The sequence below is a fragment of the Lemur catta genome, chromosome 19 (assembly GCF_020740605.2).
Source record: "Lemur catta isolate mLemCat1 chromosome 19, mLemCat1.pri, whole genome shotgun sequence".
Taxonomy (NCBI): Eukaryota; Metazoa; Chordata; class Mammalia; order Primates; family Lemuridae; genus Lemur; species Lemur catta.
In genome coordinates this window covers 18,388,547-18,528,007 of record NC_059146.1, presented here as the reverse complement: position 1 = coordinate 18,528,007, position 139,461 = coordinate 18,388,547, and the positions used below count along the sequence as shown (strand labels likewise).

At 43.5% G+C, this 139,461-nt stretch overlaps 11 protein-coding genes and 2 long non-coding RNA genes across 22 annotated transcripts in view; 7 read left to right on the top strand and 6 right to left on the bottom strand.

The window, feature by feature from the left end:
• LOC123624563 (zinc finger protein interacting with ribonucleoprotein K) overlaps positions 1-4,069 on the top strand; it is a 7,802-nt gene extending 3,733 nt beyond the window's left edge. The window contains exon 4 of the mRNA XM_045532490.1: positions 966-4,069. Coding sequence (XP_045388446.1) covers positions 966-2,227 — 1,262 coding nt within the window. The 3' untranslated portion in view covers positions 2,228-4,069. The remainder of the gene's footprint in view (positions 1-965) is intronic.
• Positions 4,070-11,411: 7,342 nt separating this feature from the next.
• LOC123624562 (zinc finger protein 530-like) lies at positions 11,412-20,272 on the top strand. Its single transcript, XM_045532489.1, has 3 exons — positions 11,412-11,657; positions 15,012-15,141; positions 16,063-20,272. Exons 1-3 carry the CDS (start codon positions 11,625-11,627, stop codon positions 18,168-18,170), a joined length of 2,271 nt encoding a protein of 756 aa, XP_045388445.1. The 5' UTR covers positions 11,412-11,624; the 3' UTR covers positions 18,171-20,272.
• Positions 20,273-24,954: 4,682 nt separating this feature from the next.
• Positions 24,955-30,831, top strand: LOC123624169 (zinc finger protein 211-like). Its single transcript, XM_045531802.1, has 3 exons — positions 24,955-24,987; positions 27,754-27,880; positions 29,208-30,831. The coding sequence occupies exons 1-3, from the start codon at positions 24,955-24,957 to the stop codon at positions 30,431-30,433; spliced, it is 1,386 nt and encodes a 461-aa protein (XP_045387758.1). The 3' UTR covers positions 30,434-30,831.
• Positions 30,832-30,868: 37 nt separating this feature from the next.
• LOC123624561 lies at positions 30,869-33,973 on the top strand. Its single transcript, XR_006730168.1, has 2 exons — positions 30,869-31,217; positions 33,594-33,973. It is a non-coding gene; the product is annotated as an uncharacterized LOC123624561 (long non-coding RNA).
• Positions 33,974-36,340: 2,367 nt separating this feature from the next.
• ZNF134 (zinc finger protein 134) lies at positions 36,341-43,176 on the top strand. Of its 2 annotated transcripts, none has more exons than XM_045532487.1 (3): positions 36,341-36,609; positions 40,682-40,780; positions 41,424-43,176. In XM_045532487.1, the coding sequence occupies exons 2-3, from the start codon at positions 40,741-40,743 to the stop codon at positions 42,656-42,658; spliced, it is 1,275 nt and encodes a 424-aa protein (XP_045388443.1). In that variant the 5' UTR covers positions 36,341-36,609; positions 40,682-40,740; the 3' UTR covers positions 42,659-43,176. The 2 variants fall into 2 exon arrangements, with proteins under 2 accessions (XP_045388443.1, XP_045388444.1); XM_045532488.1 differs by lacking the exon at positions 36,341-36,609 and adding an exon at positions 37,277-37,418.
• A 5,150-nt stretch (positions 43,177-48,326) lies between these two features.
• LOC123624559 (zinc finger protein 211-like) lies at positions 48,327-58,504 on the top strand. The gene is made up of 4 exons (XM_045532486.1): positions 48,327-48,541; positions 49,194-49,232; positions 49,870-49,996; positions 56,436-58,504. Exons 1-4 carry the CDS (start codon positions 48,509-48,511, stop codon positions 57,908-57,910), a joined length of 1,674 nt encoding a protein of 557 aa, XP_045388442.1. The 5' UTR covers positions 48,327-48,508; the 3' UTR covers positions 57,911-58,504.
• Positions 58,505-62,747: 4,243 nt separating this feature from the next.
• On the bottom strand, positions 62,748-63,495 carry LOC123624558. The gene is made up of 2 exons (XR_006730167.1): positions 63,300-63,495; positions 62,748-63,091 (listed from the first exon to the last, which is right to left on the bottom strand). It is a non-coding gene; the product is annotated as an uncharacterized LOC123624558 (long non-coding RNA).
• Positions 63,496-73,715: 10,220 nt separating this feature from the next.
• Positions 73,716-77,030, top strand: ZSCAN4 (zinc finger and SCAN domain containing 4). The gene is made up of 3 exons (XM_045532485.1): positions 73,716-74,111; positions 76,040-76,205; positions 76,291-77,030. The coding sequence occupies exons 1-3, from the start codon at positions 73,716-73,718 to the stop codon at positions 77,028-77,030; spliced, it is 1,302 nt and encodes a 433-aa protein (XP_045388441.1).
• Positions 77,031-78,545: 1,515 nt separating this feature from the next.
• LOC123624556 (zinc finger protein 551-like) lies at positions 78,546-90,241 on the bottom strand. 3 transcript variants are annotated; one of them, XR_006730166.1, is made up of 4 exons: positions 90,013-90,241; positions 86,683-86,806; positions 83,643-85,582; positions 78,546-80,215 (listed from the first exon to the last, which is right to left on the bottom strand). XR_006730166.1 is itself a non-coding variant. In XM_045532482.1 (3 exons), exons 1-3 carry the CDS (start codon positions 90,043-90,045, stop codon positions 83,778-83,780), a joined length of 1,962 nt encoding a protein of 653 aa, XP_045388438.1. In that variant the 5' UTR covers positions 90,046-90,241; the 3' UTR covers positions 81,925-83,777. The 3 variants fall into 3 exon arrangements, 2 of the variants coding, with proteins under 2 accessions (XP_045388438.1, XP_045388439.1); XM_045532482.1 differs by lacking the exon at positions 78,546-80,215 and having other exon boundaries at positions 81,925-85,582; XM_045532483.1 differs by lacking the exons at positions 78,546-80,215; positions 90,013-90,241 and having other exon boundaries at positions 81,925-86,310; positions 86,683-86,772.
• A 6,385-nt stretch (positions 90,242-96,626) lies between these two features.
• Positions 96,627-103,803, bottom strand: LOC123624554 (zinc finger protein 154). 4 transcript variants are annotated; one of them, XR_006730164.1, is made up of 4 exons: positions 103,564-103,803; positions 100,089-100,215; positions 96,931-98,491; positions 96,627-96,828 (listed from the first exon to the last, which is right to left on the bottom strand). XR_006730164.1 is itself a non-coding variant. In XM_045532481.1 (4 exons), exons 3-4 carry the CDS (start codon positions 100,120-100,122, stop codon positions 97,335-97,337), a joined length of 1,191 nt encoding a protein of 396 aa, XP_045388437.1. In that variant the 5' UTR covers positions 100,123-100,215; positions 103,034-103,153; positions 103,564-103,803; the 3' UTR covers positions 96,627-97,334. The 4 variants fall into 4 exon arrangements, 2 of the variants coding, with proteins under 2 accessions (XP_045388437.1, XP_045388436.1); XR_006730165.1 differs by having other exon boundaries at positions 97,082-98,491; XM_045532481.1 differs by adding an exon at positions 103,034-103,153 and having other exon boundaries at positions 96,627-98,491.
• Positions 103,804-107,598: 3,795 nt separating this feature from the next.
• On the bottom strand, positions 107,599-114,364 carry ZNF671 (zinc finger protein 671). The gene is made up of 4 exons (XM_045532479.1): positions 113,770-114,364; positions 110,741-110,867; positions 110,129-110,242; positions 107,599-109,535 (listed from the first exon to the last, which is right to left on the bottom strand). The coding sequence occupies exons 1-4, from the start codon at positions 113,911-113,913 to the stop codon at positions 108,322-108,324; spliced, it is 1,599 nt and encodes a 532-aa protein (XP_045388435.1). The 5' UTR covers positions 113,914-114,364; the 3' UTR covers positions 107,599-108,321.
• Positions 114,365-117,844: 3,480 nt separating this feature from the next.
• Positions 117,845-123,441, bottom strand: LOC123624552 (zinc finger protein OZF-like). Its single transcript, XM_045532478.1, has 4 exons — positions 122,934-123,441; positions 121,670-121,796; positions 119,566-120,339; positions 117,845-119,206 (listed from the first exon to the last, which is right to left on the bottom strand). Exons 1-4 carry the CDS (start codon positions 122,964-122,966, stop codon positions 118,497-118,499), a joined length of 1,644 nt encoding a protein of 547 aa, XP_045388434.1. The 5' UTR covers positions 122,967-123,441; the 3' UTR covers positions 117,845-118,496.
• A 3,489-nt stretch (positions 123,442-126,930) lies between these two features.
• On the bottom strand, positions 126,931-138,314 carry LOC123624551 (zinc finger protein 586-like). Of its 4 annotated transcripts, none has more exons than XR_006730162.1 (4): positions 138,089-138,314; positions 134,035-134,161; positions 130,491-132,247; positions 126,931-127,017 (listed from the first exon to the last, which is right to left on the bottom strand). XR_006730162.1 is itself a non-coding variant. In XM_045532476.1 (3 exons), exons 1-3 carry the CDS (start codon positions 138,119-138,121, stop codon positions 130,965-130,967), a joined length of 1,443 nt encoding a protein of 480 aa, XP_045388432.1. In that variant the 5' UTR covers positions 138,122-138,314; the 3' UTR covers positions 130,337-130,964. The 4 variants fall into 4 exon arrangements, 2 of the variants coding, with proteins under 2 accessions (XP_045388432.1, XP_045388433.1); XR_006730163.1 differs by lacking the exon at positions 126,931-127,017 and having other exon boundaries at positions 130,337-130,588; positions 130,699-132,247; XM_045532476.1 differs by lacking the exon at positions 126,931-127,017 and having other exon boundaries at positions 130,337-132,247.
• Positions 138,315-139,461: the final 1,147 nt, after the last annotated feature.

Here is a 139,461-nt window from a genome sequence, read left to right as displayed (position 1 = left end):
CATTTTCTTGTGGCTACCAGTGTCATGATTGCAGGCATTGTCATGGTCTGTACTTATGGGAACCATGGGCTGTTCTTACCCACTCTTCCTTTTAGGTTTTTAATTTTCTTTCCTGTGGGCTGTTACTTGCCGAGTTGCTCTGTGTCAGTGCTGACTAAACACATGTTCTGTCTTTACCATAGGACTTGATTCACACAGGTCCCATGAACTTAGACAATTTAGGCTATGGGGAGAAACCTGGTTCTTCATAGGGTGAACATGATTAGAAAGAAGGCCTGGGCAACTAGGGAAAGGCATGATATCTGGGCTGTTTTCAAATCATGTAAGGAACCTGCCCTGTGTTTACACTATTTGAGTGCACATACCGCTGGCCACACCTCATTCCTACATTTTCTTCCTCATACTTGATACTTTTCTGTCTTATCATTTTATCTGTGACATCTGTGATCTGGCTACCTCCACCTTTTTGGCCTCCATGTATCACCCGGTCCTCTGCAGTGTTTTCCAATATTGACACATAATGCCTCATAAAGTATGCACGTGATTATATAAACTTGAACATTCGCTATTCAGTTTCAATTGGATTGTCCTGGGCTTGGGCATAACCAACCTCTGCACAGCATGCAGGTGTCACCAAAAGATAGGCTCCTGCTGAAGACTATAGTGAATTTTAGGGATTTGGGGACTACTCAAGGAAAACTTTTGAGGCTATTGGTAGAGGAATGATTTGGAGACATTGCCTCTCCCTGTGCTCCATCCCCGCCTTATGTCCTTCATCTGGTGAGGCTTCTCCAATTCTGTGATCTTTAGAGGCCCAGTATTGCCAAGCAACCCCTTGCTCAACTTGCCCCCAGCTCCCTTATCCTCAGAACAAACCCATAGAATCATTCTTTTGGTGTGTGTGTAATGAGGCTTCCCACTCAGCATAGTCAACATCCATTTCATCAGCAATTCTCTGCTTTCAGATTGTGGGCATGGAACAAAGGATGAAGAGACACCTTCTGAACAGAATGTTTCTGTAGGAGTGTCACAGTCTAAGACAGGTATGTCCACTCAGAAGACTCACCCCTGTGAGATGTGTGTCCCCATCCTGAAAGATATTTTGCTTCTGGCTGATCTCCCTGGGCAGAAACCACACATGGTTGGAGCATGTACAAACCGTCACCACCAGAAGCATCATGTTGCAAAAAAGCCCTTAAAGAGGGACATGGACAAAGCCTCATATGCGAAGCACTGCCTACTCCATGTCTCAGGGAAGTCTTTCCCCAGTTGGGAGGTTGGGAAGGACCTCCCATCCATGTTGGAGCTTCTGAGGTCCCTGGCCTTTCCCAAAGGTGAGGAGCCCAGCAAAATCACTGAGTGTGGGAAAGACATTCACAGTCAAAAAAGTCACAACAAGTCGGGCAAATGTGGGAAAGCTTCCAGGCACAAACAGAGCTCTGTTCACCGCACAAGAGTCTACACTGGAAAAAAGCTTTATGAGTGTAGCAAATGTAGGAAAACCTTCCGTGGCAAGTACTCACTTGTTCAGCACCAGAGAGTCCATACAGGAGAAAGGCCTTGGGAGTGCAGCGAATGTGGTAAATTCTTTAGCCAGACCTCCCACCTCAATGATCACCGGAGAATCCACACTGGAGAAAGACCTTATGAGTGCAGTGAATGTGGAAAATTCTTTAGACAAAACTCCAGCCTTGTTGACCATCAGAAAATTCACACTGGAGCAAGGCCTTATGAGTGTAGCCAGTGTGGTAAATCCTTTAGCCAAAAAGCTACCCTTGTTAAACACCAAAGAGTTCACACTGGAGAAAGGCCTTATAAGTGTGGTGAATGTGGGAATTCCTTTAGTCAAAGTGCCATTCTTAATCAACACCGAAGAATCCACACTGGAGCAAAGCCTTATGAGTGTGGCCAATGTGGGAAATCCTTTAGCCAAAAAGCTACCCTCATTAAACACCAGAGAGTTCACACTGGAGAAAGGCCTTACAAGTGTGGTGAATGTGGGAAATCTTTTAGTCAGAGTTCCATCCTTATCCAACACCGGAGAATTCATACTGGAGCAAGGCCTTATGAGTGTGGCCAATGTGGAAAGTCCTTTAGCCAAAAGTCTGGCCTCATTCAACACCAGGTGGTTCACACTGGAGAAAGGCCTTATGAGTGTGATAAATGTGGGAATTCCTTTAGCCAGTGCTCCAGCTTGATTCACCACCAAAAATGTCACAACATGTAGAGGGCTCATCAGTGTAGCAAATGTAGAAAAGCCTTTAACTCAAAGTCTAACATTGTTTAGCTCCTGAAACTCCACACTTGTAAAAGGCTTTAGACCTGCAGGGAATGTGCTGTCTCTTTAGTATTACAGCACTACAGAGCCTTTGTGTGGGAGCCGTCTGCCTGAAGTTGAACCTCATATTTCCAAACTTTCATAGGGGTGAGGTTCCCCATGAGGTTCAGGTGTGTGTGAGGCTCACAGGAGGTGTTCTGCTTGTTCTAAACTGCCTGAGGCCCTTGCCACAGTTAAATCACTGTCAGTTTCTCTGGTAGAAGCCATCTCCCCTCTACCACCTTGCACAGTGGACAATGGTCACCCCGACATGCTAAGGCATGGCAAGCTTCTGTGCTCATTCCCCAGAGGAAATCTTGAGCAGTCTGAGCCTTTAGGAGGAATCCATTCTTTTTTCGGGCTGATTAAAGCCTACATCTTACCTAGTCTTGGCCAGTTGGATATAGCCTAGGTTCTGCTAGAGGCTAATGTGGAAGGCTTCCCTTCATGGAAATTCTTGATCTCACGTGACATTTGGTTATTCTTCCAGCCTCGGAGTCACCACCTGGTAACTGGCTGCCTCACATTGCTCTGGTTTGTGTGCTAATAAAGGCCTTATTGTTAAATCTACCTATAATCTTGGGGGTTTGTTTACTGTATGGAGTGGGTGGAAAAGAGGTTCTGTATGAAGGAATGGGCAGCTTTTGTGGGCATCTCAATTTTGTGTGCCTCTGTAGGAAAAGTAAAATGATGGTAGTTCTTGTTCTGGTTTTGGTCCAATTTGCTTTGCTGCCCAAGATCTCCTAGGACAAAATGTAAGGATTCTGTTGACCTAATTTGTGGCTTGGTTCCTCATACTTTCTGTGAAACTAGAGGTCATCCTAGGAGAGGTCAGTTATGACAAGTTCCTGTGCAGGTGAGAGTAGGATGAAATTGTTTCGTTGTTCCCAGAGGATGTGATATAATGCCAACACTGTCGAGAAGCTTGTCACAAGGTTATTCAAGGAGATGTGCCCTGATATCAGTCATTCTGTAGGCTGATGTCACTCAGAAAACAATGAGTCAGGTGTGAGCCAATATTTGGTACAAATACTGGGTGTGGAGGAGCCTGCAGCAAACCGGATGGAATGTACATCTCATAAAAGTGCATTCCCAAATCTTCCACTGACTGGCTGTGAGTAGTCCAGGACCTAGAAATCTGTGTCCAGCAGCTGAGGTCATTGTCAGCTAAAATAATGTAAAGGTTTTGTGGATTCTTGACTTTCTGGGTTGTTCACCTCAAGTCCATTGCTGTAGAGGCAGGAAAATGAGGATAGAGATAATGGAGATTCTATAGGTTAGGGATGTAGCTTTTGTGATTCTACCGATGTTGCTATTGTCTCAAATTGCAACAGCCTTCATTGCCAATATTTCTGCACTGATGGATGCAGAGTTGCCATTCTTTAGAAATGAGGAAAGAAATAAGGCAACCAACATGGGGATGCCAAGGCTTCTGGTTTCCCAAAAGTGAGAGATCAGATATTTTGAACCATGTTTTACAAACATTCTTGATATATAAGTAACATGCAACCGTTTATATGTATTTATGGCATATAATTTAAGAGTTTTGTCATTTAAACTCATGAAATCATCATAATCATGATCATAAACATATCCATGATTCACCTTGTGCCCTTTTGTAAACTCTGCCTGTACTCCCCCAGACTGCAAGCATCCAGTGATTTGCTTTCATTCAGAAGAGAATAATTTGTGTTTTTCTAGAATTTTATCTGAATGGAATCATAGAATGTTTACTCCTTTTTTTTCCTGATGTTTTTAGCACTGCATAATTATTTTGAGATTCATAAATATTGCTTAGGTGAATAGTTCATTCTTTTTATTGCTGAATAGTATTCTATTCTGTGGATATCTCATAATTTGTTTATCTGTTCATTTCTTAATGGGCAGTTGGGTTGTTTCCAGTTTGGGGCTGTTACAAATAATGCTACTATGAACATAGGCATAGAATTACTAATATGCATATATATGTTTTATTTCTGCTGTGCCAATACTACAGTATATGTGAACTGCCAAACTGTGATCTAAACTGTACCTGTTTGCATTCCCACCAACAGTATGTGAGCCTTCTTGTTTCTCTACATTCTTTCCAATACTTAGTGTTGTCAGTCTTTTTAATTTTAGTTGTTTTAATAGCTTTATAATGGCGTCTCTCTGTGATTTTGATAACATTTTTCTGATATGTCATTGAACATTTTTTCATGTGTTTATTTGCTACCTGTATATCTTCTTTGAAAAAATGTTAATGTCTTTGGCCTATTTTTAAGTAGATGTTGGTGATATTTCACTCTTCATTAATAAATAGAAAGACGTGTATAACAAAGACATGTTGGAACTTATTCTTCAGTAATGTGATGCACTTCTTTGCTAAATGGAAAAATTGTTTTTAAAAACTGGGATATTCACAGTGTAACAGCCACAGCCACTATATATTTTAAGTATTATCTTCATTATTTAACATATTTTCCATCACCTTCTTAGGTCTAATAATTCAATAAAGTAAATAAGCCCTAGTTTTTAGTATTTGTCAATTTCCTTGTAAGGTACTCCCACCATAGCCAATTCCTAGTTATCAAAATGATGTCACTGAACATGAGTTGGGAAGAGATGAGCAGCAGCTCACCGTTGTATTTTCACCATACTGATACAATAGCCACAAATAACCTCAAGAATGTATATGTAGGAAAACAGCTTGCTGCATGGTGAGAGTAATGCCATCTTTAACCAAAATAGCACATCATGATCCATGTTCTGCAGCAAGGTCCTTATAAACAATGCCTGTAGCATAGATAACCCCTCCCTCCTAAAGATGCTTATCTAACCTCTCCAATGGTCATGAGTCATAGCAAGAAAGTCTGAAGAACATTTTACCCTGAAAGCTTGGTATATAAAGGGTACTTTCTGGAAGATGAATGCAGGAATCCATCATCTTGTGGCTACACAAGACATGGCTTCTGTTTGTAGGTCTATTAAATATTTCTGAGAAACTGGATTTGTCCGCCTCTTTCTATGGCCTCTCAGCTCCCTTGGCCTTCAGGGATAAGTTTGCATATACCCACTCATCACAGAACAATATATATATATAAGAATAAAACAGTAAAATAATGAAGAAGTGACAACTTTTGAGTATTATCTTGTGCTTTTTAAAGTAGCTTAAGTGAAGTAGTGCCTTACAATAAATTGTGCATATTTAAAACATACAGTTTCTATTTTGATATACACTTAAATCCCTGAATCAAAAGTTTCCACCTGCCGGGCCGTTTACAATCCATCCCTCTGAACATGAAATGGGTACAAGATACAAGGACAGGGAGTTCCACTCACTCCTTTGTGACAGCATCTGGAACCTGAATTCAGAGCTTTGTAGGCTGATGTAGCTTTTATCTAACTTCATGATTTGTTGAGAGTTTGTTTCCTTGTAAAAAATGCCCTCATGCCATGGTAAGTCTAAATGCAGCATACACAAACAGGAATACAAGTAAATCAGCAACCAGTGTAGACCAGTGTAGGACAAGGTATTCTCCCCCTTTTTTATATGGTACAAGTGCCTTAGCATGTGTTGTAGCTGTCACCACTACAGTAAGCTGGTTTACAGATGTTTTCCACTGAACGTCACAATAAAGAGAACCATGTGCTATGAAAAAAAAAATACAAGGACATATTCTGTCCCTTCAAATGGATGTTTTCAAGTATGTACACACATGGAAAGGACTGTGTTAGTAAGCCCAGTGAACCCTTCCTCAATCTTCCATCATTGTTGATCATTTCATGCCTGTTTTTATTTTAACTATTCCCATACACATTTCTGGATTGTTTTATTTACAATTTGCACATCTTGTCATTCAATGCTGCATCTCTTCCTAACATAAGAGCTCTCTTACATAGTCTTTATAATTTTATCAAACAAAATATTTAAGGCATCAAAATATATTATCGATGCTCAGTTTTCTCAATTGTCTTCACAATCTATTTGTTCTTTAAGACATTCATTGTAATCAGATTTATATGTTATTTTCTAATCAAAGTGGTTGAAAGATATTTAAAGTGAAGAGGAAATTATCTCCACTTTATGCTCCCTGGGTATTCTCTGGGTTCAGAAGGCACATGAAGAGTTCAAAAACAGAAACAAGTTCAGAAGGTTTGGAGTAGAGTGGGTAGTGGGACAAATGGCAAGGAATGAAACAGGAAATATAGGCTCCTTGGAGCAAGTGTTGAAATATTATTCTCCTGAATAATAAATTATGTTCAGTCACTAAGTGATCATTATTTTGACCTTAGCTATTGATGAATAGTTTCCCGAATCTGGAGAATCTAGGTAGAAAGAAAGGTAAATGTTACAATATTGTTCACAAAAGTATATTTTACTCAATTATTGTACTATATAAATAGCTCAAAATTAAAAAAAAAAACTTTCTTGATTTTAGGAAACAAAATGTAAAAATAATCAGAGATGTTTCCAACAAAAAGTCAAAATTATCATTTTAGGTCAGGCGCGGTGGCTCACGCCTGTAATCCTAGCACTCTGGAAGGCCAAGGTAGGGGGATCACTTGAAGTCAGGAGTTCAAGACTAGCCTGAGCAAATTTTGAAATTTCACACTTTATGATGCCTCAACATTCCCATAAACAGGCTGTGAGCACCATGCCCAGGTGACCAGATGCACCAGTGTGATAAAACTGCTTTCTGGCACAAGTTCCCCTTCTTGCCCTCCCCTTATTGTGACCTGGTGACATTGAAACACACCAGTAAAATATCCCCACACCTTTTGCTTGTATACTCCACAATGACCAGCAATAGAGGCACTTGCCAATGGGTCCACCCACTATTTAGGCTTCAATCCACTTGATTAAGTCTGCTCCCTGGAAGCTCCAATCCTATGGTCCCCTCTGTGGTGTGCTGTGCCTCCTTTTTCTAGGACTTGTGAGCACAATAAATCCTTTAATTTCATATCCTTCTCTGAGTCTGATTTCTGAAAGTATGTTGCAATGATCCTGAAAGAATCCACAAAAGGCATTTACTTTCCCATTTACAAAACAGTGCAAATATTGGTGGATTCAACCATGATCCAAGCATGTCAGAGGAGAGGCGAAAGTTTTCAGAAAATTGAATTAGAAGTGAAATAATCAGCATTGCTTGTGATTAAAAGATAATGAATATTCAATTAAAATAAATTTCTTTATTTTATTAAAATATATGTTCTACAACTCTTTTATTGTAGTTTTTAAAATTTGTTTTTCTTAATAGTGGTTAAATATAATGTATTTTCAATATTGATTGGTTAGATTGGGGAAACAAATGTGGTAAAATAATTTTTTATAAAGTATTGCCAGCTTTTACCAAAAGGGAATTTTCAAGAAACTTAAAGTTCATTTCCCCTTTTATTTGTCATTTTTACTAAAGCAATGTGCCTTTTAATACCACTAAGTTTATTAACTTAATACTGAGTCATTCTACAAAATCTCTATATCTAAAGGTATGATTCTACAGTTCCTTGATGATTTTTTAAATCAAAATTGGATTTTCATGTAAAAAATCTTGACATCTAATAATCTAAAATACAGTTGAATTTACATAAACATAGAACATGCAACTTTTGACCAAAATTAAGGCTGTTGAGAAAGAAATAATTCAACAAAGGTTTATTGGAAGACAAAAGTGAGTACCAACCTGGCAAGACACACTAAAAAAGTTGGGCATGTTCCAAAGTCTTTACAAGTTGAAAGACTTTTATAGGAAAGTTTAGAAGAAGGGAGGAAGACTCCTCATACCAGAGTTGTCCCTTTCATTGGAAGTTACAACACAGAGGTTACAATCATTGGCTACAGATTACAATATACAAGGTAAAATGTCTACCTTCAAGACAACCAGTAAAACTTCGTGTTTCAGGAATAAATCAACATCCTTTCCAGTATCAGTAGGTAATACGTTAATCAATATGTCAACAATTTGAGGAAAACATGATAAGATTCTTAACTCAGGGGCAGGATGTCACTATGAATCACAACACTGCCCCCATGTGGGTTAATTTGGAAGCATTTTTACTTTTAAAGTAAACTGCCAGATTTGACCTGTAGGTTATCATTTGCCCCTTTGATTAAAAAAAAAAAAAAAAAACTTTCTGTGGAAGTTTGATAATCAACCTATATTTAGATTAGAGTGATAGACATTCTTCATTACTTTGCACAGGGAAGGCTCTTTCTAAGAAAGTCATGTCCCTCAACAAGGGGAAAGAAACTTATTATTATAGGTGGACTACAGCAACATGAGGGTTTGCTAGCAATATGAGGTCGGTTTTGACATGAGGCTACATGTTGTTCTCCTCAAAAATAAATTATCTCCAGTCACTAGGTGATCATTATTTTGACCTTAGCTCTTCCCAAATCTGGAGAATTTAGTTAGAAAGAAAGATAAATATTACAATTTTGTTCACAAAATATTTTACTCAATTATTGTACTATATAAATAGCTCAAAATTAAAAAAAAACTTTCTTGATTTTGGGAAACAAAATGTAAAAATAATCAGAGATGTTTCCAACAAAAAGTCAAAATTATCATTTTAGGTCAGGCAGAGTGGCTCACGCCTGTAATCCTAGCACTCTGGAAGGCCAAGGCAGGGGGATCACTTGAAGTCAGGAGTTCAAGACCAGCCTGAGCAAGAGCAAGACCCCGTCTCTACTAAAAATAAAAAAATTATCCTGGCGTGGTGGCACACGCCTGTAATCCCAGCTACTCGGGAGGCTGAGGCAGGAGAATCGCTTGAGCCCAGGAGTTTGCGGTTGCTGTCAGCTAGGCTGATGCCACAGCACTCTAGCCCGGGTGACAGAGCAAGACTCCATCTCAAAAAAAAATATATATATATATATATAATTTTAGTCCTCCATTAATGCAATCTCATGTAATTTTTGTTCTATTTGATGTTGGCTTAGCAATCTTCAGTAATGCATCAATTTTTATTAGAATTATGGAAGATTTATTTATTCTATTGATCTTAAGTTATCAGAAATATGTGCTGAAGAGTAGAGTCTTTTCCATGAAAAGCAATTTTGGACTTTATTGATTGGAAATGATTTAAGAGAAGAACTCAAAACAATAACTGTGAATGACAAAAACAGAATAGCTGCAATTAAAATCTGGTGAAAGTTCCCAATTGGCAAGGATATTTTGTTATTTCCATTACATGAAGTATTTTTAGATAACAACCAGAAATATGACTGACAGCATCACATCAAAACCATCAGACTTTTATAAATTTTATATAATCTTTAGGACATGCACATTAATGACATTCATACAAACATAACTTTAGAAAATATTTAACATAATCAAAATTATAACTAATCACATTACATTTTTATGAAATTATATAATTTTCATATGCTTACATCAAAAACATAATCATAAATGTAAGTTAGTGGATAAAATCCAACTTCAGTTTGAAAATCTCATGGGACTATACATCAGCTGATGTAAAATTCTATAAATTTGATTAGGAGCTGTGTATTTTGTCCACCTATGGTTGTCATAAAAAATTTAGCTACAATGTGCCATTTGTAAACAAAGCTTCATTTTAAGAAACAGATTTTGAAACAATCATGTTCAATGTGTTTCTGTGTTATAGGTTCTGGCTGTTTTTCTGAGATAATCTCAACTCCCCATGCAAACACTGTTCTTGCACTAACAGTAGAAACGATCATCACTTTCCCTCGAAGAGATGAGATCTTGGTGTGTTAAACCTTTATCTTGGCATTCTGTTGTTCCCTCTGCACAAGCGTCCAACTCTGAGCACTACAGACACTGTCCTATTACAAAATGACACAGGCTATGTAGCACTTCTTTTCTAATAGTTTTCAGATTCTTAAAAGGAATTGATTTCAGAATATGAAGTAAGAAATAGCGTGTGTATTAATGTATGTGTACACACACACATACACAATTCTTCACTGGGTTATACATGATCACTGACTACCAAGAGCTATTTTATTAATACGTGGGAACCATAAGCAGAACTAAACTATTGTCCTGCTTGAATGCCATCTATACAAATGTCTGCCATCTTTCTCGTCCTGGACGCCATGTGGAGTCGTTTTTTCTTATTCCTTACTCAGCATACTGAAACTCACAAAGCTGATTCTAACGTTCCACCCTACACACAGCTGAAGATAAAGAGGATAATGTTTATCAGGTTCCTGCTAAAAGTGGACACATTTTACATTCAAATGACTCTATGAAATGATATGCCCTCTTGGATTTATAGTCATTGGGAGCACCTGAAATAATGTTAAACACTTTTAGCCTCTGGGAGATGCACTGAAAAGAGCTTGAAATAATATATCTCTAACCGGCCAGGCGCAGTGGCTCACGCCTGTAATCCTAACACTCTGGGAGGCCGAGGTGGGAGGATCGCTCAAGGTCAGGAGTTCGAGACCAGCCTGAGCAAGAGCAAGACCCTGTCTCTACTAAAAATAGAAAGAAATTACATGGACAGCTAAAAAAATATATGTAGAAAAATTAGCCAGGCGACCAGCCTGAGCAAGAGCAAGACCCCATCTCTACTAAAAATAAAAAGAAATTATAAGGACAGCTAAAAATATATATGTAGAAAAATTAGCCGGGCATGGTGGCGCATGCCTGTAGTCCCAGCTACTCGGGAGGCTGAGGCAGTAGGATCACTTAAGCCCAGGAGTTTGAGGTTGCTGTGAGCTAGGCTGACGCCACGGCACTCTAGCCTGGGCAACAGAGCGAGACTCTGTCTCAAAAAAAAAAAAGAAAAGAAAAAAACTATATATGTATCTCTAACCAATTATTTGCTCACAATGGTCCCCAGAAATCCCTGTAGGGTGCCTTAAAAAGAAGCGAAGCTCCTCCCCAGCCCTTGGGAGTGGTGATTCCATTTCCCAGGCTTCCCACCACACTCACCCCATACCACGTGACCATTCCTCCTGATGGTCCAGGCGAAGAGCGCCCTCTGCGGGGCCTAGGGAGAGGTGAGAACTACATTACCCAGAGGTCTGTGCGACAGTCGCCCCTGGCGTTGAGCCAACGAAGGACGAGGAAAGGCCATTTCCGTTCGTCCCCACTCTTTTGGGGCGGGACTTCTGGCGTCCTCCTCGTGGCGGGCATTGTCGCTGGTCTTGGGTCATTACGCCGGCCCTGGAACTAGATTGAGGTGTTGGGAACGAGGAAGCACAAGTAGAGGAGCCGTCACCGCGTCATCTCAGGGGATCTGAAGGTCCGCGACAGTGGTGACGGCTTTGCCCAGGTCCCCACCGGATCGTTCGTAGCTCCAGGCCTCGCTCAGCCCACGGAGTCCGATGGCGGCGGCTGCGCTGAGGGACACGGCTCAGGTAAGTGCCGCATCCTTCGGACCTCGCCTGTCCTCACCTTCACCCAACTCCTGAAGCCTGGAGTGAAGGGCGCCTGCTCACGTCCCTAGCCCAGGCCCTTGTGTCCGGGACAGTGACGCGCTCGTGGGTGGGGTTCTTATTTCTAAACACCCATTGTGACGGGCTGTTGGAGAGTGTGACAGGCCTGGGGACCGGCTCATGTAAAGGCTTGGAGGTGCTACTGAGCCGAGAGGGTTCGGGAAAATCCAGGAGGGCTTTGTGTGTGGAGAGGACGAAGACTGTGAGGCAGCGTCGCGCCTGGATTGGCCCAGTGCCATTTTTTTTAGAAGACTAGGAGCCATAGCGTTGTGTACAGAAGAAGGACACGGCTTCGATTACACTTTTAAAAGTTTTACAGCAGCTGTTCAGAGGAACACAGTGGAAAGGGAACGATAATAGATGGCACACAGGGATTTAGTCCTTTTATAAGGTCACATAGCTGGTAAAAGCACCAAGGATTGAGACCTAGATGTAGTCATCTCAGGTCACCTGTGTTTAGTGTTTTACCAGGCAACAGGGAAGCCCAAAGCCCATGGAGCCCCACGCTTGTCACTTGCCTTTCAGAACGATTCTCCCAGATTGCCACTAGTACAGAAGTGCTTACAGAGCCCTACAAAGGTGCATGGAGTCCATAACCTTACTCATCCCAGTAGTGTGATCTCTGGAACTGAGATGTCTTGGAACTCTTAACCTGCCACACTTCCTGGCATTGGGCCTGAGGACCCTGAAGGGATTAAGCACACGATTCTTATCTAGGCTGGAGTTTATATGGAGTAGTTCCTATTGCTCACAAACAATGGAACAAGATGTGGAAGTTTGTGCCAGGTATAGATACTAGTGTTTGGAGCTGCTTGGAAGTGACGTTGAGCTGGTTCAGGGAACCATAAGTCTCCTTTCTTTCTCATTGGATCAGGGGTATAAGAGTCAGAATTCAAATGGCTCTCTTAGATGTTGGAATCTGTTCTGGAGGTGACAGGAAAATGGGAGATTTGGAGCACAGGAGGGAGGTAATCTGACCCAGGTCTCATCAGGCTCCCTGTGGGTTAGCATGAAGAACAGAATATGAGTGTGAGGGAGGTGGTAGCAAGACCAGGGAGGAGGCTACTGCAGTACTCCAGGTGAGTATAGATGGTATGGACCACAGTGGTGGCAGTGACGTGGTAGAAATAGTTGCATTCCAGATTGGAGGTATGCTCTGATTTTCTGATATTGAAGCTGAGAGAAAAAAGAGGTGACTGCAAAGGGTTTTAGGATTTAGCAGCTAGAAGGATAGAAGCCCCATCTAATAGGAGGGATAAGTAGATAGAAGCATTATTTTTAATCAAGGATGTCAGGAGTTTGTTATGTCCATGTTAAAGGTATAAGATATTTCAGAGAATGAATGAGTGTATGTATCAATTGGGCAGGCGGAGACATGGGTTTTGGACTCTCAAGAGGATTTCAGTATTGGCACTACTCTAAAAGGTGGTGGATAGTGGGTGGAGCAGGATGGGGCTCTGTGTCTTAGTGAGCTTGCTTAAACCACAGAATTTTATTTCTCACAGTTCCAGAGGCTGGGGAGACCAAGACCAAGATTCTGGCAGGTTTGGTTTCTAGGGATGGCCACCTTCTTGTGGTACAATGGCTGCCTTGCTTCATTCTCATATGCTGTTCAGGGAGGCAGCTGTAGAGAGAGCAAGAGAGTTCTCTTTTCTTGTTTTTAAAAGGACATTAATCCTCTCTTGAGGTTCCCACCTTTTTTTTGAGACAGGGTCTTGCTTTGTTGCTGGGGTTAGAGTACAGTGACATCATCATAGCTCACGGCAACCTCAAACTCCAGGGCTCAAGAGATCCTCTTGCCTCAGTCTCCCAAGTAGCCGAGACTACAGGTCTACTTTACCACGGCTGGCTAATTTTTCTATTTTTTATAGAGACAGGGTCTCGCTCTTGCTTAGACTGGTCTTGAACTACTGGCCTCAAATGATTCTCCCACCCTGGCCTCCCAAAGTGCTTGGATTATAGGTGTGAGCCACCACACGTGGCCCAGTTCCCACTCTTATGATCTGATCTAATCTAATCACCATCCAAAGACTCCATCTGTAAATACTATCACATTGTATTAGCCTTCATTGTGTTAGTGCTTCAACCTGGGAATTTGGAGCAGACAGAAATATTTAGCCCATAACAATATGGGTCACATTTACTAGAGGGAACCGAGGTCATGATGATAATGTTAATATCAGGCCAGGAAGGGGAGGGCAGTCTCACACTTGGGTATCTGGATGGGTGCAGTTGACGGCTCAAACAGAAGTAACAGAGAGAAATGGCCCTGGGGACAATGTATGAGAGAGGTAACCTGGCAAGTGTTCAAGGCTTCTGAGGGATGTGTGAACATGAAATGGATGTAGAGGCCTAGGAGTAATTCAGAGAAGATGACACTGAAGCCAGATCTAATGCTTATTTATTGCTTGGTAGACTCATCAGGATCTTATCATGACTCTTGTTGTGTCCAGAAGTTTCAGTCAGGTGGGTGGATCAGTTTAGGTGCATAAGTAGTTATCTGGGAGAGTCACTGAAGCTGGGGTAAAGAGCCACTAGGGCAAAGATTTGAATGAAGGTTTACAAGAGAACAAGGCAGTTACTGTTAAGAGCAATACAAATTGGAAAGGGCCATGCATTTCTGACATCTGCAGGTGATTCTAGATGGCTGAGGTTGAATGAAGGAGCACAGTCAAGTTGGGAGGCTTCAGAGCAGGGTTTGGGGCTGCCTGTGACAGTGGGGGACTACAGAGATCTGGATAATACTGGATTCTGTTCAATTTTCATGCATTTTGTGGATGCCTTGTACTGAGTTACATGTAGAAGGTGGTCTTCTATGACACTTGCTACACAGGAGATACCTATGTTATGGGATCAGGCTAGAGGAGCCTGTGCAAGTACAGTTGGGTGAGAGACGTGTGTTGGAAATAGTGATGTGTACATGCAGAGGGAGTGTGAACTTATGTTCCAAGTGCCCTGGCATGAGTGAAGTGTGAACATGAATCTTGGTTGTGTTTGAATGCCATCCTCTGGGGGATTCCAGGAGACTTGCCTCAGAAGAGAGAGTGATTCCTTGTTTGCCAGGTTCAGAGATTTCCTCACCTTTCTGTTGTTGCTGATTGAAGGCACAGTGTCCAATGGGACTGTGAGGACAGTGGTCATCTGTGGCACTGGCCCCTGTTATATTCTGTGAGGTGGGGAGTTGGGGAGGAGGATGAGCTTGGGAAGGATATATAGGGTGATCAGTTTGAGGTCCTGGGAGAGGCACTGATGATGAATGAACTGTTTCCATCATAGCAGGGTTTTGTGACCTTTGAGGATGTGGCCATTTACTTCCACCAGGAAGAGTGGGAGCTCCTTGATGAGACTCAGAGGCAACTGTACCACGATGTGATGCTAGAGAACTTGGCACTCATAGCATCCCAAGGTAAGGCCTGTATATACCTCCTAATGTGCTGGTGTCTGTCTTTCTTCCTGACCCAGAGGTAGCTCTGTCTATTCCACAGCCAATCCCTGGGCTCTGTTGACTTCCCCAGTTTCCTAGCATATGTTCCATTGGGGAAAGCACCAAGCTTTCTGTATGGCCCCGAGCAATGCAGTCTGCAAACTGCCCTAACACCTGCTGTTTCCAATCATTCAGGGAAGGGTCTGGGAGTCAAGAGTCTTGCAGTCAGCCTAAGGGTCTGTCCTTGCCCACTTGCTGGCAGGGTGACTCTTTCTATATCTGTGAGACTTCTGTGCCCCAGGTTGTGCATTTTACTTCTAGCCAGCATTTCCTCATTTTACCTGTGTCAAGAAATGCAAGCATTGTGGTTACTTCTTAATTGGGCCATAGGCTTTTCATGAAGACTCTGCTATAAGGTGTTCTTGTAACATTTTTCTATCATGTAGTTTGTTATGTGCTGAGCTGTGTACCAGTGCTGACCACTCACCTCTCTGTTCTTGTGTTTAGGGCCTGCATGTCACAGGTCCCACATAATTACACAACTGGAATTAGGGGTTGGCCCTGGTTGCTTCCCAGGGTTGACATAGCAAGATCCTTTTAACTTGTTCAGCATGTCCATGTTCTCAGCAGATGAGGTCCTGTTGAAGGCTGTAGGCAGAGGAGTGAGTAGGAGACCCTGCCTCTCCTCCCTAAAGTGTGCCTCATCTTTTTGCCTTTCTTCTGATAAGGGCTGCCCCATTCTGTGAACTTTAGAGGCCCTTTCCTCAGTTTGCAATCCACTCTCCCATCCTGAGAAAATTCCTGTGGATTCATTCTTTGCTATATCTGACACACGTTTTTGATGGGAGTACTATGTCCTACCATATTGAACCTGCACCTCATCAGCATTTCTCTTTTTTTCAGGATGTTGGTATGGAACAGCAGATGACAAGGCACCTTCTGCACTGAGTCTTTTTGAAGAATTGTCACAGGGCAGGACTCCAAAGGCAGGTCCATCCAGCCATAAAACTCAACCCTGTGAAACCTATATCCCAGTCCTGAAGGATACTGTTGACATGGATGAGTTGCAAGCCACATCCTATGGACAGAAATCACACTTGGATAGGACATCAAGAGGTTTCTGGTTGAGTGCAAACCTTTACCGGCTCCAGAAGCTTGATAATGGAGAGAAAGTCTTAACAATGGATGTGGACCAAGCCTCATTTGAGAAGAACTGCAGATTTCATGTGTCAGGGAAGCTCTTCAGCTTTGAGGAGGTTGCAAAAGACTGTTCAGCCACCTCAGGCCGTCTCCAGCATCAGGCCATTACCAACAATGAGAGGCCACATGGCAGTAGACACTACAGAGTTCCCACTGGAAGAAAGCCTTCCAAGTGTATTGAATCTGTGAAATATTTTAGTAAGAAATCTGTGCTTACTCAGCACCAAACTGTTCACACTAGAGAAAAGCCTCATGAGTGCAGTGAGTGTGGGAAGTCATTTCACCAGAAATCTGTTCTCATTCAACACAAGAAAGTTCACACTGGAGAAAGGCCTTACCAATGCAGTGAATGTGGGAAATGCTTCCGCCGAAGCTCTGCCCTTCTTCAGCATCTGAGAGTTCACACTGGAGAACGGCCATATGAGTGCAATGAATGTGGAAAATCCTTTAGCCACAGCACTAACCTCTATCGTCACAGGAGAGCCCATACTAGAGCAAGGCCTTATGAATGCAGTGAATGTGGGAAATCATTTAGTTGCAATACCTACCTCATTTGCCACCAAAGGTTTCACAGCGGAGAAAGGCCTTATGAGTGCAGTGAATGTGGAAAATCATTTAGCCAGAAATCTGTACTCATTCAACACCAGAGAGTTCACACTGGAGAAAGGCCTTATGAGTGCAGTGAATGCGGAAAATTTTTTAGCCATAGCTCTGGCCTCTTTCTACACAGGAGAGCTCACACTAGAGCAAGGCCTTATGAGTGCAGTGAATGTGGGAAGTCATTTAGTTGCAAAACTGTCCTCATTCGACACCAGACAGTTCATAATGGTGTAAGGCCTTATGAGTGTAATGAATGTGGGAAATCTTATCGCCAGAAATCTGTCCTCATTCAACACCAGACAGTTCACACTAGACAGAGGCCTTATGAGTGTAGTGAATGTGGGAAATCCTATAGCCAAAGCTCTGCCCTTCTTCAGCATCTGAGAGTTCACACTGGAGAAAGGCCGTATGAGTGCAGTGAATGTGGGAAATCTTTTACCCGCAAAAACTACCTCATTGAACATAAGACTGTTCACACTGGGGAAAGACCTTATGAGTGCAGTGAGTGCGGCAAATCTTTTCGCCAGATATCTGCCCTCATTCGACATCAGAGAGTTCACACTGGAGAAAGGCCTTATGGCTGCAGTGAATGTGGAAAATCCTTTTGCCAGTTATCTGTCCTCCTTCGACATCAAAGAGTTCACACTGGAGAAAGGCCTTATGGCTGCAGTGAATGTGGAAAATCTTTTATTTACAAATCTCACCTAATGCGACACCATACAGTTCACACTAATGAAAGATCTTATGAGTGCAGTGAATGTGGGAGATCCTTTAGCCAAAGCTCTGCCCTCCTTCTGCATCTGGGAGTTCACACTGGAGAAAGGCCATATGAGTGCAGCGAATGTGGGAAATCCTATCGCCAGAAATCTGTCCTCATTCAACACAAGACAGTTCACACTGGAGAAAGGCCATATGAGTGCAGTGAATGTGGGAAATCTTTTACCCGCAAAAACTACCTCATTGAACACAGGACCGTTCACACTGGGGAAAGACCTTATGAGTGCAGTGAATGCGACAAATCTTTTCGCCAGATATCTGCCCTAATTCGACATCAAAGAGTGCACACTGGAGAAAGGCCTTATGGTTGCAGTGAATGTGGAAAATCCTTTTGCCAGTTGTCTGTCCTCCTTCGACATCAAAGAGTTCACACTGAAGAAGGCCTTATGAGTGCAGCGAATGTGGAAAATCCTTTATCTACAAATCTCACCTAATGCAGCATGAGACAATTCATCACTAATGAAATGTCTTATGTGTGCAGTGAGTGTGGGAAATCCTTCAGCCAAAGCTCTGTCTTCTGCATTGGGGATTTCACATTGGAGAAAGGTGATATGAGTGCAGTGAATGTGAGAAATCCTATCCCCAGAAATCTGTCCTCATTCAACTAAAGAGAGTTCACTCTGGAGAAAGGCCTTATTAGTTCAGTGAATGTGGGAAATCCTTTAATTGAAGCTGTGGCCTCTTTAAATACAGGAGGGTTCGTGTGCAGTGAATATGGCAAATTTTTTTGTTATATTTAACAATGAAGAGTTTCTATAGGGCAGAGGCCTCAGATATCCAATAAATGTGTTTTTCCTTTCTCAGTATGCTGATACTGAAGGCTAGTCTTTGAGAAGAGCCTTCTTCTGATTGCAATCTTACATATCCGAGGATGTATGGATTCCTGTAAGTTTGAGGTATGTGGGAAGCATGTGTAGCTATGTTGTGGTCTCTCAACCTAGCAGTGATCTTTCCAGATTGATTTCATTGCTAGCTTCTGTGGCTGAAGCCATTTCATCTCTACCACCTGGCAGATCCACAGAGTATACATCAGTTACCACCCCAAAGGGCTCAAGGAGGCAGACTTCTTGCATTTGTTGGAGGAAATCTTGAGTAACCTGAGCTCTTAGGTGGTTCTCATTTCCTCCTATCTCATTACTTAGTGTATAGAGCACCCAAGTTTTGGCCCTGGCCCCTGATCTGAGTTCTGCTGGAGGCTTGCAGAGATGGACTGCCTTTTTCAGGGACATTGTTGGTCTCAGGTGATGCTTCTGATGAAGTTTGTTCAGTTTCTAAGTCACTAAACCAGGAACTGCCTATTGCACATTTTACTGTCTTGGGCAACAATAAAAGCCTTCAAAGTTGGAAGTTTTATTCACTGTGAAGTAGTTTGATAGGATAATAGGGCTTTACTAGTTTAACGGAGTAAATAACTTTTGTGAGGGTCCAGACTTTGTATGCCCCAGAGGGACAGCATTGTGAAAATATAGCTCTCACTACATTTTTGTCTAGTTTGCATTGTTACTAAGGCCTCCTGGGAGAGACTGCAGGGCTTTCTGCTCCTAATTTTTTGCCCAGATCCTGGAGGTCTGTGGGATCAGAGGTCAGTCTGAGGAGGGGGCAGTTGTGAGAATTTCCATTGCTTCTGGAGACAACATGAGGTTTTTCTTGTTCATTGGGGAGATCACATCATTCCTTGCAATGTTGAGAATTCCTTATTCAGATCCTACAGTGGAGCTGTGTTTCTTGAAACCTGGAATTCGATAGTCTCATGTCTCTGTATAAAACTACAGGGACCTGGCGGGGGGCCATAGTTGATTTAGAAACATTGGGTTGAATAATAGGGAGTGAAGCAGACTACAGTAAACTAGGTAGAATGTTCCTTTTCTGAAGATGCACCCACAAATGTTCCAGTGACTGTGGCTCAGCAGGATCAGTGTGTACAGAAATTTCAGGGCCTTCAGAACTGTGTATCTTGTATAGCTTAAGACAGAGAAAATAATCTAAGGGTGTTATGAATTCCTGTAGCCTTTCTGGCCTGTTTACCTCAAGGATATTGCTACCTAGACAATGAAAATAGCATGAAGAGAGGGAAATTGCTGTCCACAGATGTGGCTTTTGTGCTTCAGCCAGCAATCTTAACTCAGGTGGAAATGGCTTTTATTGTTCCCCTGTGTTTCCTGCCACTGAGGTATGGCTGCCCCAACAATGCATAGGGGATTAGATGGTGAAGACAATAATGATTTACATAAGTGTAAACTCATGAAGACATCAAGGTAATCAAAATAATGAACCTATCTCACCCACATATTTTCATTGTGCCTTTCTATAATCTGTTCCTGATCCTCCAGGCAACTTTTGATTTATAATCATTTACAATTGATAGCTTTGCATTTTCTCAACTTTCCAAATAGTAATTATTGAGTGTTTTCTCTTTAATTTTTACGGTTTTATTCATGGTACATAATTAGAGCTTCATACATGTTGTCTATGTGTAGATTTCATTCTTCTGTGTAGCATTTTCTTATAGGGATATATGATTCTTTCTTTATCCATCCATCTGCTTATGGACATTTGGGTTATTTTCAAAGTTTGACTATTGCAAATAAAGCAGCTGCAAATATTTGGGTACAATTCTTCCTATAGATGTTTGTTTTATTTCTCTTATACTAATAACTCAGAATGCAATGTCTAAATCATGGTATAGGTGAATAAGTAACCTTTTCAGAAACTTCCAAACTAAACTAAAATGCTGGCTCCTTTTTGCATTTCTGCCAGGAAATCTGTGAGATTCAATATCTTTACTCCTTTGCATATACATGGCAGGTTCATTTTTTAATGTTAATTTTTTTAAATATGTTGGTAATGGCATCATACTTTTTGAATGTATTTTCCTACATATTCACCTTGGTTTTTTTTTTTTTTTTTGAGACAGAGTCTCATTCTGTTGCCTAGACTAGAGTGCTGTGGCATCAGCCTAGCTCACAGCAACATCAAACTCCTGGGCTCAAGCAATCCTTCTGCCTCAGCCTCCCGAGTAGCTGGGACTACAGGCATGCGCCACCATGCTGGCTAATTTTTTCTATATATATTTTTAGTTGGCCAGCTAATTTCGTTCTATTTTTAGTAGAGATGGGGTCTCACTCTTGCTCAGGCTGGTCTCCAACTCCTGAGCTTAAACGATCCACCCACCTCGGCCTCCCAGAGTGGTAGGATTACAGGCGTGAGCCACCGCGCCTGGCCCATAATCACCTTGTTGAGCATTTTTTTTCATGTGTTTATTTGTTAGCCTTAGGTAATTCTTGAGGCAAATGTGTATCTGGCCTGTTTTATATGTTATGAGTTTTTGGTTAATTTTGTTTTAGTGACAAATAGACAATGAAACAACATATATTTTGGAATTTTATTCATTCAATGATATGAATGACATCTTTGATTTTGAATACTCAAAACCTGTCATTTTCTTTGATTTTTTTTTGTGGTGTGCACAATGTAATGGCCACCTTTAATATTTAAGTTGATGTTTTATCAACATTATTAACATTTTTCATCACTCTTCTGAGTGTAGATTTTTAATAATAGCATAAATGAAGCCCTAGTTTTTAGTGTTTGCCATCTTACTTCATGTTAGTAATCCCACCACAGCCAGTTTCAAATTGCCAACATTTTGTCACTGACTATGGATAAGTAAAAAGTTGCCAGTAGCACACTATTCTATTTCTTTTCTCCTGTTGCAGTAGCTTCAAATAACATCAAGCATATAAGTAATAATAAAACATAGTAAAATGATTAAAGCATGACAAAGTTTCAGTATTCATAACTGAAACAGCTAACTGATGTATAATTGATTTAAACTTCACATATTTAAAATATCCATTTGTTTTCCTCAACATATAAAATTAGTGATACAAGGGCATAGTTTATCTTTTGTAATGGCTGTTTTCAAATATATACAAAAGTGGAAAAGCCTCTTGTGAAGCTCCGTGAACTCCTCTTCAGTCTTCCATTATTTATGATCTTTCTTGTTTTGTGTATTCTTACATATACTAGTGATTTATTTTACTGATAAACCCAGACATAATACAATTTAATGCATAACTTCTTTAGTATGGTTTTCAAAAATGTATACAGTTTTCCTACTGCTGATATTTTACACAAAATAAAAATAATTTAAAATTTTATATGTGGTGAATTTCATTAATTTTCTCAAAAAAGTGTTTTTTCAGTCACACTAAGGTTAATCAGGTACAAAATGTATTTTTTGGCTTTTTGTAGTTGGGCTTGGTAGGTTGTTGACTTATAGGTACCCCTTACCTCTTTATTATTTACTGGTTGGGTTGAAGTGATAAGTCATGTGTCCATTACAATTGAGAGCATTTTGGATTTGGCTTATTGCATCTTTCTTACTCTACATGCTGATCCTTTTTAGGTTTACTCTAAAGCAGATATTGAGATGGGTGATTGAGGTCTTGTCAATGGGAACTGATGTGTAATGGTGACACACCTAGAAACACGATGTGACTATATTTTGTCAGCACATGGTGGCACAATGTGGAAACACATTCAGGTATCAGATGTGATGGGTGTGTAGTGATGACACTGCGGCCTAGCCTGGACAAATGCACATGCATATCTGGGGAGGACTTGTGGGACAGATGTGTGATCATGACACACCTCAGCACATCTTGGGGATATTTCCCATCTACACTAGGGACATAGTGTGACAGACATGGGATGCTGACATTCCAGTACAACCCAGACATGCATATACCACAGCCACAACACTAAAGGGGTGTGAGAGGCATGAGACACCCACGGCTGGTATATGTGAGACACACCAATGATCTGACAAACAGAAGTGAGCTATTGACATACCATAGCAAGTAAGCAGACACAAACAAATACTCCATGGAGACTTGTGAGACAGGCATGTGGTAGGGAATCACATGGCCTGCTGTGTGAGACATACACACAGTCATAGAGTTTCTATGGATTAAGTGTGTTGGGACAGGTACAGCCTGGATTAGGAAGAACAGTCCCCTCTCCACATCACTGCAGGTTTGACAATGTGCTGATGGGCCTCTGAAGAGAACAGTGTAGTCTAAGTAAGAAGGCTCATGGTGTCTTCACAATTATCCCTTGTTGCCTAAGGCCTGAACCAAGCTGTCTGCTGGTTTGGGAGATGATTTTAGTGGTAGCACAGACACATCAAGTGTCATAAGTGGACACCCTGAAAAAGCTCATCTTTTTCCTCCTGATTGTTGTCAGGAGAAAGTCTTGGTTTATTATCAAATCTGTAATGCTCCACTCCCTTACTGCTTGTAATTTCTCTTTTGAACAACAGAAACAGTCGCTCACCGTGGGCTTTGACATCCCCCTTTCCCTCATAGGCAGCACTGTCCTCACATCTGGATCATAAACATCCCTGGTTTCCTGGAGAGCATGCTGAGGGTGCCAGGGCTGGGCTGTGTGCTGCCTCCTCTTCCTCCCACAAGTCCTCAACACCTGCTGCCCTGCAGCCTCATACCCACAGAGATTGGCCTCTTCCTACTCTGGCGACTCTGTCCACACCCATGGCTTTTCTGTGACCCAGGTTCTTCCTCTTCCAACTGCCTCACATTTCCTAGGGCCTGGAAATGAGTGACACTGACATGGTTACTACTTGTGGGGACCATGAAGCTGTTCCTGCCAAACACTACCCCAGAGTCTTATGATGTTTGTTATCTTTCCTGTGGTTTGTCATGGAATGGGTGACTCTGGTACTGTGCTGGCTGTTCACCTACCCCACCTGTCCATTAGGACTTGCCTCTCCCATGCCACATGCCATTGCTCAGGTGGAGCCAGGGACAGAGGCCTGTGAGTCAGCCAGACTTTACTCTGGTTACAGCAGAAGGGGTTTGGATGGCTCAAGTTCCTTGTGAGTGGGAGTTTGGGGAGGGTGTGACATTGTGGCTGGGCCCAAATAATACCAGGAACTTGTCCTGTGCCCGCTGTGGTCTGAGGCCAACGCCAGTGGCTATACCTGATTTCTACCTTTACCCCTGTCCATTTCCTCACTTGTCAATTCCCCTGACTTCTGGAAAAAGCTATCTCACACCTCTCTGGCCTCCATGTCTTACCTGTTCCTCTCTCCTCTGTTCTCTCTCTTGTGCTCTCCAAAATTGCCACTCACTTAACATTACATGAGAGAGTACTTAGTCCTAGGCCACCACATCTTCAGTTGTGATCAGACATTCCATGGCCTGACAAGACCCTTCCTCAGCTGCTAGAAGTCGTGTGCAGAAAAGTGCACTGCAGCCCCTCATGGTGTCCTTGTCCAGGGTCAGCCTCCCCTAGTCTGTGACATTTAGATGCCCACTACTGCACAGTGATCCTGTATTTGTCCTGACCCCTGACCTCTGTCCTGTGACAACAATGCCACGGACTCATCCAAGGGTATGTCTGACACACATTTGTAAGAAGGCTTCCCCCTCCCACCAACATCAATATCTGTCTTCAGATTGTTGTTGTGGAGTGAAGAGGAACTTTCTGAGCAGTGTTTCCAAGGAGCGTCACTGGAAGAACTCTCAAGGAAGATCTGTCCAACCAGAAGTCTCACTACTGTGAACCCTATACCTGTTCTTGAAAAATACTTTCTACTGGCTTTAGTCCTTAAAACTCATGATACCCAAAATGTATATTCAGTTGAGAGATTAAAAGAAGATGTTTAAAATGTCTAACACTGGCAAGGGACTAACACATAGAATAGACAAGAAATATTACTAATCAATAGGAAATTAAGTACCCACAAGAATTAAAAGCAGGGACTGCACGAGATACTTGCACACCCATGTTCGTATTAATAGCAGCATCTGGGCCTGTTCTGGAGGGTCCAAGCTGGGACCCGCCTTCACGGCCGGCTTTAGAGAACTGGGAACTACATTACCCAGAGGACGCTGCGCTGAGAGGCAGTAGTATTGAGCCAATGAAAGCTCAAAGCAATGGCATTTCCGTGCGCGCGCATCGCGCCGGGGCGGGACTTCCGGAGTCCCCCTAGAGGCGGTCATTTTGGCCGTTCCCAGGTCTGTTGCAGCTCTGGAAGGCTGGGTCGCGACCGAGGGGACTGGACAGAGCAGCCGGGAGAGAATTCATCTCCCTGCTGCACAGAGGCGGGTCTGAGGCTTGACAGCGCTGCCTGGGGTGACCCACCCAGGCACGGCATTGGGACCGCCGCTCCCGTATCTGCTCCGTCCTAATCCGATGGCGGCGGCCGCGCTAAGGGACCCGGCACAAGTAAGTGCCGCGTTCTCCGGGCTTCACTGGTCCTCACCTTCACCCAAGTCCTAAAGCCCCAAGTGCTTGCTCACGTCCCTGCAGCCCGGGCCCCGGTGTCCACGACAGTGAGGCGCCTGCGGGTGGGGTCCCTATTTTTGACATTCAGTGTTGTGGGGGGGTGAGAGAGTGTGACAGGCAGAGGGACCGGCACGTGCAAAGGCTTGACGGTACAATTGAGCCAGGAGTATTCAGGAACCGGGGGTCTATCTTCTGTCCGCAGGGAACAGAGAGTGTGAGGCAGAGTCCGACCTGGACTGGTAGGTTGTGAAGTTGTACCTTTTTTCTGAAGGCCTTGGGAGCCATAGAGAGTTGTGACCAAGAGAGATGAGGTCTGAGTTAAGAGTTTTGAAAGTTTTCCAAGAGTTGCTCAGGAGGAGAACAGATTGGAATGAGGGTGTTGAGGACAGTGAGGCATAGGAAGGTTGAGTCGTTATCCAAGGCATAGATCTGGGAAGAGGCAATACTGAGAACTGAAGCACAGAGTCATTTAGCCCAAGTCACCTGGGCTCTGGAGCTGAACAGAGGTACAGAGAAAGTTTGAGCCCATTGAAACAACCTTCTATGGCCTGCTTCAGTCCTCAGCCCCCCATGACTGCAGAAGCACTTATAGAGCATACACAGGGAACTAGAGGATGTTCCAGGCCCTTACTGTCTCCAACCCCACCCATATGGTCTCTGGCATTGTGGTATCCTGGAAATCTTTGCATGCCTTTCTCACAGCCCTTGGGTTTGGGAACCTGGAAGAGATTCCAAGCCCAAGCCTAGGGAGAAATCCCCTAGGCTCATTGTGAGTTCAGGCCAAGGGTTGTATGGAGGGGGTTCCCATTTCTGGCCATCAGTGGAAAGAGGTATGGAAGGTTATCCCAGGTACTGGCATGTGGAAATGCATGGAAGTGTATCTGAGCTAGGAAAAGGTACTGTAGGTCTCTGTTTATCTTAAGAACAAAAAGGAGGGGGCAGGAGTCAGTCCTGGAATGTTGCTGCCTGAGAAGTTGGACATTTATTATGGAGTAAATGGGAGGTTTGGATCAGAGGAAGGAGGTGATCTTACTCAGGTCTAAACAGGTATCACCTGGCTGCAGAGTGGATAACAGACTTTAGGAGTGAGGAGGGAGGAAGAATGATCAGGAAGGAGGCTACTGCAGTAGTCCAGGTGAATATTGACAATGTGAACCAGTGTGGTGGCCATGGAGGTGGGAGAAATGGTTGGATTTTGGATCCATTTTTAAGAAGGGCTACCCAGATTTTCTGATTTTGAAGGTGAGAGAGATAGGAGTTAGGAATAACACTGAAGTTTTAGTCCTAGCAGCAAGAAGGATGGAAACTGCATCAACTGAGATGGGATAGTTAGTAGTAGGAGTGATTTTTATTGGAAATATTAGGAATTCCTTTTCATGTATTAACAGTCTGACATATTTCAGAGAACAAAAATGTGGTGACATCAAGTGGGCAGTTGGACACAGAGGTCTGGAAATCTGAGAATGACTTTAGGATGGAGTCATCCAAAAGTAGTAGCTACTGTGTGGCCCTGGGTAGAGCTGTGGATCACATGTAGAAGGGGAATTCAGGTCATGGTCATAGTACTATTAATATTAGCAGGCCAGAAAGAAGTAGATGAGATTGAGTTTCTTGCCTGCACACCTGGTTAGGGGTGGTAGGCATCACAGACATAGATGTGGAGAGAAGTAGCCAGGAAGGGACTGTGTATGGGAAGGCTGGTCTGGTGGGTGGGAGGACTTCCAAGGGAACAGTAGAGATGATACAGAGGCATAGATGTAATTGAGACAAGATAACACAGGCAGGGCTGTTGCTTATTCGTTGCCCTACAGATTTACTAGAATTTTGTGGTGAGCTTTGATGATGTCTAGGGTGTTTCACTCTTGCAACTAAGGTCAGTAGATAAGTCGGGGCAAATATGGTCATTTGTGAGAGTCACTATGCTTGATACAGGGACCAATGGGGCAGAGCTTTTAATGAGGATTTAGTAAAGAAAGGAGGGGTGTGGCTGCTGCAGGGACAGCAAGTGCAGTACAGAAGTAGAAGAGGGAAGAATGAAACTTACATGTTGCTTTCTACAGCTAATGTTGAAGCAAGGATCAGAGATAGGCAAGAAGGCCTTCAAAACAGCATTTAGGGCTGCCCCTGGTATTAGGATCCATGGGAAGTCTTGGGTAATACTGGATCCTATTTGAGTTTGCCAAGCACTCTGTGGATGCCTTGTACTGAGTAACATGGGGTAAGTCAGGGAAATGACTGTGGTATGGGGCAGGGAGGTGGCAGGGCTGTGGGATTGAGACTGTGGGGTCCAGAGACATGAGAGATGTGCAGTCTAAATAATGATGTGCATGTGGAAAAGGAGTGTGAACTGATGTCCCCAGGACCTTGGTGTTGGGAGCTTAAGGATGATCGGTGACCCAGGTTTTCCTGTGTTGCAAGGCATGATAGGGAAGACCCCAGAGGAATTGCCTGGCCAGAAGGAGTGAGGCCCTACAGTCCAGTTCCTGAACTTAGGTGGCATCCATCTGCCTACCTTCCTTAGTTGCTGAGGATTGGGCACAGTGATCAATGAAACCATGAAAGAACGGCACCAGTGGCATTAGGGTGTGGTATCGTCTCAGAGGTTGGGAGTTTGGGATGAGGATGGGTATGGGGTACCTATGTGGGGAAATGGATTGTGGGTCCTTAGGAGAAAGGCTGTGGTTTCATCTGTCCTCATTATGACAGGGTAATGTAACCTTTGAGGATGTGGCCGTATACTTCTCCTGGGAGGAATGGGGTCTCCTTGATGAGGCTCAGAGATACCTGTACCACAGTGTGATGCTGGAGAACTTTGCACTTATATCCTCACTGGGTAAGGCCCTTACTCCTACCCCAGTTCCCTAGGCTTGACTTTATCTCTCTGCTCTTCCCCAGGGACTCCTCTGTCTTGACATGTGGGCTGTGGGTACTGCTTCCTTCCTCAGTTCCCTGGGTAGGTACTGTCCATACTAGGACTGGGTTGTTTGTATTGCCATCTTCTCTCCCCTGCTGCCCCAACACCTGCTGCCCTAAAGCTTTATAGGGAAGGATTCGGGGTCAGGACTCTTGCAGTGAGGCTAGTGGATCCCTCCTTGCTTGCTCTCTTCCTAGCTGGGTAGCTATGTTGAGATCCATGGCATCTCTGTATCCCAGATTTTGCTCCCTTCCTCTAGCTGACAGTTCTTCATACCTGCCTATGCTAGAATTGGCAGTCACTAACATGGATGCTTCTTATGTGCACCAAGAGCAGTTCTTTTGAGACCCTCATTCGAGGATCTTTTTTGGTAATATTTAGTGTTCTTGTGTGTGTTCTGTCATGTGATAAGCTGTTCTGAGCTGTGCTGGCCACTTAGCCTGTCCTGTCTTTCCCCTGTGACTCACATTATTCAAGACCCATGTAGTTTCTCAACTCAAGGTGGGGGATGAGTCCTTTATGTATCACAGATGGTCATGTTTCACAGCCATGGAAAGATAGGCTCAGAGACGGCCTGCCCCTGCTGAAAGGCAGCTAGGGGAGGGAATGACATCAGGGCTGTGTTCACATCAGACCAAGGACCTGTTCAAACCAAACCAGTGTTTTAATGCTAGTGCCAGTGGCCAGGCTTTGTTTCTACCTTTTCTTCACCCTTCTTGATATTTTGCTAGCTTGTCATTTTTGCTCTGACTTCTAGCTCCTGGCTTTCCTACTAACTTTCTGACTCCACCTGCCACCCATTCCTCTCCACTGCCACCTCTGCAGTGTTCTCCAACATTGTAGTGTATTGGTTGGTACACACATATCCTTAAATAGTCCTTGAACATCAGCTTCTCAATTGGATTTTTCTGTTTCTGGACAAAAACTTCTGCACAGCATTCACTTGTCAGCAGCAACTAAGGCCCTGCTGAAAATCATTCAGAGAGGAATAGTTTGGAAACCCTGTCTTCCTCTTCTCACTTATGCTATACCCATTCCTTATATCCTTCATCTTGTCAGGAATCCCAACTTCTGTGACCTTTAGAATCCCAGTACTGCAGTGACTCCTTCCTTAACCTGACTCCAACTCCATCCTGAAAACAAGTCCATGTACTCATTCTTTGATGTGTCAGGCACATACTTGTGATATGACTGCCTCCTGCCCCCAAAGACAACATATACCTCACCAGCATTTCTCTGCTTTCAGGTTGTTGGTGTGGTGTGGATAATGAGGAGGTACTTTCTGCTCAGTGTGATTTTATGGAAAGAGTGTCACAAATCAGGACCCCAAAGCCAGATCCATCAAACCAGAAGGCTCATCTCTGTGACATATGTGTCCCTACCATGCAAGATATTTTGTACCTGGCTGAGCACCAAGGAACACATCATAATGGGCAGAAATTGTACACATGTGTGGCATGTGGAAAACAATTCTGTTCCAGTGCAAATCTTCACCAGCACCAGAAAGAGCACAGTGGAGAGAAATCTAACTGCAAAGATATGGACAGGGCCTCCTTTGTGAAGAGCTACAGAATCCATGCATTACAGGAGCCCTTCATCTGTGGGGAAGTTGGGAACAACTTCCTGACCAATGTGGGTCTTCTTCAGCACCAGGTCACTCCTAAAGGAATGCCACCACACAGTGTTACTGAGTGTGAGGAGGCCTTTCAGAGTGGAAAAAGTCACAAATGTGGTGAATGTGGGAAAACATTCCGCCGCAAACGTACACTTGTTCAGCATCAGAGAATCCATACTGGAGAAGGATTGTATGAGTGCTGTGAATGTGGGAAAAACTTCAGCTACAAGCATACATTTGTTCAGCACAAGACAGTCCACACTGGAGAAAGGCCTTTTGAGTGCAGCGAATGTGGGAAGGCCTTCAGGTTCAAATATAAACTTGTTCAGCACCAGCGTATTCACACTGGAGAAAGGCCTTATGAATGTACTGAATGTGGGAAAGCTTTTGGGTGTAAATCCAAACTTGTTCGCCACCAGAGAATTCACACTGGAGCAAAACCTTATGAATGTGCTGAATGTGGGAAATTCTTTAGACAGAGTTCCAGCCTTGTTCAACACCAGAGAATTCATACTGGATCAAGGCCTTATGAATGTGAAGAATGTGGGAAATCCTTTAGCCAAAGCTCCATCCTCATTCAGCACCGTAGAGTTCACACTGGAGAAAGGCCTTATAAGTGTGGGGAATGTGGGAAATCTTTTAGACAAAGCTCCAGCCTCATTCAGCACCAGAGAGTTCACACAGGAGCAAGGCCTTATGAATGCAGTGAATGTGGGAAATGCTTTAGCCAAAGTTTCAGCCTTATTCTACATCGGAGAATTCACACTGGAGAAAGACCGTATGAATGCAGTATATGTGGGAAATGCTTTAGCCAAAACTACAGCCTCATTCAACATCATAAACTTCACACTAGATAAAGGCCTCATGAGTGCAGCCAATTCAGTTAATAGTCTACTCTAATTCAGCACCAAAAATTTTGCAACCCAGATAATATAAATTCAGTCAATGTGTGAAAGCCTTTAGCCAAAGAGATAGCCTTGTTCAGTATTTAGATTCTTCAAACATGCTTATGTGAATAGTTCATTGTTTTTATTGCTGAGTATAGTTTGTTTCATGGATATACCACTATTTGTTTATCTATTCATCTTTTAATGAGCATTTGGGTTGCTTTCAGTTTGGGGCTGTTACAAAGCTGCATATTTAAAACGTATAATTTGATGTTTTGATATATTCTTAAACTCTTGAAACCAAAAGTTTCTTTCTGCCCGGGCACAGTGGCTCATGCCTGTAATCGTAGCACTTTGGGAAGCTGAGGTTGGAGAATCACTTAAGTACAGGAGTTTGAGACCAGCCTGGCCAATAGCAAGACCCCGTCTCTATAAAAAAAAAAAAAGGTTTCTTTTTGAAACATGGTCTTACCCTAGTGCCCAGGCTAGAGTACAGTGGCGTGATCATATCTCACTGCAGCCTTGAACTCCTGGGCTCAAGCAATCCTTTTTCCTTAGCTTCCCAAGTAGCTAGGACTATGGGCACACTCCACCACACTTGGCTATTTCTAATAACTTTTTTGATAGATATAGCCTATCTTTTGTAGGAGATATTCTCAAACATGTACAAATGGAAAGGAATATGTTATAAAGCCCCATGACCATTTCCCCAATCTTCATCATTCCTGATTGTTTCATGGCTATTTTGTTTCAGGTATGTTATTGGGTCATTTTACTTATAATTCTAGATAATATGTTATTTAATGCATATGGTCTTCAGAATGCATTGTTTTCATAACTCCAATTTATCACACAAAAATATTTCAAAGCTTCATGAAATATGTTATCAGTGATTAATTGCTTCAAAATGTGTTTGTTTTTCAAGGTGGATTCATTGCATTCAGGATCCAAAATGTATCCCTGTGACTTTTAGTGTATCACATAATCTCTTTTATAATTTGCAGGCATGGCTTTATCATTTTTATTCTTATTTATTTTAAGTTGCCACATCATTTGTTAGCATTTGCCACATCTTAGATTTGGCTTATTGTGCGCTTCATCTCAACCTGGGGATACTCCAGATACACAGTGAGAATACCACGACAACTGTTCAATGTTGATGCCCCTCAACATAGCCTAGACTTCCCCAAACATATGCCACATCCACAACAAAAGAGATGTGTCACAGACATGAGACACACACAACTGGCATATACAAAACACTAAGAGGCTGTGAGATGGAACAGAGCTACTAACACACTACAGCAGAAATGCTCCATGAAGACCTGTGGAACAGGCATGTGATAAGGTGCCCCATAGTCTGGTGTGGACCACACACACAATCACATGGTCCCTGCTGGGTCCACACATTGGCACAACATGGTGATCAACACGTTTGATGATGGAGTGTAAACACATGAAGATGTCTTGGGGAAGGCAATCAGCCAGAGCCCCTTTAGCAAAAGTCTTTACTTGGAAATGCCTACAGAGAGGACTGTGGAATAACAGTCAGACCAGGATGTGTGTGAAGTGTACTTCACAGGAGGGATCAGGCCATGTCTAGCCAATTTCATCAGTGGTTGGTTCAGGGTGGTTCCTGGAGACTGGGGATTTTGGGGGGATTACCAGCCATTGTTTCAGTGATTTTTATTTTACCCAGAAGCACTAGGAGGATCAGTTGGGGTTGAGGTAATGTGCAAGACAGGTGGGGAGGAACAGTGAGACAGCACATGTGCAGGTCACAGCAGAGATACTTATTCCTTTTTCAGAGTCTCAACTAATACAATAGTGACGATGTTAACGGTCACAGCTGAATACTGGGGCATAAAGCAGGGGACACTGGGAAGTGGTATTTAGAAGGAAGATCAACAAGACTGTGTAGATAAATTATTGCATCAGTTGTTTCAGTGAGGGCTACCAACAACACAACGGCCTACATCTAGAATAACATGTTTTATGGGGTGCCATGATCCCTGAGGAGGATACCTTCACACTGACTCCGTGTGTGATGCACAACACATGAGTAGTGCTAAAGAGCACTCTCCCTCTGCTCGACAGGAAAGGCTGAAATGTACAGGAAAATAGCAACTCAGTTTGTCCCACCACTTGTCACCATTGCTCACTCAATCAATCAGGCCCATCCCTTCATTTGAAAAGAAGTCATACCTCCCTACCTTCAGAGGTACCTTTCATAAGCATAGTTATTATAAAGGGGTACCTTAGTAGCATAGTCCCAGAATATAGGCAGTCAATTCTCTTCAAACTGGAACTCAGGGAAGGCTCAGCTTTCAAGTTCTGCAATTTAAGGTTGGAATCCAGGCAACACCCAGCAAATGCAACAAACAGCTTGCAATCACAGTGCAAAATGCAGTTCAAAAGATGGTGGTACTTTCCCAGCTACTGCTGCAATCTGGTGGAACCTCTTAGTAAACTAAAAGCAGTCAAATGGCATATCATTCCAATCTGAAGCCAAACTTCCTTGCAATTTTTGAAACAGAAAATTTGAGGTGTACTAAGGCCAACAGATCAGGAGGTGATTGCCATTGAGATGATAGCCGTAGCCCCCATTTTTACATCTAAGGACTTAGGTACTAAGCAGTACTGAACCTCATAAGATATCATGGTCACCCACCACTGATTTGTGATGCCATGTAAACCATATAAAAGTTGGCCGGGTGCGGTGGCTCACGCCTGTAATCCTAGCACTCTGGGAGGCCGAGGTGGGAGGATCACTCAAGGTTAGGAGTTCGAGACCAGCCTGAGCAAGAGCAAGACCCCATCTCTACTAAAAGAAAATAGAAATTAGCTGGACAACTAAAAATATATAGAAAAAATTAGCCGGGCATGGTGGTGCATGTCTGTAGTCCCAGCTACTCGGAAGGCTAAGGCAGGAGGATTGCTCGAGCCCAGGAGTTGGAGGTTGCTGTGAGCTAGGCTGACGCCACAGCACTCTAGCCTGGGCAACAAAGAGATCCTGTCTCAATTAAAAAAAAAAACCCATATAAAATTTCTCTTTGAGGATTGGGGCTGTCTGAGCTTCCTATTCTACACCACTGACATTTGTCCATTCTTATGCTGATACCACATATAGGGGAAAAGCTCCACACAATGGAATATACTCAGCAATAAAAAGGAATGGACTATGGATGCATTCAACAGAAAGCAAGAGTCTCAAGAAAAATTACACAAAGTAAAAGAAGCCAGACAAATGATTGCATTTATATAAAATTTTTGTAACACTAACACAAATTTCTACAAACATAAATCAGTTGTCTGTGGTTAGAGCTGTGGGGGTTGGCTAACAGCAGTGTGATACGAGAAAAGCTTCAGTGTGATGGGAAAGTTCTATATCTTGACTGTGGTGATGGTTACCCAGGTGTATACATTTGTCAAAATTCAATGAACCATACACTTCAAGTAGGTGCCTCTTATTGTTTGTAAATTATATTTCAATAAAGTGATTAAAAATTCTTGGGTGTTATATATGGGCAATAATTTAATTTCTGGGTGATTTATATGGACAGCCAGGATTTGGAACCACTGGGATCAATAGTCAAACTTCCCCATTTTACAAAGTGAAAAACAGTCACAAAGCATAGCAAAGGGAATCCAAGGACAAACAATTTGTGAATGTCAGACCTTAGTCTAGAATGCAGGTCTCCTGACAACGAAGCAGGTTCTTCTCCACACTCTTGTCTTTCAGATCAAGGCCATGTCTGAATTCCTTGAAAGAACAGGCCCTACGTCTGGGGCCACAGAGGATGGGGTTCAGAGTCACCTCCAGGCACCCACACTGCCTGCACTTTTTTTCCTTTTTCTTATTTTCTTTTCTTTTTTTTTTTCTTTCTGCACCTTTTTTAAAATTGATTTTTTTTTTTTTTATAAAGACAGGGTCTCACTATGTTCAGCCTGGTCTCAAATGCCTGGCCTCAAGTGATCCTCCTGCCTTGGCCTCCCAAAGTGCTGGGATTACAGGTGTGAGCCACCATGTCCAGCTGACACTGTCTCCACTTTTGAGGGGCAGGGACTACAGGGGCCAAGTTATTAGATGACAATATAATTCCCTGAGGGCAAGCTCAGCCTGCCAGGGTGGTGTTGACAGTAGTGTCATCCCTTAGGATTCCTCTTTCTTACCCCCAGACTGGTGTCTCTATCACATACTTGAGGTAGCTGGATGCTGATGGGGCACAAAAAAGAGCCACGAGAGTGTAGATGTCATAGTTTCTCCAAGGTATATATTTTTTTCTTTTGACTTCTCAAATGAAGTCCTTCACCTATCATATGAGATCTTTATTTTCTGTGAATTCAGTGGACAATGCCAGGTCCCCCTCCCTTTTTAAAGTCAGTTTTCAGATAAATTGTTTTTTCAAAAATGGATAATATAGATGATGCAAAATTCTTTCAGAGGAAACTGACTCTATAAATTTCAGCAAATGAAATATGTATTATATCTGTGAAACCTAGAAAGTTAGTTTTATTAGTATTGTCTGATCATATATGAGAGACTTTATTCTAAGAATTACTGTTTAAATTCCTTTTTAGCCTTATGTATTCTTAGAAAACTAATTCATAGTAGTGCTGAGATTGTCAAGGCCTCCTGTTTTACCTTCAATACCTTTAAATATTTTCACTGCCCATTCTAATTCAAAAATTCCCCTTTTTCTCTAGACCTGCTTCATAGTTTATGGCCCCCAGAACCTAATATGATTCAGCTAATAACTTTATTTCATGCATGTTCTCATTGCGTACCTGCCCCCAATTGACAAGTGTGGCTGCAGAAGAATCCCCAGTCTCTTTCTTCTCTCATTAATGTAGAGTAAATGTCCTGCAGTCAAAAGACAGCACAACACATTGGCTCTGGATTCTGTCTCCCCTTGACATGTAAAGGGATTTTTCCCAGCTATTTTTCAGTTTTGCTCTCTTCTGTCATATCTCCGGAGTTTCCCCCATTATCACACATATATTGTCTCATTTCTACTCTTTTGAAAGGAAACTCTTACCTCTACCATCTCATTTCAGCTCCATTCCATTTTCTGACACTACATGGCGCCTCTTCTTTATTATAAATTTCACAGCAAGTAAATTGTATCTTAAAAATGAAAAAGAAATTATAAATTATTTTTAATAGAGTGGTCACAAAAGGACTCTATGAAAGCAAAATTTTGCTAGAGACTTAAATTGGGATTGTGTGTGGCTATCTGAGGGAAAGAAGATCAGGTAGAGAGATTGAAATTAAAAGTCCTTGTGGAAATAATATAGGAAACATCAAGGTGAATATTATGGCCTGTATGTCTATAGATAATATCATCTCCTATCTCACAGTTGTATTTCACATGTTCAAATTATTTATTTTTAAAAATTGGTCCATAATATTTATACATATTTGAGGTACATGTGATATTTTGATACATACATAGAATGTGTAATGATCAAATCAAAGTGTTTAGGATATTTTTCACCTCAAACATTTATCTTTTTTTGCATTGAGAACATTTCAAATCTCTTCTAGCTATTTGAAATATACACTATATTTTTAACTATATTCACCCTATTGTGCTATTGAACACTATAACCTATCCCTTCTATTTAACTGTATGTTTGCACCTAAGAGGAGCGAAGCTCCGCCCCGCCGTCACAGCCTCAGGGTACCATTTCCCGGCGCCCCTTGCGGTCCCATGAGGCCTTTGTTCAGCAGGTGGGGCGTCAACACTACGACTTGGCGGATTGCACACTGGGAACTACATTGCCCAGAAACCTCAGCGCCAGCACAGCGGCTCCACTCTTAGGGGCGTTTCTGTGCGTACAGAAAACGTTGGGGCAGGACTTCCGGCATCTTCCTCCAGGCAGACATCTTGTTTGCTGTTGGGTGGAACCATACGAGCAGAAGGGGGAACGCTACGGCGGTTCCGAGGTGACGGAAGCGGAGAGGTGGGGAGGAGCCTCCCCACTGCAAAGAGGCTCAGTGGTGGCGGTGCGTGTGAGGACCCCGCCTCTGCCTCCACGACCGGGCAACGAGGAGGCCTGGGTTCCGACCTGGTTCTCTCCTCTAACTGCTCAGCGTGGCCCAGACTGTGATGACGGCCGCTGCAGTGATGGATCCTGGCCAGGTGGGTGCTGCGTTCCCCAGAGTTTGACGCGTCCCTACTGTCACCTCTACGTGCTAAAGCTCCGAATGTGAAGCGCCTGTCCAGATCACCGCAGCCCAGGCCCTCGTGTCCAGGTCAGCGGTGCACTCGTGAGTGGAGCCCCGATTTCTAACTCCCAGTGTGGGAGGGTGTGATAGGCAGAGGGACTGGCGCGAGCAAAGGCGTGGAGGAGCGACTGAGTGTAGAACAGTCGTGAAACATGCTCATGTATCTGCAGGGAGCATTGTGGGAGTGGTAGTTGTACCTGCAATGGTAGAATGAAGGGTTATACTTTCATTGCGAGGACTCTAGGAGCCATGGAGGTTTTTGAAGGGTGAGAGGAAGTGATCTGATAAAGGATTTTAAAATATTGCAATGTTCGTTAACGGGGAAACAAACTAACTTGAGGGAGGGATGATGAGGACAGAGGCAGGGAGACTTGTGAGGAGGCTACTGCAGTAGACTCTAGGAATGTTGTGGTGGGTGGCCAAAGCAGAGGCAGGAGGGGTTGGGGTGGAGAAATCATTAGATTTTGGATAGGTTTTTAAAGATAGAGCCAATAAGGTTTATTGCTGCATCAGATGTGGTTGTGAGGGTGAGGACAGGTTATTGAAGCCATTGTTGCTTTTTCCTTCTTTTTTCTTTTCTCCCTTTCCTGAACATCTGAAAGAATGGAAATGGGCAAGTTGGAGCAGTGAGCACTTTTCAAGGGGATCAGGAATTGGATTTTGGACTTGGTGAATCTAACATATCTCACAGTGGAGGCATCACATGGGCAGCTGGACATGCAGGTCTGGAGTTCTGATGGAGATCCCAAGGGGCGAGGCATTAGGTTAAAACCTGTAGATCAGATTTAGGGAAGAGGGATATTAAGGATGTTACGTGGTCCCTGAGGTGACAGATGTGAGACCTATGGCCAGAGGCCAGGGAAGAAGGGATGGACAACTTTGAGATTCCTTCCAGAAAGGAGGGGTGCTGGCATATGAAAGGATTTTGGATGGTATTAGGAAGAGAGGGCTGTAGGGTATAGGGAGCCTGGCCCTGGCCTATGATGAAGACCAAGGTGTGGGAAGATATAGATTTGCCACCCTATGGGCTCAGCATGATGAGCATTGCCTGTGGAGCAAAGGAAAGGTCAGCCAGATTAGTGGAGAAGCCCCATCTCCAACCAGGGCACTGTTGTCTCAGTAAGTCTGTTACAAAAAATACCTGTATGAGGTGGGTACCATTATCACTCCCACAATAAAGATGGGGACAGAGAGATACAGGTTTTTATCCATGGTCACACAGCTGGTAGGAGGCAGCACTGAGCCCTGAGTTATCTAATGTTAGAGAGGTAGCCTAAAATCATACCTGCCAAAGGGTGAAGCAGGGGTTATGGAAACAGTTCAGTCCATGAGACCCCGCTGTGTAAACCTACTAATCCGAGCCTCATTGCCATGGTGGCAGAAGGCTGTGATCCCTGCAAAGACCTCAGGCCCTCATTCAGCCCAACTCACCCCCATGATACTGGCAACCTCATATGGGGAATAGTGGCATCCTGGGAATCTTCACCTACCCTTCTTGCCATTTGGTTTGGGGGTCCTGGGAACACCAAAAGTCCTAATCTGCGGAAGAATTTCTATTTCTGGGAGACAATGGGGTGAAGTATGGAATAGTGTCCCAGGCACAGGAACCAGCATGTGCAGATACTTCATTTGAGGCGGAACCAAAAGTGTTCATGGAACCTCAAGTCTCTGTTATGTCTGGTGGAATCAGAGAGCAGGGCACAGGATTCATCACAGGAATGGAAGCCTGAGGACCTGGGTTTCTATTCTGAGAGAAGTAGAAGCCACTGAAAGTTTGGAACTAGAAGACTTTTGTCTTAACCAGCTTTCTGTGGCTGTGCAGTGAAGAAAAGACCAGGGTTAAGGAGGAAGGAAGGGAGAACAGTGAGGACCCTACTGCAGCAGTTCAGGTTGGACCAGAGTGGTGCCTGTGGAAGTAAGAGATGTGGTTGCATTCTGGATTTTTTTTTGTTTTTAAGTGGGACCAACCAGATTTTTTGATGTGGAAGGCGAGAGAGAGAGAGCGGGGGAGCAGTGAGGAGTGGCCCCAGATTTTTTGGTCTGAGAAGATAAAAGGTTGTCATCAACTGAGATAACAATGTTGATGGTAGGAGTAGCTTTCTTAGGTAATATCAGGAGTGTAGTTTTGGACATGTGGGATCTGCAATGTTCCAAGATATCTAAGTGGAGATGTCAAGTGCATAGCTAGAAACACAAGTCTGGAGTTCAGGGAAGGGACTCAGGTTGCAGACATCTACGAGGTGGCAGCCAGTATATGGATCAGGGTAGAGCTGTGCATCCAATTTAGAGAGAGCATCTTTATGTCATGGTGGCAGTGCCATTAGGGGTCACACTGTAGGTGCAGGCACAGCAAGGTGGTGGTAGGAGGCATTTAAGAGCTAAGAAAAAGGAGGGTAGTGTTCCTGGGAGGGAGGGGAAGAATAGGGTCCAGTAGGTGGCAGAGTGTTCCAGGAAGACCGTGGATGTGAGATGGATGCTGAAGTATTGTAGTAATAAAAGTAAGGTGGCGATGAGGCCAGAGCTGGTCCTTATTCACCTCTTTGCTCTCCCACCTTTCGTGGGACCTGAGGAGTTTCAGTCAAGTTAGTGGATTAGCTCAGGTACAAACTGGGTCAACTGGCAAAATAACTGTGCTTGGGGTAGGGGCCCAGTGGGTGTGGGCTTTGAATAAGTCAAGTGTTGAGAAGAGGCCCATGACTAATAAGGAAACAGCATCTTCAGCAGTACAACAGCAAAGTGGAAAAGGACCAAGTTTAACTGAGATCTGCACATGGTTCTGGTTTGCTGAATTGACACAAGAAATAAGGAAAGGATGGGAAGATTTAATAACTGAATTCAGGGCTAGATGTGATCCTGGATGCATTAACCAAGCATTCTCTGGATGCTTTATGCAGATTTGCATGTGGGGAGACCAAGGAGGTACCTATTTTGTGCACATCCATAGATGTGATGTGAAGGAGGTGCGGCCAAAAGACTGACATGCACATGGAGATGGAGTATGAATTCATGGGCTTAGGACTTTGACACTAAGAACTTCAGAAAAAATACTGAATCCAGATTTCTGTATGAGGCATAATCTGTGGACCCAGGGGATCTGGCTGGCAAGAGAAGGGTTAGGCCCTGCATGCCAGGCCCAGAATATACATCGTGTCTATCTGTCCACCTGTGTGGTGTTGTTCTAAATGATTAACGGAGTATGAGGAGGGAATAGATAAAAATCACACCAGGGCCTGATAATCTTGTCAGAGTTGGATGTGTGTGGGGTAGCCCAGGAGTCCTGGGGAGAGAGGCTTCTCTGTGCTCAGTTATCCACCTCATTCAGGACTGTGTGACCTTTGAGAAGTGTTTGTGTACTTCTTCTTGGAGGAGTGGAAGCTACTTGATGAGGCTCAGAGACTCTTCTATCATGATGTAATGCCTTCTGTGCTTTGCACTTAACACTCTTTCTGGTTAGGGCCCCACATATCTCAGTTTTCTGGGCTGGGTTCTGCCTTTCCTTTTTGCCCCAGGGGTTTCGCTTTCTTTTCCATAGCTGGACCTATGGGCACTGCTGTTTTCCTGCTGCCTCATATAGGTCCTCTGGGTGCCAAGTCTCAGCTGTATGTATTTCCTCCTCTACTTCTTGCATTCCGCAACTCCTACTGCCCTGAAGTTTTGCCAGGAAGGGGTTTTAAGGTCAACTCAGTGGATATCACCCTGGTTGGCCTCTCCCTGGCCAGATGACTGTGTCCACGTTGATGACACATCTGGGCTTCAGGCTCTACGTACCCCTTTTTTCTAATTAACATTTCCTTGGGTCTGCCATTATCATGGATTTCAGTCACAGTCACTGCTTGTGGGGCCCCCTGGGCTGGTCCTACAAGACAGTTTTCTAAAGTTCATTTTGTAATATTTGTTTTCTTGTGATTTTGCACAGGTAGGTTACTCTGAGCTAGTGCTTATGTGCTCACCTGTCCCATCTTTCCCCTGTGACTTGTATCTTCCAGATCCTCTGTGGTTGCTGAATTGTAACGGGAGAGAACTCTGGGTGCCTGACTGAGAGGGCATGACTCTAGCCACAGGAGGAGGGGCTTGGACAGGCCCTGGTGAGTGGGAGCTTGGGCATGGTGTGATCTCAGGATCATATATGTTCACATAGTTCCAGTAACCTGTCCTGTGCCACCACTGTTTGGTGTCAAGGCCATAGGTCATAACTTATTTCTGTCTTTTCCTCCCCATTCTGGACACTCTTGTCATTTCTATTCTGACTTCCAACCCAGGGCTGACCTCCCCCACTCTCTACTAGAAGGGCTCTCTACTGCTCCCTCTGAAGTGCTTTCCAATATTGGATTAATGTGTTATAAGATGTACACATATCCTTAAACAGTTCCTGAACACGAGTTACTCATTTTTAGTCAGATTTTCCTGGACCTGGACACACACCTGACAGCACTCACCTGTCACCAGCCAGCCAAGGCCCTGTTAAAAGTCATTTGCAGAGGATTAAGTTGGAGATCATGCCTGCCTCTTCTCCTTGCACTACACCCCATTCTTGTGTCTTTGTCCCTCTGGGTTTCTTGATTCTGTGTTCCTTAGATCCCAGTACTGTACAGAAATCCTTTCTTCAACCCCATCCTATTTGTGTTCTGTCAACAACCCATGAACTCGATCCTGAGTGTACTAGACACACATTTATGATGGGGTTGCCTCCTCTCACCCAAGTACATCAACAGTATTTTCTGCCTTTAGGTTGTTGGCGTGGGGTGGAGGATGAAGAGGCACCTTCTCAGCAGAGCATTTCTGGAGCATCACATGTTAGTACTTCTGAGGCAGGTTCGTCCACCCAGATGCCTCACTCTTGTGGCATATGTGGCCCCATCTTGAAAGATATTTTGCATCTGGATGAACACCATGGAACACACTATGGACTGAAACCTCACACATGTGGGGCATGTGGGAGACAACTCTGGTTCAGTGCAAATGTGGGCCAGCAGCATTACAGTGTAGAGAAACCCTTAAGAAGGGATGAAGGCAAGGCTTCATTTGTGAAGAATGGCACAGTTTGTGAAGAACCTCACATGTCAGAGAAGCCCTTTATGTGTGAAAAGGACCAGAAGAAATTCCTTGATAGTGTGGGTAGTCATCAGCAAAAAACTTCTCGTAGCAAGAGGAAGACACCCAGGAGCACTGAGAGTGGGGAGGACTTTCACATTGGACAAATGCATTACAAGTGCAGTGAATGTGGGAAAGCTTTCAGCCGCAAAGACACACTTGTCCAACACCAGAGAATCCATAGTGGAGAAAAACCTTATGAGTGTAGCGAATGTGGGAAAGCCTTCAGCCGCAAAGCTACACTTGTCCAACACCAGAGAATCCATACTGGAGAAAGGCCTTATGAGTGCAGTGAATGTGGAAAAACCTTCAGTCGAAAAGACAACCTTACTCAGCACAAGAGAGTCCACACTGGAGAAATGCCTTACAAATGCAGTGAGTGTGGCAAATACTTTAGCCATCACTCCAACCTAATTGTACACCAGAGAGTTCACAATGGAGCAAGGCCTTATAAGTGCAGTGATTGTGGGAAAGTCTTCAGACACAAATCCACTCTGGTTCAGCATGAGAGCATTCACACTGGAGAAAATCCTTATGACTGCAGTGATTGTGGGAAATCCTTTGGCCACAAATACACCCTTATTAAACACCAGAGAATTCACACTGAGACAAAGCCTTTTGAATGCACTGAATGTGGGAAATTCTTTAGTCGAAGTTCTGACTTTATTGCACACCAGAGGGTTCACACTGGTGAAAGGCCTTTTGTGTGCAGCAAATGTGGGAAAGACTTCATCAGAACTTCCCACCTTGTTCGTCACCAAAAAGTTCACACTGGAGAAAGGCCATATGAGTGCAGTGAATGTGGGAAAGCCTACAGCTTAAGCTCCCACCTCAATCGACACCAGAAAGTTCATACTGCAGGCAGGCTGTAGGAGTACTTTCAACACAAGACTCATCAGTAAGATGTTGAACCTCAGATATCTGAACATTCACATGAGGGAGATACCTTTTGAGTGATAGGTACATAGGAAGCTTCCAGGGACTGTGTTGCACTTTCTGGCTGTCTCAGGTTCTTTGCCCTAGTTATGTCACTGTCAATGTCTATGGCTGAAACCATTGTAATTCTACCAGCTTAGTCACCCTAACATCCTGATGGAAGGCAGGACTTTGTTCTCTCTCCAGTCCCTGGAGAGAATCATGAGACTCTTGAATTTACCAGGGGTCTTCATGCCCTTCTCTCTGTCTAGTATAGATGTGGACATGACCCATCTTTAGCCAAGGGGATCTGAGCTGTATTCTGCTGGTAGCTTACAGAGAAGGTTTACTTTATGGACATTGTTGGTCTCATGTGATACTTGTGATGAATTTTTCCAGCCTTCATGTCACCCAGCCTGGGAAAGTACTTCCCTCCTGTTGCTCTGTTTGTGATAATAAAGGACTTATAGTTTAAGCCACCTTTAATCTTGAGGGTTCTTTTCACTGTCCGGAGTGGATTGAAACCAGGCTCTGCCAAACTGAATTGGTAAACAAAACAGCCTTTGTGGGGGCATCCAAATTTATGTGCCTCAAATGGGACAGTGGGTTGGTGGAGAACAGTTCTCAGTCCAGTTTTGGTGTTAAATTCCATTGCTGACAAGAGCTTATTAAGTAAGAATTCAGATCTTTGTGGGCTTCATTTGTCTGGATTTCAGTTATTTGAGGGCCCACACATCACCTTAAGGGTGCAGCTGTTGTGACAACCGACAGTGCATTTGGAAGCAGCATGGATTGGGTGTCTTGTTTCCAGTACATGTCCTATATTCCTAACACTGTTGAGGGAAAGCTGTTCCTCAGGACCTGCTGAGTGACTATTCCTTGAAGGTCAGAATCTGGTACACAGGTCACCACTGAGGGTAAAACCTAGTGCATCCAGGAGGGAAACTAACTTGATAGGGAAACACTGGGTATGAATAATTGGGATTGGGAGAGACTGCAGCAAACTAGAGGGGAGGTGCCCATTGTAAAAACACATTCACAAGCATTTTGGTCACTGGCTGTATGGAATCCAATGTACAGAAATTCTCAAGATTTCCAGGGCTGTGTCACTCTTATGTCCAAGGTCACTGGTGTAGCAAAGGATGCAGTTTTCTTAGACTACTGTGCCACCCAAAGTTCTCTACCTAATGTCTTTGCCACACAGGCAATAACCCTGAGAGTAAAGAGATACTGTGGTCCAAGGATGTAGCTTTTGTGAACAGCCAGAATTCCTGGTGACTGTTGGAAATGACCTTCACTGCTTGCCAGTTTTTCTTGCTACTATGGAAAAGGTGGTCATCCCAAGGCATTTGGAATGAGGCGGTAGAGTTGCTAGTGATGTCCAGTTACCTAGTTTTCCAACAGAAGTGGAAGACACAGATTTTTAAATGGAATAATTTTTTATAGGTTATTTAAGGTATAATCAATATTGCACATAAAGTGTACCATTTGGTAAGTCTTGATGTCTTGTTTGTATATACCTACAAAACCATCACCCTAGCAATGATGTTGAACACATATATCACCCCCAAAGTTAACCTCATGCCCCTTCATAACCCCTCTCTCAGCCCTTTTAAAGCTCTCCTTCCCCTGATCCCTAGGCAACCACTGAGTACTTTTCACTGTAGCTAAAATTTGTCTTTTCTAGAATTTTATGTAAATCTAAGTGTTTTGTGGGGGGTTTTTTGTCTGCTGTTTTTCATGCAACATAATTTGAAATTTGTCTGTGTTATATGTATAAATAGCTCATTTTTAAAATTTAGTAGTCCACTGTAGGGATACATCACAATTTATCCATTTATCTGAATTGGCATTTGCACATCCCCTATTTTAAAATATTGAAAGCTGCTACAAATATTCACACGAGTCTTTTTATGGACAATTAGCTTAGAACATTTTTAAGCAGAAGTGTTGAAGGTGTAGCCTTCTTTCTTCTTACTGGTTATAATAAAATGTGATAGAGAAGAGATAAACATAGGGAATAGCTGTGAAACAGAAAAGACCTAAGATTTAATAATTTAGGAAATTTTCAGCCCATCTTAATTGCAAAAAACATTGAAACTAAGAGATTCATTGTTAGGAAAGCATGCTCTAGAGAAATAGCCATGGGTGTGGCTACACAATCTTTTACTAATATCAAGATCAAAAGATCAGGATATTCTGTCACACAAAAAGCTCTTTGAAGAGATTAAGTATGACTTGCAGGTCCCCTCAACACAGAGAACTTCTAAGAAATTTAAGGGTATTCCTCAGTCATCTCAGCAAAAGCCAAAAATAGATACGGGATTATGGAGGGGAAAAAAAATCAGATAAACCTCTTGTCTAATGGATGGAATCCCAGTTTTATACAGGAGACTCACAAAGTTCTTGAAAAGTATGGGGTCTTGCTCTGTTGTTCTGACTGGAGTGCAGTGACATGATCATAGCTCACTGTAACTTTGAATTCCTGGGCTCAAGCCATCCTCTTGCCTTGGCCTCCCAAGGTGCTGAGATTACAAGTGTGAGCCACCACACCTGGGTTGAAAATTTTATACTGGTAGGAACACTGTCACCTTAGATCTAAAGGGACAGTGAGAGAATGAAACTAAGAAGTCTAGAACTTCCAATATTCTATACATATGAGACTGACAGAAATCTGAGCTGCCAGCCCTTGCTACCTTACATGAAGAAGTAAGGATGACTCAGAACAGAGGAGAGCCCAGACTGCAGAGCTGTGAGCCCAGTGTGCAGGGCCCTGACCACAGATGACATTCCCAGCTATTGATACCTAAAGGACTTTGCCAAAGTGGATTTCAAAATTTTTTAGGAGTCATGCCCCCATTTCCATTTTCTTCCCTTTTGAAAAAAATGCATGTATAACTATTATCCTAGGTCTGTCCCACCTTTTTGTTTTTGGAGCAGATAACTAGTTTTCTATTTTATAGGTCCACAGATGGAGAGGAATTGTGCCCCAGGATGAATTATACTCAAAACCTCACCCATACCTGATTTAGACCATTTAGATGATGAGATTTGGGACTTTTGAACTAGTGAGATTTTGATGAGATTTGGACTTTTGAGTTGATACTGTAATGGGGTAAGATCTTTTGGGAACTTAGGGTGGAATGAACATATTTTGCATTTAGGACAAGTGTGAATCTTTAGGGTCCAAAGGGCAAACTGTGGTAGGCAGAATAATTCTGGAAAAGATGTCCATGCTCTAATCCCGAGAACCTGTAAATATGTTACAAGGCCAGTGGGACTTTTGTGGCTGTGATTAATATTGCAATGCACTACTTACCTTGGGTGGGATTAATCTAATCACACAACCCTTAAAAATGGAGAATCTTTGTCAGCTGCAGGGAGAAAGATTCAAGAACAGAATAGTCAAGAGATATGTCAGGGTGATATGGCTACTTAATGTCCCATTACTGGTTCTGAGATATAGGGGGCTACCTGCTAGGATCGGAGAGGGGCCCCTAAGAGCTATGGAAACCAGGACTTCAGTCCTACAACCTCATGGAATTTAATTCTGTCAACAAATGAGCAGGAGGCCAGGCGCAGTGGCTCACGCCTGTAATCCTAGCACTCTGGGAGGCCAAGGCGGGCAGATCGTTTGAGCTCAGGAGTTCCAGACCAGGCTGAGCAAGAGCGAGACCCCGTCTCTACTAAAAATAGAAAGAAATTAGCTGGACAGCTATTTTAAAATTAAAAAAAAAAAATGAGCAGGAATCCTATTCCACAGAGCTTCCAGAAAGTAACATGACCTGCCAACATCCGGGAATATCGGGCGCCCCAGGGACTGCTGGTGGGGCATCAGGTATGAAGGCGCTGGGTCCTGCCAGGCTTGGGCAATCCTGGAGAGGCCTGGATTCCTCAAAAGGTGTCCATGCCAAGTAGGTGGGTGCCTAGAAGCCTAGAGAGATCCCTGGTCTGACCGGTTGTGCCTCACTGGGCTTTCTGGCCCCCTGGTGCCAGGTCCTGCTGCCCAGACCCCTGCAGCTGCAGCAGCCCTGCCTTTGGGATGTCCATGGGCGTGACCAGCACCACTTGGCATTCCCTCCAACTTGACAATGATGGCGACAATGATTCAGTGCCCCCAAGTTTGGCCCAGCACCTCCAACTCTGCTGCAATATCTCCACCCCACTTACCCAGCTCAGGTGTCCTGGCCTCCTGAAGTGCTCTGTAGTCCCTTTTGAAAACCAACCTTGGGCAGCATCTCCTGAGCCTATGGGACAGATTTCTTTCTCACCCGCAAGTCCTAATGATGTAATCCTCCAAATTTGGCCTCTGGCTCCTACCCACTTGCTCTCATAAGCTCCCTTCCATGGAGCCCTCAAAAGGAAGAATCAGCATCATTTGGTGCATTGAGAAGCACTGCTTTCTGGAGGTTGTCCACATGCAAATCCCACACACGCATGGTTCTGCACCTCTGCTTGAGATTCTCACCACCTGCTCCGCCGCAAGATCCTCTTTCCAACCCTCTGGCCTTCCACACTTCCCGGGCTCTCTTAGAACACATCCTTTCCTGTTTTGTATCTCCTGCCATCCCTTCATGTACGCAAGGCAGTTTTCTCTTCATCTTGGCTCCCTTTTCCCTCCTTTTTCCTTTTTCTTTCCTTCCTGTCCACTCCATGGTATCCCTTTGAAAGCCTCCCCTCACAATTATTTGGTAGGTTATCCCCTACCTCCCTGCCAATTAAATAACAGTATTTTTTTAAAAAAAACATTGTAGGTCTACAGCTAAATTGAGCATAAGGTACAGGGAGTGCCCATATACCACCTTTCCCCACAATATGTACAACCTCCCCTATGTAAAGGAAAATAGAAATTTCAGGACCCCCAACTCCTTATGCAAAAGGGAAAGTCAAGCCTGGAGGCTGAATCATACAACACCCTTCTCCCAATGAACAGCTGTTCCTAACATTGTAACATTGTGCATCAGTCAGATCCCCATGGGGAAAGTAAAAAGCCTCAGACATCTATCAAGGACTGCCCCACCCCGCCCCCAGTTCATTCATAAGGAAATTCCTCTCTGACCTCTCATAAGCTCTGCAAGCTAAGTCTAACTCCTAAAACTAAAGTCTGTTTCATTACACATTAATAATGTTTATCAAAACTTCATCCTGGTAGTTGTCTTCACATTGAGTAGGCGGAGGAAGAGAAGGAAGAGGAGAGGTTGGTCTTGCTGTCTCAGGGGTGGCAGAGGCAGAAGAGGTGGCAGAGGTGGAAGGGGAGGCAGGAGAGACTGGCACGCTCGGTGTGCAAATGGACCCGTGCAGTTCAAACCCCTGTTATTCAAGGGTCAACCCTACGTAAGACTCCCCCGCAATCGAGCTGCGGCCCCTTTAAGAAACAACGAAGCCCTTCAGTCGCCCTAGAGGGTTGAGCCTTCGTTTCCCAGCGGTCCACCGGACGCTGCTAGGCCTTTTCTGCGGGAGTGAGCGACCGGGGCGCCCTCCGGGGCAGCCTGTGCAGCTGCGGCAACTACATTACCCAGAAAGCCGTGCGTTGAGCGGCAGTGCGTTAATCCAATGAAAACCCAGGATATCGCCGCTTCTGAGCGGGCCTACCCCTTGGGGCGGGACTTCCTGCATCTTCGCCGCGGTCATTTTGGCTGCCTTCGGGTCAGTTCTTTCGGTCAGCAGCTCTGGTGCGCGGCATCGGGACCAAAGCGACGGCCGGAGAAGGCGCGAGAGGTAGGTGTGAGGGGCGGCGGCGGCGGCTGACGGCTGTGCCCGGGTCTCCGGTCGCCCGCCGTTCCTGACTCCGATCAGCCCGGTGACCGATGGCGGCGGCTGCGCTGAGGGACTCGGCTCCGGTAAGTGCTGCATCCTCCAGGCTTCACCTGCCATCCCCGACCCCCACACACCCAAATTCTACAGCCCCAGTGAGGGGCTCCTGCTCACTTCCCTGCAGCCCAGGCCCCTGTGTCCACGACAGTGAGGCGCTCGCGGTTGGGGTCTCTATTTCTGACATTCAGTGTAGTAGTGGGGTGGGAGAGTGTGACAGGCAGGGGGCCCCGCGCGTGCAAAGGCTTGGAGGTGCGACTGAGCCGAGAGCATTCGGGAAAACTGGGTTCCACGTTGTTAGCGTAGAGAACAAAGTTTAAGACAGTTTCGCACCTACATTAGTAGGCTGAGGAGTTGGACCTTTATTCTTAGGGATATGGGAGCTATGGAGAGTTTTGAAAGATTGAAAGACATGATCTGAGTTAGGGTTTGAAGAGTCCTCCGAAGGCTGTTCATTGGAAGAACAGACTATAGAGGGTGATGAGGATGCTGAGGCAGGAGGTTGAGTATTTTTACAAGGCCGCACAGCTGGTAAGAGGCAGCACTAAGGACTGAGGCACAGAGGTTAGACAGCAACCCGAGGCTGCCTGGTTCTGGGGCAGGACCAGGGGTACAGGAAAGGCTTGTGCCCGTGGAGCACCACCATGGTCACATCCCTCTAGGGTCTGCCTCTTTCCACAGGTTCCCATGGCTGCAGAAGTGCTTTTGGAACTTACACAGGTAAGTGGAGGGTATCCCAACACCTCACTGGTCTGAAACCCCACTCACATTTTCTCTGAATTTGTAATGTCCTGGGACTCTTCACCTACCATTCTCTCAGCTCTTAGGTCTGGGAACCCTGGAGAATTCCCAAGCTCAGGGTCCTGAGTCCAGGCCAGTAGTTATATGGATATGTTTCCATTTGGGGCAGCCATTGGAAAGAGATGTGGAAGCTTATGATAGGAACAGGTACCAGCATGTGGAACTGCTTGGAGATGAGGCTGAGCTGGTTCAGAGAGCTGTAGGTCTCCTTTCTTTCTAGTGGTAACAAAGTTCAGGCAGTGGGGAGGCAGGAGTCAGGCTTGGAATGACTGACTGCCTGTGAAGCTTGGCATCTTATTGTGGAGGAAGTGGGAATTTGGGCTCAGAGGAGGGAGGTTATATTACTCAGGTGTTGCAGAGTGGAAAACAGAATGAATACAGTGACCAATGGGAACATAAAGAGAGAAGAGATGCCAGTGGCAACCAGGGTCTAGTGTCTCCTCTGAGTTGGGGAGCTTGGGAGGAGAATAGATATGGTGGTAGATGTGTGGGGACATAGATTGTGAGTCTTCCAGAATGAGACTGTTCATGGTTTCATCAGTCCCTGTCATGTCAGGGCATTGTGACCTTTGAAGACGTGGCTGTGTACTTCTCCTGGGAGGAATGGGATCTCCTTGATGAGGCTCAGAAACACCTGTACTTCGACGTGATGCTGGAGAACTTTGCACTTACATCCTCCCTGGGTAAGCCCCTCATACTCATTCTTGTGCCTTGGACTAGGTTCTGCCTTTCCCCTTTTCCTCAGGAGCAGCTCTGTCCTTCTCATATCTAGACCATAGGCACTGCTTCCTTCCCCAGTTCCCTAGGTAGGTGCTACGGGCTGAGTACATGCCTACTTCCCTCTCCTTATCACCCTTGCCCAGAAGACTCAAGGGTAAGGATTTGGGATCAGTAGACTTACAGTAAGCCTAATAAATGGCTTGCCAGTAGTCTTACAATAAGCCTAATAGGTCTCACCTGGCTTGCCTTCCCCCTGTCTGGTGACTGTCTAGCACCCAAGTTTCACTCCCTTTCTGTACCTGACATTCCTTTGTACTTGATTATGCCCTGAAACGTAGTCACTGACATTGTCCCTGTTTACACAGACTGTTCTTATAAGAACCTCTTCCAAGTTTTTTTAATTGTGGTAACGTATACGTAACATAAAATTTACCATTTTAATCATTTTTAAGTATATAGTTCAGTGGCATTTAATACATTCACATCATTGTGTAACCATCACCAGCATCTTCCTCTAGAACTTTTTTGTCTTGCAAAACTGAAACTCTCTACCCATTAAACAATAACTCCTCCCATCCCCTGCCAACCATCATTCTACTTTTTGTCTTCATGAATTTGTCCACTCTTAAGTACGTCATATGAGTGAAATTATACAGTATTATTTCTTTTGTATCTGGCTTATTTCACTTAGCATATCTTCAAGGCTAAGTATAGTAGTAGTAGTGTATATTAGTAGTATTGTAGTAGTGTATATTAGTAGTATTGTAGTAGTGTATATTAGAATTTACTTCCTTTTTAAAGCTGGGTAATACTCTATTGTATGTATGTACCACCTTTTGTTTATCCATGTATCTGTCAGTGGACACTTGGGTGGTTCCACCTTTTGACTATTGTGAATAATGCTGCTGTTAACATGAGTGTACAAATATCTTTTTGTGTCCCTGCTTTCTATTCTTTTGGGTAGACACTCAAAAGTAGAATTGCTAGATCATATGTTAAATCTATTTTTGAATTTTAAGGAACCAGCATACTGTTTTCCATAGCAGCTGCAGCTTTTTACATTCCCACGAGCAGTGCACAAAGGTACCAGTTTTTTCATATCCTCACCATCACTTGTTATTTCTTTCTTTTTTTTTTTATAATAGCCATCAAAGTGTATGCCAGGTGATATCTCATTATGGCTGTGATTGGCATTTCCCTAAGGACCAATGATATTGAGTATCTATTCATGTGCTAATTGGCCATTTGTATGTCTTCTTTGAAGAAATGATTATTTTTTTAATCAGGTTTTTTTATTGTTGAGTTTTAAGTGTTCTCTATATGTTCTGGATATTAATCCTTTATCAGATATGTGATTTGTAAATGTTTTCTCCCATTCTGTAGGTTGCCTTTTTAGGGTGTTGATAGTGGCCTTTGATATACAAGTTTCTGATTTTGAGGAGAGTCCAATTTGTCTGTTTGTCTTTTACTGCCTGTGTGCCTTTGGTGTCATATGCAAGCAATCTTTGAGAAGTTCAGTGTCATTAAAATTTTCACCTGTTTTCTTCTAAGTTTAGTTTTAGCTTATACAGTGAGATCTTTGATCCATTTTCAGTCAATTTTTATATATGATGTCAATAAGGGTCTAACTAACTTTGCTCTTTCAGATATGAATATTCAGTTTTTCTGGAATCATGTGTTGAAAGGTCTGTCCTTTCCCCATTGAATGGTCTTGGCTCCCTTGTCAAAAATCATGTGGCCAGATATTTGAGAGTTTATTTCTGGCCTGTCTATTCTATTCCATTGGTCTATATGTCTGTCTTTATGGCAGTATCACACTGTTTTAATTACCATAGCTTTGCAGTAAGTTTTGAAATTAGGAAGTGCGAGTCTTCCAATTTTGGTCTTCTTTTTCAAGATTGTTTTAGCAGTTTGGTATCCCTTGTATTTCATATGAATGTTAGAATGGATTTTTCTGTTTCTGCAAAAAGAATGTCATTGGGATTTTGATAGGTTTTGCATTTTCTGTAGATTACTTTGGCACATATAGATATCTTGGTAATATTGAGTCCTCCAATTTATGAATGTGCATACAATGTCTTTTCATTTATTAATGTCTTCTTTAATTTCTTTTAGCAATATTTTACAGTTTTTAGTGTACAAGCTTTTTACTTCTTTGATTAAGTTAATCTTTAGTATTTAATTCTTTTTGATGCAATTATAAGTGGAATTGTTTCCTTACTTTCCAGATTGTATTACTATATAGAAATTTTACAACTGATTATTGTATGTTGTATTTGTATCCTTCTATTTGCTGAATTTGTTTATTAATTTTAACAGTTTTTGGTGGAATCTTTAGGGCTTCCTACATGTATCATCTGCGACCAGAGATAATTTTACTTCTTTTGCCATTTGGATCACTTTTATTTTTCTTACCTAATTGCTATGTGGAATGTGGAACAAAAGTGATGAAAGTAGGCATCCCTATCTTGTTCCTGAACTTAGAGGAAAAGCTTTTGTGCTTTCACTGTTGAGTATATTTTAGTTGTGAGTTTTTCGTATATGGCTTTTATGTTTAGGTAGTTTCCCTCTATTCCTGGTTTGCTGACTGTTTTCCTCATGAAAGAGTATTGCATTTTGTCTCATGCTTTTTTGTGTGCATTGGTTGAGATGATCATGTAATTTTTTTGCCCTTTTTGATTGATTTTTGTTTGTTGAATCATCCTCCCATTCCAGGAATAAATTCTAGTTGGTCTTAGTATGTAATCCTTTTAATATGCTGCTGAATTCAGTTTGCTAATACTTTATTGATGGTTTTTGCATTTATAATTATCAAGGAATTGGTCTAGTGTTTTCTTGCAATATCTTTGTCTCGTTTTAGAATCCGGGTAATGCTGGATAGAATGAGCTTGGAAGTGTTCGCTCTACAATTTTGGGGGAGAGTTTGAAAAAGATAGTGTTAGTTCTTAGTTAAATGATTGGTAGAATTCACTCGTGATGTCATTTGAGTCCAAGGCTCTTCTTTCTTTGTTGATAGGTTTTTTTGTTTGTTTGTTTGTTTGAGTCTCACTCTGTTGCCCAGGCTAGCATGCTGTGGCATCAGCCTAGCTCACAGCAACCTCAAACTCCTGGGCTCAAGCAATCCTCCTGCCTCAGCCTCCCAAGTAGCTGGGATCACAGGCATGTGCCACCATGCCCAGCTAATTTTTTCTGTATTTTTCTATGTTTTTAGTTATCCATATAATTTCTTTCTATTTTTAGTAGAGACGGAGTCTCGCTCTTGCTCAGACTAGTCTCAAACTCCTGAGCTCAAACAATCCGCCCACCTCGGCCTCCCAGAGTGCTAGGATTACAGGTGTGAGCCACCGTGCTGGCCTGTTAGTAAGTTTTTGATTCCTGATTTAATCTCCTTACTAGTTATGGCTTTATTGGGATTTTCTATTTCTTCATGATTCAGTCTCAATAGATTTTGTGTACCTAGAAATTTGTCCATTTAATCTGTTATTTAATTTTTTGGCCTACAGTTGATTTAGAACTATCACACAATCCTATTTATTGCTGTAGAATTGGTAGCAATGTCCCCACATTCATTTCTGATTTTACTAATTTGAGTGTTGTATTTTTTTTCTTAGTCAATCTAGGTAAAGGTTTTTCAATTTTGATAACCTTTTGAAAGAACCACCTTTTGGTCTTGTTGATTTTTCTCAACTGGTTTTCTTTTGTCTATTTTACTTATCTTGCCTCTAATCTTTATTATTTTCCTTTTTCTGCTTCCTTTGGCTTTCGTTTTTTTCTTCTTTTTGTAGTCCCTTCAGTTTTAAAGGTAGGTTGTTGAGCTGAGATCTTCTTTTGTTTCTTGTTTTTTTTTCTTGCCAATTTGTTTTCTTACTTAGTCTAATATCAATTCCCTAGAGGTCTTTCTTCTTTTTTAATGTTAGTGTTTATCACTATAAATTTCCCCCATAGTGCTGCTTTTTCTGCATCCCTTAAGTTTTGGTGGTTGTTTTCATTTTCATTCACTTATAAGTATTGATTAATTTCCCTTGTGACTTTTTCTTAGCCTCACTGGTTGTTTAAGATTATATTTTTAATTTTTACAGATCTGTTAATTTTTCAGTTTCCCTGTTATTTCCAACTTCATCCTGTTGTGGTTGGAAAAGGTACTTTTTATGATGTTTATCTTTTTAAATCTAATGATGCTTGATTTATGGTCTACACTGAGGAATTCCCAGCTGCACTTGAGAAGAGCATGTATTCTGTTGTTTTGGGTAGAGTGTTCTGTATGTTTTTTAGATCCAGTTGGTTGTTTAGGTCCTGTATTTTCTTACTTATCTTCTCCTGCTTGTTCTATCCATTATTGAGAGTGGGGTATTGATGTCTCCAACTATTGTAAAATTGTCTGTTTTTCCCTTTAATTCTGTCAATTTTTACTTCATGTGTTTTAATGGTCTGTTATTTGCATGCATAAATGTTTATAATAGTTATATCTTCTTGCTATATTGAACCTATTATTCGTATATAATGCCCTTCTTTGTCTCTTGTAATGTTTTTTATTTGAAGTCTCTATTGTCTGATATTATAGCCATCTCTGCTGTCTTTTGTTTACTGTTTGCACAGAATATCTTTTTGCAAGCTGTCACTTTCAATTTACTTATGTTTTTGGATCTAAAGTGAGTCTCTTGTATACAGCATAAAGTTGAATCATGTTTGTTTGTTTCAAACCCATTCTGCCAATCTTTGTCTTTTGTTTAAAGAATTTAATCCATTTACATTTAAAGTAATCACTGATAAAGAGGGACTGACTTTTGTCATTTTGCTAACACTGGCCCAGAACAACTCAGCACAGAGTAGAACACAGGAAAGTTAAGAAAGTTAAGCTGATATAAATTCAAGTTAGAGTGCTATAACTTTAAGATGCTAAGTATAATCTCCATGGCAACTATAAATAATAAATAAATAACTATAGAAAGTATACAGAGGAAATGACAAGGAATTAAAATGTTTCACTACAGGCCGGGTGCGGTGGCTCACACCTGTAATCCTAGCACTCTGGGAGGCCGAGGCAGGTGGATCGCTCGAGGTCAGGAGTTCGAGATCAGCCTGAGCAAGAGCGAGACCCCGTCTCTACTAAACATAGAAAGAGGTTATATGGACATCTAAAAATATATATAGAAAAAAAATTAGCTGGGCATGGTGGCACATGCCTGTAGTCCCAGCTACTCGGGAGGCTGAGGCAGATCGCTTGAGCCCAGGAGTTTGAGGTTGCTGTGAGCTAGGTTGACACCACAGCACTCTGGCCAGGGTGACAGTGAGACTCTGTCTCAAAAAAAAAAAAAGTTTCACTACAAAAAGATAGATAAATAAATAAATAAACCAAACACAAGAAGCAGTAATGCAGGATATAAGAGAAAAACAAGCTATAAGACATATAGAAAACAAATAGCAAAATGGCAGAAGTCAGTCGTGCCTTATCAGTGATTACTTTAAATGTAAATGTATTTAACTCTCCAAACAAAAGACAAAGATTGCCAAAATGAGTAAAAAAAAAACCAAAAACATGAACTGGCTGTTCATGTGGTTCATACCTCTAATCCTAGCACTTCGGGAGGCCAAGGCAGGAAGATTGCTTGAGGCTAGGCGTTCAAGACCAGCCTGAGCAACATAGTGAGACCCCCATCTCTGCAAAAAGTATAAAATTTAGCTGAGCCTAATGGCACACACCTGTAGTTTCAGCTACTCAGGAGGCTGAGGCAGGAGGATTACTTGAGGTTACAGTGAGCTATTAATAATGATGATGCCACTGCACTCTAGCCCAGGTAATGGAGTGAGACCCTGTCTCAAAAACAAGCAAAAACAGATCCAACTTTATACTGGCCTGCACAAAGCTATTCTGTGTAAATAGTAACCAAAAGAGAGCAATGGTAGTTATACTAATAGCAGACAATACAGACAGTAGAGACTTTAAATCAAAAAAGATTACCTATTCCTCACACTCTTCCCTCTGTGATGTTTTCTTATATTGTTATGTCCTGAAGTATGTATATATCATTTAATAGTCCCTGAACACCAGTTACTGTTCATCAGATTTTCCTGGGCCTACACATACGCTTCACAGCATCACATGTCACCAACAGATATGATCCTGCTAAAACAGAGGAATGACTTATAAAATATACCTCTTAGCCTGGGCCACACCTTATCCTTATATTCTGTGCCTGGTAAGCGTACCCTATTCTGTGACCTTAAAGGGCCAGCAATGCACAACAGCTGCTTCCTCAACCTGACTGCCCCTGCCCCCCAACTCCCTTTTCCTGAAAACAGTCCCATGGACTGGTTCTTTACTGTGTCAGATGTACTTTGTGATTGGGTTGCACCCTCCTAATAAAGGCAACATGTACTTCACCATCACTTCTTTGCTTTCAGGTTGTTGGCATGGAGTGGAGCATGAGGAAGCACCTTCTAAACAGAGCATTTCTGTAGAAGGAGAGTCACAGGTCAGGACTCCCAAAGAAGATTCATCTTCCCAGAATGCCTACCCCTGTGAAATATGTGGCCTGGATTTGAGAGATATTTTGCACTTGGCTGAGCACCAGGGAACACATGGGCAGAAATCATACACATGTGGAAAACAATTCCACTTCACTGCAAGCCTTCAACAGCACCAGAGGCAACACATTAGAGAGGTACCCTTCAGAAGTTCTGTGTACAGAGCCTCATTTATAAAGAGCTACACAGTTCCTGTGTCAGGGAAGCCCTTTACCTGCAAGGAGGTTGGGAAGGGCTTCCTGGCCAACGTGGGATTTCTCCAACAGCAGGCCATTCACACAGGAGAGAGGCCAAATAGCCATAACAAATGTGAGGTGCCCTTTCACAATGGAGAAAGTCATCACAGCTGGGGAGAATTCAAGAAACCCTTCAACCACACAGACGCACTTGTTCAGGACCAAAGAATCCTCACCAGAGAACAGCTTTTTGAGTGCAGCAAATGTGGGAAAGTCTGCACTCGAAGATGTAACCTCATTCAGCACCAGAAAGTCCATAGTGAAGAAAGGCCTTATGAATGCAGTGAATGTGGAAAATTCTTTACCTACTATTCTAGCTTCATTATACATCAGAGAGTTCACACTGGAGAAAGGCCTTATGAGTGCCCTGAATGTGGGAAATCCTTTAGTCAAATCTACAGCCTCAATAGCCATAGGAAAGTTCACACTGGAGAAAGGCCTTATGAGTGTGAGGAATGTGGGAAATCCTTTAGCCAAAGGTCCAACCTCATTCAACATCGGAGAGTTCACACTGGAGAAAGGCCTTATGAATGCAGCGAATGTGGGAAATCTTTTAGCCAAAACTTCAGCCTGATTTACCACCAGAGAGTTCATACTGGGGAAAGGCCTCATGAGTGCAGTGAATGTGGAAAATCCTTTAGCCGAAGCTCCAGCCTCATTCACCACCGGAGACTTCACACTGGAGAAAGGCCATATGAGTGCAGTAAATGTGGGAAATCATTTAAACAAAGCTCCAGCTTCAGTTCACATCGGAAAGTGCACACAGGGGAAAGGCCTTATGTGTGTGGTGAATGTGGGAAATCTTTTAGCCACAGCTCCAACCTTAAAAACCACCAGAGAGTTCACACTGGAGAAAGGCCTGTTGAGTGCAGTGAGTGTGGAAAATCCTTTAGCTGTAAGTCTAATCTCATTAAACACCTGAGAGTTCATACTGGAGAAAGGCCTTATGAGTGCAGTGAATGTGGGAAATGCTTTAGCCAAAGTTCCAGCCTCATTCAACACTGGAGAGTTCACACTGGAAAAAGGCCTTATCAGTGCAGTAAATGTGGGAAATCCTTTGGCTGCAAATCTGTCCTCATTCAACACCAGAGAGTTCACCCTGGAGAAAGGACTTAGCTGTACAGGGAATATGCAGTTTTCTTTTAGTGTTATTACACTGGAGGAGAACACCTTTGAGAGAGCCATCTACCTGAATTAAAGCCCCAACATCTGAAGTTGCATGGTAAGGAAATTCTCCTTAAGTTCCAGGTGTGTGGAAGCTTTAAGGAACTGTGTTACGCTTTCCAACCTGCCATTTATGGACCTTGCCATTTATGTCACTGACAGTTTCTGAGGCAGAAGCCATGTCACCTCTACCACCTGCCAGATCCACACAGTATTCATCATTTGCCACCCCAGTCTGCTCAGGGAAGCAGACCGCTGTGTTCTTCCCATTTGTTGGAGGAAATCATGAGTAGTCTGACCCGTTAGGGGGTCCTCATTTCCTTCTTTCTGGCAAGTTAAGGCATGGACTTGACCCAATTTTGTACCACAGAACCAGATACGAGTTTTGTTGGCAGCTTGCCAATAAGGACTGTCTTTTTCAGGGACATGTTAGTCTCATGTGATGCTTACATGGATTTTTTCCAGCCTCCAAGTCACCAACCTGGGAACTTCTTGCCTCACATTGCTTTGATTTTTGCAATAATAAAGGCTTTATTATTTAAACTACTTTAAATCTTGGGGTTTGATTCACTATATCAGGTTGTTTGAAAACAGAATTGGAACCTGCCAGAATTATGGAGTAAACACCTTAAAGTGTTGTGTGTATGTGGAGAGGTATCACATTATTTGTGTGCCTCAGAGATGATAATATGATGGAAGAATATTGCTCTCTTTTCAGTTTTGGGCTAATTTGAATTGTTTCCCAAGGCCTCCTAGGAAAGAATTCAGGGTTTTATGATCCTAGTTTGTAGACTGTATGCCAGGATTTTTTAATAAGTTAAGAGGAGACCCTGAGGAGGCAGGAAGTTGAGACAACCTCCATTGCTTCTGGGACCAACATGAATTGTTTGTTGTTATTTATAGGGGATATCACATAATGCCCAGTACTGTTGAGAGCAGTCTCTACCCCCGGTTCTATAAAGTCAAGTGCCCCGATACCCAAAATTTAGTAGGCAAGTGTCACTGTAAAATTGCAGGTGGGGGGAGAGGGTGGGGACAACCACTGAATTAATAGTGGAGTAGACTGCAGCAAACTAGATGGAATGTGCTTCTTGTAAAATGTTCTAGTGATTGAACAGGAGCAATGTGCATAGAAATTCTCAGGATCTCCAGGCATGTATATTTTTTGTAGCTGAGGTCATTGTCAGAAAACATAAGCTAAAGATTTTGTGTATTCCAGTAGCTTTTCTGGGATATTCACCTCAAGGCCATTGCTACACATGCCAGGAAAACAAACATAGAAAGAAGGGTGATTCCTTCTCCGAGAGACATGGCTTGGTGACCCACCATCATCCTGTGTGGAAATGAACTTCATTGTTCAACAATATTTTCTGCCATTCAGATAAGGTTGCCCTTCCCAGGGCATCAGGAAAGATACTGGGTTAATATAGGGTTACCAAACCTGGTAATAAACTTATTAAACCATCATTATAATTATTACAATGAAAATATTGGTCACCCCTTATTTACCTCATGCCCTTTTCTAGTTTCCTCTTCCCTCCCTGACCCTCAAGGCAACCATTGATTTACCTTCATTTATAATAGATTAGTTTGTATTTTCTAGAATTCTATATGATTTGATTTATAAAATGTTTATTTTTTTTTAGTTTCATTCATGACATAATTATTTTGAGATTCTTCAATGGTATTTATATGAGTTGTTCGTTCTTTTTGCTGTATCTTTTCTATGGATATACCATTTGTTTCTCCATTCATCTATTTATGAGCACTTAGATTATTTCCAGGTTTTGGCTACTACAAACAAAGCTGCTATAAACATGTACAATTCTTTATATGTATATCGTTTCACTTCTCTTGTGTTAATGACTCAAAGTGATGCCTGAGACACAGGATAGGGTAACTTATTGAGAAACTGCCAAGCTGTGGTCTAAAATGGTTGTTTGCTTTTGCTTGCTCACCAGGACTATATGAGAATTATAGTTCTTCCATATCCTTGCCAATACTTAGGATGGTCTATCTTTTAGAATTTACCCTTTAATTAAGTGTACAGTAGTTTTAATTGTGTTTGCCTAAGCATTCATGATGTTGAATGCTTTTTCATATGTTTATTTGCCACTTTTATGTCTTCTTTGATAAAGATGCTCATGCATATCTTTTGCTATTTTCTTTGTTAGGAATTGTGTCTATTTCCCTTTTTGTTAACAAATAAATAACACATTTTTATTCCACAATTTTTTTCATATTATACACAGTGTAATGACCACATATACCACACATTTTTAAGTTTAATCTATATCATTCACATATTCCCTATTACATTCTTAAGTCTGGACATTTATAAATATAGTAAATCAAGCCATGGTTTTCAGTGTTTGCCAATATCCCTGGTGTAAAACCTCCTGTTGTGGCCAATTTCCAACTGTTAGTATGATGTCACTGAATGTGGACTTGGAAAGAGTTGCCAGAAATATACCATTCTGTTTGTACCACAGTAGTGACAAATAACCTCTAGAACATAGATGATAAAACATAGTAAAATGATTAGGAAGTGAAAAGTTTTGAATATTTGTTTTAAAAACAGTTTAATGTAAGTATAATTGACAACATAAACTGCACATATTTAAATGTACATTTTAATATTTTGATACGTGCTTACACCCCTAAAACCAAAAAATTTGTTGAAAGCAAATGAAAACACAATCTATAATGTTTGCAATAATTCAGTTAAATTATTCAGTGAAATACACCAGTTGTTCAAAAATTAAAGCAGGCGAGATATTTGAAACATAGGCAGTACTTTCTAAGAAAATCATAAACTTTGAAGATGTTTTTCTCACAAAGGATCAGAATATAAAGTAACAATTAAGATGAAGTTTTCCAACATTTAATTTTGGAGTCAAAGCCTGTGCATTATGAATCCTCTGGAAGTTTGTATCTTTGTTCTTGTTGGCAAAAAGCCATAAGTAATCCTACAGTTTGTGGTTCTATAAAGTGATTGGAGAATTTCAATAAATTTGAAAAACATTCAAAGGGAGCACATTTGTAGAAGTTTTATGCTTCAGACATTCTTAATATTATCACCCATTTTAACAGCAATTTGTAAGCCTTAATTTCTAAAATTTTCTAACGCATTTACATTGGGATTTATTAGCATTTACTGATAAAGAACTCTTAATCACTTTTCAGTTGTCCATCTTATATATTTGGTACATTCTGTAATAACAAAAAGTACAAACAGCACTAATGTTTTGGGGAAGAAAACACCTGCCTGTTGCCTCCATTCCAAAGATCCAAGGCTAAATGTCAAAGAGCACATCTAACTAAATATGATCGCACGGCTGTCCACGGGCATCTAGCAGGGACTAAAAGAGTGCTGTGGGATGAATCAAACAACCAAAAGGTCAGATTGAGGAGAGTGAGAAGAGATGCTACTGTGTGTTTTTAAATGAATCAGGATGTCTCCAGAAGGACCCACAACCATAGACAAATGTTTACTTCCAGACTTATACAGGTGGAGAAGAAAGTGTGTTAAATTTATCTTTGGGCCAGGTGCAGTGGCTGACGCCTGTAATCCTAGCACTCTGGGAGGCCGAGACAGGAGGATCACTCAAGGTCAGGATTTCCAGACCAGCCTGAGCAACAGCGAGACCCCGTCTCTACTAAAAAAATAGAAAGAAATTATATGGACAACTAAAAATATATATAGAAAAAATTAGCCAGGCATGGTGGTGCATGCCTGTAGTCCCAGCTACTCGGGAGGCTGAGGCAGAAAGATTGCTTGAGCTCAGGAGTTTGAGGTTGCTGTGAGCTAGGCTGACGCCACGGCACTCTAGCCCGGGCAACAGAGTGAGACTCTGTCTCAAAAAATAAAAAAAGGAAAAAAAAAAAATAAAAGATTTAAATATTTAACCTCAATTTAAAATATTTTAAGAATAAAAGGTTAACAACGAAAAACAAAGCACAAAAAATTTTATTTTTTCAGAATCGGAAACAATGGGAACAAACTCACAAAATTAGTAATGAAAGGAAAAGTTTATGAAAGCTGTTATAGCTGCTATATAATGGAAAATGTACAACATATATGAAAAAAATCAATCGAATTCTATAAGGTACATCACAACCTTCAACAATTATCAGCACATAGCAATTTTATTTTATCTATCCCTATCCTGATGTTACCCTTTGTGGATTACTTTTACAGACAATTCAAGATATGTCATCACATCCAAAACTAAATATTAAGGAATGTACCTCCATAAGATAGAATACTTTCATGGTAAGAACATGACTGTATCGTACTTATAAAAGTAATAATTCAGTATCATCCAATACACAATTTGAGTCTCAAAGGGGGTAAAAAAATAGTCACAACCGTAAACATAAAACGCGTGTGCGCACACGAACACGTGTTCTCTCTCTCTCTCTCTCTCTCTCTCACACACACACTCAACTGTAGCCTTAAAGAGAAAGAGGTGACTGAATCTATGAAAGGCCCCTGGAGCAGGTGGGTCTTAGCTGTAGTTCACACTTTGCTGACCTGGCACTGGCCCCAAACCAGCTACTCTTGAAGCACTACCTCCCCCTCCCCCTCCCCCCTCCCCCTCCCCCTTCCCCCGCCCCCTCCCCCCGCCCAGTGGCCTGGGACCCGACAGAGGGAAGCAGAGAGAGGAAGGGGATCAGACCTCTGTCCCCAAGAGAAGCCACATTGCGAGCCCGCTCGCCCTGTTACAGCCCAACTAGGTCCATTACCCACCGCCCAGTGAAGGCCAATATACTGAGACAGTAGGTGTTGCAGTGCATAAAGAGTTTTATTTGGCAAGGAGCCAGGCCAGGAGATGAAAGTAATTTCTCAAACCCATCTCCTGGAGAATGTGGGGGCTAAGGTTTTGAAAGGTGGTTTGGAAAACAAAGGGCTGGGGATGAAGTCATAGGGTCAGGAAGCAGAAATCCTCTTCTCAGCTGGGGGATTTCCTGGGTAGGGGGTCTCAGGGCTTGTTGGATCCATTCCCACGCATGTCCACAGGTCCGGTTGGCATCAGTTGAAGAGTTGAAGAATATCTCAAAGACCAGTCTTAGGCTTTACAATAGCAAGGCTATCTATAGAAGCAGTTGGGGAAGTCACAAATCTTGGCCCTGTCAGGGAGGATACATGTCACTTAAGCAGAGAGCAGTTACAGCAGTAAGGAATTGAGGAAACAATGGCTGGTTAACTTATGGCTATATCCATACTTTTATAGAAATCAGACTTTTATTACTATTTATCCCTTATGGCTTTCCATTATTTTAATATAGGCGGTTTCAACCCCCGCCCCAAGACCTGCAAGGTGCCACTGCAGCTCACCATCTGCTCCTCAGGCATCACCTCATTCCTCCAAGCCTCCAGGCTCGCCCTAACGAGGCCGCTGGAGCTCTGGCCCAGGGGCCAACGTCTCCACAGAAAGGTCCAAGTTGGACCAGGTGCGGAAGAAGGTCGCCGGCGGCCACTGACTGGGCTCGGGCCACACCCCCCCAGCCTCCTTGACCGCTGACCCGGCAACGAAAATGGCGGCGACGCCATCTCTGGCCCGCGGCGCCAAGGGGCGGAGCCAATCAGCGCCGAGCGCGGCGCGTCTAAGGCATGACTTTCATGCTGGTCTCAAACGCCCCGGTGTGTTCTCCGAAGAGGGAAGAAGCGTTATCTTTAGCGCTAGAAATTGCTGGGCAGGCAAAAGTAACACAGTGTAGTTTATTTTCCTACCAGTTTTTTTTTTTTTTTCTTATTCTGATTGAAATCGCTATCTCCTACATACTGATGGGACGAGCTCTGCCTTCTTGGAAATAGGGATCATTTTCCTCACTCAAACTGGAGCAGATCCGAGGAAACTGCTCCCTCCGTTTTCTTTATAACTTCACTTTGCTCACCGGACACAAGGTGAGACTTACAGATCTGATTCTTCATCTGCTGGTCTTAGCCAACCACTTGTTTCTTTTCTCTAAAGAGATCCCAAAGACAATGGTAGCTTGGGGATTAAAATCCTTCCTAGATGATGGCTGATGTAAACTTGCCGTCTATTTTTACCAAGTGCAGCTCTACCTGCTTTCTCGATTGGCGAGGAAAGCATGTGATAGTTGGTGTCTTTGTGATGGCCTTATCTGAGTAAATCATTATATGGATATCGCATTTGTTAGTACTTTAATGCCTGTTGATTAAATCCCTAAATTGGAGTATCAACAAGTCAGCCCCTCCTGCCATCTGTGCTCCTGAATCCAATCCCCAAGGGTTGGATCCTCCTGCCATTCCCTCTACAGCTGCTAGTCTCACGCAGCGGCTGAGCCTTTGCCTTTTTAGTGTAGCATTTAGGAGCCCCACTCTCAAATTCCAGCCCTATCACTATGGGCTGTTTAGTGCTAGCCAAGCTGCTAAACTCTGCCTCACTTTCTTCATTGTTAAAATGGAGTCATATAGGATCTACTTTACAGGGCTATTGTGATGTAAATGGCTTAATGTATGGAAAGGGCTCAGAACAGAGTCAGATATGCCCTATGTGAAGGTTAGCAATTATGATCCCTAATGCTATTACTACTATTATTGATATTATCATTCCCCAAGTCTAACTTCTCCCAGAGTTACAGATCAGTGTGTCCAATAGCTGGCTGTATATCTCCACTCAGAAATCTCATAGGCTCCTCCAAACAGAAATCACTTGTTTCTACCCAAATCTTTCCCTCCACTTGCATTCCCTCTGCCTGTAAACAAACACCATCACCTACCCAGTCACACAGCCTTCATTCATTTTGCAAGTATTACTTGAGTTCCTACTATGTGCCAGGCACGAGGGATATTGTATTTAGGCAGATACAATCCTTTCACCATGAGTTGAGGTGGGAAGATGAACATCAGATCAGTAAGACCATTCAGTCATTATTAATGACAGTTATGGTAATCTGTAAAAGGAGAGTTTAATTAAGGGAGCCTAACCTATTCTGGGTAGTTCAGAGAAGTCTTCTAAAGTGACAAAATACTGAGTCCTGAAGGCTGAGTAAGAGTTAGTGGCTTAGCTAGACATGTTGGTGTCCACCTGTAGTCCCAGCTACTCAGGAGGCTGAGGAGGGAGGATCGCTTGAGCCTAGGAGTTCGAGGCTGCAGTGAGCTATGATCACGCATGTCACTGCACTTCAGCCTGGGCGACAGAGCGTGTCTCAAAAAGAAAAAAAAAAGAAGAATTAGCAGCAATCTTGACTCATTTACAAAGCTGAAGGAATGTCTCGAACATACAGAAGAAGACAGAAAATTTTTCCATCCCACCAACAATTGACAACTTGCCTCCAGTGGTACCTACATTTTCCATATTTTCTATTGTTATCTCTGCTCCCATGAAGAGCCAATTTTCCACATGTGCTTTAGATCCTGTCCCATCTTGTTTTTTTGAGGACCAGATGCTTGAAGTGAATCAGCTTCTTTCTTCTCTATTGCCTTTTATCCATATTCCCTTGTTCTACCAAATAGCATAAATATATGATTAAATATCTCCTCTATTTAAAAACAAAAACCCTTCATTGTTGGACACCACTGTCCTTTAGCTAATATTGTTTCTCTTTATAGCAAAAAAAAAAAAATGAAAATAAATACATGTAAAAGGCCATGAAAGACAAATCATGTCCAGAACTCTTTTGAGAGCTATATTTTTTTTCATGGCAGGAAAAATCATGCTAATTCCACAAATCATAATTCAGAATTGAAAGCTCGCTCCATTCTGTGAGAAAAGTTCAATACTCAGGGATATGAAGTATTAAATGTATATTAAATGTATTGGAAATTTTCCTTAATTTATAGAAAGCATAAGTGAATGAAATTCCCTGGAGAGATAGACCAATACACAACTCGGTGATGAGAGGATTCAGGACATAATTTCTAATGAGGGAAACTCAAGCAAACACTTCATCAGTGCAGGACCAGGAGATTCAAAGGAGATGGTAACCATCTGGGGTGTCATGGAGAGGTCAGGAACACTGTACCGAACAGTGATAGGGGGACAGTCTAAGTCCCAAGAGGTTGCACACCTGATGGAGCAGAGGCTGTAATTGGCTCCTTCACCCCGACAGCTCTACCAAAGCCTCAGCCTGTACAAAGGTGGAAGGCAGGGAAGCAGGGTACAGGAAAGATAGCACAGCTTACAACACACTAGTGACCCAGCTCAAACCAAGAGCCTCTCACCATTTTAATTCCTTCCTCTCCCTCAGTCCTCACAGTAAGTCTATTCAACAATGTGCTTTCTCAATATAAAATATGCACTTATTTCTCACTTTCCACTGAAATGATTGTAATCTCAGCCCCTGACATCTCTTTGCTGGGTCAAGAATGCCTTCTCTAGGGTCCTGAAGCCCCCTCTGTTGTGGGATTGACACAGGAAGTGAGAGAGCATTACCCTTGCTCTCTGCTACCCTCGCAATCCATAAATCTCTGAAAATTAAAAAGTTTGAGCGGGCCAGGCACGGTGGCTCACACCTGTAATCCTAGCACTCTGGGAGGCCGAGGCGGGTGGATCGCTTGAGGTCAGGAGTTCGAGACCAGCAAGAGCGAGACCCTGTCTCTACTAAAAATAGAAAGAAATTATCTGGCCAACTAAAATATATATATATATATAAAAAAAAATTAGCCGGGCATAGTGGCATATGCCTGTAGTCCCAGCTACTCGGGAGGCTGAGGCAGTAGTGAGCTAGGCTGACGCCACGGCACTCACTGTAGCCCCGGCAACAAAGCGAGACTCTGTCTCAAAAAAAAAAAAAAAAAGTTTGAGCAAGTTTGTAATGAGTCATTTATGACAAAACTTGACCAGAACTTATGTGAGACTAACACTAATCTTTTTGTCTCACTTTGTTGCCCGGGCTAGAGTGAGTGCCGTGGCGTCAGCCTAGCTCACAGCAACCTCAAACTCCTGGGCTCAAACGATCCTCCTGCCTCAGCCTCCCGAGTAGCTGGGACTACAGGCATGCGCCACCATGCCCGGCTAATTTTTTTTCTATATATATTTTTAGTTGTCCAGATAATTTTTATTTCTATTTTTAGTAGAGACGGGGTCTCGCTCAGGCTGGTCTCGAACTCCTGACCTCCAGTGATCCACCCGCCTCGGCCTCCCAGAGGGCTAGGATTACAGGCGTGAGCCACCTCGCCCGGCCGAACACTAATCTTTATATTCCCACTTAGTGTGAATGTTGTTACATTTTACTGCAGAAATATTAATGAGTTTTTTATGGTCTGTTGCCCTAGGACCAGTGGTGGTATATAACAACGTATTGGAGGCCAGGAGCTGTGACCGAATGAAGATTCCACCAGTGATTCAATCAACAGGAAGCTTTATCCAATCACAACTTTAATCACTGATCCCAGCCCTAGAAAAGGGAGCGTGAAAGCACGTCAGATAGGCCCAGTGTGGAAAGGGAGTCACACGTCAGCTCAGCGTTCAGCTCAGGATTACCCACTTTGAAGTTCAACCAAGAAGGAGGTAAGCTTCCATAATGGAAGAAAATTTTTCTATTTTGTGTCTTTGAGTGTGTGTACATGTGTATGTAGGCATAGCTATTGGGGAGAAATTCCTATGTATAAAGATATGGTGTTCTCCCAGGTAGGGCATGGTCTTTTGTGACAACTGCACTGACCGAAAGGGCTTGATGTGAACTCTGTGTAAGGGTGTGGCATGAATGAAGGAGATTCTTCCTGGGAGTCTATTGTATGGCTTTGTTGTCTTGTTAATTTTATGTTTCTTTCTTTCTTTTTCTTTCTTTCTTTTTTTTTTTTTTTGAGACACAGTCTCACTCTGTCCCCCAGGGTAGAGTACAGTGGTGTCATCATAGCTCACTTCAACCTCCAAGTCCTGGGCTCAAGTCATCCCCCTGCCTCAGCCTCTGGAGTAGCTGAAACTACAGGCGCTCACCACCATGCCCAGCTAATTTTCTTTTCTATTTTTTGTAGAGATGGGGTCTTGCTCCAGCTGGTCTCCAACTCCTGGCCTCACGTGATCCACCCGCCTCGGCCTCCCAGAGTGCTAGGATTACAGGTATGAGCCACCTCACCCAGCCCTTATGTTTCTAGTAATTTGTTTTTATTGCATTTTATGCAAATGGTGGTGCATGGCAGATTGGAGTGGGGGTGGTGCTGAAATTTAAAGGGTGACTATCAGCTATTTAACAGACCCCAACCGAGTGTTTATTCCAGCAACTATTCCATGTGCTTCCTGAATATTAAATTTTTTAGCCCCCATGACAACTCTGGGAGCTGAGTGCTATTAGAGATCAGAGCCTCCATGACACACACAGGGACTTGATGGGTAACATGCTTGGGTCACATGGCTTGTAAATACCAGACGCCAGATTAAAACTCCAGTAGTCTGGTTTTGAATTCCAAGGTTCTAGCCATAATACTTTTTTTTTTTTTTTTTTTTGAGACAGGGTCTCATTCTCTCTCCCAGGCTTGAGTGCAGTGCCGTCATCATAGCTCACTGCAACCTCAAACTCCTGGGCTCAAGCCATCCTCTTGCCTCAGCCTCCTGAGTAGCTGGGACTACAGGCGTGCACCACCAGGCCCGGCTAATTTTTCTATTTTTGGCAGAGGCAGGGTCTCGCTCCTTCCTAGGCTGGTGTCAAGCTCCTGACCTCAAGCGATCTTCCCACCTTGGCTTCCCAAAGTGATAAGATTACAGGCGTGAGCCACCACACCTGGCACCATAATACTTTTCAGCCTTGTCTATGTGGGATTGAGTGCATGTCTCCAAGTAAGAACATGTGGTCTGCATTTTATAGGGGAGGAAGAGCAGATAATCCATAAAGAGAGAACTTGAGGAAAGGTCCAGATGAACAAAAAAGAATGGGTTCTACAGGAAACAAAGAGACCAATGACCCAGATACAGACACCCAACCACAACCTCTAAGATGGAGTGGAGAGGCCTAGAGCTGGCCCAGGAAAGCCTTGTAGGGCAAGGAAAAATTTACTACTGTTCTCTGAGGGCAAGGAGGAGTCATTGAAGGACAGGAGTAACCAACATTTTGTAACCTTACTGAAAGCTTTGTGATAAATGGATTATGGAGGCCGGGCGTGGTGGCTCACGCCTGTAATCCTAGCACTCTGGGAGGCCGAGGCAGGAGGATGGCTCGAGGTCAGGAGCTTGAGACCAGCCTGAGCAAGAACGAGACCCCGTCTCTACTAAAAATAGAAAGAAATTAGCCAAACAACTAAAATGTATACAAAAAATTAGCCGGGCATGGTGGCGCATGCCTGTAGTCCCAGCTACTCGGGAGGCTGAGGCAGTAGGATTGCTTGAGCCCAGGAGTTTGAGGTTGCTGTGAGCTAGGCTGATGCCACGGCACTCTAGCCCGGGCAACTAAGCGAGACTCTGTCTCTAAATAAATAAATAAATGGATTAGGGAAAGACAAGCATGTTCAGTTTTCTCCTTTGAGTTTTTTTTCGGAATCATCTTCATCTCATTAATTGATGGTATCAGGGTGGCTAGTCTGATCAGACCAGGTGAGGTTAACACAAACTGTAATTGTAACTTTGATTAAAGCAGCAAAGCAAATGTTGTTCTCAAGGAAGGGTAACTGTTAATTTGGAAACAAGAATTAAACAGTGAAGGCAATGAGGGGATGTTTCCTAAGGTATATATCATTTCACTGGGTGTCGCTGGTGGTGGCCTTGCAGATGTCTGTGCCTTATAACTGAAAGTTTGCACTCTTTGGCCAACACCTCCCATCCCCCACTCCCAGACCTTGGGCAACCACCCTTCCACTCCCAGTTTTTAATATTTTATATTCTGATAATTATTAAATGAACATATTAATACAAGATCATTTCCTTTATTTAATTACATCAAGTCCAATTATAATTTAAGACCACATTTACTATTTTTTTTTTTTTTTTGAGACAGAGTCTCACTCTGTTGCCCGGGCTACAGTGCCGTGGCGTCAGGCTAGCTCACAGCACCTCAAACTCCTGGGCTCAAGCAATCCTCCTGCCTCAGCCTCCTGAGTAGCTGGGACTACAGGCATGCGCCACCATGCCCGGCTAATTTTTCTACATATATTTTTAGATGTCCATATAATTTCTTTCTATTTTTAGTAGAGACAGGGTCTCGCTCTTGCTCAGGCTGGTCCACATTTACTATTTTAAATGAACATTCTTATTGAAGTCTAATGCACATATAGGAAAGTTTAAAAATCCTAAGTATATATCCTGGTACATACTAAACACTCCTATGTGACTACCTCCCAGATATGAAAATAGAATGTTTTCAGCTAAAACTGGAGATCTAGTTTCCTAGGAACACCACTAGTTCATACTGTGACACAGGCCTCCTATGAAGCCCTTCATACACCCATTTCAGTCTCTATTATTGCCCCCAAAGTAACCGACAACCTAAATATTAATACTGATAATATACTTTAACAAAATATATCATTTGGTGTTTGGGTTATATCAGTCCACGTTATGATTTGGGATTAATCCAGGTTTAATGAAGGAATTCATTCATTTTTCATTGCTGTCAAGTATCTAATAGTGTCTGGATGCGCTGGCTCATGCATGTAATACTAGCACTCTGGGAGGCCAAGGCGGGATGATCGCTTGAGGTCAGGAGTTGGAGACCAGCCTGAGTAAGAGCGAGACCCTGTCTCTACTAAAAGTAGAAAAAATTAGCCCGGTGTAGTGATGCACACCTGTAGTCCCAGCTACTCTGGAGGCTGAGGCAGGAGGATTGCTTGAGCCCAGGAGTCTGAGGTTCCAGTGAGTTATGATGACACCACTTGTACTCTAACCCAGGTGATAGAGTGAAACTCTGTCTCAAAAAAAAAAAAGTATCTAATATTATCCTTTTAGATTGAAGTTTAGGACTATTATGAATTATGAAAGTACAAGTTTTCTTTTAAACGAAAGCATTTTTTGCATGACTAATTGTTGAAATTCTTAAGATGAACTGGATGCTACAACAGCTGTCCTCTTGGGGTTAGGTGTTTTTCCTTCACAGAACGATGTCTGAATCCGAGGTACAGGATTTTTAGGTGCCTCATTGGACCAGTCCCAGTGGCGGTCTGCCTTTTAGCCTTGGCACTCCAGTTGTACTTTCTCTTGCACATGCCAGTGTGTTCTTCCCAAGGTGGTTGACCTTAGAGCCTGTGTCTGCACGTGTGTGTCCCATTGCAGCACTTTCCACCAAACGGTGACAGTTGTCATCTGACTATGGCAGAAACCAGAGGCGTATAATTTTTTTTTTTAGCTGAGTCTCACTTTGTTGCCCGGGCTCTGGAGTGCAGTGGCATCGTCATAGCTCACTGCAGCCTCAAGCTCCTAGGCCCTATCTTCCTTGGTGATTACATTTCAAAACAATGGCTCTTGGGTCTTTGAGAAAAACATCCCTGGGCTGTAAAACTGGCAAAAAGTTTATTCAGCATTTGAAAAGTTTTGTATACATCAAAAATGAGTAAGGAAAAAAAATTATTTTTAATTTTTAGTTTGTATTTATCCTTAGAATCAACTTGTCAATTTTTACACACAAGAAAAGAACTTGCTGGATTTTCCTTGAGATTATATTGAATGTATAAAGGAATTTGGAATTAATTGACAGTTTTAAAAATTTTGACTCTTCCAATTCCTGGATATGGTTTATCTCTCCATGTATTTATTAATACAGTAAGCCCTCACTTAACATCATTGATAGGCTCTTGGAAACTCACGCTTTAAGCGAAAGGATGCATAACAAAGCCAAGTTTACCACAGACTAATTGATATAAACAAGGGTTAAGTTCCTACAGCATATTTCTGGTCACAAAAATATTGCTAAACTTCCAAATAAAGACCCCAAAACTTTTGGTATCAAATATTGAAATAATTGTGAGCTATACATACACTTAAGAAAGATTAATAAGAACAAATAAGATATTTATTTACCCAAATCAGTGAGTGATGTCGATCATAGTGTTGGTGGGATAAATCAAAAATTAAATGTTTGCAAAGTGAAAATTATAAGGAGCATCTCCTACCATGAGGCAGTTCAAAACCAAATTACTTTATGATTTTTATTTTACAATAATTTGAGGTGTTTAGAATCTTTTTAAGAGACAGGGTCTCACTCTATCGCCCAGGCTAAAGTGTAGTGATCATAGCTCGCTGTAACCTCAATTTCCTGGGCTCAAGTGGTCCCCCAACCTCAGCCTCCAGAGTAGCTAGAACTATAGATGCAAGCAACATGCTCAGCTAATGTTTTAAAAAAATCTTTTGTAGAAATGGGGTCTTACTATGGTGCTCAGTTTGGTCTTGAACTCCTTGCTTCAAGTGATCCTCCCACCTTGGCTTCCAAAGTGCTGGGATTACAGGCATGAGCCACCATTTCTCACCAATTTTACAATGATTTGTATGCATTCATTCATTCATTTTCCAAACTGCCTACTTCAGTTCAGGGTCACAGGTGGCTGGAGCCTATCTGGAAGCTCAGGGTGCAAGGCACCAACCAATCGTGGACAGGACACCATTCCATGGCAGGGTGCACCCTCACATACACCCTACTCACTCAGATTGGGACCTTTTTTAATATTTTCCAACCACAGCTAATATTACAATATTCACTTCATTTTGGTATACTGGCCTTGTATCTGGCACCTTGCTAAATTTATCTAGGCTAATATCTGTTGAATATTTTTTGTTAAAAAAAAAAATCAGGGCTTGGCATAGTGGCTCACACCTGTAATCCTAGAACTTTGAGAGGCTGAGGTGGGAGGGTCACTTGAGGCCAGGTGTTCAAGACCAGCCTGAGCAAGATTGTGACCCCCCTCTCCACAAAAAAAAAAAAAAAAATTAGCTGGGCATGGTGGTATACATCTACAGTCCCAGATACTCAGTAGACTGGGGCAGTAGGATGGCCTGAGCCCAGGAGTTTCAGCTTGCTGTGAGCTATGATAATGCCACTGCACAATAGTCTGGGTGACAGACTGAGACCCTGTCTCAAAAAACAAAACAAAACAAAAAAGCAGGGCTTCTATAAATAATGACTTTTGGCAAATTTTCTTTCTTCATTTCACTGGTTAGGGAGCAGGCCAATATTTCATAGAGAGGATAGAGGGCGCCCACCTCAAGCTCCAGCAGAATGATTTTGCTATAGCTTTTTTGTAAAACTTTCTCACATCAAGGATATTTCTTATATTCCCAGTTTATCATATGCTTTTTTCAGTAATGAATACTGACTTTTATTAAACATTTTAATGTACCTACTGAAATGATTATATCATGCTCTTATATCATATTAATGTAGTAAATTGAAGTGATTTTTTGAATTTTAACCCAACCCTCCTGCATTTTGGAAATGAACACCACTTGTTTGGGATGTATTGTTTTCCTTATATGTGAATAGTTTTGATTGCAAATATTTTGCTTTGGATTATTTTAATGTACTTGTAAGATTTTGTTATCAGAAAAGTATTGACCTCACTAACTAAAATGGGTAGTGTTCCCTCTTGTTCTGTGCTCTAAAAGAATAGCACAGAATCTTTATTTGGGTAAAATTAGAGTTCTGTCTTTCTTTAATGTCTGGTGTAATTCATCGATAAAGTTATGCAGGTCTGATGTTTTGGTTGATTTGTTTTTCTTTAATTATGCCAGTAGTGCAATTAATACATATCTCTTCTATTTCTAGTTTGTAGTCCTTAAGAATCCACTAATTGTTGAAACAAATCTCCAGAGACATATAAGACACCGAGAGTAAAGCATCAAAATTGAGTCTCTGAGAAATCTTGCTAAGAATGGCTTTAGATCTCAGAAAATCATTTCAGTGTGAACCAGCTGGGAATGATCTTGGATCAGAAAATCTAGAGTTTAAACCAACCCAAAGACTTGTTATCCAGAATGAAGAAGGGATTTCTAAGTTCTCAAGCACTCAACTCGACTCATCTCAAAACAGCAATAACTCGTGTGCAAGGCAGGAATTGCAAAGATTCTATGAGTTTTTTCACTCATGGCTGCAACCAGAAAAGCACAGCAAGGATGAAATTATTTCTCAATTGGTCCTGGAGCAGTTTGTAATTAGTGGATACTGCAATGACAGGTCCATTTTGAAAGAGAAATGGGAATCAAGTGGCAGAGACCTGGAGAAATTAATGGAAGAAATAACCGATGATTGTATGAAGTCACCTGTCTTAGTAAGTAGTGGGTTCTGAACTCTGAGATGAGGGAAAGAGGGGAGTAAGGAATAAGTACAGTCGGTTCTACAAGTATCGAAAGAAGTTATTGTAGGTCCAGTTACTAGATTACACTCTTTCTCACCAAGGAGAATCCCCATACGCCTAAATTCTCATGAAAAAGAAGCAAAAAAGGCCAGGCACAGTGGCTCACGCCTGTAATCCTAGCACTCTGGGAGGCCGAGGCGGGTGGATCGTTTGAGCTCAGGAGTTCGAGACCAGCCTGAGCAGGAGCGAGACCCCGTCTCTACTAAAAATAGAAAGAAATTATATGGACAACTAAAAATATATACAGAAAAAATTAGCCCGCAGGAGTTTGAGGTTGCTGTGAGCTAGGCTGACGCCACGGCACTCACTCTAGCCCGGGCAACAAAGTGAGACTCTGTCTCCAAAAAAAAAAAAAAAAAAATTAGCCCAGCATGGTGGTGCATGCCTATAGTTCCAGCTACTTGGGAGGCTGAGGCAGGAGGATTGCTTGAGTCCAGGAGTTTGAGGTTGCTGTAAGCCAGGCTGACATCATGGCACTCTAGCCTGGGCAACAGAGTGAGACTCTGTCTCAAAAAAAAAAAAAAAAAAGCAAAAAGGCATATATCCATTTATTCTGTAGGACATAAAGGAGCCAAACGTATTGATTGTTTAAGTTAATTAATTTTAGTAAGTACAGTGCCAGATTGAGAAATTGACATTTGATCAGAGATCTCAAGGATGAGGAAGAAATGCTTTGAAAAAAGTTGGTTCTTCCCTCAGGGAGCCTTAATCAGGAAAGACATAGTAACAAGGCAATTACAGTGGCTCCTCATTCTCAGATCCCATATTTGCAAAATTTCTAAAATTCATTTGTAACCTCAAAATCAAATACCTGAGGCATGTTCTTCAACATTTGCAGACATTGACAGAGTGGTGAAAAAGTTAAGTCACCTGATACGCATGTTCCCAGATGAGGTTGAACACTGACTTCTTATTTTAGCTCTCAGACTGTAAACAAATGTCCTTTTCACAGTCTATTTAGTGCCATATTTTCACACTTTTGTGCTTGTTGATGATTCTGTTGTTTAAAATGACAACCAAGTACAGTGCCGAAGTGCTATCTAGTTTCCTAAGTGCACAAAAACTGTTGTATACTTTATGGAGGTGTGTTGGATAAGCTTCATTCAGGCATGAGTTTTATTTATAGTGCTGTTGGCTCTGAGTTCAGTGCTAATTAATCAAGAATATATATTAAGCAAGGTGTCTTCAAATAGATACATAAAACAAGGTTATGTATTGATCAGTGGACAAAAATATTGTGGCCAGAAACTCCAGGAAACTGTATTTTCCCTAGTGGCAATAAGTCAATATTTGCAAATTCAGTGTCTATGTTGTTAGAACATAACCACAGCTTGTGAATGAGAATGACAACATCAGAAATAAGGACAGGGCTGGGCGTGGTGGCTCATGCCTGTAATCCTAGCACTCTGGGAGGCCGAGGCGGGTGGATCGCTTGAGGTCAGGAGTTCGAGACCAGCCTGAGCAAGAGCGAGACCCTGTCTCTACTAAAAAAAATAGAAAGAAATTATCTGGCCAACTAAAATATATATAGAAAAAATTAGCCGGGCATGGTGGCACATGCCTGTAGTCCCAGCTACTCGGGAGGCTGAGACAGTAGGATCGCTTAAGCCCAGGAGTTTGAGGTTGCTGTGAGCTAGGCTGATGCCATGGCACTCACTCTAGCCAGGGCAACAAAGCGACACTCTGTCTCAAAAAAAAAAAAAAAAGAAATAAGGACAGGACAAAAATATGTGGTATTCCATAGTTGGGAGCTTGTGAAAGCCTGTTGAGGGCAGGTTTTCCAAAAAGGCTTCTGTCACACAACAAATTCAGATACAACAGTGATCTGGCTTTGTTTATAGGTCCATGTCTGCATGCAGGGACAGGAAGCTCTCTTTTCTGAGAATATGCCCTTGAAAGAAGTCATTGTTCATCTTACAAAACAGTTGTCAGCAGGAACCCCAACAGGAGAGAACGTGGGATCACACTTCCAGACTCCCCAGGATACTCCCTTGGAAACAGGACAAGGTGAGTCAGGTGAATCTGCACACCACAGGGATGTTATACCCCTTCTCGTGAACAACTTCATTGAGTAATTTCTTTATTTCCATAGGACAAGAAGATAAAGAAGATGGCTGCAACATGTCTATGACAACTACTCAAGTAAATAACAGTATTACTAGTCAAGGCAATCAAATATCCTCCCTACTCATTATCCAGAAAGAGAATGGTCCCAGGCCTGAAGATGAAGGTGTTTCTTGTGAAAACCCACACAACTTCAGAAGAGAAGGGCTAGGCATCTCCAGGTCCCAGGAAGGGTCCCTGACGGGGCCCTCTTATCAAGATGTCCCTATGGATGTGGGGCCAGAGTTTCTCTCTGAGCCAAACCAGTCCTCCCCTGAGCCTGTCCCTAGCAACCAGAGCAATGAGGGAAACTCCACATGTGAGGTACACCAAGAAAGATTCAATGGAGCTCAAAAATCATATCAATGTGAGAAATGTCCCAAGATCTTTAAATATCTCTGTCACTTCTTAGCCCACCAAAGAAGACACAAAAATGAGAGGCCATTTGTTTGTTCTGAGTGTCACAAAGGCTTCTTCCAGGTATCAGATTTACGTGTGCATCAGATAATTCACACGGGAGAAAAGCCTTTTGCATGCAGCGTGTGTGAAAAGTCCTTCAGCCACAAAACCAACTTGCGGGCTCATGTGAGAATCCACACAGGAGAGAAGCCCTATGCATGTTCCCTTTGCCACAAAAGCTACCGTCAGTCATCCACATACCACCGCCACATGAGGATGCATGAGAAAATTACCCTGAAAAATGTTCCCTCCAAACCAGAAGCTTCCTGAGCTCATGGTCTGATGTAATGTGTATAAATATGCATGAAAGTATGTATTGTTCCATAGTACTTACCTACTTAGAACATAAGGTATAATTTCCTGATTATGCTTTCCATTTATTATCTCACTCTACTAAAATGTAAGGCTAAAGAGGGCATGGAATTTGTCAGTTTTGTTCACTAAACTATTTCCCCAAGTGCTTAGAAAAGTGGCTGACACATTTCCAGTGACCAATAAATATCTGTTGAATAAAGGAATGAATCCAACTGGGTGAGGTGGCTCACACCTATAATCCTAGCACTCTGGGAGGCCAAGGTGGGTGGATTGTTTGAGCTCAGGGGTTCGAGACCAGCCTGAGCAAGAGCGAGACCCTGTCTCTACTAAAAATAGAAAGAAATTATATGGAAAACTAAAAATATATACAGAAAAATTAGCTGGGCATGGTGGTGCATGCCTGTAGTCCCAGCTACTTGGCAGGCTGAGGCAGGAGGACCGCTTGAGCCCAGGAGTTTGAGGTTGCTGTAAGCTAGGCTGACACCACGTCACTCTAGCCTGGGCAACAGAGTGGGACTCTGTCTCAAAAAAAAAAAAAAAAAAAGACAAATCCATAATGTTGATGTTTATTCCTTAAAATCTGGGAATGTGGCCAGGTGCAGTGGCTCATATCTGTAATCCCAGCACTTTGGGAGGCCAAAGCGGGAGGATCAAGGATTGCTTGAGGCCAGGAGTTCAAGACCAGCCTGGCCAACACAATGAGGCTCCCCATCTCTACCTCAAAAACATAAAAATTAAAAAAATTAGCTGGGTGAGGTGAAGTATGCCTGTAGCCCTAGTTACTAGGGAGGCTGATGCAGGAGGACTGCTTGAGCCCAGGAATTTGAGGCTGCAGTGAACTATGATGGTGCCACTGCACTCCAGCCTGGGCAACAGAGCAATATCCTGTCTTAGAAAAAAAAAAAAATTCAGGAATGTGGCTCACATGAGAAGACAGCTGGTTCCAACTAAGAGGACACAAACACCAGCTTACTATGCTCCAGTGAGACTTTCCCTGCTCCCCTGTCCTCATGCCACACCCTTTGACTCTGGTGCAGCCACACTGCACCATAAAATGTGGGGAGCAGAAGTATAAATCTGGAAGCAGGCCTTAGACGATGAATTGGAACCTTCACAAGCAAATGAATTATGACAATTTAAATTCACCTGAAATATTAATAGCTAAATTTGAACTGAATGTGACTGGTGACTGAAAGCTGCAGATTGCTATTTTATTGACAAATAGTTACCAGAAAAGTCAAATGTTTTTTCATTAATTTCTTCCAAAGATGGTGGTTAGCAAGGGAAGAGTAGCTTATTTCTGATACCTGTTTGAAAGGGTAGTTTGGAGAAAAAGAATTCCTTGCAGACCCAAGATAAAAGTGCATATGCTGGTTGATTTTTTGGGATACATGTGTGAGCTGCTTTCTGTAAGGTTTTTTGGAGTGGCCGGTGCCTGAGAAAGAAAGACGAGCAGAGTTGAAAGGGATAAGAGGCTTTATTGGGGTGCTCCTGGCTGAGGGTAACGAGTCCCAAGAGAGGGACGCGGGCGAGCTTCACAGTCCCACAGAGTGCGACCAGAGAAGTCGCCCGGCCCAGAAGTCTGAGTGGGTTTATATACATTTTTAGGGCTGGGGGATGGGAGCTTCTCCGGAGGGAAGTTTTTGGTGGGAAGAGTGAGGAATTTCTTTGTTACAGTTTTAGGGCAGGTATTGAGGAATAGGAGGGGCTGCTTTTTTCATTAGGGAGGGGAGGGGTGCCTGCCACCATCCTTACAGTTTCTACTAGGGAATTGGGGCTCAAGCCCACAAACAAACTAGAGGGTGCCACGTAGAAACAGCTTAAATCATGGAAAGCAGTAATTCTGCAGCAAATTGTGACGCTTCCCTGATTCCCCCCGCTGTAGCCTCAGAACGGAGAACTATCTGGCTGCGAATAATGTTTCACGGTGCAACCAAGCCCGCTTATCCACTTTCCCGGACTGCCTCTGGGTGTTTTGATATTGTGAACATTCTTGCATATGGTTCCTGGTACACATGAAGGAAATTTGTTCTTTGAAAAGATCTATTATGAGGGGGGGGGCAAACTTTTTCAACATGGCTTTTTAACCCATTACAGCATAGTCAACAACGTAAAAAATGCTGAATGTCCATGTCTGCTCCAACACCTGGTATGGCGACCGCCTTGATCTTACTACCCAAACTCTAGGTGCAGTTTTTTTGAGTCAGCGGGTAAGATAAAGGGGATAAATAAAGCTCCTTCTCTCCTTACCCCGTATACGCAATGCGCCTGGATTTTGCATGTTTACTGCACATTTGACAATTCTCCCTGACACACCGGCTGCCAGTTTGACTTTGCTGGGTGTTTTACACGTCCTGAAATCACAAGTAGACAAAATAAGCACCGTGCCTGCACCCACCTCCGGACACCAGTGATTAGGTCTCTGCTGCAACAATGACCGCGTCCAGAGTTTGTGGACACAAAGGCCTCCCCAAACTCCTTAGGGGTTCAATGCCCAGGGAGGAAAGGTTGCCGCAGAGGCTTCTGGGACTCGTAGTCCGTCACGTGGTGTGCGTGGCTCTCTGGGAGCCGGAGTCTGTAGCGAGTTCTGCGCAGGCGCACAAGCCACCACTTGCCGGGTTGGGTGGCAACGACGAGGGCGATGGCTGTGAGTCTCACCGGACAGAAGACACGTTGGGCTGGCAGTGGGAGTGGTGGGGACCAGTGGAACTCGGGGACCCGGGGCCGCGGCCTCCTGAAACTTCTCTCAGGAGCCAGGCCTCCCGACGGCCTTTGGGACTTGTGGGCGACGGCGTCCGGCCGCGCGTTGCTGTCTGGGGGGCGGTAGTTGGCGTGGAGCACTGCACAGAGGCGCTGGTTCACGCGCGGAACCTTCTGTCCCACCCTCCCGCAGCGGAGCGTCGGAGCGGATTTCCCCTTGGAGTCCCTTGTTCCTGTGCTGAGGAGAGGGTGTCCGGGCAGCGGGGAACCACAAAGGTCACTGGATTTCTCTCTGCAGCGGCCCTTTTTTATTCCAAGTGGAGCTGTCTTACCCTTTACAGTAGTGGATCCGTTTTTCTCTTTAGAAGATGTATTAATGTTTGAAAAGTTAATTCATTGTAATATTCAGCTGTATAGATTATGTGCAAAAGTGCACGTCCCTTAGGATGTAAACACAAAACAGGCTTCAGGTTAGTCTCTAGCACGTGATTAGGTTTACACTCGTCATAGCCTTGGTCACCATAGGACTTTTTTGAGACAAGGCCTCACTCTGTTGCCCAGGCTGGAGTGCAGTGATCTGATCATAGTTCATTGTAACCAGGACCTTCTGGGCTCAAACAATCCTCCTGCCTAAGCCTCCGAAGTAGCTGGTATTAAAGACATGAGCCACCGCGCCTGTCAAGGACTTTTTTATTCATTTGTAACCCATGTAGCTCCCTCACTTCATCCCAGGCTGGCTCCAGTGTCCTTTCTTGACTTCCCCATTTGCCCCATGTAAAGTCACTATCTCTATAGTTTTATTCCACCTTGTTGTCATTAGAACCCTTGGGATCATCTGACATTGTCTTGCTCGTTTATTTAGCAAGATCTGTCTTGATGATCTGTCTCCAACCCTGACATATGAGCTCCTTTTCATTTTCTGTCTCCTCCTCCTGGAGTTCCCATCAGAATTAGGAAAAAAATAATTCAAACTCTCACCATGTTCCACATGATGCTCCATCCGCCCTAACTGACCACCTCTGTGACCTTCTTTGCATTATTCCTTTTCTCACTACCCTCCAACTAAGATGTTCTGAAAATGCCAAGCTTTTTTCCATTCCCCAGTCTTCGCCCTAGGAGTTCTCTCTGCCCAGAGCACTTACTCAGATCTCCGCAGAGCCTCCAAGCATACTCCTCTCTTGGAAACAGAATTGATATTCTCCACCTCCTAAAATGATTTAAGCCAAAATGTCCACAAAGGCTGTATCCTAATCTGTCTCATGACCCTAAAGTTGTTCTCTCAGAGAGACCTTCCTTGAACAACCTATCATAAATTGCAACCACATGATGTTTGCTACTTTAAAATAATGTCCAAAGTCAAATCTAGACTCTGCCAGATTTAGAAGTTCTGCCAAACACTCAATGAAATAATGAATCAAATTTTATTCAAAGTATTACAGATATTTGAAAATACCAACTCATTCCGTGATCCTAGTATAACTTTATTATAGAAGCTTAAATAAGAAACATGAGAGATGAAATTTAATCACCAAACTTATGAATATGGATACAAAAATCTTATTTACCAATAAAATTAGCAACAAAGGACGACAGCATACATCTTGAATTAATCCTGGGAATGCAGGATAGTTTATCATTGAAAATATATTAATGTAATTTACCATAGTATTGGATTGTAAGTTAATAAAAGAAAATATTTAAGCAAAATTTAAATCCATTCATATTAACAAGTCATTTACTATACCATGCATAGAAATACAGACTTTTAACAAGTTATGTACACTAAAATAAACCTGAATTACAATTATAAAAATGTCAAGAATATTTTTCCTTTAATTAGTAGACAGACAAGACTCATGGCTGCTTCAATCCAATATTTTGCCAAAGTTTCTAGCTTGTACCATGGTGGCTCACACCTGTAATCCTAGCACTCTGGGATGCCAAGGCTGGAGGATCATTTGAGCTCAGGAGTTCGAGAGCAGCCTGAGCAAGAGCGAGACCCCGTCTCTACTAAAAATAGAAAGAAATTATCTGGACAACTAAAAATATATAGAAAAAGTTAGCCGGGCATGGTGGCGCATGCCTGTAGTCCCAGCTACTCGGGAGGCTGAGGCAGAAGGATTGCTTGAGCCTGGGAGTTTGAGGTTGCTATGAGCTAGGCTGACGCCATGGCACTCTAGCCTGGGCAACAAAGTGAGACTCTGTCTCAAAAAAGAAAAAAGTACTACAGTAACACAAAACTACAATTTCTCAGAGATTATGTAATGATCTACATAAAAATTAAAAAACTAGAAATTTTATAACATTTTAACAAACTTACCATGTCAGGTCAATAACGTAAACCAAATTATATTTCTATAAATGAGAAATATAAGTGCACTTAGTTGCATATTAATTATATAAATTATATATTTCATAAAGATTTACAAAGTGGTTCAAAATTAATAACCCAATGTCCCACTTTTTTTTGAAAGTCAGGTTGGTGACCTCATATGGACTCCACCATCTTTCTTCGTGCCCTGGAAGAGGCAATTTTATCTTGGTGGCAGCAAATATTGGTAAGTAATGAAGGCTGTTGCCACCTGAATCAACAGGAATATTGGCTGAGTCACAAACCATATCCCTGGACTACAGAATCATCCTCTCTATTCTTGTTGTCCTACCTCAGTAACAATGGCCTTGAGGTGAACAGGCCAGAGAAGCTACTACACGAAGCCACAAAACCTTTAGATTATTTTCTGACAATGATTTCAGCTACAGGAAATACAGTTATAGAGATCCTGAGAATTTCTGTAAACGCAGACCCCATACAGCCATATTCACTGGAACATCTGTGGATGACCTTTTAGAAGAGGCACATTCCATCTAATTTATTGAGTCTCCTCCACTCCCTATTAACCCAGAATTTCTGTACCAATTAGAGTTGCATGTGACCCCTGTAGTCTAACAACAAATGACACTAGCCTATACAGTCCTATGTATCATGGCACATGGCTCCTTTGCAGGGCCTGGGGAAGAGTTCCCCCTCAACAATGCTAGAAATTATATGATATCACTTGTGAACCAGTGAACAAAATTTATGTTCATAGAAGCACTGGGTGTTGTCACAACTGCCTCCTTTTCACAGTGTCCTCTGATCTCACAAAAATCCTGGTACTAGGCCACAAAATAGGAAAACAAAGCTTCGTAGTCTCTACCTTGAGGCTTTGGGCAACAATGTAAATTAGACTAATACTGGACAGAGAGCTGTTTTCTGCCATCACATTATCTCTTCTGAAGCACAGAAAATTAGGGATCTCCACAAAATCTGTTCACTCCTTCATGCTCACATCACTATTCTGCTTAACAGTCACCCCACACAATGAATAGAACCCCCAAGATTAAAGGTGAATAAGTTTTCAAAACCTTTATAAAAGGATCATATACCAGAGCAATGTGCACCAAGCAGTTTCTAGGCTGGTGAATTAGAAGCTGGAAAATCTCATCACAAGCATGATGTGAGACCAACAATGTTCCTGAAAAAGTTAATCCTTCTTAGCGAGCTGACAATACAGCTCAGATCAAGTCCTTTGGACCAAAACTGGGTTAGGTCCATGACCTAAAGTCAGAGAAAAGGAAATGAGGACTGCCCCATGCCCCAGGGCTTAGCCTATTCATAATTTCTCCCAGCAAATGGAAGAGTACAGCGGTTTTCTTCTCTGAGCACATGATGTGGACCTGGCAGGTGGAAAAGGTGAAATGGCTTCAGCCTCAGAAACTGGGAATGACATCAGGCTATGGCCCTGGGCACATTAGAAATTGCAATTATTTTCTCTTGTTGCTTTTAGAGTTAAAAAAATGCAATTAATCTCAAAATTTCCCATATACCTGAAATTTATGAAGAATCCCCCATTATAGATGTTTGTGAATGAAGTTTAAATTTAGGTAGATGGCTTCCACAGTCTCCTCCAGTGCTATTATATTTAATAATGCAATAGCACATTCCCTGCATATTTAAGGCCTTTATTCAGTGTGAACTCTCTGGTGTCGAATGAGGTTAGATTTGCGACTAAAGGATTTCCCACATTCACTGCATTCATAAGGTCTTTCTCCAGTGTGAACTCTTTGGTGCTGAATGAGGTCAGATTTGTGGGTAAAGGGTTTTCCACACTCACTGCATTCATAAGGTCTTTCTCCAGTGTGACCTCTATGGTGTTGAATAAGACTGGACCTCTGGCTAAACGATTTCCCACATTCACTACATTCATAAGGCCTTTCTCCAGTGTGAACTCTCTGGTGCTGAATGAGGCTAGCACTTTGGCTAAAAGATTTTCCACACTCACTACACTCATAAGGCTTTTCTCCAGTGTGAACTCTCCGATGTTGAAAGAGGCCAGAGCGTTGTCTAAAAGATTTGCCACACTCACCACATTCATAAGGTCTTATGCCAGTATGAATTCTCCTGTGTTGAATGAGGTCAGATTTTCGGGTAAAAGATTTTCTACATTCACTGCATTGATAAGGCCTTTCTCCAGTGTGAACTCTTTGGTGTTGAATGAGGATAAATTTACGGCTAAAGGATTTCTCACATTCACTGCACTCATAAGGCCTATCACCACTGTGAACACTGCGGTGTCGAATGAGGTTAGAGAACTGTCTAAAGGATTTCCCACATTCACTGCACTTATAAGGTCGTTCCCCACTGTGAATTCTCTGGTGTTGAATGAGTTCAGATTTGCAGCTAAAGGCTTTCCCGCAATCACTGCACTGATATGGCATTTCTCCAGAATGAACTCTTCTGTGCCGAATGAGATTGAATATTTGTCTGAAGCATTTCCCACATTCACAGCACTCATAAGGCCTTTCTCCAGTATGAACTCTTTGGTGTCGAAAGAGGCTAGAGCTTTGTCTAAAGGATTTCCCACACTCACCACACTCGTAAGGTCTTTCTCCAGTGTGAACTCTCTGGTGTTCAATGAGGTTGGATCTGTAGCTAAAGGATTTCCTACATTCACCACACTCATAATGCATTCCTTCTGTGTGATATCTCTGGTGGTGAATGAGTTTGTATTTATGGATAAAGGCTTTTCCACATTCACTGCATTCATAAAGCCTCTCTCCATTGTGACTTCGTTTGTGTACAATAAGGTAGCACTTTTTGCTAAAGGATTTCTCACATTCACTGCACTCATATGTCCTTTTTCCATTGTGAATTTGCTGGTGCTGAACAAGAGTGTTCTTGAAGGTAAAAGCTTTCTCATATTTGCTACACTTATAAAGCTCACCTTCAGAGCAGACACTCTGATGTTGAACAAGTGTGTGTGTGTGGCTTGAGGCTTTTTTATATTCATCCCACTTGTAACTTCTTCCACTGAAAAATGTTTGCATACACTTGCTGCTTCTACTGTGTGGCTCCTCACCATTGGGAGTAATCTGGTGCTGGAGAGAGCCCATGATGGCTGGGAAGCCCTCCCCACAAGTGAAAGGATTTGTTGACACATGGAACCCGCAGCTTGTCACTAACATGGCCCTGTCCACATCCCTTTTCCAGGTCTCCTCTCCACTGTAATGCTTTTCATGCTGGTGAAGGTTTGCACTGAAACAGAAGCCTCTCATGCTTGTGTCATCCAAGTGTGATTTCTGCACAGGGTATGTGGTTTGGTGCTCAACCTGATGCAAGATGTCTTTTGAGACTAGGACACACATCTCACTGAGTTGAGTCTTCTGGGTAGATGGACACGCCTCAGAAATCCTGACCTGTGACATTCCCTCTACAGATACATTCTGCTCAGAGGTTATCACCTCATCCTCTATTCCATGGCAATAACCTGAAATCAGAGAAATGCTGATGAAATGCATGTTGACTTTGGTGGGAGGAGAAAAAAAAATCTATCACAAAAATGTGTGAGATACAAGTAATGAGTCTGTGGAACTGTATGGAGAACAAGAGAACCGAGGGAAAACTGAAAAATATAGGCTTCTTTGAAGTACTGAGCCTTTGAAGATTACAGAATAGAGGAGACCTCACCAGACAAAGAACACAAGGATGGGTATTGTATGTGAGGAGAAGCAGGGTCTCCAACTCACTTTCTGCCAAAAGCCTTCAGCAGGACCTTGTCTGTTAATGGCGTGTGTGTGCCATGCAGGTTGCTGGTGTCCAGTCCCAGGAAAATCCAACTGGAACTAAATAGCTGGTGATCAAGGATTATTTGAGGATGTGTGCATGCCTCACAACACTGAATCAAACCAAAGAACACTATAGAGTAGTGGAGAGGAACAAGTGATGTGTAGAGGCCACAAGGGTGGAGGTAGCCAGAAGCTGGAAGTGACAGATGATAAGACAAGTTGGCAAAGTATTAAGTGTAGGAAGTGGAAATAAAAATGAGTTATGGCCAGTGGCACTTGTACCAAAATATAGTTGGGCACACTGCAGGTTCCTGGTATAATTTGAACACAACCATGACGTCTTGCCTTTCCTCAGTTGCCATTCACCAGGACCAGGCCTCTTCTGAGACCATCTCACAATGTCCACTGTGTAAAGCAACCAGGGCTCTCCCTGTAACCATATGGGACAAGGAAAGAGGAAAAGTGAGTGACCAGTACTGGCTTAGAACAACATGGCATACAATAGTATGCAGAAAGAAAAATATTACAGGAAAAGGAGGGTCTTGCAAAAACAGCTCATAGTTCATATAAACAGTGACCATGACAATGCTGGCAATTCCTGGCACAGGTGGCCATGATGAAATGGCAGCTGGAGGAAAGGGGCAGAAACTGGGGCACAAAGTACTATGGATCTTTACACAGTCACTCTGAAAGGGAAAAAGCAAGAAAGATGAAAGCAAGACTCCTGAGACAGAGCTAATTCTGGAGTAAAAAAAGAAGGCAGAGACCACTCAGGACACTAGGAGGGATGCGAGAACCTTACCCAGGGATGCTATAAGTGCAAAGTTCTCCAGCATGACATTGCAGTACAGGAGCCTCTGAGCCTCATCAAGGAGCATCCACTCTTCCTGGGAGAAACAGATGGCCACATCCTCAAAGGTCATACCCTGTCATAATGGGAATAGTTCAATCCATGATCAGCTTCTCATGATTAGACCCCAAGTTCATCATCCCTCTTCCCCCTATATCCATCCCCTGGCCACCTATTCCCCACCTCAGAGTAGATACCCAGCACCACTGACTGATGCCTGTTCTCTCCCCACAGTTCCACTGATGCTGTGTCCTTCTATGACAACAACAGGCAGGTGAACAGACTGACAATATCTAAGCTCTGGGCCTGGCACTAGAGTACACTGCCTCTTGTCAATGTGGGGGTGTCACAAACACTGGTTACGGAGAGAAGTGGCCATGGAGAGGGTGTGGGCGATCTGACGTTGGTCTTATCAGGAAAGACCCCTCAGTTTCCCAAGATCATCCCTCCAAGACAAAAGTAACATGGGCTCACCCCCTTCACCCTTATGACTCTAATTCACCCATGGGGCCATGAGTGCACATTCCCTCTTACGCACATCACTCTTTGAACCATACCTCTCACACAGTTGCATTCCCACAGCCACAACCTCAAAGGTCACACACCTGTGCCATTATGGGGACAGTTCATTCCATGATCAGCATCTCTCCTAGGTCCCCAAATTCATCCCCCCCATGCATCCATCCCCTGCTCACCCTTCTTCCTATCTCCCCACCTCAGAGAACATAAGCCCCAGTGATACTGATGCCCACTGTCTCCTCATCACCCCATTGTTTACTGTGTCCTCCTACAGCAACAACAGGCAGGTGGGCAACCATCTAAGCTCTGAGCCTGGTATGCAAGCAACCACCGTCTCTTATAAGGCAACTCCCCAGGATCCTCCAGATCCTGGATCCCAGATACAACCAATGGTCTGGGTTCACACTTCACCCTTATGTCCTCAATGCCAGGGCCCTGGAGCCATTAGTTTACATTTCCTCTGCATGTGCACACCACTCTTTCCATCATGCCTCTCTCACAGCCTCACTCCTACAGCCACAGCTTTCTCCCTGCCCCATACCATGGGCATCTCCTTGGCCTCCCCAAGGAGGTTACTCAGCACATAGGGCCTACAGAGTGGCTGGCAAATTCAAACAAGATTCAGTACTATCCCAGACCTTTACTGTCTCTACTGCCAGAGGCAGCCTAGACTCTTACCATGAAGGCCTCTACACTGACTCTATTCCTTGTTTCAACCTCAACCAGCAAGAACCAGCTGTGGATCTCAGATACTCATAGCTCTCTTCCACTTCTGGGCCACACTTACTGTCCCCTAACCAGTCACAACCTTCATCTCACTAACCAATTTCATTCAAGGTCCAACCCCAGTGGCTCTCTACCCAAGTCCAGTAAGTCCCAAAGATGCCCCTAAGCTAACCTGACAGCATAACAGAAACACCCCGGGTCCCACCAAGAATTACAATAAAATCCTGGTGAGTCTGTAAGAGGTGGATAAGCACCAGCCAGCCCTAGCATCATCTTGTCTGAATTGCTCCTATGCTTCCACATCCATTTCATGTCTATTCATCTCCGAGAAGCTTTGCCCACATGCCAGACCATACTCTCTCTCTGACCTTCCCCATGGACCTGTGTTGAGATACTCACTTCCCACAACCAGGGGCCCAAGCAGAAGACCTGGTCTTTGGCCCTTCCCTCCCATTCCTGGGAAACTATTATCATTACCATCATGACTAGGCTTCCCCTCTATTAAACGTGACCCACAGCTCTATATACTGTCCACTGCTTTTTGGAGAAGTAACAATTCTGAACCTCTCCTCACAGTTCCAGACCTATGGATCCAGTTGCCCTGAACTTTTCTCTGAAAATTCTCATATTCTTAATAGGCCAAAAATAAAACTTCTGATATTCTCATTGAAATTATACCTACTATGAACCTCCCCATCTCAGTTGATGGACCTTCCATCCTTCCAGCTGACAAAATCGAACCTTCAAATCAACCCTGACCTCTGTCTCTCACATTTGCAAAATTAGAAAATTCAGGTAGTCCTACTTAAAAAACTGATCCAGATCCAACCAATTCTCCCATCTCCACAGCCACCACCCTGGCCCAGCTACTACCACATTCACCTGGACTATCCCAGTAGCCTCCTCTCTGGTCTTCCTACCACACCCCTCACCTTACAGTCTGTTTTCCATGCTGCAGCCACAGGGAGCCTGATGAGAACTGGATCAGATCACCTTTCTCTACTCCAAACCTCCCATTGCTACTCTCACATAAAGAATGGACATTCAACTTTTCAAGGAGCCATTCCAGGTCTGATTTCTGCCCCATTGCTCCCTGTTTCCATGAGAAAGAAAGGAGACTTGCAGGTCTCTGAACCAGCTCAGCCTACGCTCCAAGCCTTTGTAATATACACATTGGTAATGATGCCTGGGACAACGTTCCACATCTCATTTTTATTGGTTGCCAACAGCTTCATACAACCCTCGGCCTAGACTTAGGACCCTGGGCTTTACATTTGTTCAAGGTCCCAGGGCCCAAGGGTAGGAGTGTGTCAGAACAGCCCAAAGACACCAGTAACCCACAGACCACATGGGCGAGATGAGGATTAGTGACATTCACCAGCTCAGGCTCCCTAGTGATTCTACAGTAATCATCTGAAATTTCTACAGGAATCTGTAGAAAGAAGAAAGACATGAGAGTCAAGCAACCACAGCTCACGTTGCCCATGACCCTGCCCACTTCTGGAGCCAGGCACCCTGGGATGGCTGCATTATCCCTGTGCCTCAGTCCTCAATACTGCCTCTTACCAGCTGTGTGAGCCTGGACAAGAGCTCAACCTTCTTGTGCCTATTACCATCTCTCTTTCAGTCTGTTTTCCCTCTGACGAACTTTTGGAAAGCTTTTAGAACCCTATCTCAGACTAAGTCCCTCTCTGTCCGCAAATCTACAAGGCTCCCAATGTCCTAAGAATGAAGGTTAGATTCCTCAGGTGCAACTCTGTCTCACTGTCTGTTCCTGCAGACACAAGATGGACCCCAAGTTCCTGAATCCTCCCAGGTCAGTCGCACCTCCAACCTTTTGCACGTGCCGGTCCCTCTGCCTGTCACACTCTCCCACAGCCCGTCACAATGGGTGTCAGAAATAGGGACCCCACCCACGAGCGCCTCACTATCCCAGACACAGGGGGCTGGGCTGCAAGGACGTGAGCAGGCGCCTCTCACTGGGGGCTTTAGGACCTGGGTGAAGCACAGGTAAGGCCCAGAGGACGCGGCGCTGACCTGAGCCGGGTCCCTCAGCGCAGCCGCCGCCATCGAACTCTGTGGGCAGAGCGGGGGACCCAGACACGGCGGTCCCTATCCTGTGCCTGGCCAGGGCATCCGCGGCGGCGTCACAGATCCTCAGATCCGCCTCTCAAGCCTTCTCCGTCCAGTCACCCCGGTCCGGACAAAGCGCTCCAGAGCTCCTAGTGAGGTGAAAAGATCGGAGAGAAGCCAAAATGATCGCCACGAGGAGGATGCCGGAAGGCACACCCCATCGCGATGAGCATGCACGGAAGTGTCCCTGTCCTGAGTTTTCATTGGATGAACTCCCCTGCCATTTAGCGTATTGCCCTCTGGGTAGTGTAGTTTCCAAAACTCCACGGGCCTAGTCGGAGAGTGTCCCAGCCTTGACCTCTGTGCATATAGGGTGTGAGACACAGGGCACGGTGCTGGCTGTTGACGACTTCTCTTCCAGGAGACAGGGAGGTTATCGCCCCTTCTTAAAGGGGCCATTTTCAGATTTCTGGGGAGTGTTGTCTGTAGCTGATCACTTAAGTGTTTAGACTCATTTCAGACTCCCCGGGTACAATTTGGTAAAGCTATGAAACCATCATCATAATCATGAAAATTAACTTAATCTGTCACCCATATATTTACTTCGTGCCATTTTATCATCTCTCCCTGCCTTTCCCAGCTCTCCACACATCGATTTCCTTTACATTAAATCAGTTGGCATTTTCTAGAATTTTAAGTTATTGTATCTACCTTTAAAAAAAAACTGGTTTTCCTCATGCTATATAATTATTTTAAGATGAGATTCAACAATGATGCTTATTTGAGTAGTTCTTTTTATTGCTGAGTAGCATTCTGTTCTGTGCATCTATTCAGCTGTTTAGGGACTTTTATGTTATTTATAGATTTTGTATATTACAAATAAAGCTGCTATAAATACTTGCATTCAATGAAAGTTTAATATTTTAAGAATTCCCAAACTTAATCCAAATGGTTGTTTCCTGTTATGTGCATGAGAGTTTCAGTTCTGCTACATCCCTGCCAACACTTCACATGACCACTTTTTTTTTTTTAGCCCTTTTCATGTGTGTGTAGTATTATCTCATTGGTTTTCTTTTTATTATTTTTTTGATAGAGATGGGGTCTCACTCTTGCTCTGGTAGGTCTCGAACTCCTGAGCTCAAGTGATCCTCCCACCTCAGCTTCCCAGAGTGCTAGGATTACAGGCATGAGCCTGGCACTGTCTCACTGGTTTTTAATGCATTTCCCTAAAATTTCACAAAGTTGAGCATTTTTTATGTGTTTATTTGCCACGTGTATATCTTCTTTGGTAAAATGTTTGTATCTTTTTTCTATTTTCTTTTGATGAGTTTATTATTTTAACAAAGACATAAGATGGAATTTTACTTCTTCTATGATGTAACTTCTTTGCCATATGGAACAAATGCTTTTATACTGGAGGAAAATTTTTTTCCTTAATTTCTTGTGCACAATGTAATGCTCACATACCCCATACACTTTTATCTTTAAACTACATTAACATGATCTCTGTCACTTTCTTCTTTAGTCTAAAGTTTTAATAATACATGAACTTAAGCCTAGGTTTGTAATCTTTGCCAATTTTCTTGGTACAAATACTCCTATCATGGTCAATTTCCTTTTTTTTTTTTTTGTCTCCTTATTTGGTGATTTTAGATAGACCTTGGTTATAAAATTAGAACTATTAATATGTAAACAGTGGTATATGTACAGAAATACTTTCGGTTTCATTAGGCAAACCTTTACTGAGTGTGTAACTAGTCATGGCATTTTATTAAAACTGCTTATTAAATCTCTCATCTTCCCTGCTAGACTCTAATATTTGAGAGAGTTAAGGCCTTTTTTCCTATTCAGTACTATGGTCCCATCTCCTAGGAAAATCATGGTATAAGAGGCCCTGAAGAAACATTTATGTGAGCTGTGGAAAGGAAGCCAAGTTCTAGCACCTGTGTTCAAGTGCATACTATAGTCCAGAAAGGCCTGCTCTATAAAGCATGAAAAACAAGTGTTGAAACACAGTGGCCTATGGGTTGCATGAATGAGCGCTCACATGGGTAAAATTTTTGTTTGTGCCTTAGTTCTATTGCATATGAACTTATATATAAGCATGCTGAAAGACACATGTAGAAATTTCGTAAATAAAGTTAACACTCATTAGTGGGCAATATTTGCCAGACACTGTTAGGTAATGGCGTAATAAATTAGGCAGGCACAGAAGTCCCACCCCTCACAGAGATAGCAACATATTTCAATGATCTTAAGGCATACCTTTTTCTTCATTCTAATAAGTCTGAAATTAGGACGCATCATACACTGATGTCAGTCTGTGTGACTGACTCCTGCATTATATAAAACATTAAGGTACCTTATTACAGCATTTTTCTTTATGGATTGCTTATAAAACTTTAGCCAGTACATAGATTTTAAGCATGCACTTGTACCAATTATTACATAACTTTTTTTGAACATCAGCTGTTTTATTTATTGAGCACTCACTATATTCCAATCCCATTCCCACCTGAAAAGCCGAGAGAAATCTAAGAAAACTGGACATTGGGGGAACCGGGGAAACACCAGAGCCTGCTATCTGGCCAACCTCTATAATATTAAAAAAGGGGCCAAGACGCCTTCTGAGGAGAAAAAGCTGTTTCTGGTGAGGTTTGCACCCAAGGGTCAAAGCAATCGTACACCTAACACACATCTCTCCTGAAGAGAAACCTCTAAAACCCGTTTTTAAGAAAGAGCCAATTCTTAGAGGTCCTTGTCTATGATCCATTCACTGTGTGAGCCAGATCTCACTATGTTACCCATAAGCACTAGACCCAAAAATTAATTAGGTCGTCCTTTAAAAAGTAGGCTGTAGCTGGCAGTAATGGCTGTTTTGAAAACAAGGGGCATGGGCGCCCACACCGGCTTAGCTTGCAGTCATAGGCACTCACTTCCATCAGGGGAATCAAGGCTAGGACAGATGGTGACTTTTTTTTTTAATAGCATGGCGAGGGCTTTCAATGCGTTCCCGTCCGCCGTCCCAGACCCCACTAGGGAGAGAAGCAGCCCGCTCCACGAGCACGCAGGGCCGGCTGGAGGAGGATGGGAGGTTAGGACACCGACCTGAGGAGTTCAGATCGTTGGGTCGGCTCTCGGGGCCTCGGAGCAATGCTCACTGCCCACAGTGCCGGCAGCGGTGGCAGCGGAAGAACGGCGGGCAGGGCGGTCACAGCCCCAGCGGCGGGGCGACAGGGCGGCGGCCGGGACCGGAGGCCATACAATATCTGGGCGCCGCAGTGAGGCCAAGTGTGGGGATGGAGCGCTCAGCCCACGCAGGGCTTGGGCGGCGGGGGATGGGGAGGCCCTATTTGGGGAACGGAAACGCAAGGAGGCGCGGTGCGAATGCACGCTGCTCGCCCTCCTTTGGGGGAGCCCTACGAGAAGAGGCAAGGGGACACCAGCTTTGCCTCGTCCGCAACCCTTATTACATAATTTAAATTAACATAAATGCTACAAAGTCAAGTGTAGGTGATTATGAGGAAATACACCCAGTAGACTTCAAGTAGTCTCAAGGCTTAGGAAAAGATTCCCTAAGAATATATTTTTTATGTTTGAAATGAACTTTCTGCAGTGATTTACTAAGTGTAGAGTGTTGGAAAGAGTATTCCAAGAACAGATAAAGGTACATGTGAAGGACTGGTGTTGGGCACCGGCGCTGGTATTGGGCACTGGTGTTGGTGCTATGAGCATTTAGGAAATGGAAAGGACTGAAACAGAATGAAGGTAATTCACATCAAGATGCTGAATTAAGCAGATACAATTATTTCTGGAAATGTTAAATAATAAATTAGCTGACCCATAAACCCAATGTAGAAAATTTATAAATTTTAAATGATTAAAAATTAAACCTTAGTTTTATACAAACTATAATAATATAACATTGTTTATATGATGGTAAATAGCAAAAAGATACAGATCAACTTTAAAATTATTAAATCAGTCTAATTGTTTAAAAAGTCATCTTTATAGGTATATGAACTTTTAAAAATATTTATAAACACCTACAAACATACATAAACCAAATGTTTAAAGACTCTGGATAGTATACAAAAGCTGAGGGTTTTCTGTTTCTTCTTACCTGGTAACCTAGAACTCAAGTTCATTATTCAAAATCACAATTTAACAAATTTAGCAAGATTGTATTTAGAACATTTAGCAAGATTATATTTAGAAATGTAAAGAGCTTATTTATCTTTCTTACATTCTATGTTACGACAAATACTTTTTTTCTTATATTATCAACATGTATATTTTTCAAAAATTTTCTGCAGTTGCTTTATGTATGTTGTGTCTTTTTTTTTTTTTTTTTAACCCTTAAAGTTCTGTTAACTTTCAAATCCTCTTCAGTTCAGGTCTACTAGACATTTTCTAACCGTATTTTTTCCATATTTCTCTGTCCTTGGCTCGATCAAAGGACAGAGTCACTGATGAGTGTCAGGGTTCTCTGAAGTATGTATGTACAGAGAGGAATGAATGTTTTAATAAAATTTTCCTTCCCAACCTGGGATTTGGGAAGTCTTTCACAATATCGAAGATTTGAACACAACAAGAATGAAAGTCCATTTTCTAGGAATGTGTCTCCTCTGTGTAGAAGCTGCAACCCAAAGGACACTGAAAGGGGAAAAAGGGAAAGAATCGGGTACAAATAGAAAAAAAGGCCAAGAACAGTGGCTCACGCTTGTAATCCCAGAACTTTGAAAGGCCAAGGTGGGAGGATCACTTGAGGCCATGAGTTCAAGACCAACCTAGGCCAAACAGCAAGACTCCATCTCCACAGAAACATTAGAGAAATTAGCTGGGCATATTGGTGTGTGCCTGTAGTCCCAGCTACTTGGGAAGCTGAAGCAGGAGAATCCCTTGAACCCAGGAGTTCAAAGTTACAGTGAGCTATGATCATGCCTCTGCACTTCAGCCTGGGCAACACATTGAGACTATGTCTCTTAAAAAAAGAAAGAGGCCAGGTGCAGTGGCTCACGTCTGTAATCCTAGCACTCTGGGAGGCTGAGATGGGAGGATAGCTAGAGGTCCAGAGTTCGAGACCAGCCTGAGCAAGACCGAGACCCTGTCTCTACTAAAAATAAAAATAAATTATATGGACAACTAAAAATATATAGAAAAAATTAGCTGGGCATAGTGGCACATGCCTGTAGTCCCAGCTACTTGGGAGGCTGAGGCAGGAGGATTGCTTGAGCCCAGGAGTTTGAGGTTGCTATGAGCTAGGCTGACACCACAGCACTCTAGCCTGGACAACAGAATGAGAGTCTGTCCCAAAGAAAGAAAGAAAGAAAAGGAAAAAGGACAGGATTTGCATGGATTCACCAGTGACCAGATTTTAAGTTCACCATAATTTTACTTAAAGCCAGAGTTTCCCTAAGTGTACCCGCAGCTTTGTTTATTTACAGGACAAAAAGAAATTAAATTCTGATCAATGGATGGTCCACTCTCTATATTTGGTACGAGGAGGCTTCCAAACGCAATTTAAACTCTACAACTGGTTCCCTGAAAAATGTTTTAGCTAAGAGTACCTTCTTAGTATTAATATAATCTTAGCACTAGACCACAGCGTGGAGTACCAGTACCTTTATGTAGATCTAAGATCTTAGATCTTAATAGATGGACCTTAGTAGATCCATTAGTTGCTAGCATGTCAACAACCTAAAATGAATAAAATGCAACAATCTAAATGCTCTTTCAAATACTTATGTTAATATAATCATACAGTGAAAATTACTCTAAATGAATTTATACCCAGTATTTTCACTATACTTATTTCTTAGAAAGTGTCCTAAGAGCTACCAAAGACTAAGCCTCCAACACCACTTGCAGGCAATGCCTCAAAGGCAGGCAGAGGAGTGGGAAATCTTTATGTGAAAAATGGGAAGTCTTCAGGTATACCCTGATTGGGAAGCTATTGGTGGGAAAACTAGAAGCAGAACACCCTGCATGATTGGTTAGGGATACATATTTGGTTTTCTATCATTAGTACCGGGTTGGAAATGAGGACAAAACTTAGGAAAGCTGTCTATTATTAGTCATGTCCTGGCCATTTGGGGCTGACTGTTACCAGAGTATTGGCTAGGCTTCCTAGATTGTTGCTAGGCATAGTGGTCTGACATTCTATAAGCCTGACTTATAGAGAGCTGGTTTCTTGGGCTACTACTATAACGGGTTGGCTTCCTGGGCTGGTTTGTGCCCATTGTAGGTCAGCATTCTATTTTTATATATGATCTGGCCATTGTATTCTCAGAAGCACCAGACTGTCACAACTACTCCCTACTCAGACCTACCTCTGAATCCATAGCATACCTTGGCATCCGGGATACAAATTAGGACAACACCCTGCAGCTTTTTCTTGGAGGCTTTGGACAGTAATGCAAACTAGGCCCAAACTAGAAAGAGAGCTATAATCTGCCATCATACCGTTCTCCTTGAGGCACACAAAGTTGGGATCCCAACAAAACTGTTCACCCTTTCATGTTAGCAGAAGCAAATTGTTTTCAAATCACCCCATACAGTGAATAGAATCCCCAAGATTAATGGTGGCTTAAACAATAAGGCCTTTATTGTCATACAAACCAGGGCAATGAAAGGCAGGTAGTTCACACAGTTGATGATTTGGAGGCTGGAAAATTCCATCAAAATTGTCATCTAAGATCAACAGTATCTGAAATAGGTAGTCCATCTTTTCATGTCAACAGGAGAGTCCTCTGGGTCAAACTGGGTCAGGTCCATTCCCTGACTCATCAGAGAGAAAAAAAAAATGAGAAAGGAATATAATAAATGCTCAGGCTATTTACAAATTCCTCCCATGAGTGAAAGAACACCAAGGTTACTTACCTGCATACAATGGCATAGGTGAACTCAGGCGCATATAGTGAGCACCTGCCAGCTGGTAGAGGCAAAATGGCTTCTGCTACAAAACTAGCAATGACATCAATCCACCAAGAGCCCCCAGTAGGGTAAAATGTACAATGCAGCTCCCACATACCTGGAATTTATGTGGCTGTTCAATGTATGAGGTTCAATTCAAGCAGAGGGCACCATCACATAAGGGTTTCCTTCAGAGTTGTTATACTGAACAAACAAACAGCACATCCCTGGATATCGAAGGTGTTCTTCCCATGTAAACTTTGTGGTATCCAATGAGATAAGTCCTTTGACTGAATGCTTACTCACATTCACTGCATTCACAGGACTTTCTACAATGTGCTAATTTTCCACATTTGCCACTCATAAGGACTTTATCGACTATGAATCTTCCGGTGTTTAATGAGGCTAGAGTTATGGCTAAAGTATTTCCCACATTCAGCGCACTCATAAGGTCTTTCCCCAGTGTGAACCCTCCTGTGCTTAATGAGGCTGGAGTTTTGAGTAAAGGATTTCCCACATTCACTGCATTCATAAGGCCTTGATCCAGTGTGAACTCTTTGGTGTTTCTGGAGACTGGAGCTGTAGGTAAAGAATTTCCCACATTCACTGCACTCATAAGGCCTTTCTCCGGTATGAACTCTCCGATGTTGAAGAAGCGCAGAGCTTTGGCTAAAGGATTTCCCACATTCACTGCAATTATAAGGTCTTTCTCCAGTATGAACCCTACGGTGTTCAATGAGGCTGGAGTTTTGGCTAAATGACTTCCCACATTCACTACACTCATAAGGCCTTGATCCACTATGAACTTTCTGGTGCTTTATAAGACTGGAATGGTATGTAAAGAATTTCCCACATTCACTGCACTCATAAGGCCTCTCTCCAGTGTGAACACTCTGGTGTTGAAGGAGTGCAGAGCTTTCACTAAAGGACTTCCCACATTCACTGCACTCATATGGCCTTTCTCCAGTGTGAACTCTCCAATGTTTAATGAGGTTGGACTTGTTGCTGAATAATTTTCCACATTCATCACATTCATGAGGTCGTACTCCAGTATGAACTCTCCGGTGCTGAATGAGGCTAGAGCTTTGCCTAAAGGATTTCCCACATTCCCGACACTCATAAGGCTTTTCTCCGGTATGAACTCTCCAATGGTCATTGAGGCTGTAGCTTTTGCTAAAGGATTTCCCGCATTCACTGCACATGTAACATCTTTCTGTAGTGAGGGTTCTCCGCTGCTGAACAAGTTTGTGTTTTCGGCTGATTGCTTTTGTATATTCTTCATAGTTGTGATGAATTTTTTCACTGTGACTGACAGCCCCACAATTGCTTATGCTATTTGACTGCTCCCCAGTGTGAGTGGCCTGTTGATGGACAAATCCCAACTTGGCCAAGAAGTCCTTCCCAACTTCCCTGCAAGTAAAGGGCTCCCCTGACACATGAAATGTGCAGGTCTTCACAAACAATGTTCTGCCCACACTGCTTCTGAAGTGTTTCTCTCCAAAGTGCTGCTTCTGGTGTTGATAAACATCTGCAATGAAATACAATTGTTTCCCACATGCCCCACACCTGTAGTTTCTGCCCCCGAAGTATTCTCTGGGGCTCAGCCAAGTGTAAAATGTCTCTCAAGACCAGGCCACACATCTCACAGGGGTGGGCCTTCTGGGGAAACAGACCTGTCTTGGAAGTCCTGAGTTGGGACACTCCTAAAGAAATGCTCTGCTCAGAAGGTACCACCTCATCCACCAATCCATGCTAACAACCTAAAAGCAAGAAATGCTGATGAAGTGCACATTGACTTTGGTGGGAAGGGGCAGCCCCCATACAAGCGTGTGTATGACAAACCCAGGAACAAGTCCATGCGATTGTCTGCATTACAAGGGAGGTGGGTTGAGGCTGAAGCTGCTTAGCAATACTAAGGTTATATGGAAAAACTGTCTTCCATGAAAAAAAAAAATACTAAGGCTATAAAGATCACAGAATGCGGAGAGCTAATGAGGGAAAGTCACACAGTGAGGTGTGACACAGAGAGAAGCTGGGTCTAAAACTAAATCCTCTGCAAACAACTTCAGCAGAATCTTAACTGCTGGTGACATGAGTGCTGGCTAGAATAGTGTATACAGGCCCAAGGAAATATGACTGCAATAGAGCAGCTGGCCTTCAAAAACTATTTAAGTACACATCTCATGACACAATATGTAGAGGCCAATGTTGGAGGGCCCTACAGATGGAGCAGTGGAAAAAACGGATAAGATGTGGAGTCCAGAGATGTGTAGATTAGCCCCAGGCTGGATATAAGACTAAGTGACAAGTAATAGACTAAAAGTCACTAAAGTGTCAAGAATGGTGAAGGAAAACTAGGAATGAGCTGCAGCCACTGGCACTGCAACCAAATGTTCATCAAACAGACTAGGTTGCTGCTATGATTTAAACCCAGCCTTCACATAATGCCTTTACTCAAGAGCCACTCTTCAGGGCCAGGTTCCCTCTGAGCTCATCTTGCTATGGCTGGATTCACAGCCATGCTGTGAACCACTGAAGGCTCCCTACCTCACTCTTAAGATAAACAAATATATGGCACCTGGCTAATATAAAAACTAAGGAAAGAAAGGACAGAAGATCAGCTAGCATTGTCCTATAAAAAAATCTCAGCACATGATAGCCCACAGGAAAAAAAGATACAAATATTACAAAGAAAACTTCAGAGGAATGTCTTGTAAGAGTCCATGGTCCACATAAGTAGTGACTACATCAGTGATAGTAATCCCTGGCACAGGCAGGCATAAGGAATACCTGCTACAGAAAGGAAGCGGAACTTGGGGCACACAGGAGTTTCGGATCTGGATGAAGTCATCCAGTCGTTGAGAGAACAAGCAAGTAGGGGGATGCATTACGGTGACTGCAGAACTCCTAACCTTGAATCCTTCCCTATGAGGCTGCTAAGAAACAGGTGTTGGGGCTGCTCAAGGAGACCAGGGGAGTCCATACACCTCAGCCCTACCAACCACAGAGCCTACTCAGGGAACCGAGAAGGAAGGAGGTTCTGTCATGAGGACAGATCTGCCACTGTGGAGAAAGGGAAGAGCACAGACTAGCTCATGGCACAGAGATGAGTGTGAGAACCTTACCCAGAGAGGTTACAAGAGCCAAGTTCTCCAGCATCACATCACGGTACAGGCATCTTTGAGCCTCATCAAGGAGACCCCATTCCTCCCAGGAGAAGCACACAGCCACATCTTCAAAGGTCACAGTGCCCTGCAAGGATAGAGACAGATGAAACCACAAACAGCCCCTCTCCTGAAGACCCACAATTCCTTTTCCCAACACATTTACCCATGCCCATCCTCTTCCCAAACTCCTCAACTGAGAGGAGAAACTATCCCCCATGCTATTGTCCCACATATCCCAAGGGCTCATTAATCACGAGGATACAGCTATCAGCAACAGGGATGTGGACAAATAGATATCTAAGCTGGGGGCCTGGCATAGAAGGATCCATCAGGCAATCCTAGAATGCTCAAGGTCAAGTAAGTTTCAATGCTAGGGCCTTGGGGCCATCAGGGTTACTCCTTTTCCAAGTACACATCATTCTTTAGAATACATATTCCTCCTATCTTCAGATACCACAGTCCCAAACCCATGACCACCACCACCTCACTGCCTCATACCACAGGTCTCTCCCTGGCCTTCCCACATATGACTTTGTTTTAATCACCCCACTGGTGAGGGTGGGATTCCTACCCTTCCCACCCTAGGGCTATGGGTATGGCCAAACACAAGATATCTGACACTAGAAAGATAAAATAGATAGCAGTTTATTAATCACATACACACAGAGCCTGGGAGAGGAAGACAAGACATATGACACAAAGCCACATAGAGGTACAGTCTAGAAAAACGTGAACAACCAGGGGCCGTGGGATGCAAGCTTTGTAAGACAAAAAGGGTCAGGTGCCCCTTGGTTCCCACAATTGGTCTATCTGGATAATGGGTTGGCAAGGAGCTGAAATTTGATACAAAGTGATAAGCAGAAATTGTGCCTGGTCCCCTTAATAAAAAGGGTTGCTTGGGGGAAAAGTGGGAAGGGGAACTTGCACTCAAGCCATTTGATGTCATCCCAATTTCACCAGATGTCAAGACAGTACATAATATTAGATCTTAATTTTAGACCTTACACTATAATTTAGTACACAATACCTAGAGAGCTTGGCAATATCGAACAGAAGCTAATACAACCCTAGACCGCCCATGGCTCCCTCTAGTGGCGACAGTCCCATATCCTATGAAGGCTCCCTGCCTGACTCCATTCTTTGGCTCAGAATTAAGACACACAAAAACACATGTTCATCTCAAGATACCCATGGCCCTACTGCACTTCTGTGCTGCACTTGCTGACCCATCAGCAGTTACAACCTTCCTCTGTCCACCTAACCCCATCGAAAGCCCAGCTCCATTGGTCAGTCACCCCAGGCCTAGTGACTCTTTGCCCCTAGCATCCTCCAGGCTGAATGAAACACTCAGGCCTCATCAAAGTCATCACAAAATCCTGATGATTCCAGAGTGGTAAATAAGTACTACGTCTGGCTTGAGTGCCATCTTGCCTCAAATATACCTATGCCCCTGCATCCATCTCATATCTACTTCTCCCTTGAAAGCTTATGCTGCCTGTCAAACTATCCTGTCCAATAATCCATGGCCTCTAACCTCCCTTTCCAGTGTTTGTAAAGCCCAATACCATCACTCAACCAAAAGGTCTAATCCTCAGCCCAACTCTCACTCTCCCCTTCCTGGCCCCCTCACAGCTATACCACCATAACCTAAAGATTAACCCTCCTAAATGTGAACCACAGCTCTCTCTTTGGTCCAAACAATAACCACATTTTGGATGTCTCCATCCTGAACCACTCCCCAGATTTCCAGACCTGCGTGTTCAGTTGCTCACTTAATGCCTTCACTCTGTGATCTCTGAAACATCTCAAGCTATTTATTTATTTATTTATTTATGAATGAATGAATTAAAGGATCTGTTACCAAGGTTGTAGTGCAGTGGCGCAATCATGTCACTGAAACCTTGAGCTCCTGGCCTCAAGGAAGCCTCCTGCCTCAGCTTCCCAAAGCGCTGGCATTAAAGGTGTGAGAGCCACCACACTTGGCTCAATCTAACTCTTAACTTGACCTAATCTAACTCTGACCAAATCAAAGCTCCTGATGTCCCCAGTGAATATTACTCTTAATATCAATTTTTCTTGATGGAGCTTATATTCCTCCAGCTGCTAAAACAAAAGCTATGGGGTCATCCCTGAATCCTGTTTCACTCCCTCACATCCACATTAGAAAATTTAGTTGCCCAAATCCAAACCAGAATGCAACCACATCTCCTGAGCCATGACTCTGGTCCACTAACTCTCACCAGGACTACAGCAGTAGCCTCCATCCTCATCTTCCTTCTTCTTCCCTCAACTCCACAGTTGTTCTCCATTATACAGACAGATGGAACCTATTAAGACTTTGGTAAGATCACCCCCCTCTTCTGACCCAAACTTCCTATTACCTCTAGGATAGATACCCAACTTCTCTGGCAGCCATTGCAGCCCTGACTTCTTCCCCCTGCTCTTTGTTCCCACCTAAAAGAAAAAAGACCCATGATTTCCTGAACATTCCCAGTTCAGTTTTACCTCTAAACATTTGCACATCCTAGTCCCAGTTCCAGGGAAAACCTTCCACACCCATTTACACTGGCTGCAGTAATGGGAACACCTCCATAAAACCCCTGGTATGGACTTATGGCCCTGGGCTTGGAGTTTCTCCAGGGTGCTAGACCCAAGGATCAGGGTAATAGCACTTAAGAGTACTAGGAAATCATAATCTAGAAAACATGTGGATGCAGGATGAGGCCACTGAGGGACTAGAACATCCTCCACTTCCCTATGTGGGTTTCATAAGCCCTTCTATACTCATGGAAACCATGGAAAGAGGCAGGCCTTAGAGAAATGTGTCCAGCATAGGACACTACAGACCTCTATGTACCCATCCCTGGCCCTGCAATCAGGTGACCTAAGGTTAGCTGTCTTACCTGCCTGCTTCAGTGTTCACTGTCACCCTTTACCAACTGTAGGACTTAAAGAAGATGCAACCTCCCAGTGCCTCAATGTCCTCATCGTCCCTTCCACTCTGCTCTTCCTTCGCACAGTCTCTGGGAAAGTTTTAAAATCCTAACTTAGATGGTATCCCTCCTTTATTCAAACCTCTCCACAGAGTCTAAAGTCTTCACAATGAAGACACACCACTGAGCCAGCTATTCAACGAGTAACTCGGCCTCATGTTCTTTGGTCCCTGCAGGAGAAGACAGATCCCAGGTTTCTAGAAACCTCCCTGCTCAGTCACACCTTTAAGCCTTTGCACGCGCGGGTCGCGCAGCCTCTCACACTCCCCCCACCCCCACCCAACCACGCTGAATGTCAGAAATAAGGACCCCACCCCCGAGCACCTCACTCCCGTGGACACCGGGGCTTGGGCTGCAGGGACGCGAGAAGGCGCCCCTCAGTCCAGGCTTGAGGACTTGGGTGGATGAGGACGGGTGAGGCCCCAGGACAAGGCACTTACCTGAGCCGGGTCCCTGACCGCAGCCACTGCCATCGGTCTGTGGGCGCAGCAAGTACGTAGGCACGGCGGTCCCTATCCCGGGCCTGGCGCGGGTCACTCTGGGGGACGATGCCGAGCGTCAGACGCTTCTGTGCAGCGGAGACAACGACTCTCCTCGCGCCTTCTCGGCCGCTTCGCTTCGGCCACGACCCAGCGATCCGCGGCCTCTGATCCGGGAACACTCCTAGAGAAGCCAAGATGGCCGCCACGCAGTGGATACCAGAGGTCCTGCCCCCCTTTGTACCATACAAGGAAGCGGCTATTTTCTGAGTCCCCATTGGCTCAGCTGCACTGCCATTCAATGCAGAGCATTCTGGGTAAGTGTAGTTCCCATTAGGCCCAGAGGTCTCGACTGTAAATATATTAGTCCTGTTTTAATTTAGCATGCTAGATGAGAACCTTGAGAATTAACTAAGCTCACTCAAGTGGTTAATTTATAACAACACAGGATATCCAGTAATGGACTATGGTAAGGATGAGGCAATAACCATACATAATTTCTGTCCTTAAATTCCTCTGTAGATCATGTTTTTTCACATGCAAGCTTTCTTCATTTGTATCACCACACTTGTGCAATTATATTGTCCTTTAAGTTTACATTAGCTATGTAAGATATATTAATAACAGCATTGATCATCAGGGCCCACCAATTGTACTGATGTTTTCTCACTGCTCCCAGGCCATTTTATTCATACCATTAAAAAATGGCTGGGCGCAGTGGCTGACGCCTGTAATCCTACCACTCTGGGAGGCTGAGGCGGAAGGATCGCTCGAGGTCAGGAGTTCGAGACCAGCCTGAGCAAGAGCGAGACCCGTCTCTACTAAAAATAGAAAGAAATGATCTGGACAGCTAAAAATATATAGAAAAAACTAGCTGGGCATGGTGGCACATGCCTGTAGTCCCAGCTACTCGGGAGGCTGAGGCAGTAGGATTGCTTGAGCCTAGGAGTTTGAGGTTGCTGTGAGCTAGGCTGATGCCACGGCACTCTAGCCCAGGCAACAGAGCAAGACTCTGTCTCCAAAAAAAAAAAAAAAATTAACTTTGGGTCCCAGTTGGAGGTCATGAGACCCTGACCTGCCCTATCACTCAGTCATAACACTCTCCATTTTGCTGCCTGGTTATCCTAACAACAGCCTCTGAAGAGATTATACGTGTCTTTTCTAAATATAATTTCCACATTTTTAAAAATTATCAAGACTAGAATGGAGAGAATTGGTCTCCGTTCTTTGAATAGATCACCTATTTCTTACAGTAATCCATCAAAATATTAGTAGTCTTTCCATATCCCTCTCCTTTATAATGTCTTTTTTTTTTTTTTTTAAAGGATCTCACTCTGTTGCCCCAGTTAGAGTGCAATGACATCATTGTAGCTCACTGCAACCTCAAACTTCTGGGCTCCAGTGATCCTCCTGCCTCAGCGACCCGAGTAGCTGGGACTACAGGCACGTGCCACCACACCTGACTAATTTTTCTATTTTTTGTAGAGACATGGTCTCACTCTTGCTCAGGCTGGTCTTGAACTCCTAGCTTCCAGCAATTCTCTTGCGTCAGCCTCCCAAAGTGCCAGAATTATGGGCATGAGCCACCTCGCCTGGCCTACAATGTCATTTTTAGTCAACCACTTGAGACAGTTTTTTCCAATTCAGTTGTCCTCAGGTTTCTTCCATCTCTTTTTTATATTAATAGTTACCTTTCTTCTGAATAATCCTTACCTTTCCCCTCAGCATTAAGTCCCACTCAAGAGAGCTCAACAAAGAAGCCCATAACATCATGCCTCATGTCATGTTGTTTTCCCTTTTTATTATGACATCAATCAGGTGGGTCAGAGAGATGAAGTTAGGTAAACACACAGTAGTACATTCAATCACAAGCTAATCTGCAGCTCTAGGAGCCTCTAACTGCTTCTCTGATGCCTTTACTTTCACTAGAATGGGGGTGGAGGAAACAGCCAACTTGCCATATTCTTGGCGGATTTCCCCTCAGTTTGAATTTCTTCTGAAATCCAAAAATCTATTCCTCCACCACCCACCCGACCTACAGACTCCGGGTCCCACTTACATTTCTCCTCCTGTTTGTGAGTGCATCACATCACTTTGTGCAATCTCAACCCAAATATACAACCCAGAAGCCAATCTGTTAACAAAAATTCTTCTTTGCCACCTTCTGCCATCTTTCTGCCTAATAACTCCTTAGCCATTATTATTTAAATTAGACTCAGGTCATATCAAATATCCCATCCTCATCACCAACTGAAAAAATGTCACAAATGTAATTGAAAATACTCATAAGACTTCACAGAGTATACGCATATGAGGTTTTGTTAAAGGCAAAGGATATGGTGCAGCAAGAGAAAGAGAATGCAGGTCCATGTTGGAGTCAGACATCCAGGCACAGTTTCCCAGGCTCTTATTCACACAGTGACAAGATTCACTTCCAGATGGAGCCACCAATATCTGAGTGATGAATCCTGGATTCAGGAGAGCTCAAGTCAGAGGTTCCCACTAGGGATTTTATGCCCTTCTGATAACATAGTCAAGCCAGAGTTCCTACCTAACCAGTTATGCCAATTAGAAACCATCAGCAACCAAGCTGGCCCTCTGTGTTGTAATGGGAATCACTGGATGTGATACAGCACACAATAAATTGCACTTCACTTAAATTGGTGAAGTGTCAACATGAGATATCTAAAAATCCCTAGAAATAAGCTAGAGCTTTTCCAGTCCAATCTTGAAACTAATTTTATCTTACCCCAAATAAATGCACACTATATCAAAATGTGGGGGATGCTGCTATGGTAGTGCTTACAGGGACATTTATAGACTATATGACTATATTAGAAGAGACTTCTCAAATAAATGACAGTCCACCTTAAGAAATTAGGAAAAGAGAGACAAATTAAATCTTATAGACAACACTATATTCACTCTACCATCTTTTTCCTCAAATTTTGGGAGTTGCAGCCTGGCATCAGTGGCAGCAAAAAGTGACAACCAATGAAAGCCATTTCCACATGATTCACCAGGAACACTGGATAAGTTGCAAAGCCACATCCCTGTAATACTAGATATCTTCTTTCTCTCAGTTTTCTTGCCTGTGCAGCAACAGTCTTGAGTTGAGCCACCTAGAGTCTTTGGTAATCCATACAATGTTTAGATTTGTCCTGTGAGTGATGCTGATCACAGGAGGGACGTAACTTTGTAAGTGTTGAGACTTGCTGTACACTCTCATTCTGTACAGCCACAGTATGGGAACAACTGAGCATGCACCTTTAGAAATGGCATATCCCTTCTACGATGCTGCAATCTCCCCAACTTCATGTTAGTAACAACCAGTGTTTCTGTACCAATTATAGTTCCCACTTGGCTCCTGGAGGTCTTCCAGACAATGACATCTGCCTACTGGATTCTTGAACTCAGGCCCTTTGGCAGTTACCAGGAGCCAGCTTCCCCTTAAGTGCTTGGGAGTGTACAACACTGGATGGGAATTAGGGACCAATCTCATGCTGCTCCCAGATGCTCTAGAGCTGTGGTCCTCAATCCCCAGGCCACAGCCCAGTATTGGCTCATGGTCTGTTAGGAAACGGACCATACATCACCGCCTGAGCTCCACACCCCCACCCCCACTCCATCCCACTTCCCCAGTCTGTGGAAAAGTTGTCTTTCATGAAACCCGTCCCTGGTGCCAAAGAGTTTGGAGATAACTGCTCTAAAGGTTGTCACAACTGCCCTCTCGTCATGGTTACCTCCAAACCAACAAGTATAAATGGCATCCAGGCCACATAATTTGTCTCACAAAGCCCTGCAGTCTTCCTTAAAAGGTCTTGGGCAGCAATGCAAATTACGTCAAAACTGGAGTCAGAGGTATTTTTCTGCCATCATACTATCTTCTCAGGCACAGAAAAGTGGGGACTCCCATAATATCTGTTGGCCCTTCCATGCTGGCAGAACACAACTGTTTCCTCAATACAATCCACACAACAAACAGAACCCCCAAGATTAAAACTGGCTTAAAGAATAGGCCTTTATTATCACATAAAAATGAGCAATGTGAGACAGGCAGTTCCAGGGCTGGGTGGCTTAGAGATTGGATACATCTATCATGAGCATCACATGAGACAAAAAAATCCATGAAGGTAAGCTTCCGCAAGCTACCTGCAGAATCCTTCTTGTGTTCTCTGGAACAAAATTGATTATTTCCATGCCAATTACATCTAAAGGGAAAAAATGAGGACCTCTGATACTGAGACCACTCATCACTCCTAGGGACTGGGGCGAGAACAGAGGTTTGCCTGTACTAAGTATGCTGGAGGGGCACACTGTGCCACTCTGCCAGATGATGGTAGTGAATGGTTCCTGCCCTGGCAAAGGCCTTTGGCTGTTTAGAAAGTGCAACCTGGCTCCTGAAAGCACCTCACATACTAGACACAGGGAATCTCCCCAGGTGGATGTCCTTACATATGAGGTTCCACTTCTGACTGATGGTTCTCTTACAACAGCTACTCTCAGAGCTTTGCTCTGGGGTGAGATGTTAGGCTGAACAAAGAGACAGTACATTCCCTGTCCTGCTAAGGACTCTGTCCAGTGAGAAATTCCTAATGACAGGTAAGGTTCAGCCTTTGGGAAAGGCTTTCCTGCATATGCTGTCATCATAATCACTGTTCTCCAAGGTACCCTAAGTTTGGGGTGTTGGCCAAAGGGTTTCCCACATTCACCATGCCCTTAAGGCTTTTCTCCAGCATGAATTCTCTGGTGCAGAACCAGTGTCTGTTTCCGGATGAACTCTCTCCCACACTCGCTGCATACATAAGGCCTTTCTCCAGTGTGGACTTTCCAGTGCCTGATAAGGTTCGGCCTTTGGGTGAAGGCTTTCCCACACTTGCTGCACTCATAGGGCTTTTCTCCAGAGTGAACTTTCTGGTGCTGAATGAGTTTAGAGATGCAACTAAAGGCTTTCCCACATCTGCTACACTCATAATCACTGCTGTGAATTCTCCAATGTACGTTAAGGTGGGAACTTTGGCTAAAGGCCTTCCCGCATTCACTGCACTCATAAGGCTTTTCTCCAGTGTGAGTTCGCTGATGCAGAACAAGTGTGTGTTTGCGACTAAACTCCTTCCCACATTCGCTGCATACATAAGGCCTGGCTCCTGTGTGAACTTCCTGGTGTCGAATGAGATTAGACTTACTGCTAAAGAATTTCCCACACTTGCTGCACTGATAGAGCCTTTCGCCTGTGTGAACTCGCCTGTGCTCAATCAGGCCAGAGATTTGTCTAAAGAATTTCCCACACTCGCTGCACTCATAAGGCCTTTCTCCAGTGTGAACTGTCTGGTGTTTGAAGAGGTCATAGCTTTGGCTAAAGAATTTCCCACATTCACTACATTCATAAGGCCTTTCTCCAGTATGGATTCTCTGATGCCGCGCAAGTGTGTCTTTGCGGGTGAAGGCCTTCCCACAATCGGCACACTTGTGATACCTCTGTCCAGCGGGAAGTGCCCCCTCAAGCTTGGTGCTTTTATGGGGCTTCATCCTGCTGGGAGGGGTCTGGTGCTGAAGAAGGCCAGAGGTGCCTGAAAAGTTCGTGCTACCTTCCCCGCAAGTGTGGATCTTCTCTGGCACATGGACTCTGCAGCTGTTCACAGAGTCCCTACCCTCATCCCTTCTGAAGGGCTTCTCTCCACTGGGCTTCTGGTGCTGGTCAAAGCTTATGCTGAACCAGAATTGCTTCCCACATGCCCCACAGGTGTGTGGTTTCTGCCTGACTGTTTCCCTCTGGTATTCAGCCAGGTGTAAGGTATCTTTCAATGAAAGACCACACATGTCACATGGGTGGGTCTTCAGCTCTGCCATGGGTGTTGTGGTCTGCAGCACTCCTTCCACAGAAACACTCTGCTCAGAAGGTGCCTCCTCATCCTCAGCTCCATGCCAACAATCTGAAAGCATAGAAATGCTAATGAAATGCATGCTGACTTTGGTGGGAGGAAGCAGCCCCATCATAAATGTGTTGGACACACCCAGGAATGAGACTATTTTCAGGATGAGGGGCATGATCAGGTTCAGGAAGAGACTACTATAAGGCACTGGGCCTATGAAGGTTACACAAAGGCAAAACGAAGAGCAAGGATACAAGGGTGGAACAGAGCAAACGGCTTCCAGGAGGACCTTGGCAGTTGGGGACAGGTGAGTACTATGTAAAACGCGTCCAGGCCCTGGAAAATCCATTTACAAGTGAGTGGTTGGTGTTCAAAGACTCAAGATATGTGCACATTGCATGAACATGAAATGTAGGTCAACAGTGCTGGAAAGTGCAGAGTAGTCAAAGGAATGGGTGTGAGGTAGAGGCCAGTGAGGTGAGGGATTACATGGGAAGTCAGACTGGAAATAAGTCTTAGTGTCAAGAATGGGGAAAAAGAGGTCAAAATGTTGTGTGGCCACTGGCCTTGCAAACAAACACTGGTGTGCACAGTTAAGGCTGCTGTTTGTGAACTCTGAAGTGATATCATGCCATCCCCTGATGTTCACTCACCAGGTCCAGCTCCTATCTGGGCTTCTCTTTTTGTGGCTGGAGTCACATCCAACTGATCTGGCTCCTCCCCTGGCTCCAGCTGTATGACTACATGTGACCTGGAAGATGAGATTCCTAAGGGAAAGCCAAGACAAATGAGCAGCCAGCACTGGCCCCGAGCAACCTACCCTCTGATGAACCACAGGTAAGAAAAATAATTATTACAAAAAAAATCTCAAAGAAAAGTTTTGCAGGAATATCCCAAAGGGCCCCATAAGTAGTGATTATGTGAGTGCCTCTGGCATCCAGGCCCCCAAAAATGTCACCTGGAGAAACAGGCAGAATCTTGGGCACAGAAGTATCACAATTTTGGACAGATTCCCAGCCCAGAAAGCAACCAAATCTGATGAGATCCATTGGGCAAACCACAAGTCTTGTGACCCCAAACTCTCGGCTGCATGGCTTCAGAGCTGCTCAGCCAAAAGTGAGGACACTCCATACAGCTTAGCCCTGACACCCATGGCACCCACCCCAGCAAACTGGTGAAGGCAGCAATGCTTGTGATCTGACCACAAGAAGGACAGAGTAGTCCTTGAGGAAAAGGAGAAGGGCAGGTGGTTATGAGGACCTTACCGAGTGAGGCTAAAAGTGCAAAGTTCTCAAGCATCACATCATGGTATAGGAGTCTCTGAGCATTGTCAAGAAGCTCCCACTCTTCCCGGGAGAAGTAAACAAACACATCCTCAAAGATCACACAGCCCTGCAAAAACAAAGTCCATGAAGTCTCTTGACCAATGGTCCTTACTCTATCTACCCACAACTTTCAGAATGATAAATGAGCACTTGTTTCAATGTAAAGTCACCAGCTATATTAGCCCCTAACAAGAGAGTCAGCCAAGACCGAACCAAGAAGAAATTGAAAATCTAAACAGACCAGTAACAAGCTGCCGTGAGCTAGGCTGACACCACTGTACTCTACCCAGGGCAACAGAGTGAGACTCAGTCTCCAAAAAAAAAAAAAAAAAAAAGTCAACTCAAAATGTTTTAAAGAGACTTCAACCTAAAACCTTAAAACTACTAGAAGCAAACATAGAAGTTCCATGACATTGGACTGGGCAGAGATTTCTTGGATATGACCCCAAAAGTGCAAGCAATGAAAGCAAAAACAGACAAAAAGGATTGTAACAAATGAAGATGCTTCTGCTTCTTCTTTCAAAGGAAACAACAGGGTGTTGAAAGAAAATATTTACAAATCATACATTGGACAAGGGGCTAATACCCAAAATATTAATATAAAGGAACTCAAAACTACTCAATAACAAGAAAACCACCATATCAAAAATGGGCAAAAGACTTCAATAGGCATTTCTCAAAAGAATACATACAATTGACTATCAGATATATAAAAATATGTTCATCTCTAATCATCAAAGAAAGGCAAATTAAAATCAGAAGATGTCACCTCCTACCTGATATGCTATTATCAAAAAGGTCAAAGATAACAAGTGTGGGCAAGGACGTGGTGAAAAGAGAACTCTTATACACTATTGATAGTATTGTAATTAAGAGTAGCCATTTTGGAACAATATGGAGGTTCTTCAAACAACTAAAAATACAATTTCCATATTCCAGCAATCCCACTACCCAAAGGAATTAAAATCAGTATTTCAAAGAGATATCTGTACTCCCATGCTCATTGCAGCAGTATTCACAACAGCCAAGATATGGCAACAATCTAAGTGTCCATCAGTGGATGAGTGAATTTTTAAAATGTGGTATACATACACAATAGAATATTATTCAGCATTAAAACAAACAAACAAACAGGAAATTCTGTCATTTGCAATAACATGGATGAACCTAGAGGACATTATGTGAGGTGAGGTGAAACAAGCCAGACACAGAGAGACAAATACTGTATGATCTCAGTTACATGTGGAATCTAAAATAATCAAGCTCATAGGAGTAGAGGCTGGGTGCAGTGGGTAACACCTGTAATCCCATCACTTCGGGAGGCTAAGGCAGGAGGATCTCTTGAGGCCAGGAGTTCAAGACCAGCCTGAGCAAAAGCAAGACCTCATCTCTACGAAAAATAGAAAAATTAGCCTGGCATGGTGGCATGTGCCTGTAGTCCCAGCTACTTGGGAGGCTGAAGCAAGAGGATCGCTTGAGCATAGGAGTTTGAGGTTGCAGTGAGCTATGATGGGGCCACTGCACTCCAGCCCAGGCGACAGAGTAAGAACCTGTCTCAAAAAAAAAAAAAAAAAAAAGTAGACAGTAGAATAGTGGTCATCAGAGACTGGTGTGGGGACGGGCTGGACAGAGAATGGGGACAGATTGATTAATGGGTACAGAGTTACAATTAGATGGAGGAATAACTTCTGGTGCTCTATGGCACAGCAAGATGACTTTAGTTAATAATGTATTGTATATTTCAAAATAGCTAAAAGAGAGGATTTTAAATGTTCTCACCACAAAGAAATGATAAATATTTAAGGTGATGGATAAGCTAATTACTCTATCATTCCGCAACATATACATGTATAGAAACACCCCAATGTACCCCACAAATATACACAATTATTTGTCAATTAAAAATAAAATAAAACTTTAAAGCCAAGCTCCTCATGCCCTGTAGGTCTCTCCTCCTTCACACACTGGACAGAATCCTTTTAAATGCCAGGATCCCTTCCTTCTTGGTGGAGTCTAGGAATGCCCACTGCCTCTTCCTTGCCCTGTAGTCCCAGCCTTCTCTCTCACCCCAAAGATCATCTGAAATAACATACTTAAGATTGATCCCCACTAAAAAGAAAAACACACACACAAAAAAAGAAAAGAAAACAAACAAACAAACAAAAAAGACTGCTCCCCTTAAACTTGATCTCCAGGTCAATTGCGGTGGCTCACAACTGTAATCCTAGCACTTCAGGAGGCAGAGACAGGAGGATCACTTGAGGCCAGGAGTTCCCAGACCAGCCTGAGCAACATAGAGACCTCCCTCTCCCAAAGCGCTGGGATTACAGGCGTGAGCCACTGGGCTGGGGCACTCTTTCTTTCAATCACAGACGAATATAATGGAGCAGGAAATCCTGTTGCTTATATCTTTAAAATCTACCCAGAATCTGATCACTTCTTCCCCCTCTCCTGCTACTACTCTTGGTACATCCACTATCAAAGTATTCCTGGAGGCCAGTGCGTAGTCTCCTTATCTGTCTCCTTGCATCCATCCTCATCATCCCCACCCCAAGCTAATGTTCTCCCCTTAGCAAATTTTGGGACACTTTTAAAATCCCAACTAACATTATGTCCTTCCATTCAAAACCCCCAGGTCTCTCAGCGTCCTCAGAATAAAGGTACAACTCCTCAGCCTGCCATTCCGGGCCTAACTCCTCAAACTCTGTTCCGTGCTGAGGTAAGAAGGACCCCCGGATCTCTGGAACACTTACGATTCTGTTGCACCTCCAAACCTTACCCATACAATCTCCTGTGCCTGTAATTCTCTCCCAGTCGAATCACACTGGCTGTCAGAAATAGGAACCCTAAACATGAGTGCGTCACTGCCCCGGACACAGAGGTTGCAGGGACGTGACCCCTTATTCCAGGTTTTACCATTCAGAGTTGGGGACAAGGGGGACTGAGGGCCAGGGGGACGCAGCACCCACCTGCGCCGGGTCCAGCTGCTCCGTCGCAGCCACTGGACTCGGTGGACGAAGAGAGACCGGGAGCGGTGGGCATCTAGGCTGGGGACGCAGGCACTTCCGCTTCCGCTGAGCTTCTGACACGCCTCTGTGCGGTGGGGACAACATCCCCTTCGCGCTTCCCCGATGCCCTCACCTGGAGCTGACCCAGCGTCCCTGAGTCCCTGCTGGATAGACCCCTCATAAGACCAAACAAGATGTCCGCCCCGAGGAGGGCCCGGAAGTCCCGCCCAGGCATCATCTGCACGCGGAAACGCCTCTCTTCCGGGCCCTCATTGGAGGTACAGCGCATAGGCTTCTGGGTAGTGTAGTTCCCACTGAGCCCTCTGCCAAGGAGAGGGGTTCATGGCCTGGGCTTTTGGGAAAAGACTAAGTGCCAGGGCCAGAGTCTTTGGCAAATAGTAACCCAACTTTCAGAGGACCGGCGGGACTTCACTCCTAAAAGGCCCGCCTCTGGAATGTAGTCTGCACCGACTGCAGAAATATTGAAACATTTCAGATATTCCCTAAAGCCAAGACCAAATGGACACACCACACTACAATGTCTGTGTCCATTTGTATACCTAGGAGCTTTTCTTTTTTTGGTTTTTGAAGTTTTTTAAGAGACAGGGTCTTGCTTTATCACCCGGGCTGGAATGCAGTGGTGCAATAACTCACAATGGACTCAAACTCCTGGATTCAAGCCATCCTCCTGCCTCAGCCTCCAAAGTAGCTAGGACTATAGGCACTGACCGCCATGAATGAATAATTTTTATTATTTTTTGTGGAGATGCAGTCTTGCTATGTTGCCCAGGCTGGTCTTGAACTCCTGGCCTCAAGAGATCCTCCTGGCTTAGCCTCCCAAAGTGCTGGGATTACAGGCATGAGCCACATCGACCAGCCAGTTGCTTTTTAAATAACGTGCGTTGAAGCTTTAAAATCAATTCCGTGAGCTTCAGTTTGGTTTCAGGGACAGAGAGAAGAGATTCCAGACAGAGCTTTGGAGTAGAAGGGAAAGAGATGTTGAGTCACCCTAAAACCAGTAGACAGATTTCCTCAGAATACTCTTTCCCTGCCTTTATGATCAGTGGGTGTACCCACCCAGCAAGTGACTCTCTTTTTTCCAGATAAAATTTCTTACTCCATATCTTTAGATGTATAGAATTACTTTTAAGATCTGAATCCTTTCATAAAAGGAATGCAGGCTATTTGAATGACATTTCCTGCCTGGACAGTGTCTGTCATTGTCACAGTCAGATAATATGTCCAAAATGGGTCATATGAACGTTGAGATAAATGTTTAGGACAGCATTAAGTCATCTCCTTGCTGTGAAGTGATTACTATTTAACCTGAAGTGGTTATTATTTAACCACTGTAGGATTGTAGGTACCCTGTCTGCATTGGGAGTTGAGATTATCCCTGAAAAAAATCCTGAAAGCTATTAATAGCAATTCTGTAGTTATCTGAAGATAGTGGAGGAAATAGCTCCAGTGAAATATTTGTAACAGATGTAAAAAGTTAAGATCTTTTAACTTTTTGTGAAGTTTGAGCCTGAGTACTGAAATATGAAAAGTGAAAGAATGAAGCACATGGTTGTATTGAAATCTTGACCACATTTTGTCTACAAAATGTGATTATATTTTTTTTCTGAAAATGTTAAGCAATTGGAGGGACAGGTGAAGATATCAGATATCAGAATGATAAAAATCAGTAGCAAAGCGCGAATAATTCACTGTTCTAACCTATATGTTCAATGAGCACCTACCAGCTCCTGCCAGATAGTTCCAGGCACTATCATAGTTGCATGGGAGACATTAATAGAGTTTCCAGAGTCCTATTTATACAGTACATGTCCTGCATTTAACAATTTTTGTCCTACATACTGTTTTGACTTTGTCAGGATACTGTAAATATTCTGTACTCAACATTTTCCAATATACTACTAAAATTTAGCAGTTAGAGTTATTTTTTCATCACAGTAATTGGCACATTTAAATGGCAACAGTAAATGAAAATCATATCTCACAAAGATCTAAACAAACCCTATGGTCTCTCCTGCAGGTTTGGCTAAGGGAAGACTAATATGTGGTGCTTAAAACTTAAAATGCTTATTCTGTCAAATTCAAGAAAGGAAAAAGACTGTTCTTTTGATAAAGTCCTGAACAACTAATCCCAATTAATTTTCAATAACTACAGATCAGTACACATGCTCTAAAAATCAGCCCATCAGTAACAGACTTACTCTAGTACTACACTTCTGAAAGGTAGCAAATCAATAATGCTACCAAGTTTCTGAAAAATCAACCAATTGGTAATGAAACTCAGTCCAGAATTGGAGTTGAATATGATGAAAAAAAAAAAGAAAGGAAGGAAGGAAGGAAGGAAGGAAGGAAGGAAGGAAGGAAGGAAGGAAGGAAGGAAAGAAGGAAGGAAGGAAGAAAAGAAAAAAGAATTGGAGTTGAATATGATTAAAAAAAAAAGAACAGAAAGCCAATGAGAGACGGTTTCTCCTAGCCAACAGCCAATCAACAAGTGCCTCACTAAAGTGGCTCTGTTACTGAAAGGAAACTTGTGAACCAAATGGCAGAGCCAAAAGTCCTTCCAACCTTAAACATTCCCACTTCTGAAACTACACCAAGTCCTGAATACCAAATTTCCTAAAACCCTAAGTAAGACAAGCTCTAGCTTTGTTAATGGAGACTGTGCCTTACAAATACGGCTCCTCATTGCAGGCTAACAGGAAATTCACCTTTTCTTTGTATAAAATATTTCCTATTGCTCCTGTAATAAATTTAGTGGCTTAAAACAATAGAAATGTATTCTCTTATAACTATGGAAGCCAAGAGTCTGAAATGAGTCTTAACAGGCTAAAATCAAGGTAAGAGCTGGACTGATTCCTTCTGTAGTCTCCAGGGCAAAATCATTTTCTTGCCTTTTCCAGCTTCTGGTGGCTGCATCAGCCTGCATCTCTCATCACTTTGCCTTCTCCTCTTCTGTAGTCAAATATCCCTCTGCCTCCATCTTATGAAGACACTTGTGATTATACTTAGGGCCCACCAGATAATCCATAATAATCACCCCATTTCAAACCTCTTAATTTAACCACATCTGCAAAATCCCTTTTGCCATACAAAGTAATATTTACAAATCCTGGGGATTAAGAATTGATATCTGGATATCTTATTCAACCTATCATAAATATCAAGTTTAATTTACTATTAGGTCACAATTGTGTAACCCTTTTAAAGAGTCAGTTCATGTGTACTGTTAGCTGTGAGTTTGCACTAGTTAATGATAGAGGCTGTGACAGATGCTGACTAAGATGTGAGATTATAAAATGCAATCTTTTGTTTTCTTTTTTTTTTTTTTTTTTTGAGACAGGGTCTTGCTCTGTCACCCAAGCTAGACTGCAGTGGCATCATCATAGCTCACTACAACCTCAAACTCCTAGGTTCAAGTGATCCTCCTGCCTCAGCCTCCCGAGTAGCTGGGACTATAGCTATGCACCACCACATTGGCTAATTTTTCTATTTTTGGGAAAGAGGGGGTCTCACTGTTGCTCAGGCTGGTCTCAAACTCCTGGCCTCAAGAAATCCTCCTGACTTGACCTCCCAAAGTGCTGGGATTACAGAAAAAAATAGGATTTTTTTTTTAAAAAAAAAAAACCTGTTCTTTCATGTCTCATGTCTCTTCCCCAACTTTTTTTCCCCACTTTGGGTGGCCACCTGATGAGCTCCTGGTGGTCCTACATGGTCTGTGATGTGAACAGTGGCCTCCCTTTCTGAGATGTCACAATCAACCTCAGGAGAAGTAGAGTCCATGAGTGAGTTCCATGCTGCTCCCAGAAGTACTGAAGGTTTTCACAATTCCCCTCTTCAGGGTGAGTTATGAACCCACAAAATATTACAGCATTCAGGCTACAAATATGGACAAAGTCCTTGCTTGGAGGAAAAACTCTTTCCTTGGAAGTACTGGGCAGCAATGCAAACCAGGACCAACCTGGAGAAAGAACTATTTTCTGCCATAATTCTGTCCCCTCTGAGACACACTAAGTTTGAGATACTCACAGAAGCTGTTACTCCAATCATTCTGGCAGAATCCTATTGTTTTCAAAGCACCCCATAAAATAAACTGTATTCTCAAGCTTAAAGGTGGCTTAAAAAATAAAGTCTTTATTACCACAGAAACCAGAGCAAGAAGAAACAGGCTTTTTCTGGGCTAGTAAATTGGAGGCTGGAAAACATCATTACTAGAATCACATGAAGCCAACAATATCCCTGAAAAAGGTAGCCCATCTTTTCAACTCATCAGCAGAACTCATATCAAGTCCTCTGGGCCAAAAATGTGTCATATTCATGCCCTGACTCATCAGAAAGAAATGAGAAAGCAGCGAGTGCTCAGGCTTCTCACAAATTCATCCTACAAAAAGGAGAACACACAGGTTTACTTCCCAAAGCGTACTGAGGTCAGTGAACAATGCACATTGTGGGTTCCTGCCAGGTGCCAGAGGTCAAATGGCTAGAACTACAATACTGACAGTGACCCCGAGCAGGTTTAAAAGTACAATACAGCACCTTAAAACTTCCCACACACCTGGAATTTTTGTGGATGTTTAAATGAATGAGGTTCAATTCAAGCAGATGGCACTCTCATAAGGGATCACCTCCAGTGTTGTTATACTCAACAAGAAAATATCACATACCCAGTACATCTAAGGTGTTTTTTCCACCTGAACTTTGTGGTACCCAATGAGGTAAGGCCATTGGCTAATGGCTTTCTTATATCCAACAAACTCATAAGACTTTATGCCAGTGTGAACTCTCTGGTGCCGAGTGAGACCTGAGCTTTTGCTAAAAGATTTTCCACATTGGCCACATTCATAAGGCCTTTCTCCAGTGTGAACTCTCCGATGGTCACTGAAGTTGGAGCTTCGCCTAAAAGTTTTCCCACATTGATTGCACTCATAGGGCCTTTCTCCAGTATGAACTCTCTGGTGTTTAAGGAGTGCAGACCTTTGGCTAAAAGATTTCCCACATTCACTGCACTCATAAGGCCTTTCTCCAGTATGAACTCGCAGATGTAGAATGAGGCTGCAATTCTGGCTAAAGGATTTCCTACATTCAGTGCACTTATAAGGCCTTGACCCAGTGTGAACTTTCTGGTGTTTTATGAGACTGGAATTGTAGGTAAAATATTTCCCACATTCGCTGCACTCATAAGGCCTTTCTCCAGTGTGAACACTATGGTGTTGCATTAATGCAGAGCTTTGGCTAAAGGATTTCCCACATTTGCTGCATTCATAAGGCCTTTCTCCAGTATGAATTCTCTGATGTTGAATGAGGTTGGACCTTTGGCTAAAGGATTTCCCACATTCACTGCACTCATAAGGCCTTTCTCCAGTATGAACTTTCCGATGGTTATTTTTTTTTTTTTTTTTTTTTTTTTGAGACAGAGTCTCACTTTATTGCCTGGGCTAGAGTGAGTGCCGTGGCGTCAGCCTAGCTCACAGCAACCTCACACTCCTGGGCTTAAGCGATCCTACTGCCTCAGCCTCCCGAGTAGCTGGGACTACAGACATGCGCCACCATGCCCGGCTAATTTTTATGTATATATATTTTTAGTTGGCCAGATAATTTCTTTCTATTTTTTAGTAGAGACGGGGTCTCGCTCTTGCTCAGACTGGTCTCGAACTCCTGAGCTCAAACGATCCGCCCGCCTCGGCCTCCCAGAGTGCTAGGATTACAGGCGTGAGCCACCGCGCCCGGCCTTCCGATGGTTATTAAGGCTATAGCTTTGGCTAAACGATTTCCCACATTCCCCACACTCATAAGGCCTTTCTCCAGTATGAACTCTCCAATGCTGAAAGAGGTTGGAGCTTTGGCTAAAGGACTTGCCACATTCCCCACACTTATAAGGCCTTTCTCCAGTGTGAACTCTCTGGTGTTTAATGAGGCTGGATTTATGGCTAAAGGACTTCCCACATTCATTGCAAATGTAACCTCTTTCTCTAGTGAGGGCTCTCCGATGATGAACCAGTGTGTGTTTGCAGCTAAAGGCTTTGCTGCATCCTCCCCAGTTGTAATGGGTTTTTCCCCTTTGAAAGGCAGCCCAACATGGGGTTCTGCTATTTGACTTTTCGCTGGCATGAGTGGCCAGTTGCTGGAGAAATCCCAAGCTGGCTGGGAAATCCTTCCCAATGTTCCTGCAGGCAAAGGACTTCTGTGACTCACTGGATGTGCAGCTCTTCACAAATGATACCCTGTTCGTATCGCTTCCAAAGGGTTTCTCTCCAGTGTGCTGTTTCTGGCACTGATGATTTGTACTGAAATAGAATCGTTTCTCACATGCCCAACACATGTACAATTTCTGCCCTTGATGTGCTCCCTTATGCTCGGTCAAATGAATAATGTCTTTTAAGATTGGGCCACACATCTCACAGGGGTGGGCCTTCTGAGGAGACGGTCTTGACATGGGAATCCTGACCCGTGACACTCCTTCTACAGAAACACTATGCTCTAAAGGTGCTTTCTCATCCTCTGCGCCACACCAACAACCTAAAAGCAAAGAAATGACAGTGAAGTGCACGTTGACATTGTAGGAGGAGACATCCCCATTACAGATCTCCGTTTAACACACATAGGAAGAAGTCCATGGGATTGTCTGCAGGATAGGAGGTTTGTTTCAAGTTGAGGATGAGACTGGGCCCCTAAAAGCCACAGAAGGGGGAGGCCTCAAGAGGTAAAAGACAAACTTGGGGTATAACACAGGGAGGAGAGGCAAGGTTCACGGCTCATTCCTCTGCTAACAACTTTCAGCAGGTCTTCATCTGCTGGAGACACCTGAGCACTCTATAGAAGGGTGTATTCCAGCCCAAGAAAATCTGCCTGCAACAGGGAAGTCCTCGTGTTCAAGAACTGTTTGAAAATATGCGCAACATCCCATGACACAGTATGTTGAGGCCAAAGTTGGAGAGCACAGCAGATGAAACAGTGGGAAAAATTAGTGAGATGTAGAGTCCAACGATGTGGGGATTGGCCCAGAGCTAGCTGTAAGAGAAGTGAAAAACAGGAGAATGGATAAGGCAGCTAAGTGTAAAGAACAGGGAAGGAAAGGCAGTAATGACGTGGCTGTCACTGGCACCATAAGACTAGTCAAACAAAATAGGTTTCTGGTATAATTTGAACCCAGTTCTGAAGGCATGCCCTCCCCAGGTGCCATTCCTCAGGGCTAGGGTCCGTCTGAGCTCATCTAGCTATAGCTGATACACATCCACCCTATTAATCACCAAGAGCTTGCCATACCACCCCCTTGATGAGGAACTACATTGAGTGTGGATAAGGTAAGTACTAAGGGAAAGATAGAACAAATGTGCAGCCAGTAATGGCCCAGCACAACTCAGCACATGACAGCCCAAAAGAAAAAAACTTAAATATAACAAAAAGAGCCTTAAAAGAAGATCCTGCAAGAACAGCCCTTGGTCTACCTAAGTAGTGACCATCTAAGAGATGGTCTAAGAGTTTCTGGCACAACCAAAGGTGAAGAATGTTAGTTAGAGAAGGGAGGTAGTACCTGGGAATGGTACTTAGATGTGGGAAGGTCACCTGGCCAGGGAGAAGGCAAGCAAGGTAGGATCCACTAGGGTGACTGCAAGACTCCTGACTCTGGATCCTCCCCTGTGAGGCTTAGGGGTAGAAGATGTTGGGGCTGCTCAAGGAGAGGAGAGAACAGTGCACACACCTCAGTTCTACCAACCAACCACAGCCCCTACCCGGGGAACTGGGAAGAAAACAGTGCCTATAGTCCAGATGTGAGGATAGACCCGTCCCCGGGAAAAAGATGGGCAGAAACTATCACAGGGTACAGAGGTGGGTATGAGGACCTTACCCAGGGAGGTTATAAGAGCCAGGTTCTCCAGCATCACATCACGGTATAGCTGTCTCTGAGCCTCATCAAGGAGACCCCATTCCTCCCAGGAGAAGCACACAGCCACATCTTCAAAGGTCACAGTGCCCTGCCAGGATGGGGACAGATGAAACCACAAACAGCCCCTCTCCTGAGGACCCACAATCCCTTCCTCCACACATCTACCCTATGACCATCCTGCTCCAAAACTGCCCAACTCAGAAAAGAAACAAGGCCTTGGTGCCATTGGCACCATTGTCTCCTTGTGGGCCCACTGATCACTGGGTTCAGTTGCTGGAAACAAGGGGAAATGGACAAATAGATATGTAAACTGTGGGTCTGGCAAAGAGGCAACCACCCTCTCCTGACAAGCAATACTCCTAGAATGTCCAAGGTCATGGAACTCCCAATAACAGGGCCCTGGAGACATCTCATACTCCCTCTCCAAGTGCACATCATTCCTTAGACTGCATATCCTACACATCTCTGTACACTACAGCCCCAAGCCCATGGCCACCACCACCTCACTGCCCACCTGCCAAACTGTATTGTCCATCCATCCTCCCTTCAGGGCCACTTATGTGCCTCACTTGTGTTTTTGAAGGCTAATATCATCACCCAGGTACCGATACAAGAGATCCAGTCCACACCCCCCACCCTCCTGGTTCCCCTACAGCTTTACCACCATAACCTGATGATCATTTCTCAGGTTCATTCACTTGAATGTCTAACCACTGTGCCTCAGTGCTCAGTGTCACCTCTTACCAGCTGTGTGATCTTGAACAAAGATTCAAACTCCCAGTGTCTCAATGCCCTCATCACCCCCACTCCAGTCCTGAACAGCCTTTGGAAAACTTTTTAAAAATCCTAACGTAGATGGTGTCTCTTTTGTGCCCAAAACTCTCCGTGGCTTCCAGAATCCTAACAATGAAAGTACAACTGTCACTCTGCTATTCCAGGCTTAATTCGGCCCCATACAGGTCCTCACAGAACAAGACGGACTCCAGGTTTCCAGAATCCTGCCGGCTCAGTCTCACCTCCAAGCCTTTGCACCTGCCGGTCCCTCTGCCTGTCACATTCTCCACCCCCTACTCCGATCAAACTGAATGTCAGAAATAGGGACCCCACCGGCGAGCAACTCCCTGTCCTGGAAACAGGAGCCTGGGCTGCAGGGACTTGAGAGGGAGCCTCTCACTCGGGGCTTGAGGACTTCGGTGAAGGTGAGGACGGAGGGCGCGGCACTGACCTGAGCCGGGTCCCTCAGCGCGGCCGCGGCCATCGAACTCTGGGCAGAGAGGGGCCGGAGTGGAGGTTTCTATCCCGACCGTGGCCAGGTCACCCCGGGCGGCAGCGTCTCAGGTCCTCAGACCCGCCTCTGTGCCGCGGAGACGACGAATCCTCTCGCGCCTTCTCGGTTCGGTCACTCTGGTTCCGAACCAGAGCTCCGGATCCTCGGACAGGGTGAAAGGACCGGAGAAAAGCCAAAACGACCGTCGCGAGGACCCGGAAGTCCCGCCTGAATTTACTATGCCCCCTCCCGGAAACATCACGGACGCAGGCCATTATGGGTAATGTAGTTCCCACAGATCCATAAGCCTCGAGTCGGGGTGCTCCTCAGCGGACTCCGGCTTGGTCTATGAGAGTTAAATAAAGCAAGTGGTCGGGTATACGGATTTGGGATTGGTTGGTTTGCATATAAAAGGCATGCTTGCAGGGCATGGTGGTGAGCCTCTGTAATCCCACCTACCTAGCTACTTGGGAGGCTGAGGTGGGAGAATTAATTTTGCCCCGGAGTTTGAGACCAGCCTGGGCAACATAGGGAGACCCTGTTTGAAATTAAAAAAAAAAAAAAAAAAGGCACGATCCCAGGCAAGGTTCTTATTATTACCTCTTGAGTAATTAGCTAATCCTGGGAGAGGCAGTTTCTTCCCGGCCAGTAAGATGCTAAACTTTAGAGGATGGGGTATCAAATCTCCTCCATGCATTCCACACCATGAGCAGAGTTCTCTTGACCAAAGAAATAATAAAGTCCAAGGGGCCCTACTGTATCCCACTATAAGTCATATACAGCCTGGATTGAGCCTGAGCAGTTCTAGAGAACATAAATTAGCTGCATGAGCAGGTATCCAGTACCCGTGTCATAACCACAGTGGGAACAGCTCACTGCAATGGCTATCTTGGTGTTCTGTGCAGTCAGCTGGAGGAGTTCTGGTTCTGCATGGGACATCTTGGTTTGTGGGTGCAAGGAAAATGCATGGTGGCTGCATCACAGCTACACTTGGGGTGCCCCTGAAAGACAGTGGAGAAGCAACATTTTGTGTGGAAGAATAAATATCCCAAGGTGACAATATCTGTAGATTCCATCCCATCAGCCAATGACGATCTTCTCTGACAAGGAAGGAAAAGTTGAGAAGACAGTTGACAAGGAGGTCTGGTGCAGAGGCATGGGGTTGGACTTACGGAAATGCGAACAAAGTAGGAAGATTTCATTTTTTTTTCTTTTTTCCCTTTTTTTTTTGAGATAGTCTCATTCTGTCACCCTAGGTAGAGTGCCATGGCATCAGCCTACCTCACAGCAACCTCAAACTCCTGGGCTCAAGCGATCCTCCTGCCTCAACCTCCTGAGTAGCTGGAACAACAGGCACATGCCACCATGCCTGGCTAATTTTTTCTATTTTTAGTAGAGATGGGGTCTCATTCTTGCTCAGGGCTCACACTGGTCTTGAACTCCTGACCTCAAGTGATCTTCCCACCTCAGCCTCCCAGAGTGCTAAGATTACAGGCATGAGCCACCTCCCCTGGCGGCAGACCATCTTTAAACCAATCTAATTTACCACAAAATGGTGAATGATCAATGCTATTAGTATGTTATACCACACACCAGATCGTTTCCCATAGTCTAGTTTTTGATTCATTAAGAGTCATTTTTTTCCTTTCTCTAAAATCTAATTCAAGATTTACTTTCACTTTTTTAAAAACTGGCTGCTGGCTGAATACAGTGAGTGAGGTGAGCTCATCGCTACTTTCTCACTGCCTCTAGGTCCCTGCAAGGGCCCTTCCTTCAGGCCATGTAAACCTCCAGCAAGGTGACCAGATTTGTACAATTAATGCTGATTCACCTGCTCTGGGAGTTCACAGCCCAAAAACTGGGGCAAGTACTGAGCAAATGAAGTTCAGGAGGATATTGTAAATGAACTATGCCTGAAAATATCCTTCATGATTCTGTATTCATACCTGATTAAACCCAGTTACTACATGGGAAATACACCTGTAGAAGAGAAACTGCTTTCATTTCCTCTTCTGATGTGAATGCCTCAATATTGGAGGAAAAAAGTATCCCAGTGTCTAAACCCCAAGCCCTCTGTTTTGGATCTTTGATAGATCTTTCTCAGTCCTTGTAAGAGTTTCTCTTACACTGTCATTCAGTGGGTTCTACATCAGAAAAACAATCAATGAATAAATAAATAAATAAATAAATAAATAAATAAATAAATAAATAATAAATAAGAGTCTCAGTGTCAGTGAAGATATGTCAACAAGCACAATTGGTGTAATTCTGAAATTGCTACTATTACACAAAACATAGAGGAGGCCACTGTTTTGGACTAAGCCTCTGCACTAGGCCCCAACAGATCAGACCGAAAACCAAAACGGAGTCACCTATGCTAAAATTCTGCATCACCAAACTCAAACTAAGTTGTTATCTGAACTTCTCAGAAATCAGGAGACAGAAATAACAGCCGAATTTCCCAAGCAGGCCAGTTTCAATGATAACGCAAGTCCCTCTGCTTTAATACTTTCCCAAAAAAGTAAACTGTTGTTAACCAATCCATTGTTTTTCTATTGTTTTGTCTCGCTGTTTCCCTCTTACAAGAAGAGTAACTTTGGAATGATCAATCTGATTTTTGTTCTTTCCTTCAGCTAGCTTTCTAGTCTTTTCCTGTTCACAAAACTACCTTCTCTATGTGGTTCAAAAGAACACTTATTCTATTTTATGGAATGAAGTATTGCCTGATAAAGCCAAGTAAGATATTTATTATTTTTTATTTTTATTTTTTTTATTTTTTTTGAGACAGAGTCTCACTCTGTTGCCCCGGCTAGAGTGAGTGCCATGGCATCAGCCTAGCTCACAGCAACCTCAAACTCCTGGGCTTAAGCGATCCTACTGCCTCAGCCTCCCGAGTAGCTGGGACTACAGGCATGCGCCACCATGCCCAGCTAACTTTTTCTATATATATTTTTAGTTGGCCAGATAATTTCTTTCTATTTTTAGTAGAGACGGGGTCTCACTCAGGCTGGTTTCGAACTCCTGACCTCGAGCGATCCACCCACCTCGGCCTCCCAGAGTGCTAGGATTACAGGCGTGAGCCACCGCGCCCGGCCACCAAGTAAGATATTTAAACTAAATTTGTTGTAATTTTGTGCCCCCCTCCCTTTTTGAGGCTAGAGTACAGTAGCATGATTATAGGTCACTGTAGCCATGAATGCATGGGCTCAGGTGATCCTCCTGCCTCAGTCTCCTGAGTAGCTGGGACTATGGGTGCATATCACCACACCTGGCTGAATTTTTTTTATTTTTGGTAGAGATGGGGTCTCACTATGTTGCCCAGCCTGGTTTGAACCCCTGGCCTCAAGCAATTCTCTCTTCTCGGCCTCCCAAAGTACTGGGATTACAGGTGCAACCACCATGTCTGGCTATATTTGCCTTTTTGACACTACAAAACTATAAATTAGCTGGTAAAAATTTTGGGAATTTAGAGCCGCTGTTCATCCCTAGTCCACCTAGTCAGGAGGCTGAGGTGGGAGGATCACTTGAACTTAGGAATTCAAGGCTGCAGAGCACTATAATTGCAAATAGTCACTGCACTTCTGTTGGGGAGAAGAGCAAGATCCCATCCCTGGAAAACAAAAAACAAAAAAAAAAAACCCCAAAACAAAAGCCAGTCTCAGGTATTTTGTTGTAGCAGCACAGAGTAACACAATTGTATTACAAGTTATTCTTGGCCTTTTTTTTTGAGACAGAGTCTCGCTCTGTCACCCTGGCTAGAGTGCCATGGCGTCAGCCTAGCTCACAGCAACCTCAAACTCCTGGGCTCAAGCGATCCTTCTGCCTCAGCCTCCGGAGCAGCTGGGACTACAGGCATGTGCCACCATGCCCGGCTAATTTTTTTATACATATATTTTTAGATGTCCATATAACTTCTTTCTATTTTTAGTAGAGATGGAGTCTCGCTCTTGCTCAGGCTGGTCTCAAACTCCTGACCTCGAGCGATTCACCCGCCTCGGCCTCCCATATTCTTGGCCTTTTAACTGTTGTATCATCATGGCATCTGTGTAGAAAAGAACAAACAATTTTTCCTCTGCTCATACACCAGAGCAATCAACACAGAACAGTTGTGTGATCAGATGTATGGGGGGTTTTCCACCCACACCAAGCTATTCTCCAGTGGGCATGAGCTTCAACATTATCAACTTGCAGATAGCATCACATACCCCAGTTTGAGGGCTTAGTCCCCAAGACTGTCCCCCCACTTCTCATGCAAATCACAAGTCCCAGAACCTGTGTTTTGACTGACCAGTTATAAATCGGGAATCCCAACAATCTCCTTGGGTTTGATTAATTTGCTAAAGGGGCTCATAGGACTCAGGGAAACACGTTTACCAGTTAATTATAAATATTACAAATGATACAGATGAAGAGATGCATAGAGTGACATATGAGGGAAGGGATTCAGAGCTTCCATGCCCTCCCCAGGTGCACCACACTCCAGGAAACTTCATATGTTTAGCTATCTGGAAGTTCTCCATATCCTGTCCTCTTGGGCCTTTTATGGAGACTTCATTGGGGAGGCATGCCTGGAGCACGAACTGTGTAGAAATGTGATTGGACAAAAAGAGTATGATCTAAGGAAAACAGACTGAGTAGGGAAACCCAGCAAGGCCTGTCTGATCAGATTCTTCTTGGCCTCTCTGTGAAGAATTCCTTTCTCCCAGGTATAGGCCAGGAGCCCTTCTGAAATGAGGGCCTTATGACCTACATTTAGACAAGGAAGGTCAGAGAAACTTTATGGCCAGCTCTAAGCCAGAAGGTGAGCAAAAATTCCTTCCTTGAGGAGAAAAATGAGCAGGTTAAAGGAGGATAGAAGGTCAGAGAGGGAGATTCTGTTTTCTGAGGCCTAAAGGACTCCAACATTATAACAAGGGCTGTGGGAGTTATGAGCCAGGAATTGTGAACAAAAACATCTATCTCATAATATCACAGCATCATATTGTTTCACTGCCCTGTAATCTATACATATGGTTGCTTTGGGATCCTGATTCCTCCACACAAAATGCTCACAACTCCTGTGGTTTTGGAAACAAGTATTCCTTACAGCAAAGAAGTGTCATTCATCACTGAGGAGTGAATGAGTTTCAATATGTCTTTTTTGTTTCACTGTTTTCTTATTTTTTCATGAAAAGGGAAACAGATAAAATTCATTTTTTTGAAAAAAAGCAAAAGATAAATAGACATTTTACCAAAGAAGGCATACCAACTTATTAAAAGTGGTAACATTTTAAAAGACTATACTTACTCTTTATAGGTAAAAATAAGAAGTAGAAATCTTGGGCACAGGTGGTAGTAATACAAAAGGTAACAACCATATTAATTTTAGGGCACACTTTAGTGTTACTTAAAAAGCTATACATTTGGCCGGACGTGGTGACTCACGCCTGTAATCCTAGCACCTAGGAGGCCAAGGTGGGCGAATCGTTTGAGCTCAGGAGTTTGAGACCAGCCTGAGCAAGAGCGAGACCCTGTCTCTACAAAAAAAACAGAACGAAATTAGCTGGACAACTAAAAATATATACATAAAATGAGCCGGGCATGGTGGTGCATGCCTGTAGTCCCAGCTACTCAGGAGGCTGAGGCAGTAGAATTGCTTGAGCCCAGGAGTTTGAGGTTGCTGTGAGCTAGGCTGATGCCACAGCACTCTAGCCTGGGCAACAGAGTGAGACTCTGTCTCAAAAAAAAAAAAAAAAAAGCTATACATTTGTCTACCCTTATGACCCAATAATAGAACCCCAAGATATTAACACAAAAGAAATGAAACATAACTATATAAAGAATTGTATTCAAATGTCTGTAGTTTTATTTATAACAGCCAAAAATGAGAAACAATTTAAGGATGCATAAACAAATGGATGAATATACAAACAACAGTATTTCAAAACATACTTCTCAGCAATGTAAAAAGAATGAACTACTCATATATCATCATTGATAAATCTCAAAATAAATATGCCACAGGAGAGCATCCAGGAATAAAAAGACTAAATACTTTATTATATCAATCATATAAAAATCTAGAAAATATAATCTATGATAAGGCAAAATATACCAATAGTTGTCTGGAAGGCAAGGAGGGCAGAGAGGAAGACATTATTAAAAGCCTACAGGGAAATATGAAGGTGATGGCTCATTATCATGATTGTGACAACAGTTTCATGGGTTTATATGAATGTCAAAACTTATCACATTGTACTGTTTGAAAATGTGCAGTTGGTTAAATGTCATTTACACCTTAACAAAGCTTTAAAAATGTTTTTCAAAATAAAAATCTAGACTTGTGATTTTTGAAAAATTATTAACTCTATATTGTTTATCACTTCTTTCCTCATGACCTCAGTGAAGCAACTATCCTCAGTGGTAATGAAAATATGATAACCATTGAAGACCAATTCCTGACGATTCAAGAAAGAATGTAGGCCACATGCTGGTCTAAGAGAGCTCCCTTATCCTTATCTCTCCCTCTTGCCAATGCAGGAATGGCCTTGAGGTGAACAGCCCAAAAAGGCTACAGGAATCCACAAAACCTTCAGATTATTTTCTTTGACACTAACCCCAGCTACACAATATTCAAAATTCAGGAGGTCCTGAGAATTTCTATATGTAATCCTTCACAGCCATGATGATTGGATCACTGTGGGTGCCCTACAAAAAGAGGCACATTCTAACCACTTTGTGCAGTCTCATCCATTGCCTCTAAATGCAGTTTCTATAAAAATTATTATTCCCCCAATAACCTTACAACCTGTGAAGCTACTCTCACCAGTATTGAACACAGAATATCCCTTGTGAACAAGAGAAAAATTTTATGTTGCTCTCAGAACCACCAGAGGTTGTGACAAAAATTGCCCCCTTCTCAGGTTGACCTATGAGCTCACAAATTATTGTAGTATTCAGGCTAAAATAGGGACTAAAAAGTCCTGAAATGTTTCTTTGGAGACCTTGGGAAGCACTGTAACTAGGCCAAAACTGGAGCAAAACCTATATTCTGAAGCTTTTGAGAAAGCTATATTCTGAAGCACACAAAATTTAGTGATCTCAACAATAGCTATTCATTCCCTCATGGTAGCAAACCTAGTTTTCAAGCCACCCTATATAGTGAATACAACTCCCAAGATTGAAGGTGTCTTAAACAATAAGGCCTTCATTATAATACAAACCAAAGCAATGCAAGGCAGGTTGTCTTGGGTTTGTGACTGAGAAGGTAGAAAATTCCATCTCAAGTATCCTGTGAGCTTGAGGCCAGGAATTTGAGACCAGTCCAAGCAACATAGTGAGACTCCTTCTCTACAAATAATGTTAAAATCATCATCATCATCATCGTCATCATCATCATCATCATCATCATCCTGCAAGATCCACAAGATCCCTGAAAAAGGTAGTCCATCTTTTGAAGAAACCAGAAGAATCCTCTGGGTCAGGTCCATGGCCTAACTCCTCAGAGAGAAAGAAATGAGTAATAAAGCTACTTACAAATCTTTTTGGTGAAGTGAATGGAAGATGACTGAAGTTTACTTCTGTCTGGAACCTGATGAGGTGGGTGAATGACACACTGTAGGCACCTGCAAAACCTGCCAATTGGTAGAAGTGAAATGGTTTTTGCCAGAGAACTAGCAGTCATATCATCCTGGCAAGGGACCGACCTGGGCAGGGTGAAAAATGCAATGTAGCTCCTACATACCTGGAATTTACGCAGATATTCGACGTATGACATTCAATTTAGGCAGATGACTCCCTCACAAGGGATCTCCCCCAGTTTTATACTGAACACGAAATACCATGCCCTGTACATCTACATTGCTTCTCTCAGTTGAATATTCTGGTACCCAATAAGAGAAGGCTGAAGGCTTTCTCACATTCACTGCACTCAAAAGCTACTTCCTCAGTGGGAGTACTTCTGTGCATAATAAAGCTAGAGTTTTGGCTAAAGAATTTCCCAAATTTACTTCATTTATGAGGCTTTTCTTCAGTGTGACCTCTCCAATGTCGAAGGAGTGAAGAGCTGTGACGAAATGATTTTCCACACTCACTGCATTCATAAGGTCTTTCTCCAGTGTGAACTCTCATGTGCTTAATGAGACTGGAGTTTTCAGCAAAGGATTTCGCACATTCACTGCACTCATAAGGTTTTTCTCCAGTGTGAACTCTCCTGTGTTTAATGAGACTAGAGATATAAGCAAAGAACTTCCCACATTCACTGCATTCATAAGGCTTTGCTCCAGTGTGAACTTTCCTGTGATTAATGAGACTGGAGTTTTCAGCAAAGGTTTTGCCACATTCATTGCACTCATAAGGCCTTTCTCCAGTGTGAACTCTCCTGTGTTTAACAAGACTAGAAGTTTGGGCAAAGCATTTCCCACATTCACTACATTCATAAGGCCTTTCTCTAGTGTGAACTGTCCGATGTTGCAAGAGTGAAGAGCTTCGGTGAAATGATCTTCCACATTCACTGCACTCATAAGGCTTGTGTCCAGTATGACATCTCTGATGAACACGGAGTGCAGAGTTTTGGCGAAATAATTTCCCACATTCACTACACTCATAAGGCCTTTCTCCAGTATGTACTCTCCTGTGTTTAATGAGACTAGAAGTATAAGCAAAAGATTTCCCACATTCACTACACTCATAAGGTCTTTTTCCAGTGTGAACTCTCTGATGTGTAATGAGGATAGATCTTTTGCTAAAGGATTTCCCACACTGCCCACACTCATAAGGTCTTTCTCCAGTGTGAACTCGCTGATGGTGAATGAGGTTAGACCTTAGGCTGAAAAATTTCCCACATTCACTACACTCATAAGGCCTTTCTCTAGTGTGAATTCTCCGGTGTTGCAAGAGTGAATAGCTTCGATGAAATGATTTTCCACATTCACTGCACTCATAAGGCTTTTGTCCAGTATGAAATCTCTGATGAACATGGAGTGCAGCATTTTGGCGAAATAATTTCCCACATTCGCTGCATTCATAAGGCCTTTCTCCAGTGTGAACACGCTTGTGTTTAATAAGACTAGAGGTTTGAGCAAAGGATTTCCCACATTCACTACACTCATAACGTCTTTCTCCAGTGTGAACTCTTCTGTGTTCAGTGAGATTGAACTTGGTCTTAAATAATTTCCCACATTCCCCATACTCATAAGGCGTTTGTCCACCGTGAATACTCTGGTCTTTGTATACGTGTATACAACTGTTCTGCTTAGAGGGTGCTGCCTCATCTTCCCCTCCATGCCAATAACCTAAAAGCAAGGAAATGCTGGTGAAGTACATGTTGACTTTCTTGAGAGTGTGCAGCCCATCCACAAGTAAGTCTGACAAACCAAAAAACTAGTCCATGGGATTGTTTGCAGGCACAAGGAATTGGGTTCAGGCTGAGGTTGGGGCTGTTCAGTCATTATCAACTCACAAAATGTAAGAGGCCTCATGATGTGAAGGGCATGACCATACTATGTAACAGAGTAAAGGCAGGGTCCTCTGCAAACAACTTGTCTGCAGGACCTTATCTGTTGATGACATATGAGTACTACTTGGAAGAATATGTCCACACCCAAGAAAATATGACTGCAACACAGCAGTCTTTTGTCAGGGACTGTTTAAGAATGGGTATGTGCTTCATAATACAAAATGTATGAGCCAATGTTGAAGACCACTGCAGATGGAGCAGTAAGAAAAACAGGTAAGACGTGGAGTTTAGAGATGTGAAGATTAGTCCTCAGCTGGATATAACAGCAGAAGTGACAAGGTGTAGGACCAACAAATTGGCAAACTCTCAAGAATGGGGAAGACAGAATAAATATGGGGCTACCTGTACTGGCTCCAAAATACTAGTCAAACAGAAAAGGTTTGTGGCTTGATTTGAACAAAAGCTCTGGCATCATGCCCTTATTTACGTGCCACTCCTCAGAACCAGGCTGTCTCTAAGCACATCTTGCTGGGGCTGGATTCATTTGCATTTTCAAGACAACCAAGGGCTCTCCATCTCGTCACCACCATGAATGCATACATAGGACCTGGACGATGTAAGTAGTAAGAGAAAGACAGGACAGATGAACAGCCAACACTGGCTCAGAAAAATCTAGCACTTGATATCCCACAGGAAAGGACACTAAATACTGTAAGAATTTCTTTCTTTCTTTTTTTTTTAGACAGGTTCTCTGTCACCTGGGCTAGCCTGCAGTGGCATCACCATAGCTCACTGCAACCTCAAACTCCTGGGCTCAAACAATCCTTCTGTCTCAGACTTCCAAGAAGCTTGGACTACAGGTATGCACTTCACCATGCCTGGCTAATTTTTCTATTTTTTGTAGAGACAAGGTCTCGCTCTTGCTCAAGCTGTCTCGCTCTTGCTCAAGCTATCTCCATCGAACTCCTGACCTCAAGCAATCCTTCTGCCTCAGCCTCCCAAAGTGCTAGAATTATGGGTGTGAGCCACCATGCCCAGCCCTATATATTTATTTATTTTTAGAGATGAGATCTCAATATGTTGCCTGGGCTGGCCTAGAGCCCTTGGACTCAAGGGATCCTCCCACATCTGAGTAGCTGGGATTACAGGTACATGCCATTGCACCCAGCAAAATACTACAAAAAGAATTTTGAAGGAAGGTGTTGCAAGAATAGGCTGTGGTCCATGTAAATAGTGACCATGTCAGTGACAGCAATTCCTAGTATAGGCAGGCAGGAACAAATGTAGATAAAGGAGGGAAACAGAACCTGGGACAGACAGGAGCCTTGGATCTGCAGTCACCCAGACAGCGAGAAGGCAAGCAACATGGGATATATTAGGGTAACTGCAAGATCCTGACCCTGAATCCTTCCCTGGGAGTCTGCAGGAAAGCAGGTGTTGGGGCCGTTCTAGGAGAGGAGACGGCACTACCCACACCCCAGTCCTAACAACTACAGAACATAACTAGAGAAGTGAAGAAAGAAGTTGTGTTCATGTTCCTGAGGTGAGAAAGTCTTGCCAATGGGGAAAAAGGGGAAGGGTAGAGACTAGCTCAGGTCATAGGGATAAGTGTAAGGGCCTTACCCAGGGAGGTTATAAGTGTCAAGTTCTCCAGCATCACGTCACGATACAGGCATCTCTGAGCCTCATTAAGAAGACTCCATTCCTCCCAGGAAAAGTTCACAGCCACGTCTTCAAAGGTGACACTGCTCTGTTATGATGGGGACAGATGAAACCACAAACAGCCCCTCTGCTTAGGACCCACAATCCATTTCCCCCACATACCTACCCTTGTCCAACCTCCCCCCAGGGTCCCCAACTTAGAGGAGAAACTTTCCCATTGGTGCCACTGTGTCCTCGTGAGCCCACTGATCACAGTGTACAACCATCAGCAACAAGAGGCAGGTGCACACATAAGTAGCTAAGCTGTAGCTCTGACATAAAGAGATCCACCCTCTCTTTATCAGTAATTCCTCTGGTACAGCGAATGTCACATAATCCCAATGCAGTGCCCTAGGGCCATCAGACATACTCCCTCTCTACATACATGTCCCAGCCATCCTTGGACACCACCAACACATGTCCATGGCCATTCCCACCTAACCTCCATCATTAGCCTCTCTTTGGCATCTCCACAAGTATTTTAATCCCCTACTTTTCCTTCTACTGATAAGCGTAGTATTCTCACCCTGGATTACAGTGATGGCAAAACACATGACTCCTGACATTGGACAGATATCATCAACATCAGCTCGTTAATCAAATATACTGACAACCTGAGAGAGAGAGGAGGACACCACTCACCACAGAGGAGTACATGGGGGTTGCACTATGGATAAAAGTGAGCAACCAGGGAGTGCTGGATGCAAGTTCTGTAGGATGAAGAGAGTGTGATGGTCCCTGATTCCTTTGGAAGGATGCAATTGGCTTGTTTGAAAAACTGTGGGTAGGAATGAAATTGAAACCCACTAAAAAGGAATAATCAGAAACTCTGCCTGGACCCTTGACAAAAGCTGTGTTGGGCTAGGATACATTAACCAAGAGAATAGAGTGGGAAGGGGATTTGCAATCAGACCATTTTAGGTCACACCAACATCACCAGATGTCAATGTGGCACATCATATTTCGCCTTCATTTTTGGCCTTACACCACAACGTGTCTGACATCACCTACAGTATGCTTGGCAAATTCAAACAGAATCCAAAATTGCCACAGAATTCCAATGCTTCTCAATAGCAGTGGTAGCCCCAAATCATTCTATGAAGACCTCGGTGCATGAATCCATAGCCACACAGAACCACATATGGTTTCAGGTAGCCACAGCCCCATCCCATTTCTGTGCTGCATTTGCTATTCCCTCAGAAATTATGACTTTCCACTGTCCACGTAATCCCATTTAAAGCCCAGACCCATTGGTCACCCACCCCAGGCTGATGGACTGTCACAGGTAACCATATATGCCTTTGACCTAATCCACCAGGGTGAGTAAAACACCTCAGACCCCACCAAAGTTGTCACAAAATCTTGGGAAATCCACAGAGTGGTGAATAAGCACAAGCTCCAACCTGAGTGTCATCTCCCTTCAATTACTTCCATGCTTCTGCATCCCTTTCATGTCTATTCTCTCCCTAAAAGCCTACGTCCCCTGCCAAACTATGCTGTCTGATACATCTTCCTTTATGGTCACTTACCTCCCTCACCTATGTTTCCAAAGGTCAATAACCATCACCCAGGTACCCAAGCAAGAGCCCCAACTTCTCCTTATTGTTCCCCTAATAGCTTTACCACTATAATCTAAAGATTGACCCTCCTAAATGTGGCCCATGGCTCACTAACCTTGGTCCACACAGTAGCTACCATATACTGGATGTCTCCATTATCAACCCTTGCCCAGATATCCCAACGATGTGTTCAGCTGCCTATTTGATACTTCCACTTAGTGGTTTCTAAAACATCTCAGATTCTTAATGAAGCTATGATATTATGAAATATATACTTGGTCTTCATCTCCCTTTGTGGCACACAACTAAAATCCCTGGAATCTCATAACTGATGTCTTTGTCTATGCAAATGACTCCACTGGTGGCTGGCAGCCCCTGGCGTAAATTCAGGATGAGGGCTGGTCTTGGAAAAGACTAAGGCAGGATCAGAGGGCTGGGAAGTTCATCCTAACCCCCAATTCTCCAGAAAGGGAAATGGAGCTGATGTTTAGGTTTATCAGCAATGGCAAATGATTTAACCAATCATGCCTATGTAATAAAGCTTCCATAAAAATCCAAAAGGACAGAGTTCAGGGAGCTTCCAGGAGTCTGGTACAACCAGGCGGGGCATGGAAGCTCTGGGCCCCTTCCCCCATGCCTTGCCCTATGCACCTTTTCATCTTTATCATTTGTAATATCCCTTATAATAAACCAGTAAACATAAGTGTCTCCCTAAGTTCTGTGACTGGCTCTAGCAAATTAGTGGAACTTAAGGAAGGGGTCATGGGACACAGATTTATAGCAGGTTAATCAGAAGCACAGGCAAAACATCCTGGAGCTTGTGATTGGTACCAGAAGTTGGGGGGGGCAGTCTTGTGGGACTGAGCCCTCAACCTGTAGACCATGTTGGAATTGAATTGAAGGACGCCCAGCTGGTGTCCTCTGTAGAACTACTTGGTGTGTGGGGAAAACCCTCCACACACATCTATCTGGTCACAGAATTATTCTATGTTGACTGTTGTGGGAGGAGAGCAAAGGAAAACAGTTTGGATTTTTTCTCCTTAGAATTGCCAGAACAAACCTCCTGAAATCCTCAGTGAATATTTATAGCTAACAGCAACTTGCTCATCACAGTTGATGCAGCTTCCATTGCTACAGCTGCTAAGACCAAAAGCCCTGGGGTCATTACTCTTTTCTTTTCTTTTTTTTTAAGGGGAGGAGCGGGAAGGTGGCGAACTGCTGGGGTCATTCCTAAATCCTCTCTTTCAAGCCCTCACTGGTCTCATTAGAAAATCTAGTTGCCTCTTTAAAAAACATGAATCCAGAATCCAGCCACATCTCCTAAGCCACAACTCTGGTCCATTAACTCTCATGTGAACTATGGCAGGAGCCTCCACTCTAATCTTCCTTCCACCTCCTTCAAGTCGACATTCTGTTCTCCACTCTGCAACCAAATAGAGCCTGTTAAGACCTAGGTAACATCACCTCCCTCCTCTAATCAGTTTGTCCTCTAAGTATTTGCATATCCCAGTATCAACTCCTGGGTTAACGTCTACATGTATTTGCATCAGTTGACAGAAATGAAAATACCTCCCCATAACCTGTACCACAGACATAGGGCCCTGGGTTTGGCGTTTCTCCAAGATCCCCAGATCAAAGGACTGGAGAAAAGGCACTTAAGAGGCCCAGGACACCACAATCTAGACAACATGAGGGTGGGAGTCAGGGCCAGTGAGGAACTAGAACATGCCCTCCTTGTGTGGGTTCCTTAAGCACTTCTGCAGTCATGAGAAGATGTGCAAAAAGGCAAGGCCATTCAGGAATGTGTCCATGGTGGGATTTCATGGACTCAGGCCTCTCTGTAACCTTTTAGTCCCGGAACCAAGTGACCTCAGGCTGGCTCTTTAACCTCTTGGCTCAGTGCTTTACGCCAAATGCCACCTCTTAATAGCTATATAACCTTGAACAAATATTTAACCTCGCAATGCCTCAACACGCTCATCACTTCCTTCTACTCTGTTCTTCTTCTGAACATCTCTTGGGAAATTTTTAAAACCCCAAGGTATATAGAGTCCTCCTTTGTTCAAAACTCTCCATGGCTGCCAGAGTCCTCAAAATGCAAGTACAACCTTCAACGTGCTACCGAAAAAGTAAGTCTGCCTAACAATCTTTGTTCCCCGTAGACACAAAACGTCCAGGAGTTACGAATCCTCCCAGCTCAGTCGCACCTACGAGCTTTTGCACCTGCCAGTCCCTCTGCCTGTCACACTCTCCCACACCACATCCTATTTAATGGCAGAAATAAGGACCCCACCCTGAGCGCCTCACTGTCGAGGACAGAGACCTGGGCTGCAGAGACGCGATCAGGCGCTCCTCACTGGGGCTTTATTGTCTGAGTAGGGTAAGGGCGAGTGAGGCCCAGGGGACGCGGCACTTACCTGAGCCGAGTCCCTCAGCTCGGCCGCCGCCATGGGACTCTGGGAGGGACGGGTCACGGCGGTCCCTATCCCCGGCCTGTCGCGGATCACGGCTACCGGCCTCACCGAGCCTCAGATCCGCCTCTGCGCAGCAAGCACGACCACTCCTCTTGCACTTTTTCAATCCTGTCACATCGGTTCAGACCCAGCACTACGCGATGCACCCAAGACAAGCCAAAATGGCCGCCGCAAGAAGGACGCCGGAAGTCCCGACCGGACGTTACGTGCCTTCCGCAAAAGCGCCTCTGTTCTGAGGCTTCATTGGCTCAACGACAATTCCGCTCCGCGGAGAGCATTCTGGATAATGTAGTTCCCGTAGATGCACAGCGCGTGGGCGAGGTGGCCGCCATCAGGCTTCCAGGAGAAAGGGCTAAGCGCCACTGTGAGGGACGCCAACTCCAGGTCCAAGTGCAGAGGAGAGGCTTCCTTTCTTAGAAGGGCCCTTAATCACATTTCTCGGGGTACCGTGTGCAACTGATTTCCCAGGTGTTTGGGAACTTACTAGTTCAGAGTCTGTGATGCTCAGCTTCTTCCTAGAATTTGAAATATCATTGGAGGCTGGGCGCGTGGCTCAGGCCTGTAATCTCAGGATTTTGGGAGGCCTAGGATGGAAGCTAGGTTGAGGCTCGAGGTTGGAGACCAGCATGGGCAACATAGCGAGACCCTGTCTACAGAAAAACAACAAAAAAGTAGCTGGTGTGGTGGCCTGCACCTGTGGTTTCAGGTACTCTGGGAGCTGAGGCAGGAAGATTGCTTGAGCCCAGGAGTTCAGGGCTGCAGTGAGCTATGATCATGCCACTACACTCCAGCCTGGGTGACGGAGCAAAACCTCATCTCCAATAAAATATCATTTAAGATGCTTTCAAAAGCCACAAATCGACTTTATTCCATAGAGTCATTCAGACACAAATTAGGTCCACTGGAAGCTGAAGCTAATAAGCATTATCGTGTTGTAGTCGAATTCATGTAGTCTCAAGCTTTACATGCCCCACCCCCACCCCCACCCCCACCCCGGTCTGTGTAGGTTTGTTCAGGGTCAAGACAAAAAATATTCCAGATACATGATGATAAAAAAGATAGAGGAGGGACACGCTTGAAGCTCTGAGTCGGGTAGGGCAAGGCAATATACATAACCTAAACATTTGTACCCTTGTAATATGCTGAAATAAAAAAAAAAAAATTTTTTTTAAAGATAGAGGAGGATGTTAGGCCACCCTGAAGGAGGACTACAAAATAGATCTCTGTCTATGGTTCCCACCTAAGACATCTCTCTTACCTGCAGAGTTAATTATTGTGTCCAATTTATTAACATTTTTATCTTTTTCATATGTTTT

Bases quoted from the DNA above. Each gene is read 5' to 3' on its own strand.
- LOC123624562 (XM_045532489.1), top strand. From the start codon at position 11,625: ATGGCGGCGGCTGCGCTGAGGGACACGGCTCAG. The intron at 11,658-15,011 runs GTAAGTGCCGCA...TTTCCATCATAG, and splicing joins CGCTGAGGGACACGGCTCAG to CAGGGTTTTGTGACCTTTGA. The intron at 15,142-16,062 runs GTAAGGCCTGTA...TCTTTTTTTCAG, and splicing joins GGCACTCATAGCATCCCAAG to GATGTTGGTATGGAACAGCA.
- LOC123624559 (XM_045532486.1), top strand. From the start codon at position 48,509: ATGGCGGCGGCTGCGCTGAGGGACTCGGCTCCG. The intron at 48,542-49,193 runs GTAAGTGCTGCA...CTCTTTCCACAG, and splicing joins CGCTGAGGGACTCGGCTCCG to GTTCCCATGGCTGCAGAAGT. The intron at 49,997-56,435 runs GTAAGCCCCTCA...CTTTGCTTTCAG, and splicing joins TGCACTTACATCCTCCCTGG to GTTGTTGGCATGGAGTGGAG.
- LOC123624554 (XM_045532480.1), bottom strand. From the start codon at position 103,596: ATGGCAGTGGCTGCGGTCAGGGACCCGGCTCAG. The intron at 100,216-103,563 runs GTAAGTGCCTTG...CTATCCTTGCAG, and splicing joins CGGTCAGGGACCCGGCTCAG to GGCACTGTGACCTTTGAAGA. The intron at 98,492-100,088 runs GTAAGGTTCTCA...ATTTCATTGCAG, and splicing joins GGCTCTTGTAACCTCTCTGG to ATGTTTATCAACACCAGAAG.
- ZSCAN4 (XM_045532485.1), top strand. From the start codon at position 73,716: ATGGCTTTAGATCTCAGAAAATCATTTCAGTGTGAACCAGCTGGGAAT. The intron at 74,112-76,039 runs GTAAGTAGTGGG...CTTTGTTTATAG, and splicing joins GTATGAAGTCACCTGTCTTA to GTCCATGTCTGCATGCAGGG. The intron at 76,206-76,290 runs GTGAGTCAGGTG...TTATTTCCATAG, and splicing joins TCCCTTGGAAACAGGACAAG to GACAAGAAGATAAAGAAGAT.
- LOC123624556 (XM_045532482.1), bottom strand. From the start codon at position 90,045: ATGGCGGCGGCTGCGCTGAGGGACCCGGCTCAG. The intron at 86,807-90,012 runs GTCAGCGCCGCG...CCATTATGACAG, and splicing joins CGCTGAGGGACCCGGCTCAG to GGTATGACCTTTGAGGATGT. The intron at 85,583-86,682 runs GTAAGGTTCTCG...CTCTGATTTCAG, and splicing joins TGCACTTATAGCATCCCTGG to GTTATTGCCATGGAATAGAG.
- ZNF671 (XM_045532479.1), bottom strand. From the start codon at position 113,913: ATGTTGTCCCCACCGCACAGAGGCGTGTCAGAAGCTCAGCGGAAGCGG. The intron at 110,243-110,740 runs GTAAGGTCCTCA...GCTTTCCCTTAG, and splicing joins TGCACTTTTAGCCTCACTCG to GAATCTCATCTTCCAGGTCA. The intron at 109,536-110,128 runs GTGAGTGAACAT...CTATGCTTTCAG, and splicing joins CCAGATAGGAGCTGGACCTG to ATTGTTGGCATGGAGCTGAG.
- LOC123624169 (XM_045531802.1), top strand. From the start codon at position 24,955: ATGGCGGCGGCCGCGCTAAGGGACCCGGCACAA. The intron at 24,988-27,753 runs GTAAGTGCCGCG...TCATTATGACAG, and splicing joins CGCTAAGGGACCCGGCACAA to GGTAATGTAACCTTTGAGGA. The intron at 27,881-29,207 runs GTAAGGCCCTTA...CTCTGCTTTCAG, and splicing joins TGCACTTATATCCTCACTGG to GTTGTTGGTGTGGTGTGGAT.
- LOC123624551 (XM_045532476.1), bottom strand. From the start codon at position 138,121: ATGGCGGCGGCCGAGCTGAGGGACTCGGCTCAG. The intron at 134,162-138,088 runs GTAAGTGCCGCG...CCATCATAACAG, and splicing joins AGCTGAGGGACTCGGCTCAG to AGCAGTGTCACCTTTGAAGA. The intron at 132,248-134,034 runs GTAAGGCCCTTA...CCTTGCTTTTAG, and splicing joins GACACTTATAACCTCCCTGG to GTTATTGGCATGGAGGGGAA.
- ZNF134 (XM_045532487.1), top strand. From the start codon at position 40,741: ATGACTCTAGCCACAGGAGGAGGGGCTTGGACAGGCCCTG. The intron at 40,781-41,423 runs GTGAGTGGGAGC...TTCTGCCTTTAG, and splicing joins AGGGGCTTGGACAGGCCCTG to GTTGTTGGCGTGGGGTGGAG.
- LOC123624552 (XM_045532478.1), bottom strand. From the start codon at position 122,966: ATGGCCGCGGCCGCGCTGAGGGACCCGGCTCAG. The intron at 121,797-122,933 runs GTCAGTGCCGCG...CCATCCTGGCAG, and splicing joins CGCTGAGGGACCCGGCTCAG to GGCACTGTGACCTTTGAAGA. The intron at 120,340-121,669 runs GTAAGGTCCTCA...CTTTGCTTTTAG, and splicing joins GGCTCTTATAACCTCCCTGG to GTTGTTGGTGTGGCGCAGAG.